Source organism: Equus quagga, chromosome 3, assembly GCF_021613505.1.
Source record: "Equus quagga isolate Etosha38 chromosome 3, UCLA_HA_Equagga_1.0, whole genome shotgun sequence".
In the NCBI taxonomy this organism is placed as follows: Eukaryota; Metazoa; Chordata; class Mammalia; order Perissodactyla; family Equidae; genus Equus; species Equus quagga.
Window position 1 is genome coordinate 35,444,921 of NC_060269.1, and position 144,179 is coordinate 35,589,099.

The window sequence follows — 144,179 nt, forward strand, 5'->3', positions numbered from 1 at the left end:
TGTCAGATGAAGGAAAAAGAGGCAACTCTTGAAAGGGACTCACTCACTGTTGCTGGCTTTGAAGGTGGAGGAAGAAGACGAGGAATCAAGGAATGTGGACATCCTCCACAGGGTGTGGACAGCCCTCAGCTCAAAGCCAGCAAGGAAACGGGATCCTTAGTCCTACAACTTCAAGGGACTTTATTCTGCCAATGGCTTGAATGAGCAAGGAAAGAGATTCTCCCTAGAGCCTTCAGAAAGGAGTGTCACCCTGCCAACTCCTGGGTTTTAGCTCATGGAGGTCCATGTCAGACTTCGGACCTTCAAAACTGTGAGATAATAAATAAATATATATGACCTAAGCCATTAAGTTTGTGGTCATTTGTTATGGCAGCAGCAGAAAATACATCAAGCAAGGTACTTTTTCTACTTAAGTCTTCCTTCCTGGGGACACTGATTACAAAGCCAGGGTCCCTGAGAATAGGGGGAGTGGAAAAGCTTAGTTCTGGGACAATTGCCTGACTCATATTCTGACTTAAAAAGGGTTCTAAGGAGACTGTTAAGCAAGAAGGAAGAAAAGAAAGACACTGCTCTCCTGTTTTCCTCTCCTTTCCCAAATGAGAAAATTGGAAAGCACAGATGATAGGATTTACACTACAGAAGCAAAAACTGTCTAGTTCTACCTCTACCTACTAAAGACGATATAAAAATAGAAGCACTGATTACATCGCCCAAGCCTGGGGATTCCCTTCAGAGCTATGGGTGCACAGAACGCTCATTGTGTAGTGCAGGAGAGGAGTTAATTCTCACCCCACCCCATATCCTACCTGTGTCAAACCACACAGGACATGTGCTCCTCAGTTTACGTTTACACAGGGGCAATCGACAGCCTGAAACGTGTGAGAAAAGTAAGAGAGAAAACTCAAGCTCCACAGAGAGCTCGCCTCACATCTGAAGAAGAAAATTATTCTTCCACACTGGGACAAAATTCCCCCCTAAATTCTCCTTACCTCATGCAAGTCAAAGCCTTCTTTCTATGGGGATCACCAAAGTCTAGCATCTGATGTTCAAATAAATGACCTATCAATTTTTTAATCCTAAAATAATTTGTCTCAGTATAAAAATATTTGTCCTCTCTCACATTTTTTATAACGCACAGAATCTTCTTCTTAATCAGAAATAGCATCTCTCCCAAATCTTCTGAATTATCTAGTTTTGAATCTGTTACTTAGTTATTAAGATTTTTCATTCTTTTTTTCTTCTTCTTCTTCTTCTCCCCAAAGCCCCCCAGTACATAGTTTTATATTCTCGTTGTAGGTCCTTCTGGTTGTGCTATGTGGGACGCTGCCTCAGCACAGTGTGATAAGCGGTGCTATGTCCGTGCCCAGGATCCGAACTGGTGAAACCCTGGGCCACAGAAGCAGAGCGCGAGAACTTAACCCCTCAGCCAAGGGGCCAGTCCCAGGTTTTTCATTCTTTTTAAGCCTGTAACTTGATATTACAGAAATATCACTTAAATCAGCCTGAAAATAAAACATCAATGGAGATAAGGAGAAAAAAAAACTTCCCCACCAGACAGAATTACAGGAAAGATCATCCAGTGAGTAATAATTTATAGAAAAGGTAATTTATTATTTACTATGCAAGTTGTTTGAACCATTCACAGTATCTTCTTCACTTGACTGACAAAGGACAACACACACTACTAAGGATTAGCAGGTGGCTTAAGATACTTTATCACCTTCCTTGGGAGGAAACTAGAGAGCCTTATAGTCATTTACCCAGTAATTCTAGTAACACACTTTTGAAGACAAGGGCAAATGTTCTATTCATTTAAATATTTATTTCAGTAGTTTAAACAAAGAGCCTTTATAAAGAAAATCCAATAAAAGTTAATGTACTAGGGGAATAAACCTGAATCAAGAATGTAAAAATTAAATCTATAAGCAAAGATAGCCATCAGAATTAGTAGGCAAGCCCTGGAAATGCGGGGAGCAGTATCTGGGATTAAAAAAGAAGTAAGGCCAAGGACGGGGCAAGTCCAAGTCAGAAACACAGGTAAAAGACCCTGGGACTGCAACTCCCAAACTGTGTGCTGAGGGGCCCCAGGGCTCTGGAGCGAACTCACAGAGGCACCGTGGGATATTTTAAATTTTTGAAAGGAACACAGAAGCAATTGTCAGACATTATATGAATATCTATGATTAGGTTGTTTGGAAATAATTACTTAATACACAGAACTATTATATATTTCTTTGGCTCAAGGACACCATGAAAAATTACTGAGGGGCCGGTCCTGTGGCTGAGTGGTTAAGTTCGTGTGCTCTACTTTGGCAGCTCAGGGTTTGGAACCTGGGAGTGGACATGGCACCGCTCGTTATGCCACGTTGAGGCAGCATCCCACACGCCACAACTAGAGGGACCCACAACTAAAAATGTACAACTATGAACTGGGGGGATTTGGGGAGAAAAAAAAAAGCAGGAAAAAAAAGAAGATTGGCAACAGTTGTTAGCTCTGGTGCCAATCTTTAAAAAAAAAATTACTAAGATTCTAAGGGTGCCAAGAAACTAGAAAGCTTGGGAATATCTGCCTTAGGGAGATTCTAGGGTTCAAAGGACATAGCCTGCTCAGAGTAGAATCAGAAAAGCAGATCCAAAATGGAAATGACAGCACCTCCAGCCTCTACACACCTAATTATACATGGTAGGGCCTTTTCTTTCACCCCATCCTGGCTCTTATTACTCTGAATTTACTGCAGGATCCCTATAAAATCAGTAAATCTTGCTTTTAAATCAGTGATTCTTACTCTGACTTACTAACAAAAACAATCATGATTTTTCGGTGTTGGTTTGCAGACTGAGCAACTAGACCTCCCCAAATATTTAGTGTGAGAAAGCCTACTAAAATTTAAATATTTTCCAAGTGAAAAAATGAACAGACTTTAGGTTAAGATTCATTCAGCAACTTCATAAGAGCCCATTATCAAAGTTTTAGAATTTACTCTAAATTAGGGCTTGGCAAGCTTTTTCTGTAGAAGGCTAGATAGTAAATATTTTTAAATATTCTTAATTTTTTTTTACGACCCTAAAAATGTACAAGCCAAATTAAAAGCAGTGGGTATATGCACATTGTTGTCAACCAATCTTGAGATCTTTTCACATCTTGCAAAAGTGAAACTCTATACCCATGAAATAAAAACTCCCCATTTCCCCTTGTACACTCTTGGCGAAAATAATCCATAACCAATCTACAAATCAAAATTGGGGTGAGTTTATTCTGAGCCAGATCTGAGGACCATATAGTCCAGCAGAGTCCTTTCACAATGGAATGGAGCACTCCAAAGAAGTGGGGGTTGGCAGAGTGGTTATATACCACTAAAGAGCAGGTATCACATATGATTGGAATGTCCCTTTTACAATAGTCATGAGATTGCTTTGCTGGCACAGCATTTCACACAGCAATTGATGAACGCAGCAGGTGGCAGGGCTGTAGTCTCGAACTGGGTGGTCACAAGGTGAATGTAGCAGGCCTGCAATCAATCCCTAGCCTAGGGAGAGATCCTTATCCTTAAGGAAATGCCAATGTCGGGAAAGTTACATCCTTATCTTTAAGGGTATTGTTCTTGTCTTTGGGACATAGTAAATACTTATATACAGCATATATACAATGCATGGTCAAGGGCCACATTAGTCCTTTCTGGAAAAACAAGTTCAGGCTGAGTCAGTTTTACACCAAATGGCTTCTTCATACACTCCAGTATATCCTATTGCTTGCCATTTATTTATCAACACCAAAGTACCTAGCAGCATTGGACACCAGTGGGGATTGAAAGGAGGGCTCTGTGGGCAGAGTCAAAAGCAATGGAGAAGAATCACATCCATACCTCATCCTCCAGGTACATACACCAATATTCATAGTAGCATTATTCACAATAAGCAAAAGGTGGAAACCCAAATGCCCATAGACATATAAATGGATAAATAACATGATATATACATACAATGGAATATATTATTCAGCTTTAAAAAAGAAGGAAATTCTCATCAATTCTCATATAAACATTGTACTAAGTGAAATACACCAGATGCAAAAGAACATGTCAATGAAAATAACCCATAACCAATCTATAAATGAAAATTTGGGAGAGTTTATTCTGAGCTAAAATGTGAGGACCATGGCCCAGGGCCTTTCTTCCCAAAGGAAGAAAGGGCACCAAAGAAGTGAGGTATACAGAGTGGTTATATACCCCCAAACAGGATGTTTCACATATGATTGAAATGTCCCTTTTACAATAGTCTGGAGACTGCTCTGTCGGCACAGCGATTGATGGAAACAGCAGGTGGGTCTGCTGTCTCGGTGGACACAGCAGAGGGACAGGTTTGTTGTCTTGAGCTGGGTAGTCACAGGTGAGCACAGCAATCAGTTCCTAGCCTAAGGAAAGATGCTTAATCTTTAAGGAAATGTCAACATTGGGAGGGGGAGGGAAGTTGCACCTTTATCTCAAGGGCCTTTGTTCTTGTCATAGGAAATGTCTAAAGCAGATATACAATGCATGCTCAATAGCCACGGGTCAGGCCCTTTTGGAAAAACAAGGTCAGGTTGAATTAGGTTTACACCAAATGGCTTCCTCATATACTCCAATATATCCTATTGCTTGCCATTTCTATTTGTCAGACAAATATGTGTGACTCCACTTCTATGAAGTACTTAGAACAAATCCATAGAGACAGAAAGTAGAGTAGCGGTTACCAGGGACTCGGGGGTAAGGGGAGTAGGGAGTTGTGTTTAATGAGCACAGAGTTTGAGTTTGGGACGATGAAAAGGTTCCAGAGATGGATAGTGGTGATGGTTGCACAACAATATGAACGTACTTAACGCCGTTGAATTGTACACTTAAAAATGGTTAAAATGGTAAATTTTATGTTATGTGTATTTTACCACAATAAAAAAAAGAAATATAAAAACTGTTCCTAGCGGGGCTGGCCCCATGGCCGAGTGGTTAAGTTCGCGCACTCCGCTGCAGGCGGCCCAGTGTTTTGTTGGTTCGAATTCTGGGCGCGGACGTGGCACTGCTCATCAAACCACGCTGAGGCAGCGTCCCACATGCCACAACTAGAAGGACCCACAACGAAGAATATACAACTATGTACTGGGGGGCTTTGGGGAGAAAAAGGAAAAAAATAAAATCTTAAAAAAAAAAAAAAAAACTGTTCCTAGCTCTTGGGCCATACAGAAACAGACTGCAGACCACAATTGGGTTGCAGGCTATAGTTTTTTCTGAATCATAAGGCCCACTAAACAGAATGAACAAAATGACATGAAATACTCAAAAAATTTCCCAAGTCATAATTCCTTTTTATTTCAACATGAACATGCTAAATGTATTTTCATATTTAATATATTTATTACATCTACCAAAATTTATAAATGGAACTATAGTATTTATCTACCAAAAAGTATTTGAGAGGAGTCTCTTTAAGATGAAGTAGAATGTATATAAATATAGACATGCAGACATATAGAGATATGGTGATAACTACAAGTATCGACAGCTTTGGCTGTTATAGATGTAGAGAGGTATACAGCGGGTAGAGAGGAATAATCAATGAAGCTTAAATGCAGTCTGAAAGACGTAGTAGGTAAAGCTGAAACTTAATGGGCAAAAATACTCAGTTTCAAACTTCAGATCTGAAAGTTTGATATTATAGCTTGTACCCCTTTTATTTTCTTCCCCACTCATTTGGTGCATAGTAGACCATTCTCTCTCCCATTTTGGGGGAGGAGAGAAAATGACACATTACAAAATTAAGCAAACTATTAAGATCTGCTCAGATCTCTTTCCTGCATTCTTGCAAACTTTAAATCTAAAATTCACTAACTCTTTGATCGGTTAGCCCAATCTCAGATTCTGAAGGCAACATGTTCCTAAAAGAGAAAAACTCAAGTCACCTTATCTGAGCTCAAAGTCAGCTTTAGGCAATAAAATCACTCTAAACAAGAAGCCTCTTTCAGATTAGGTAGAGACTATATAAACACATAGACAAAAGACATTGTTTCAGTTATCTATTCACTGGAACAGATGCATAACAACCAACCCTAAACTCAGTGAAGTAAAAAGATCATTTCATTATGCTCTAGATTCTTTTTTTTCTAAGGCTTTATTTTTTTTAGAGTTTTAGGTTTACAACAAAACTGAGAGAAAGGTACAGATAATTCCTATATACCCCCCACCCCCACACATGCAGCCTCTGCCATTATCAGCATTATTCACCAGAATGATACATTTTTTACCAAAGATGAACCAAACTGACACACCATAATCACCCAAAGTCCATAGTTTAACTTAGGGTTCACTCTTGGTGTTGTACATTCTATAGGTTTGGACAAAAGTTTAACGATGTATATTCATCATTATAATATCATATATAATATTTCCACTGCCCTAAAAATCCTCTGTGCTCTGCCTATTCATCCCTAACCCCCACCACCCAACAATCTGGCAACCACTGATCTTTTTATCGTCGCTATAATTTTGCCTTTTCTAGAATGTCATCTAGCTGGAAGCATACAGATGTAGCCTTTTCAGATTGGCTTCTTTCACTTAGTGATATGCATTTAAGTTCTTCCATGTCTTTTCATAGCCTGATAGCTCAATTCTTTTTAGCACTGAATAATATTCCATTGTCTGAATGTACCACAGTCGTTTTTTTTTAATTTTTACTTTTTTTTTTTTTTGGAGGAAGATTAGCTCTGAGCTAACATCCAATCCCCCTCTTTTCTTTCTTTCTTTCTTTCTTTTTTTTTTTTTTTGCTGAGGAAGACTGGCCCTGAGCTAACATCTGTGCCCATCTTCCTCTATTTGTTATGTGGGATGCCTGCCACAGCATGGCTTGATAAGTGGTACATAGGTCCACGCCCGGGATGTGAACTGGCGAACCCTGGGCCACTGAAGCAGAGCACACAAACGTAACTGCTGTACCACCAGGCCAGCCCCAAATCACAGTTTATTAATCCATTTATCTACTGAAGGACATCTTGGTTGCTCTCAAGTTTTGGCAATTATGAATAAAGCGGCTATAAACATCTGTGTGCGGGTTTTTGTGTGGACATAAATTTTTAGGTCCTTTGGGTAAATAGGAAGTAGTGTGATTGCTGGGTCATATGGTTAGAATGTGTTTCATTTTGTAAGAAACCGTCAAACTGTTTTCCAAAGTAGCTGTACCATTTTGCATTCCCACCAGCAATGCATGATTGTCATATGCCATTGTTTTAATTTGCATTTCCTTGATGACACATCATGTGGAGCATCTTTTCATCTGCTTATTTGCCATCTATATGTCTCCTTTAGCAAGGTCTGTTAAGGTCCTTGGCTTATTTTTTGAGTTTTGTTTTCCTACTGTTGAGTTTTAAGGGTTCTTTGTATACTTTAGATGTCTTTATCAAATGCATCTTTTGCAAATATTTTCTCTCAGTCTGCGTCTTTTCTTCTAATTCTCTTGAGCTCATGGATTCTCCAGGTTATTCACATGAAATTTTCACAAATGAAGTATATATGGGGTAGCTATTCTGGCCTAAAATGAAGCCTGACTTATGGCCTATCAAACATACATTGTACATCTGCTTTAACCATTAAAGAATGCATTAAACAACACCTCAAAGTAAAAGAATGCACTCTTTGAAGATAAGAATGCATATTTCCCCTCCTACAACACCAGTATGGGTAATGCCCATAACAGTACTCCTGAAGATAAGTTCCTTTTCCCAGACACAGGGTCATGTTGACCTGCTAATTTGCCACTGAATATCTCTTTGAAACTTTGATGAATATGTATCCCTGGCATGTTAAATATTTCTTTGTTCTAAAAAGGTATAAAACTGTACTGAAAACCATGCTTCTCTGGAACACTTTCTTCCTTTGTGGAGACTGCCTTCCTGGATTATGGTCCTCAGCCTGGCTCAAGTAAAGGTCACCTTATCTCTCTTTTCTATAGATTAGTTACTGATTATTTTCCTGTCCATTAGGAATTAACTCAAGGTAGAGCAGGATGGCTCTGATCCACAGTCTAGGGCCTCAGCTGGGAAGACTCAAACGGCTGAAGGGTGACTCCAATGGCCAGGAGCTGGAATTTGTTTCTCCACTCACATGACTGACATCTGAGCTGGGCTAAGTTGAGGGCTGGGCTCAGCTGTGACTGTCAATCAGCGTATCTTCAAGAGGCCTCTCTGTGTGTCTTGGGCTTTTTCACAGCACACCGGCCTCAGGTAGTCAGACTTCTTACATGATGACTAAACATTCCAAAAGTAAGTGTTCCAACAGATGAGGTGGAGTTGCATGGCCTTTTATGACCTGACCTCTTAAGTTACATATGGTGACTATGATCACTTTCACTATATACTATTGGTCAAATCAGTCATAAGCCCACCCAGATTTAAGAGGAAGGGACACAGAGTCGATCATTTTATGGGAAGAGTATCAAAGAAGTTGCAGCCATGTTTTAAAACCACGATGGACATACATATATAGAGATATGGAAATATATGCCAAAGGGTTAACAGTGCCTATCTCCCAAGATCCTTCAAAGTGAATTTCATTAATCTATTATTTTAAGTCAGACTAATCCAAACATATCCTCCATGGATGGCAAAATTCCATCTACCTATTTTCATGTGATATAGTAACAAGCAGAAACTTCATTTTATCTACATAAATTGCATCAGGAATGAGTAAGAGATTGCTTTTGACCATATAACCATCTGCCAGTTATAACCGTTTCTTATTTTCCAAATGCTGTCAAGCTCAGATCCACCCTCAGGCTTAGGCTAAGTCATATCCAGAAAGAATACAGAGAATACCCATAGCAAGTAAAGCCGATAGATTAGGATCCCGCCAGTATTATGATTGCAGAAATCAGTGGCCATTTCCTATCTCAGAGATTACTAAACTTCAGGATTTCACGGGCCAAGAAAATTTCAGAAATAAACCAAATGGGAGCAAATAAAGTCACAAACTTTTTATTCACCAAAGCAAGAACATTTAGAAAACAACTACTCTTTAGCTATCATCACAAAAAAGAAATACAATGGACAGTTTCAGAATAAAGCACAATCTTTAAGAGTGAGTAAGCTTGACTAAATGAACAATTCACTATATATATATTTTTTCTCATTTCTCTGATCTGCAGAAACTTCACTATAGATGAACCCTCGCTCACAAGTGGTGTGGGAAACCACTTATACATCTGATATTCTGGTTTCTTCCCTCCCTTGCTTTATTCCAATGGTTCTAGAACTTTACCTTGCTCCTAGGAACTCAGTCTAAAAAGACAGAAAGAAATAAATAAATGATTATAACACAACATGAGTGCCGTAAGGATACAGGGGTGAAAAACATCAAGGAAGGTTTCACAAATTAGGTGAAAAAGGTTTTCCCATGAGAAAGAACAGGGAAGATTATTATACGTGGCAATGACAGTGTGGCTGAAAGCACAGAGACAATGTATGCAGTATATCCAAGGAAGACTATATTGTGTACCAAAAAAGTAAGTAGTGGTTATACTTGGTTGTAGAGTAAGGGTTACTTTTCTATTCTTTATTCTTCTATTTTCCGAAATTTAACAATGAAGTAAGCATTAATTTAGCGACCAGGAAGTTAAAGAACCACTATTTCAATTTTGTAGGTTAGTTCAGGAAACAGAGACAAAAGGCTTATTTCCATTTAAGAAAGCAGTTTGGGGCCAGCTGGCGGCGCAGCAGTTAAGTTCGCAGATTCTGCATCCTGGGGTTCACTGGTTTGGATCCCAGGTACGGACATACGCACCGCTTGAGAAGCCAGGCTGTGACAGGCGTCCCACATATCAAAAAAGGTAGAGAAAGATGGGCAGGGATGTTAGCTCAAGGCCAGTCTTCCTCAGCAAAGAGGAGGATTGGCAGCAGATGTTAGCTAAGGGCTAATCCTCCTCAACAACCACCAAAAAAAAAGCACTTTGTATTAAAAGAGGCTAGGTTGTAAAATTGGATGTTAAAGATTTGGAAGAGGGATGCAGAAATCAAGCTCTCGACTTTTGCTAGGACAGAGGACAATGGGGAAGATAACATTCCCTCAGTGCCTCTGTGAGAATCCTGGCTGGTTGTACTCAATACATACCGCAGGCCTTCTTGTCCCTATGGTCATTAGCCAGAATTCTCAGGTGGCAGGTGCTACCTGACAGGTCAAATGCTTAGCAGCACCTTTGGAGTCAGAGATCATGCTTAGAATCCCAGCTCTACCACTATCTCAATGAGCTCGGGCAAATTACTTAACCAGTTGAATCTGTTTTCTCATCCGTAAAATGAAAAACTGTCTACCTTTCCGCATTTTTTCGCAGATCAACTGATACAACGTAGGTAAAGAATAGTATAGTGCCTCCCCTCAGAAAATGACAATTATAACACAGGACACATTTGTATATCTAACTGAGAAGTAGATATTTATTTGCTCTATTGGTTTAGAAAGGCTTTAAGATCCCATTCACCATTTGCTTGCTCTATGGGTTTAGCTAAAAGGTTTAAGCACATAAAATGTCAGTTGGAACGTCAACCTTTTGAAACAAATGTGTGCGAGTTTCTAACACAAATTCCAAATGCAGAAAGGATATTCGTATTTGCAGTTGCTTCCGACATTAAGCTATTTTTAGAGCGATCTTTCTGCAGGATCCAGAAATAACTAAGTGGCCTTACACCTAGATTATAGCAACTGATAGAAAACCAGGCAGGCGTTTCCCATTCTCGGTCTTATTCCAGCTGGCTCCAGTATCTGCTCCCAGAGAGAATCGGAGATCTTTAGCGCAGAAAAAGTTTCAGCCCTAAAGTACCTGCCTCTTACCCAGGCTTCCTTAAAGCAGGATTATAGTCAGCAGAGGAATGTAGTAGATGTTCCTCAAGTTTTCTCAACCAATTCTTGCAGCTTCCACAAGCCTTCTCACGGGCCGTTGGGCCCCGCGGCAACAAACGCAACAACTTTAATCCACCTCCTCTTCCAACTTTCTAACCCTGAGCCGCACCCTTAAAGCCCCGCCCCTCGCAAATGACCAATCAGAGAGCGTGAAGTGTGCCGGATGGGGCGGGCCCAGCTTGGTGCTGTCGACGAATTGCCATCCTCAGACAGTGTGGGCGGAAGCGGAAGCCCTGGTTTGGCCTTGGGGTCTGCGGTGAGGAAAGTCCCGTAGAAGCGGTTGAGGAAGTCTTGGGTCCGGCGAGCTTTTCAGCTCTTATCTCTCAGCTGACTCGGGCGAAGACACACCTGCGAGCCCGGAGGGAAGGAAACCACCGCGCAAGAAAAGAGCACGCGGTCAGGCAGCTGCGAGGCAGAACCGAACTCTGTGCAGGGTCCTCAGAGGCCGGTCCTGGTCGGCGCCGCTCTACTCAAGGCCATGGTGCTGGCGGAGCCCTGGGCGATCCCCAGGTGAGAGCCGCGGCTCCGCCCGGGATCCCACTGCGGAAGAACTGAGTAAATGCGGGGTAGGGAAGAAGATGCTGCCCTCACTGCTCCCCGGTAACACCCAGGGGGGCCGCAGTTGCGGCAACAGCAGCAGAAAGCACAGCAGGGGCCGGAGCGGCTGGAGCTGCTGGTAAAGTCGCCCAGCAGCTCTTTCTCCGTAGTACACGAGTTGACAAAACAGCCGAAGAACAGGGGTCCCCATTACAATCTCCTTCGAGGTCTTTTTCCTTGCTACTCGGGGCTGATTGATGCGGAAACATGCCTTGCACTTGTACTTGGAGGAACTGGAGACAGTGGATTCGACCTCTGGCGGTGGTCATCTACCTGGTGTCCATAGTGGTTGCGGTTCCCCTGTGCGTGTGGGAATTACAGAAACTGGAGGTAAGAGGGTCCTGCACCATCGGCCTCTACCCTTTCTTCTACCGTCCTGCCCTTCTAAGGTTGCCCATTTTCCCCCTGATACCCCAAGACTTGATAATCCTGAAAACCATGTCGTGTAAATGAGTCTGCTCATAGGACATAAATCTATCTGGTCTCTTGTTCATGGTTTTTGAAAGCATGCTACAGGTGAGTGTTGGACTGGGTCGAGAAAATAGAATATATTAAGATCGCTGCTTAGAGAAGTACTGTTTTGGAAGCATTCATCAATTCCCTGAAAGTAAGGTAAGTTTATTCCTGAAATCTGATCTGTTCAGATATTGGACTTAACTAGATCAAATAAACTACCTTGAAAACCATGTATTGAGTTTTATTAGCATTTAACTAGCTCCCTGAATTATAAGATTCTAGTTGGTTTAACTTGGATGTTTGTTTTTACTTTAGAAGTTATTAACCAACAAAAGTTGTGCAAAAAGTCCCTAGTATATTTTTTGATGTCATATTCTTATTATGACATCAGTAAAGTACTGCAAGCTAGAAGACCCCAAGGTAAATACTTAACTAAGATATGTGCTTTATAAAAATTGTGTAATGAACTTTGAATTTGGAGTTAATAAAAACCAGAAAGTACTTTACTTAGAAACACCTGTTTTACAAGAGCTATGACAATACCATGGCTATTTTAGGCTCTGTATTGTGGAAATGATTCTTACATAGTTAAACAAAATGTATTTAATAGACATTTGTTTTCTTTATGTTAACTAAGTTATTTTTTGCTGACTTTCCCATACTAGCATAGTCCATATAGTTATTTTTAGTGTTAATATAATATTCCACTACATTAAATATTTCCCATTTGTTAGATATTTAGGTTATTTCCATAATTTGTCTACTAAAATTCAAGTGCTTTGGATGTCTTAATACAAATAGGGATTTCTTTCTTTGCAGTATTTCTTTGGAGTATGGTATAGGGATTACGTTTAAGGTTAATAATATGTATAATATCAACCTGGTTTAAGACTGTCTTAGTTGTAATTTTTAAGTGCCAGCTTTTAAGGAAAATTTTAATCTCCAGTCTCCACTGCTAACACCCTGAGCCAAATTCTCATCAGGTCTTGCCTGGATTGTTCTCAACACACCAGCCAAAGTATCCACTTAAAACATAAGTCACATTCTGTGTGTCCTCTTCTCAAAGTTTTCCAATCACTCCTAGCCCCAGATTAAAAGCCAATATCCCTAACTATGGCCATGGAGGTCCAACATGATCTGACACCACCCCCACCCCATCCGCCTCTAACCTTCTCTCCTCAATTCCTGGGCTTCCACCACTCTGGCTTTGCTCAAACAAGCAGACGTGCTCCCTGCTTAGGGCCTTTGCACTAAATGTTCCCCCTTTGTGACATGCTTTTCCCCCAGATGGTTTTCTCATTCCTTTATGCCCTTCAGGTCTTTACTCAAATGTCACCCAGCTACGCTGTTTAAAAGTTGCCAGCTTCCCTTCCTCAACTCTTCATATCCTCTTCACTGCTTTATTTTTCTTCCTAGGACTCACCACCATCTAACACGATAAATATTTTACTTATTTTGTTTTCTCCTCCATCTGCCCAAATGTCTGATACTTAATAAATGATTGTTTGAGTCCCAGTGATAAATTAGGCTTGTGTTCTATGTGGTGAGAGATAGAACATGACACCTGTCTTCATGGAACTTAGTGATAGAGACAAACACAACCAACAAAAACAAAACAAATCAATAAAATAAAATTGTATAGCGGCTGGCCCAGGAGCGCAGTGGTTAAGTTTGCATGTTCCCCTTCCGCGGCCCAGCGTTCGCCATTTCGGATCCTGGGTGCAGACTTACGCACCGCTTGGCAAGCCATGCTGTGTCATGCGTCCCACATAAAAAATAGAGGAAGATGGGCACAGATGTTAGCTCAGGGCCAGTCTTCCTCAGCAAAAGAGAAGAGGATTGGTGGTAGATGTTAGTTCAGGGCTAATCTTCCTCAAAAAAAATAAAATTATGTAAAATGCTATGGAGGAAACTAAAACAGGTCTAAGAAATGAACAGGCAGGGCAGTCCTATTGTGCATCTTCAAAAGACCACTCTGCCACCTATGGAAAAATAAGTGCAAATGCAGGGAAATTTAGAAAGCTCTGTATGGTAATTAAGAGGTAGTGGATGCCTGGGCTGCAATGACTTAAATAGCAGAATAGAGATGGAAAACTCAATTGTAAGTATCCTTGGACGTGAAGAAACAGAACTTGACAGTGGATTGTATTAGGGGAGGAGAGGCAGTGAGAGAAAGGGAGAAATCAAGAATGGCTCTCAGGCTTCTGTCTTGAACAGCAGAGTAAATGGTGACACCAGTTACTAAAATGAAAAATTGACGGATAGGGACAGATTTGAGAGAAATTGAGTTCTGCTTTGGACGTTTAGTTTCAGGTATATGAGAGAGATTCAGATGGGCGTGTCAAATATGCACTTGGATTTGTAACTCTAGAGGTCAGAAAGGTTTGAACTGCAAGTGTAAATATGGGAGTTGTCAGAACAGACATGGTGTTTAAATCCATAGACATGGGTGAGATTATAAAAGGGAAGAAGAAGAAAAGGCCAAGGACCTAGCACCAACATTTAGAAGCCAAGCGGAGGATCAGGAACTTAAAAAGCAGCAGCAGCCAGTGGAGAAGTGGAATGCCAGGAGAGTGGTGTCATGGAAGCCAGAACAGAAGAGAGTTTCAAGAAGGACAGAGTAATGAACAATGTCCAGTGCTGCTGAGACGGCCACTGGTTTTCACAAGATAGGAGGGTCATTGGTGATCCTAGTAATGGGTTCAATGGAGTTGTAAGGGCCAAAACTAAGAGGGAGTTGTTTGAAGAATGAGTGTGGGGTAAGGAAGTGGAATCAGGATATAGACAAGATTTTTGTTCATTTTTGGTTTTGTTTTGAGTATTTGACTCTGAAGGGAGGGCCTGAGAAATGAGTGGCACAGTAGACAGGACTGTGGGATTAAGGGAGGGGTTTTTTTTTCCCCTTTGTTGTGTTTTGTTCTTAAGGTTAGAGACGCTAACTAGAGCATGTCCCCAAGATTTAGGTATAATTTTATTAATCTTCTTAAAAACTGTGAAGCATAGAAATTATCCTCATTTTATAGATGTGAAAACTGAGACAGAGAGATAAGTGGCTCATGTGTCCTAAGTGCTTTATATACAGTATCCTGATCACTTCATCATTATTCACTAAATGAGTTCGCGTGTCTAAAATGCTTAGCATTGTGCCCAGCACAAAGTAGGTGCTCAATAAGCCTTAGTTGTCACTGTCTTTAAAATATCGTCACTATTGTTGCATTAGAGCAGCAGGTTTTTTTCTTGTGGAATAGCATTCTAATTGGGATTGGGTTCTCAGTTGAACACCTAAGGCAAAGTTATATGCATCAGCTTGAGCACTGGATAAAGTAGTTGACATGTTTAGGGACAGTTTGGTATGAAAAATACATATCTTTTAAACACTAGAATCACAGTGCTTACACTGTGAGAAGTCAGTGGGAACTGAGATTGTAGAAAACAGGAGGTTCACATAGCCCAACCCGTGCCCCTGGTGGGGCGTGTGCTTATTTACTGGAATAGCGAGATGACCGTCTGCACTGTTTAAACTATTTCTCTCACTCTCTTTCTTGGCTGAGCATCTATAATTGAAGTCAGATAAGTTAAATGCACACATGAAGTCACTGCCCTGCAGCCATTTTATCCTGCCCCTGCTTGTCAATATGCCCCAAGTAGCTACTATGGGTGTAAGAGCTCCTCCCCTCCTCTCAGGACGAGTGGGCCTGGAAAGCACTACCCTGTTCCTCTCTACTGTCTGCTTTGAAAGCATTTGGCTGAGGGACAATTAACTCACTCCTGGATGCTGTCTTTAATGGTTTTTTCTTTCCTCTCTACCTTCCTCAAGTTACCTTAGGGAAAAAAAATCTATGCTCCTTATCTCCTCATTTTGTGAGCCAAAAAAACCCCCGACTCATGGCTGAGTTTAATAATGTTAATGGTATCCTTATATCAGTGTGTCTCAAGTGAGAATACCTTATTTAGATATAAATGTAATAATTATATTGATAATTTCTATAGATACCTAGTGTTGACTTATAATGTTACTTAAAATATGTATACGCATAAACTTTCTTATGCATATAGCTTTTTATATAGCTCAAAAATCAAAACAACTGTAAAACCAGTGAGTCAAATTAATGGCATTAATGTGGACAGGTAATATTTTTCTGAAACTAAATTACCACTTACAGTGTAAAAATGGTACTAACTCTATGATGCAAGACTTTTTTTTTATTTGGCATCATTATACTGAAATGACTCAATTCTCCAGTCACTTGTTTTTTGATCATTGTTTGAAAAAGAACTTTCTTTCTTACAGCACACTGAGGACGCTTGGCATTCATTAGTCACAAGCACATAATTTTTTTCTTAAGTCTACCACCAAGTTCTTTTTGGTGCTAAGGCAATCGTAAAAAGAATGTGAGCGTTAAAATCATTTGGCAATACTCTTAATGATCACCTTCCTTATAAAAGAGAAAATCTAGAATATGCTTTTAAGTTTTTAGTATTATTATTTTAGGTTATCATTAATATGAATACTCGATTTTAAATGAAATTGAGCCAAGCAAAAATCCCTAGAAAATGATTGCTTAGACATTCCTTTGAGAACTGTCACCTCCAGATATTTGCTTTTCACCTACTGCCCTGATTAATCTCCAGCATTGGGCAAGACTTTTTGTATTTGCTTTTCAAGTGTTCCATACAGTTTAGTGTAGAAATTTCATTGTTGTAAAAATATATTTGATCTCTATACTTTTGTTTTCTACTTCTTTAATCTTTATCCCTGATGAAAAAAAAATCTTGTTCAAAACAGTAAAACTAGAAGTCATGGACTTCAGTTCTATTTTAATTAACTGCTGAAACCCCTCAAGTACCAAAAATAAATGCCCACCTTTTTTTCTTTAAAAAGTTAGCATTTGCGTTTTAAAAAAATTAAAAGGATTCACATTCCTCAAGGTAGGAGTACAAGTTAGTATAAAATTCATTTCACTAAGGACCCTCAGATAGCAGAGAGGTTCAAATAAATTTGGTTTTGCCAGAAAGCAAGTGAATTACTTCAACTCTCCCTTAGGATGAGCCAGTTCAAAGTATATTTTTTAGAAACTTAGCTTTTAAAGGATAAAATATTGATCAGATACTGACCTAAAAAAGAAATTAGAGCTTTTTAAAATGTAATCTCGTGAGTTGATACTGTTGGATATGAGATGGGTAGCATATATCGACATAGTGTGCTTGGACAGTAGTTGTGGCAGTGCTTACGAATGGGAGAGTTAAAAGACATAACCCATATAGAGAACTTAACAAAGTATTGGGCAGCCCTGTGTTCTACTAACATGTTGGGTAACAGTAAAATTTGCGGAAGATCTTAGGTAGGATTTTAATATTCCAGACATAAAAGCAAAGGAATAAACCATCAAAAGATTTTTAGATTTGACTTGCAGAAAATTTTAAAACTTCTGTACATCCCCAAACACAATAATCAGATATAAAAGGCAAATCAGCTAAAGGGAAATGACATGATGTTAATATTCTTAACGTATACAGTGCTGTTACAAAAGGGCCCATGAGGAAAAACCCACGCCCCTCCCTCCACAAAAGCACAAATAGGCTGTTTATTGAAGAAAAAATAAAAACAGCCACTAGTCATTTGGAAAATATTGGGCCTCATTAATATCAGATAAATGAAAATTTAAGAAATAAAAGTATTTTACGGCCTGCCCAGTGGCGCAGCAGTTAAGTGCGCACGTTCCGCTTCTCAGCGGCCCAGGGTTTGCCGGTTCAGATCTCAGGTGTGGACATGGCACTGCTTGGCAAAAGCCGTGCTGTGGTAGGCATTCTGCGCATAAAGTAGAGGAAGATGGGCATGGATGTTAGCTCAGGGCTAGTCTTCCTCAGCAAAAAGAGGAGGATTGGCAGTAGTTAGCTCAGGCCTAATCTTCCTCAAAAATAAAAAGAAAGAAAAGTATTTTAGTTTTAATGTTAGTTATTTTTACTAACATGTTCTTTTGCTTCTTAAGGTTGGAATCCACACCAAGGCTTGGTTTATTGCTGGAATCTTTTTGCTGTTGACTATACCTATATCACTCTGGGTGATATTGCAACATTTAGTACATTATACACAACCTGAACTACAGAAACCAATAATAAGGTAAATCTTAATGTATTTTGATTCACAACTAGTGTTGTCTTGGCTTATTTCATAAATATGATGTAAAATGTTTTTAATTTATGTTTTACTTTCCAAATAGGATTCTTTGGATGGTACCTATATACAGTTTAGATAGCGTAAGTATGTTTCATTTTATCTTATTAACTAAGAACTTGTTTGATGATACTAACTATACTTACAGAATGCTTAAGGTAGTGAAAGTAGGTTATTTGGCAGTAAAGAGTCAGATTAATGAGAAAAGTGGAAAAGTTTACTTGTTTTTAATCTTGATAAAGTATGACAATAGAAAAGGCATCTGTTTTAAAGTTTTAAAAATCTAAAGCTGTTTCCTTTGCTTAATCTTTTAAAATTTCAGATTAGTAGCTCTTAGTCCTTTAAAGAATGTACTATTTAAAATTACATTATCAGGGCCAGCCCCGTGGCCGAGTGGTTAAGGTCGTGCGCTCTGCTGCGGCGGCCCAGGGTTCGGATCCTGGGTGCGGACATGGCACTGCTCGTCAGGCCACGTTGAGGCGGCGTCCCACATCCCACAACTAGAAGGACCTGCAACTAAGATATACAACTATGTATGGGGGCCGGGGGGGAGGGGAGTTGGGAAGATAAAGCAGAAAAAAAAAAAAGATTGCAACAGTTGTTAGCCCAGGTGCCAATCTTTAAAAAAAAGAAAATTCACATTATCATCCTTTTTATTTACTAAATCTTTTATTTGGACAAAAAAAAATCCTTCCCCAGTGGATTCTAATATATGCAGTTATTATAGATAACTGCTTTAATTTGATTAAAGATAAAGGAAATGTCTTTAACAGCATTTTCTATGATCATGTCAAGAAAAATTTCAGATTATATTTAAGAAGCCAAGCACATGATTTAGCTTCTCTCTTCATATTCATTATTTACCCCAAACACGAATGTTTTTGTTTACCAATATCCAAGATGTTTATTGCTTTTAAAAATATATTTCACAGATTGTCTGGTAGCCCTTATAATGATAAATTTTAGGAAGTTTGATATATGACAAGACATCTCAAGTTTAAAAATTAGCTTATTGTGAGTACTATGAATTGGAGTGGTCATCTTAGCTGCAACTAACATCTGTTCCTTTTCATAGTGGATAGCTTTGAAATATCCCAGCATTGCAATATATGTGGATACCTGCAGAGAATGTTACGAAGCTTATGTCATTTACAACTTTATGGGATTCCTGACCAATTATCTAACTAACCGGTATCCAAATCTGGTATTAATCCTTGAAGCCAAAGATCAGCAAAAACATTTCCCTCCTTTATGTTGCTGTCCACCATGGACTATGGGAGAGTAAGTATGTTTGGTTTTAATTCTTTTATGTTTGGGTTTTATTTAAGCAGAATTTTTAAGCATCAGTCAGTTCTCTGCAAAGCAGTATGTTAAGTACTACGAGCAAGACAAAAAGTGTAAGAGTTCTTACCTCATGGAGTTCATAGTCAAGTTTGAAGAGTAACAAAACACATTTTTAAAATCCTCACATATGTTAGTTTCTTTTATATATTCATCCTCATATAGAAAACTTAAAATATTATTGGGGGAAAAAGCCTTAGAAATCATTTAATCAACATCCTTTTACTATTGGGAACCAGGGTCTGCAGAGATTAGCTTACTCCAGATCACATAGCTGGTTAATGGCAAAATCAGGTCTAAGACTCAGGGAGAAGATAGTCCTGGGCGGGGAATGGCATATGATATGAAATAGCAGCAAATAACAATGTTTATTCTAGTAATGTATAATGGCCTTATTATACATTCGTGTAGGACAGAAAACGAAAAAAAACCCTGAAAAGTTAAGTTGAAGCTGAGATTTCATTTATTATACTGGATAACTATTGGATATTTTTCAGCAAGGAAACATTTGAAGACAGTGTTTTAGAAAGATTAATCTTGCAGTACTATACAGGATGCATTAGAGGGAGGAGCACTCTAGAGATGGAGATATAAATTAGGAGACTATTCTAATAGTCCATTTGTGAGATAAGCTGAAAAGGAGGGATGAAATTGGAATAGAAAGGAAAGACAATAGGAGAATACAGCTGAAAAATCAAAAAGACTTGACCACCAATGATGAGGATTCAGGTGAAAGTTGCAAGCCAAGGTAATTGGAATGATTTAGAGGTCTAGTAATCAGTGTAGATATACAACCTGGGGATAGCTACATTGCCTTCCATGCAGTACAGAAACCATTTGTACAATGTCAGGACTAAATGTAAGTGTCTCTACTTGCACACCTGCAATGACAGGGAGCTACCTGACTATTTTAAATAATAAGCTCCTAATATGTTCATTTGACAAATAGGTATTAGTCACCTAGTATCTGCCAGTATATTGATATATCCTAGTGCATATAACAGACGTAGAACTCATGGAACTTACAGTGTGGTCAGGAGGGTTAGGAATTAGATGAAGACACAAATTTATAGTTACTTATTTCAGGAAATGCTATGAAGGAAAAAAGCCAGGAAACAATGCAAGAATGGTAAGGAAAAATTAATGTAGGTTGAGGATGAGCGGGGAGAGATTGTGCTCAACTCCAAATACAACAAGGGCAAAGAGAGATTTATAGCCAATAAGCAGATTGAGGTGATCATTGGATGGAAAATTACTAAGAGAAGACATCAAGGGTAGGGGTGTTCTCTAAACTGTCATAACAGGATTTTTGCTAAAGGCAGGCCTAGCCTTAAACATCAAGAGTGGGGCAAGAGGAGCTTGATCAGGTATCAAGAGTAATCAAATATCAAAGGTGAGGACATGACCTAGCAGGATTCTTTGCACAAACTGACAGGCAGGCCTAGAACAAGGCCTAAGGATGATGCCTTAGTTGAAAAGAAGACTCAGAAGAGCCCTGTGTAAAGTGTGGTCAAGGAGAGAGAGCCTTTGTCAAATGAGAAGCCATTAGAGGATGTTAAGCAGAGGACTGGTATCTAAATTTCTTTTTCAAAGATTACTGTGCTCTTTGTAGACTGAATTGGAAGTGGGCAGAGATGGAAGAGATTGCAGTGGTCTGATAAATACGATGATGATGATGATGATAATGGCTTGGCTTTGATCAGGACTCTTCTTGTGTTAACACAGAACCTGAGATGAGCTGTCTCTTCAGACTGGCTCATCACGATTAGCTGGTGGTGAACTAAAACTGCAAACCTTTTTCAAATGATACTACTCAAAATTTCCCTATTCTGTGCTTTATGCAATTGATTTGTTCCTGACTACACAGGCAGTTACATTTATTCTTGTTAAATTTCTTTGTGTTAGTTTCATTTTTTCCTGAGACTCTTGAATTCTGACAAGTGCTGCCTGAATAATGTTAACAGTGCATCCATAACTGACTCACCTTTTCTTATTGAAAAGACATGAAGTGCTTACCAAAGTCCTGCAGTTTAGGAGCGTGGTTTTAGTAATAATAAAACAACTCATTCTCTTGTATATATATGAACACAGTTTAGGTTACCAGTCTCCCTCTATTAGATAACTGGTGTTACATGTCTGATAATTAATCAGGCTATTGCTGTTTAGGATAATTCAGTACAATGGTTTGGTTTTAAGATGCAAATGCCATGGCAAGTTTCCAGCCATCAGATAATAAAAACTAAAGTCTGCTTTTTAGACTGTGATTTCTGTGACATAAGTGGTGAGCACAATGATTTTTCTTTTAATAAACATTAAATTTTGTGTATATTAGTTCCTGGGGGAAAACATTTTACCCACTGACTTAGTACCCTTATGAAACAAATGTTTCCACGAAACAGTACTGACCCTTATTTATGTATTCCCTTCCTCCCTTTTGTTTTTAAAATTCAAATCACAGCCCGCTAAGTTGAATTTGACACAGTTTGAAAAAAATTGCTCTAGGGTATATACTTCGGAGTAGATATATTGGGTCTTTAGGTTTTGTTCAACTTTGTTAGTGGCAAATTATTTTCTGAAGTGGCAGTACCAAATTACTTTCCCACCAAGAGTATAAAATACTTCTAATTGAACCACATCCTTACCAACATTGGGAGTTACTCAGACTTCTTTATGTTTGCCTATCAAGAGGGTGTACAGTGCTATATCATGTGGTCTCAATTTAGATTTCCCTGATTAGTAGTGAGGTTGAGCCACTTTTCATATGTGTATTAGCCATTTGGTTTCCTTTTCTGAGGAATGCTTGTTTCTGTTTCTCATTTTTTAATGGGTTGTCTATCTTGTGGCTTTATAGAGAATCTTTATATATTTAGATACTAATTCTTTGTTTAATGTGTGTTAAAAATATCTTTTTCTAGTTTTTGGCATGCTTTGTCACTTTCATTATGTCTTTTGATAAATGGGAAGTTTTGAATTTTCATGTAGTTGAATTTATCAATCTTATAGTCAGTACTTTTTGCATCTTGTTGAAAATATTCTTCCCAACCACAGGATTATAAAAACATTATCCTGGGGCCAGTCCTGTTGTCTAGTGGTTAGGTTCGGCATGCTCACCTTCGGTGGCCTGGGTGTGGACCTACACCACTCGTCAGCAGCCATGCTGTGGTGGCACCCACTTACAGAATAGGGGAAGATTGGCACAGATGCCAAAAAAAGATTCTCCTGTGCTTTTCTTCTAAACGTTTCAAAAATTTCCCATTAAGACTTACAAATCCTTATTCATTTTTTGTGTGTATGTTGTGTGAGGTAGGAATGCAGTTTTATTTTATTCTGTTGGCTAACTATCCTAGCACCATTCTCTTCCTTCTTCCTCACTGATCTGTAATGCCATTTCTGTCATATATAAAGTTTCCATATGTATGGGTCTGTTTGTGGTCTTTGTTTTCCTGTTTTATTGGTTAACTTTTCTATCCCTGGACCAATTCTTTATATAAACTACTACAGCTTGTTAATAAGCCTAAAAATGAAGGGCAAGGGCCCCAACCCTATTGTCTTGACTATTCTTGGGTCTTTACTCATACATATAAATTTTAGAATCAGCTTGTCAAGTTACTTGAAAAACCCTGTTGAGATTTTTCGATTGGGATTGAATTCAATTTTTAGTTTATTACATCTTTATGATTTTTTGTCTTCTTATCTATGAATATGGTCTAGCTTTCTACTTATTTAGCTCTTCATTTATCTTTCAATAAAGTATAATTTTCTCATGAAAGTCTTGTACATCTTTTGTTGACTTTATAAATACCTTATATTCTATTGCTATTATAAATGACATCTTTTTAAAAAATTAGTTTAATTGCTGCCAGTGTGTAGAAAGGCAGTTGGCTTTTGCATATTGATCTTATATCCGAAAATCTTGTTAAATTTTCTTAGTCTGTAGATCTTTTTAAGTTCTCTATGTAGACAGTCGTCTTCAAATGAAGGACTTGTTGGTTTGCCAGTCTTTATCCTACACATTTCTCTTTCTTCTCACTGTGCTGGTAAGTATCTCTAGACATTTTTGCATCTTTCTTGATTTTAAAGAGAATTCTTATAAAATTTCACAATTGAATTTGATGTTTCTAAAGGTGTTTTGTAGGCATCCTTTATCAGGTTACATAAGCTCCATTTTAGCCCTAGTTTGTTAAGAGTTTTTAATCATGAATAAGTATTGAATTTCATCAAATGCTTTTTCTGTACCTGTTAAGATGATCATGGTTTGAACTTGTTAATGTAGTGAATTAGATTAATGGCTTTTCTAATGTTAAAACTCCCTTGCATTTTGAGGACAAATTCAAAGTGATTATGATGTATCATCTGCTTTTCTACATCACGAGATTTGGTTTGCTAATATTCCATTTAGAATTTTTGTATCTATGTTCATAAATAAGTCAGATGAAACTATAATTTGCCTTTCTTATACTATCCCTGTCTGGTTTTCCTATCTAGGTTATACTGGCTGAATAGGAATTACTGCCTGTGATTTGTATATCACAGGAGGAGATTGTATACTGTACCTTGAAAACTTAGACCTGGCCTTTTCTTTGTGGGAGACAATTATAGAACTATAATTTAGGCTTCCTGTTGTTTCTGGAAGCATATTTTTTAAATTATAGTTTTTAGGAATTAGGCAGAGTAGACAGAGTTTTAAAATGTAAGGGCATACATTAGTTTATATCTTCTTAATACCTTTTGGATCTGTCGTTATGACTGCTTTTCCAGTTCTAATGTTATTAATATCTTTGTTTTTTCCTTGAACATCTTGCCAGCAGCTTGCCTTTTTTTTTACTAACCTCTTCAGGAACTAACTTTTGGCTTTGTTGATTCTCTCTGTAGTATGTTTCTTTTCTTTTCTTTTTTTTTTTGAGGAAGATTAGCCCCGAGCTAACATCTGCCACCAATCTTCCTCTTTTTGCTGAGGAAGACTGACCCTGAGCTAACATCCCTGCCCATCTTCCTCTACTTTATATGTGGGACGCCTGCCACAACATGGTTGGACAAGCGGTGCGTAGGTCCAAACCGACGAACCCCAGGCCACCAAAGCAGAACGTGCAAACTTAACTGCTGCGCCCCTATGTTTGTTTTCTATTTCATTAATTTCTGCTCTATTTTTACTTCCTTTCTTTCATTTCTTTTGGTTTACTGTGTTCTTTTCCTAATATGTTAGAGTCTTAGCTCATTAATTTACAGCCTTCTTTTTTTAATATTGCATTTAAGACCATACATTTCCCTTCAAGTTCTACAGTCACTGAATCCCAGTTTTTGTTGGTTATTTTTATTGAAATATAATTGGCATACATTATATTAGTTTCAGGGTACAACATAATTTGCTATTTGTATATATTGTGAAATGATCAGCACAATAAATCTAGTCATCCATCACCACATGAATCCTAGTTTTGATATTAAATATTTTCATTATTATCCAGTTTAAGGTTTTTTGTTTTTTTTTTTTTTAAAGATTTTATTTTTTTTTCCTTTTTATCCCCAAAGCCCCCCAGTACATAGTTGTATATTCTTCATTGTGGGTTCTTCTAGTTGTGGCATGTGGGACACCGCCTCAGTGTGGCTTGATGAGCAGTGCCATGTCCGCACCCAGGATTCAAACCAATGAAACACTGGGCCGCCTGCAGCAGAGCACGCGAACTTAACCACTCGGCCATGGGGCCAGCCCCAAGGTTTTTAAATTTTAAATTTAAATCACTGAGATTTCTTTTTACTTGAGTTATTTTGGAGTATTTCAGAATTTCCAAGCCTAAGGATTTTTTTTTGGTTTTTAGTTTTTCATTTTATTTATTTGCATTGCAGTCAGAGCATGTACTCTCTATGAGACAGTCTTTGGAATTGGTTAAGATTTGTTTCATGCCCTCTAATACATGATCAGTTTTTATAAAGATTCCCTGTGTGCTTAAAAAGAATGTGTGTGCTATATTAACAAGTGACTGTGTTATATTTATGTCCATGAGGTCAATCTTATTTTATTGTGTTATTCAGTTTTTCTGTATTTCTGTTGATTTGGGCTACTTGTTCTGTCAGTTACTGAGAGACGTTTAAATTCTGCCACTGATAATTTGTCAGTTTCTTACTGTACTACTGTCAGTTTTTGCTTTATATATTTTGATGCTGTTTCTATTCCAAATCATCTTCTTTGTCTTAAAGTTATTTTGTCTGATATTAATAGGTATCCCACCTTTCCTTTGTTTAGTATTTGCCTGCCATATCTTTCTCTACCTTTTACTTTCATCCTTTCCATTTCCCTATGTTTTAGATATATCGCTTTTTTTTTTTTAAGTTTAGCGTTTTTTAATTCCAATCTGACAATCCATCAACTTAAACAAGTTAGGCCATTTACATTTTTGTGATTATTGATATATTCATTTATAATCTTGCCATCTTTTTGTTTTCTGTTTGTCTCACTTTTTCTTCTTTCCTTTTCTCATTGATTACATTATTTTTTAAATAAACTTTTATTTTGGAATAATTTTAAATTTACAGAAAAGTTGCAAAGACAGGACAGACATTTCCCATATACCTTTCACCCAGATTCCCCTAATGTTCACGTCTTATGTAATCATGGTACATTTCTCAGAACCAAGAAATAACATTGGTACAATACTATTAACTGCAGACTTCAGATTTCCCAAGTCTTTCCAGAAACATCCTTTTTCTTTTCCAGGATTCACTCCAGGAGTCCACATTGCATTTCGCGTCTTTTTAAAAATATAAATTTTCATTTAATACTTTGAGACGGTATAAGCAGTTTGAGAAGATCCTTCTAATTTAATAATTTTATTAAGTAATTTTACAGTTTTTCAAACATTTGAGGAATACAAACAAATGTCACCAACAAATCTGTTTTATACCACCCACATTTAACAAATTTTAATATAAGTCCATGATTCCTTATTTGCAGTTGTAAAATATTTTTAAAATCTTGAAAACTAAAAGCTTTTTCATAGCTCACATAGTGGCAAAACTCTATTTATAATCTTTGACTATTTGTGATTTTAAGGTGACTGTTTTACCTATTATGGATACGTATGTCTTAGTACAGCGGTGTCAGTGTGTCTGATTACAGGTGCTACCCTAGATCCCACTGGTAGTTGATGACGTTATTTGTTGGTTTTTTTTATTCTACGTTTTTTCTCACTGCTAGTTTAGAAATTATAGTTTCTAATTCCAATCTTATTATGAGCACTTAAGAGTCAAAATTTTACCATGGCTACTTAAAATTAATCTTAAAAATTAGACATTTTTTGGATAGATTTTTTTTTGTCTTTGGTAAGTATAACTACAAATATTAACAATTTATTTGCTCCTCTCTCCTTCTTGCGTCTCAGATCTTCTGTCTGAAATCATTTCCTTCTTTCTAAAGTATGGCCCTTAAAAGTTCCTTTAGTGTCAGTTCTCAGTAGCAGATTTTCTCGAGTGTACTTATCCAAAAGTGTCTTTATTTTGCTCTCATTCTTGAAAGACAGTTTTGCTGGAGGTAATTCTATATTGACAGGAATTTTCCCTAAGCATTTTGAAGATTTTATTCCATGTAATTCTGGCTTCAGTTGTTACTGTTAAGCCTCTACTGTCAATTTGTCATTGCATGATAGGTGACCTGTCCAGCTGCATTTAACACCCTCTCTGTCTTTGATGTTTTACAGTTTCACTATGAAATATCAGGGTGGTTTTTTTGGTTTTGATTTTGGTCCTGCTTAATTTACAGTATGCCTCAAGCTGTAGATTCATGTCTTTCATCAGTTCTGGAAAGTCTCAGCCATAATCTCTTTTGATTTTGCCTTTCCTCTACTCTCTTCTTTGACTCTGAATGTATGTTAGACTTTCTGATTCTATTCTGTTCTTTGTAACTCTCTTTCACGTTTGTCTCTTTGTCTCAGCCTTTGCTACATTCTGGGCAATTTCTTCAGATACATCTTCCAGGTCATTAATTCTCCACAGCTTTCAAAGGTATCTAATTGACTATTTAATGTATCTGCATAGTCACCCTTAGTGGTCTCAGGTGTGGTTTGACAATCAACACATAGAACACTGTAGGTTTAACCCAGTCCAACTGAATTTTGCTTTGTAAAGAGTATGGGACAGGAAGCACAGCATGTTTAGCCGAGGCATTCTCATCAAGAGGTCTTGCAACAAACAAGCCCAAGTGCAATCCCTGGGCCCACCACCACAGGGGGCACACTTAGTGGTAAGTGGGAGTGAACCACCTCAGCGCAGAGAAGGCTCTCAGCACATAGAACCCCACCAGTTTTTTATTCACTCCTAGTAAGAACACCTCAAGGTCTGCATGCCACACTCACAGTCTTCTCAGTCGAGATGTAATTCTTAAATTAGGGGATTCATAATACATAACATTGACAACTACTTCTCCTGATAGGAGTGCCAGGTAAGCCTTTGCCCTCAGAGCAGCTTGGTCTTTTAAGAAGGCTTACACAAGGCTCTGGTAGACAGCCTTTTTTTGGTAGTTGTTTTGGGACTTGTTTTGTTTTGTTTTGTTACTCCTTGTAAATGTTCCCTTAAATTGACTGACCCAGCCATAGAATAAAAACTGTTTTATGCAGGATCTTTGCTTTGACCTTTCAAAGTATCTAGTCGATGATACTCTCTGGAATGATATTTAAATACTAAACTCGAAAGGAAACTGAATCCTAAATGTAAATAATATTTTTATAAATAATGCTTTCACATACACAGGCACACACGTAATTCATTTGTTACTCAGTTTTTCTTCCAGAAACACACAGGAACCCACTTTTGTTCTTTTTGTTCTGTGCTGCACTATTCAGGGATTTGAGACTATACAGAAAGGGAGATCTTTCAGAAGTTGTAGTTGTCAAATAATTTAAAAAACAGTATTGAAATAATTTGTTTGCTCCCATCCACATTCTTCCCCAATTGCCATTTAGAATGACTAAATTTAAAGAATTAAATATAAAAATGGCATCGTTTGTCAACGTGATTTTAATTTAGGGGATTTGGAACAGTCTGATGCTATTTAAATGAGTCCTTGAAATGCTAAGTCGTTTTTCTTTGGCAGAGTATTGCTGTTTAGGTGCAAACTGGGTGTATTGCAGTATACAGTTGTCAGACCATTCACCACCATCGTTGCTTTGTAAGTACATAAAACTTTTATATTATCATTTATTTCTGTAAAATCCTCATGCTCTTAAGTGGGAACAACTGAGTAGAAAAACATAAAGAGCATTAGTTTACTTGTTATAATACAAGTCTAGTAAAAATACAGTATATAGAAACCCTACTATATTAAAATAAATAAGGTGACCATTTGTAGGCAAAGAATCACGACAGAATTCTAAATAACATTCATTTTAGAGCTTTCTGGAAAGCATTTAAAAAATACTTTTTTTTTTTTGAGGAAGATTAGCCCCAAGCTAACATCTGTTACCAATCCTCTTTTTTGCTGAGGAAGACTGGCCCTGAGCTAACATCCGTGCCCATCTTCCTCCACTTTATATGTGGGACGCCTACCACAGCATGGCCTTCTGAGCGGTGCCATGTCTGCACCTGGGATCTGAACTGGCAAACCCCGGGCCACGGAAGCGGAATGTGTGCACTTAACTGCTGTGCCACCAGGCCGGCCCCAGAAAATACTTTTTAAAATATTAATGTTCCCACAGCTTTACAGAAACATCTCTTACATGAAGTTAAAGTATGCTACTTTGAGTTCATTACATGGTTTGATTTTCTACATGGTTAACTTAGAATATGTTATGAGTACTATATTCCAAGTAAGAAATCGTATTTTTCTTTAAGCACTTGAGGTAAAATGGGGTATCATTAAGCCACCTGGTAAAACTATTCCCTAGATTTAAAAACATCAAAGAATTTAAAGCAGTAGATTGCATGTTTTATCTGCTAGTCATAACTAACATTCTGCCTCTTCACAGAGGAAGAACAGGAAGACAGACGGGAAGCAAGCAGTCAGTTCTGTAGTGACATTTACCTTAGAATTAAGGCTAATTCACTTATTTATGAAGGCATGGTTTATTTCTCTGCAGTTTAGAAATTGAGTAATCATGTAAGTTAATATTTAAATCTGGGTCTTCATAAAATTTACCACCAAGATAATTTGGGGGGAAAAAATTAGAATTGTAGGTAGAGACCAACATTATATGTTTATTACAATCAAGCTTTTGAAAATTAGGCAGCACAATTTTTTTGAATCTAATAATTACCCTTTCTAGTTCAATGTATGTGTCTTATTTTGGATTTACTTGTAGTTGGAGGAATATTCATATGGTAACATTTCTAGAAAAATGTTTTTCTTTTAATTTTTGAACACCTCTGTGACAAATTTCAAGTGATTTATCTACAAGATCTTTTAAATAAACCAACTTCTAAATTTAAGTATTGCTGTCAATGCTGTATTTTAAAGTATATTTTGATTTAGTTAACCATAAAGTTGTCTGATTTTTACCATTTTTAGAATCTGTGAGCTGGTTGGTGTATATGATGAAGGGAACTTTAGCTTTTCAAATGCTTGGACTTACTTGGTTATAATAAACAATATGTCACAATTGGTGAGTAAATATTCATCTTAACTGTACTAAATTACTATCTATAACTCTAAATTTTCTTAGGGTATGTTTCTTTGGGAATAAACCTTGTTACTTTTTAACCTTGAAATTTTATTTATAGGAAGAATTTGAAGAAACTTTTAACATATATCTTTATACATATATAAAGATAGAATATCTTTGTTAATTTGGTGATTTATATGTTGACCTATTAATTGTGTTTCTTCATTTGATTCTGGTACTCATTACATAGTTGTGTGGGTGTGTCCTAAATAAAAGTACAATGCTCTCCTTAAAATATCTATCTATCTATCTATCTATCTATCTATCTATCTATCTATCTCTATCTCCTAGGCATACTCAGTAAGAGAAAGTGTCTAATTGGTATATGACAATACAGGGTTTGAATAAAAGTGGGAGAATAAAATTCTCTCGTATATTTGGAATTAAAATTGAGGATTCCAACTTAAGTAAAAATGATGTTCTAGGGGCCAGCCCGTGGCCAAGTGGTTAAGTTCATGCGCTCTGCTCGAGCAGCCCAGGGTTTTGCTGGATTGGATCCTGGGCACGGATGTGGCACTGCTCATCAGACCATGCTGAGGCGGCATCCCACATAGCACAACCAGAGGCACTCACAACTAGAATATACAACTATGTACTGCGGTGGGCTTTGGGGAGAAGAAGGGAAAAAAAAGATTGGCAACAGTTGTTAACTCAGGTGCCAATCTTTTAAAAAAAAGATCTAGAAACTGAAATGCTCTAAAGATGTAACTATCTGATCCTTTCAACTTAAGAATGTGCATTTTATTTAAGATATTAAGTTAATTCTTTCAGCAAAATAATTAGATGCAATGGCATGCATGTGTGGTATTAGAGGTTTATAATAAAAATTAAATGCTTATGTATTCAGAGCTTTCCCACATGTTCCTATTCTTTGGAACTAGTAATTACATTTCTGGGACTGCATCCTCAAGAAATGGTCAGAAGTACTTCTGTTTTGAATATCTTTGTCTATAAAGCCTGTTATTTGTAATAGGAAAAGGCTGGAAACAATCCAAAGCCCGGTGATGGGGACTGGTTAAATGTACTGTGGTCCTCCCACGGGCCAAATACTAGGCAGCGAAATAATCCTTCTGAAGCATATGGAAAAGTAAGGCACTTAGGAAAAAAACATCAGGCAACAAAATTTTATATTTGGTTAATGATACCTCTTAAGAACCCCTTTATGTGTAGAAAGGATTGCTTGGGTAATGGGACTGTGAAAAACTTTCTACTTTTGTCTACCGCTTTTATATTCTAAAGTATTTTAAATGAGCATTTTATATGATTTTAATAGGAAAAAGTAAACTTTTAGGAAAATGTTTATTGCTATGCAATATTAGGTTATTACAACTGATTTCTAAAAAGTTAAGAAGTCTTGAGCATTTATTTTAAAAAAGTAAATTTTTTAAATTTGGATCAGCTGGATCAACATATTGCCCTCAAGAAAGATTGTTTCCTTGATTCTTTCAGATTTCAGGGTCACAATTTTATTGAAATAGTACTTACTTAATGTGTCTTATAAATAATATGCATACAATATTATGTAAGATAGACTAGTTAGTAAGCTTAACCCTTATAAAATTAATGATATTTATGTTTAAAAGATATGTTTTTATTCTGGCTGAATGAGAGCCCTTCATTCATGGAAGTTGTTTATCGCTTTCTTTATGGGCCCCAGTGAGTGAACATTTAGAACCATTTTCAGGGAAGATGTTCTATATCTCTTCTGAGAAATTTCTTATCATATATATTCATCCACAGTAAACTATAAAAGCTTGTTGTTAATCTAAAAATAGCAATAATAAACCCTGGAAAATTTTGCCTGAAACATTACTCTGTACAGGTCTCTGGTTTATAACTTTAATATTTCTGTTACTATATTTAGTTATTCTTATTGAAGAAGTTTAATTGTTAATCTTGTTTCTAGTTTGCCATGTATTGTCTCCTGCTATTTTATAAAGTACTGAAGGAAGAACTGAGTCCAATCCAACCTGTTGGCAAATTTCTGTGTGTAAAACTGGTGGTTTTTGTTTCTTTTTGGTAAGTGTTGCTTTCCTTTAATGTTCTTATTTTCTAAAGGGCAATAAAACTGTTGGTGAGGGAGGATTTTAATAATAGTCTTAATACAGGAGATGAATTAAAATGTCTCTACTTACCTTTTAAGAAGTTCATCTTTTTAGCCCTTCTTGGTTTTTCATACAGTCAGATGCTCACTGTAACATTTATAAGAAGAAAATAATTTGAGACAGTCTAAATGTCTCAACACTAGAGGAATTATTAAAATAAATCATGGTCCTATCATGTAAGAGAATACTCTGCAGTTTGGAAGATAAACATGATATGGAATATTTAATGATGGGGAGAAGTGTTCATCAATAAGATATTTTAAAACAGAAGGCAAAACTATACATGGTCCCAGTTTAGTAAAGGGGTGGGTGATAGAGAACCTAGAAACAAATACACCAAATTTAACAATATGCAAATAATGCAAAAAGGGGAAAAAGAAAATTCCTTGAAATCCCACCACTTAGAAAGAATGATTAACATTTTGGTGTACATATATCTTATAAAACTCCACAGAAATACTTTCATACTATAAGAACCCGTAGAACTCAACAATATGTTCAGTATACTGTGGGTATAGTTCTTCGTCAATAAAGTGAGACGGTAGTTTTGTTGTTTGGGTTTTTTGGTTTTTATTTTTGCTTAGTATTCTAACTTTTTAACCAATATAACTTTTTAACCAATCTTCTGTTGACATTTAGGTTGTTCCTCATTTTTTCACCATTACAAGCAATACTGAACATTCTTGTACATAGAACCATGAAAGCTTATCTTTCTCAGTATTAGCTGTTTAAATTTAACCTAGGGTCATATCCCGAGATTGGCTTGAAATGCTCAGTATGACTTCCCGTCTTGGAGTCAGACCCCTTCTGAGTTTGTCTCTAGTTCTACTACTCCAGACAAGACTGGTTTCAAAATGACTGTGTTAAAAAATAATCTGAATAATCAGTTAACAGGTGTAAATAACATTTGAGTATCTGTCCTTTATTTCATTTTAAATGCCTATTGTACAAGCTGTTAAGACACTGTCTATGTGTAGGAAGACCTTAAAATCTAATTACTTGTGCACACTTCAAACAAAAAAAGAAGTACTATAAACCAAGTACTGAAGTTCTAAGAATACATAAAATTCATGTGATGAAACTGTACCAGAAGACTAGATTTGTGAAGCAAATATATTTAACGTAGATACACAATGTCTTCAGGAATACGCTGAGAAGGCAAGGTGCTGGTGCTGATGGTCCACAGGTTGTGCTGGGGGTTGACTTTTTTAAATGGCATATTTTTAAAACAACTGCTCATTTTATGCTTGATATAGATTTGGCGTTTACCTTTTCCTAACATATAGGCAAGCAGTAGTTATTGCTTTGTTGGTCAAAGTTGGCGTTATTTCTGAAAAGCATACCTGGGAATGGCAAACTGTAGAAGCTGTGGCTACAGGACTCCAGGTAAGTAGTGCTGTCTCTGAATTCAGTAGAACTTTATCATTTGTGAAGCATTTTTCTACATTACCTCCTAAACCTGACAATGTGCAGGCTATGGGGCTACTACTGTCCTCACTTTACAGGTGAGGACATGAAGGAACCCTAGAGAAATTGGCCATAATTGTTAATTTGTAGTAGAGCCAAGAATAGAACTTAGATTTTGTAATTCCTGGTCAGTTTCTCTTTTACATTTCTCCTCTTAGTCCTTGGGCAGTGGATTGAGAATGCATTATCTTTGCTAAGAAATACTTGACTGAGGCAGTGCAAAATAGATTTAAATTTTTGGCATTTTGTCCTTTTTCGAAGAGGTTAAAAATAATTATTTTGGAAAATGGAAAAATGAATATAATTTTATAGAAAAAACAGCTGTTAATACTTAAGTACTTTTGAAGAGAAAGATTGTGCTTTTCTTTTCCCTGTAAAACTAGATTTAAACTCAAAGATGGCTGCTATTTTTGTTGTTGTAGGACTTTATCATCTGTATTGAGATGTTCCTTGCTGCTATTGCTCATCACTACACTTTCTCATATAAACCGTACGTCCAAGAAGCGGAAGAGGGCTCATGCTTTGATTCCTTTCTTGCCATGTGGGATGTTTCAGATATTAGGGATGATATTTCTGAACAAGTAAGGCATGTTGGTAAGTACCAGCCACTTAATTCTACCCCAAGAGGGAGATTATTGTAGGTCTCCTATTAGGGCAATTTTGTAGCTATTTAAGAGATGAAAAGACTTTGGTTAAAGCAGTACCACAGTAAGGCTCTGGGAGGGGAGAGAGGGAGCTTATTTTTAGCATGCTAAGTTTATAAAAATAACTTTTGGCTAACTTGGAAACCTTTCTATTACTTTAAAGGAAGGACAGTGATGGGACATCCTAGGAAAAAATTTTTTCCTGAAGATCAAGATCAAAATGAACATACAAGCTTGTTATCATCATCATCACAAGATGCAATTTCCGTTGCCTCTTCTGTGCCACCCTCACCCATGGGTCACTACCAAGGATTTGGATACACCGTGACTCCTCAGACTATACCTACTACAGCTAGTATAGCTGATGAAATATATAATGACACAACAGGAGGGAAAAAAGAACCTTCAGATAAATCTGTGGCCTCCTGAACAGTGTGCAAAAGCAAACTGTGCTACTACCACGCTATTTCATTACCTGGTATCCCAGTGCTCAGGATTTTGTGCTTGGGACAAGCCATAAATGATGGAAAATTTCAACACAAAGATAGGCAAAAGCCAGGTATGACTACTGGATTTATATAACTGCGTTTTGTACATCACAAATAATCAGTCTGAATATCCTAGACTTAGACTTGATTTCTTAACATTTGAGTATCACATACTTGAATGGTAGAAAATGACTGCTAAATGTTCCTGACGTTACACTGCTTTATCGAGAAGATGGACATAAAAAATAATAATGCTTCCTACCACTGCTGCATGAATATAATGCTCTGGAATTAGCAGAAAGTATAATTCAGAAATATGAATTAGTGGAACTTAATCATGTGCCATATATGCTTACCTAACAATTATTTCTCTATTTCTCAACTGGATGTCTTTCAATAAATAAGAATTTATCATTTACTTTCTGCAACTTTTTATGTCTCTCATTCTTTAAACATGAACCTTTAACGTTTTACTTAACAGAAAGTTCTTGATTAGAGGCACAGCAAAAAAATTAAAGGTTAAAAATTATAATATACCTTCAATGAAAGATACCTCTATCTTATAAATTCCTTTTAGGAGAAATATCTAGGACCCAATCTTATTTTTATTTTTTTGCTGAGGAAGATTTGCCCTGAGCTAACATCTGTGCCAATCTTCCTCTATTTTTCAGTATGTAGGCTGCCAGAACAGCATGGCTGCTTGAACAGAGCAGTGTAGGTCGGCACCCGGGAACCAAACCTGGGCTGCCAAAGCAGAGCACACTGAATTTAACCACTAGGCCACCAGGGCTGGCCTAGGACCCAATCTTATCAATCCTAAAATAACTACTATCTATCTAAAAATAATATTTACAACACTGCTAATAGTGGAATAAGTTATCCATGACTTTGAGATGAAAAGAATAAACTGGATAGAAGACTGGAAGAATAACTAAACTAAGAAACTTGTGATAGAAATGGAGTCTCCTTTTCCTCAGTGCTATTAAAGGTGTCAGCAAACATGAATCCCGGCTGAGTAGTCCAGTCAGAAGACATGTGTAGGTGCTATTTGGGAAAAATTTATTACTTAGGATAGAGTTTCTCTAATTGCTAATCACAACCCATTGGTTCATGTTTAACATTTTATACTGAAAATAAAATACAGTATGTTGCAAATAGCAAGTATTATTTCTCAGAACCTCTGCTTTATATATTTATGCATACACATATTCACATATATATATTGGTTCACAGTAATTAGGTACAAAGTCTTTATTGTGTCTACTATTATAAACTAAAACATTTCTATAGAAAGTAAAGCTGGGTAGAGTGACATTAGAGGAAATGAGAATAGGCAATGTGGAAGAAAGTCCATCTTATTTTCTTTGTGGCTTACTTCCAAAGAGCATACAGTTTATACAAGGTATGATAATCATCTTCCTTATTAATCTCCCTGTTTCAAGTCTTTAAAAATTGGACCTATTATTATATATATCTTATTGCACATCCAAATCAAAATTTTCAAAAATACTGGTTTAGGTTTAACTCTTTCTTGAATTTATTAGCTTTTTACTTTTTCTTTGCCAAAGCAGACCAGGAAAAATGCTGCCTCTGAAGATTTTATTTTGTCCCTAACTCTTTTACTCTCTTAATTACATTTAGCTTATAATTTAAATTCTTATTTAAGTTTGCATTCCCAAAACAAAATCTGAGAAGGTTTTTGAGAAGTAGCCACGTATTTAAAAGCAGCAAGCTTGGAATTTACAGGTAACCATAGCCCTCTGTCTTCGGTGGAAGCCAACTTTAAATGTTTCCCAATTTTAAGTTTGGATTTAAGAAAAAAAGCCAAAACGCCTAAAAAAATTAAGTTTTGCTTTACTTACACATGACAATGAAGACTCAAAATCCCTTATCTTTATAGCTTTAGAGTGTAGACAAAAGTGTTTAATAAGTAAAACCAAGCAATAAAAACAAAATTTCCTAATTTTATTTTTTAAAGATTGGCACCTGAGCTAACATCTGTTGCCAATCTTCTTTTTTTATCTCCCCCAAACCCCCAGTATGTATTTGTATATTCTAGTTGTAGGTCCTTCTGGCTCTGCTATGTGGGACACCACCTCAGCATGGTTTGATGAGCAGTGCTGGGTCAGCACCCAGGATCTGAACCCGCGAAACCCCAGGCTGCTTGAAGCAGAGCATGTGAATTTAACCACTCAGCCACGGGGCCAGCCCAAAGTTTCCTAATTTGAAAAGTTAATGGCAGCCTTTTTCAGAAAGGAAGTCTACAGCAATCTTTTTATAATAATGCTACTCTTTAAGATCTTTTAAATAGATTTTATTAATGTCAATTTCAAAAAAAAAAAAAAATATTTCACCATTACAAAGAATTACATCTTTATATTCCATTTTATGATTACAGTCCCACTAATTCAGACCAGAAGAATTCTGTACTTGCTGTTCTACTTAAAACAGTTTTTCATTAGAAAACTGCTCTTCATTGCTTTACTGTGATGCTGACATTGCTTTTGTGGTGCTGGATGTTGAGTACAAGTTCCTCTCCCATTTCCACCTGGATAGGATTATCTAAAACAACTGCAGCTTGTTTCCAGTGGGAGGCCTCACTCGAAGTATCCAACCTAATCTCATCATCAAGGTACATATGATACCAAAATGGAATGGCAGTCACTTGTCCAGATTTACAAATTTGTACCTATGAAAATTAAGAAATCATGAAAATTTCATCAGAGTAAATAGAGTATACTTGGATAAGAAAGTCTGTCTTTTTAGTGAATTTTAGATCCAAATTTTATAAAGAAATATTTAACCACCCAATTCAAATTAATAGCCTATTTTATTCACTAATGTTTACCCAGACCCATTTTTAGATATTGTTCAGAAAAGAAATAACATTTAAATCTTTAAAGAAAGTGGCTAAAACTTTTATGTACGTAAAGTATTACCTAGTTTAAGATAATTATTCTGAATGTGACAACAGTCATCATCATTACCTTTACTTCTCTGTTAGAGGTGTTCAAATATGGAGTCATTAAATCCAGTCTTAAGAGTTCCACTGGCTTGCTTAAAGGTATGCAAGGCAATGAGGATAGGTCCAAAAATACACGTATAGGTACCTAAAAAAAGTATAAAGTTTTCACTTTTACTCAATTCTTTTTGTGGCCCAAAACAATTTTGTGAGCTCATCAAGTGCTTGCTTTGTACTTGGCTCAGTATGATACAATGCTTTTTACATCTATTACCTCATTTAATTTAATTCCCACATCAACCTTAAGGCATAAGGACTTTCATGATTCCAGTTTTATAGGAAGAATGAACAAACCAAAGTTTAGGCAGGTTAATTTGCTATGGTTTTAATTATTTATAGATTCTTCGCTTGGATGAAAACAGATTAAATTTTTACTTAAGCCAAACAGCTCCAAAAGTTTTAAACCAAGGATGTGTTTATGTGAGAAAGATGAACTAATAAGCAAATACTACAACAACATTAATTATTGAATTGTTTAAGAAAATATGCCAAATTCAACCAAACAACATAATAGTGGATTTCACTTGGAAAATGGTTTAATTTCTAGAAGGCAGTGGTTCTCAACTTCGGCTGCAAATTAAAATCACCTAAGGAGCTTTTAAAAAGTTCAACTGCTGGGGCTGGCCCCATGGCAGAGTGGTTAAGTTTGGCATGCCCTGCTTCGGTGGCCCAGGTTCAGGATCCCAGGCATCAACCTACACCACTCATCAGCCATGCTGTGGTGGCGACCCAGATATAAAAAGTGGAAGAAGGTTTGCACAGATGTTAGCTCAGGGCTAATCTTCCCGAAGCAAAACAAGAGGAAGATTGGCAACAGATGTTAGCTCAGGGCTGATCTTCCTCAGCAAAAAAATTAAATTAAATAAAAAGTCCAACTGCTCAGGCCACAGCTCACACTGACCTGAAGTTGGGATCCAGGTATCAGTAGTTCCGCAAGTCCAGTCAAAGTTGAGAAGCACTGCTATAAAGTGTTCCATCAATTTTAGTAGCAATGGAAGCTTCCTACTAATACTTCTAGTCTCATTTGAACTAGAAAGGAAACTGTTGCTTAAAAAGGATGCACTCTTCCCTTTGAATGAACTATTAGAGAGTAACTGTTCATGGTGAAACAGAGGACACAGATCCATCAACTGCTCCCTGGGCATCCTGGAAGGGCATCCAACCTTCCCTCCCCATAAAAAATCACAGCAATTCCATGACAGTTCCAGGACTTCTCCCTCTGCCCTTCATCCCTATTTATATCCATCACCAGAAAAAACCCTAGATTCCTATGGCACCTCTCATCACCTGCACTCTTAATTCCCACACAGCTGTACCCGGTATCCTTCAGTCTGTCCTCACTTTTGTTTCTCAACCTAGCCTACTGCCCACTCCTGTCGTCTTTGCTAATTCATTCTAGATTTCCAGTCTAGAACTCATAACTTTGTGAGTTCTCTAGTGTTCAATTCTCAGCCTATACAGTGCCAAGGTGATTTCATCCCGTCGTAAGGCTTTAAATATCACCTAGCAAATTTGACTGCCAAATTTCTCTCTCTTATCTAGATCTTTCTCTGAATTCTTATCCAACTGCTCAATGACCCCACCAACACACAAATACAACTTGATCCTCCTGCTGTTTTCCCCCATCAGTAAATGGTAACTATTCTTCCAGGTGCTTTCTCATACCCTACATCCAATCTATCACAAAACCTCCCTTCCAAATATATCTACAATCTGACCACTGTGCACCACCTCCACTGCTACCACCCTGGTCTGAAGTCACTACCACCTCTCACCTGGATTACTGCAATAATCTTATGCCTTGCTGTCATAAGTGGTCTACTCCTAACACAGCAACCACAGTAATCCTTTCAAAACAAGTCACACCATGTCACTCCTCTGTTCAATATCCTCCAAGTTGTTTTCCACTGCCTTCAGAGTAAACTAAGCCAAAATGTTTACAATGACCAAAGGCTCTACAAGATCTGGCTCCTGATACTTTTCTGACTGCATCTTTCATCTGACTCTCCCACATGGTTTCTTGGTATTTCTGAATACTCCAATCTTGCTCTTGCCTCAGCCCATTGCACTTGTTGATTCTTGCACTTGTACATGGTTTGCTTCCTTATTTCCTTCAGGTCTCTGCTTAAATACCACTTATCCATGAGTCCTTTCCTTAGGCATTACCTATATAAAATAGATATCCCAGACTCCCACTCCTTATCTCCTCCCTTAACCTGCTTTATGTCCAAGGTACTTCGCACCATCTATCATACTAATCTTTTTACTTGTTTATTGTCTATCTCTTGTTTATTGTCAATTTGAAAGCAAGCTCCATGAGTGCAGGAACTATCTCTTTAGTTTCACAGCTATATTCCCAAAACCTAAAATAGTGCATATAGTAGACATTTGTTAAATGCATAAATACATTTCTATTGTTTTCTGTACAGCATTTTTCTTTTACAACCTCACTTTGTTTCACTGGTTCACTCATCTGTCTGTGTAGCAGTCAGATAATCATCAGAGGAGAGGAGACAATATCATCTAAGAAAATGGGTGAGTAGACTGGGAAGTGTAAAACTGCTAGGCAAGTTTATGGAGCCTCTTAAGATGAGTGGTCATGAGTTGAAGTGAGACCACAGTCAGCATATTCAGCTGTCGGGGTCCTGGTCTAAAGACGGCAGAGAGCTGGATTTAACCAAGGTGGGATTTTTCCAGGCCAGTGGAAAAACTGAAGAAAAAGGATATATAGAAAATATATAGACCATAGAATATAAACTGTTAAGGAGGAATGTGAGATGGGAAGTACAGTGAAAAGATGGTAGGATCAAAATATCATAGACTCTGATGGAATCAAAGAATTGTTGATGTCAGGATCAAGGAGAATGAGCTAGAAAGATAGAAGATGGAAGTATTTTTGGACCGCACAAAGAAATAATTTAAACTTCTCTTCTGATAAGTGTATCCTCTTTGTAAACCCTCCCAAAAAACTGAGATTAAACAAACTCTAATACCTTAGTTTGCCAGCCCTCAAAAAAGCATTTCCTCAACAAATTGATATTTGTTAAGCAAGTATTGTTCATAGAAAATCTAACAATACATATTCAAGAGCTTCCTGTCTACAGCCTTCAGATTAAAATTTTAGATATCACTTCCTTAATTCTATACTCCACATCCCACTTCGCACTTGGGAAGCTCTGGCTTACATGGCAGTCTCCCACCCATTTCCTACCTCTGTCTCCAACCCCAAACTTCTCTAGACATTCCATCTACTCCCACAAAAATCCACAATTTTAACTCACAAATTTGTATTTTGCTGCTAGTGCCTTTGCCAGGAATCTTGACCCTTTGTTTCCCAAACGGCAACTATAACTGTATTGTCTTTTATTTACTGTGTTGTATATTGTATTTGTATGTATTTTGCAGAGGTGCCTTTGCCTTGAGCTCTAGTTTCCTAGGCTCCTACATTCCTGCCCCCTGCAGTCTGACTGCCTAGACATTAGCCGATCACACCAAGCATCTGCCAGCCTGAGGTCTTAATGCAATTGAGGGTTCAAGTTTAGAACACAGGTCTTCTTCTGGCAGCTTCTTTTTTAGATAAGGAGCATGCTTTTTCATAAGACTAAACCCAGTACCCTATTTTTCATTTATTACAGTGGTTAGGAGGAATATCTGTAGACTTTTGTCAGTAGGAACGACAGGATTCCTTGGCTTTTCTAACCCCTAGGTTGATTTTAACATAAGTTCCTTTGCTCTAGGAAACTGATCACTGTCCTAATAAGCCAGTAACACAGTGACTAGATAAAACTACAGAGAGACAAGGCAGACTGTGTATAACAGCCACGTGGTTGAACTTCTCTTCTAGACACTTACCTGAAACTGGTTAATAAAAGGTGCTATATTTAACCCAAGAGTTCGTTCTGTTCCTTGAACAGCACTCTCTTCTACCAGCGTCTGTGATTCCACAAGCAACCCAAACATCAGCACATACTGAGGAAAGATCTTGCCTCCAGATTGTAGCAAACATCTAGAGAAGGAAAAATGTTAAAAAAGCATCTTGATTCCTTTACATTTTATTAATAACAATAACTAATCATGATCAATTAGTGAGCTGCAGATTGTATATAGTCTGATGGACTTTATGTTACTCTATAGTAGTTGAGAACGGTAAAACCACTGGAAATAATTTCTCAATAAATCAAACAAAGTGACTGCTGATCTATGACAGAGAAAAATAACGAGTCAGCTGGATGGATACGTCTTTAGATTCAGGAAGAGTCATCGATGGAAATTAACACTGGTGGGTAAAAATTTGATTAGAAAAGGGATATTTACATAGGTTCAAAGTATCAACTCCACAAATGACTTATTCATTACTAAAAGAAAAATAGCAACTTACCATGGAAAAACCTGATGGATACAACTTAAGCCAACTGATCTAAATTAACATCAATAATAGTGGGATAAAGCAAGGCTATGTGCCTCTGGATGTGCCAAAACTTCTGTGGTAGTCTTCTCTAAAATGGATAATCTGAATCTAATATGAAAATATGAGGAACGGTCCACAAAATAAATGGTGTACACTCTTCAAAACCGTTCATGTCATGAAACACTGAGGAACTGTTCCAGAATAAAGGAGACTGGAGACATGAAAACTAAATGCAATGTGTGATCCTGGACTGGATTCTGGCCCAGAACAAAAAAAGCTATAAAGGATATTATTGCAACAAATGGTGAAAGCTGAGTAAGATTTGTACATTAGATATCAGTATTGTGTCCATGTATATTTCCTGATTTTGATAACTATGATGGTTATATAAATGAATGTCCTTGTTCTTAGGAAACACACACCGAAGTATTTAGGGGTAAAGGAACATGGTATGGGGAACTTACTCTAAATAGTTCAGAGAGAGTAATAAAGTAAGTGTGGCAAAGTATTAACAATTTGTGAGTCTGGGTGTAAGGTATATGTTAAGTTCTTTGTACTATTCTTTAACTTCTCTGTAAGCTTGAAATTATTTCAAAATAAAAAAGTTAAACACTCTGAAAGAAAAAAAAATCCAAATGCTCTAGTAAAGAGTGTGAGCAAAGGGTTAAGAAAACCAAAACACCTTCTCCTCCTACAAATGATCTTGGGTTCACCCTCTGTTTCCCTGGAATTCCCATAAAGGAGGAATGTCAGCTGTGTTATCAACAGCAACACTGCTTATGACAAAAATTCTTTTTAATGCCTCTTGATAGATGGACTGCACTGGACCGAGAGAACTATGACGAAACTATAAATGCTTGGCGGGAAGCCACACTACCTTTGGGCTTCCCTGAGTGTGGTGTAACTTGCAACCAAGTGTTCTACTGCTGGGACTTGGAAGCTACGCCCGTGGGCAATACTAGTTCCTAAATGAAATGTAGGGCTCTTAAGCAAAGGCCGCTCCCACACCCACCTATCCAGTCTTCTTTCCTCACACCTGAACTGTGTGGGAGATGTGAGAGGGGTGGGTGGGTCACCTTCTGCCATCAAATGAAGCAGAGGTAAAGGATACTTTAATGTTATTTTAAACCAAGTAATTATTTTCACTTGCCACATTTATCATCGAACGTTAAATCCCTCATTTTTACAGAATATTCCAAGCTGGTTTCCACCTGAACTTCCAGGACAGGCTACTACAGACAGGTGGACTTCACATTATGTTATGTCTTTCATATAAGTTTTTACTCATAAATATTCAGAGTTAGTAAGGCTCTATTTATAAAAATACAAGACTAAAAGTTTCACCAATATATTTGTGCATATATAAAAAACAGTTCCTAAAAAATTCCTAAAATTTTATGCTGTCTAGTACCTTAACAGATCATTAAAGTCTCAACAAACTATAAAACACCCCTTTCCTCAAAACCACTTTGGCACTTCTGCTCTTAAATCAGTTTCAAATGATTAATTCTCCTGGCTTTTACTAAACTATTATCTCAACCTATTTAAAAATATCTAAAACTAGAATGAGAAATTATAATAACAAGTCATGGCAACTACATGCAATGCAGGACCCTTGATTAGAACCTAGAGTGGGGAGAAAAAAGCAATAAAGAGTATTACTGGGACAGCAGGGGAAATTTTAATATAGACCTTTTTTTTTTTTTTTTTAAAGATTTTATTTTTCCTTTTTCTCCCCAAAGCCCCCCAGTACATAGTTGTCCATTTTTAGTTGTGGGTCCTTCTAGTTGTGGCATGTGGGACGCCGCCTCAGCATGGCTTGATGAGCAGTGCCATGTCCACACCCACGATGTGAATTGGTGAAACCCTGGGCCACTGAAGTGGAGCACGCGAACTCAACCCTCGGCCACGGGGCCAGCCCCATAGACCATATATTAAATAATAGTATTTTATCAACACTAAGTTTCCTGAGTGTGATCATTATATTGTGATATGCAGGGGAAAGCCTCTGTTCTAAGGAAAGACATGCTGAATGTTATAGTAAGGGGGAAGGTTATGAAGCCAACAACTAAGTATCAAATGGTTCAACAAACAAAACAATAGTCTAGTGTTCACTGTTACTATTCCTGCAATTCTTCTGAAGTTTGAAATTTTGAAATTTTTCAAAATAAAAAGCTGACAGACAAGTTTATAGTAAGTAAATAGGCTGCTCCTGTAACAGCTCCCCCTAAAGCCTAGCTAAAAGGAAGCCGGATCATAACCAGGTCATTCAATGAGCATAAAACCAACAAGGAAAGTTAGAGATTATCCCTAAGGGTCATGGCATCAGACTGACTGAGACAAGTCATGATCCTAAACCAGGATAATCTCCCTTGACTAAATATAAGCACATGATCATTCCAGTTGTACTAAGTCCTATGTAGACAGAGTTGCCCAAAAAGACTCCACCCTGACCCCAATGCTTGCTTACTTCCATTATTACTTTCCTATAGACTTTTTAGCATTTTAGGTAAAGTATGGTGGAAATTCAATCTCCAAAATTAGTAAAATTACATACTTTTTAACAAAATTAAATAGCTCTTAACAAAATTCCTATCTCTGCCTTTACCAAACCACGTAAAATTTTAACATCTTCCTAAATAACTGGAGAAACTTACCTGTCTTCCTCAAATGGGTCAAGTTTAATCCCGAAAACTCACGTTACTAAATTTATCTGAACAAATGAAGTTATCTGCTGTGATTCATTTAAATGAAAACCAGATCTAATTTTTCTAAAGGTCTTAAATGAGAGACCAGCCACAGAGCTTATGTTGTTTGACTAATTACCCCCACCCACAAATAGCCACAAAAGGGTACCATTCTATGAAATTAGCAAGAGGAAAAAGCACAAAGGATAATAAAGGCCAACTTTCTAACCATGAAATCTATAGGAGAGACAGAGGGAAGGGAATGCCACCAAGTCCTTTAGGGGAGGTGAAAGCTGAGTAAGAAAATTCAGGCTAAACAAAACGTAAAAATTCATCTGAAACCTAGAAAGTCAGAAAAGGCTGCATCAGGTACTAACAACCATGCCAGAGATAAATCCTACACAAAAGCAGTGTATGAAAATTATTTTAAAAGGCCACATTCACACAATTTAATCTAAAATCTTGTACACATTTTTCTTAACCTCAGTGTTACCATCACTAACAGGAATGCTTTAGTTATATCAGAGAAAACAGTAACAGCCTTGAACCTCTGCGTAGCTTTACCGACAGTGAGTGTTCTGTTGTCAGTGACTATACTGCAGCTGCCAGATTCCTCAGTGGAATCCTCTGCAAAGCAAATAATACTTCAGAACCATCTGTGCTTTCAGCAATGAAAAAATATGTTGCAACTCTAAAGTCTAACCATAAATGGCAAAAAGCCTGAAGAGAAGAAACTCTTCACTGTTTCCTTGTGAACCAACAAAAAATGTTTTTAAATTAAAAAAAAAAAAAACTTACCAAGCTTTTAAAATTTCTCCTGTAGTTTAATCTAGTATGAATGAATAAAGTATAAGAATGAACATTTCGAAACAACACCTGCAAAGGTAACTGGAGACTAAATATGTAAAATGACTTCTTTTTCCTTGCCTTTTTGGGGGCAGGGGGAGGCAGGAGGGGTCCTGTGAGACAGAAGCCCTTTATCCTTATCCCAAATATAATCTATTCTCCCAATCACTAACTTCATCCTCCTTCACTAGTCATGAGGCCTCCCCCTGCTGGAGGCTAAAGATAACAACAGGGGGCCTGGGTGAGAGTATCGACATACCTCTGGTCCCAGAATCAAGATAAGCCTGCACAAGCAGGAGTATCTGGTAAGAAGAATGTGCAACAGCTTAGGCTGAAGGAAAGCAGCACTGGTTCTCCACTGTTACTCAGGAGGCACTGGGGGGAGGGAGGGATACTGGTTAAGATAATGACTATGGGTGCTACCAGCATTTAGTGCCCAGAGATGCCAAACATCCTGCAATGCACACAACTGTCCAACATAAAAAAGACTGCCAGAAGGACCCCTACCCACTGAGAAACACTGGAAAGGGGAGCTGTATGTAGTTTTCACTTAAGCTGTTTCCCACTAATATAACCAATCTTTCAAACAGAACAGACTATCTGACAAATTGTTTTTATAACCAAAAATGCTTTTATAAACTCCTTTACAAGGTTCTGTTTAAATGTGACTGGCTAAAAGCTTTTCCACTAAGATAAGGAACAAGACAAGGGATGCCCACTCTCGCCATGTCTATTCAACAGTTACTGGAACTCCTAGGTGAAGCAATCAGGCAAGGAAAAGAAAGGGCATCACCGTTGGAAATGAAAAAGTAAAATTATCTCTGTTTGCAGACATCATCATCTTATATGTAGAAAACCCTAAAGATTCTATTAAAAAACATGTTACAGCTGATAAATTCATTAAAGTTGCAGGATATAAAATCAACACACACAAATTAGTTGTATTTCTATACACTAACAATGAACAATCCAAAATGGAAATTAGGAAAAAAATTCCATTTACAGTAGCATCAACAATAATAAAATACTTAGGAATAAACTTAACCAAGGAGGTGAAAGACTTGTATACTGAAAACTACAAACTTTGCTGGAAGAAATTAAAGACACAAATAAATGGAAAGACAACCTGCATTCACGGATTGGATGACAATATCGTCAAGATAGGAATACTACCCAAAGTGAGCTACAGATTCAATGCAATCTCTATCAAAATCCCAACCGCATTTTTTGCCAAAATAGAAAAATCCATTCTAAAATTCATATGGAATTTCAAGGGATCCAGAATAGCCAAACTAATCTTGAGAGAAAAGAACAAAGTTGGAAGTCTCCCACTTAGCAATTTTGAAACTTACTACAAAAACATAGGGAAAGTAACCACATAACCAAGATGGTGGAATAGGAAGCCCCGGAATCGCCTCTCCCCATAAAGTGACTTAACAAAAATACACAGACTAACCACCTTTGTGAGAAATCCAGACACCAGTTAAAAGGTTCCTGTACCCCAGACCAGCGCACAGCCAAAAAGAACGGCATTAAAGATGGTAGGAACAGCCGGCCCAGTGGTGTAGCAGTTAAGTTTGCACACTCTGCTTCAGTCGCCCAGGGTTTGCTGGTTCGGATCCCAGGCACAGACCTATATGCCGCTCATCAAGCCATCCAACATATAAGATAGAGGAAGATGGGTGTGAATGTTAGCTCAGGGCCAATCTTCTTCAGCAAAAAGAGAAGGATTGGTGGTGGATGTTAGCTCAGGGCTAACCTTCCTCAAAAATATTTTAAAAGATGGCAGGAAAATTTGTGGCATTTACTCACCCTAGCTCCTCCCCCAGTACAATTGAGAAAACTCTCAACTCCTGGCTTCTCCTTGGGGAGGCAAAGAGAAAAGGAGAATGTACATCCAAAATTCTGACTTTTCGAGGGGGCTGCCTAAGGGATTGGTTTTTGTTGTGCCTGAAATTTAAGTGGTGAGAGAAACAGGTACCAGGCTGGGGACTTCTGATAACAATGGAGCTCACTTGGCTTGATCAAGCACCAGAGCCTGCAATAGCACAGACAGACAGATAGGGAGCGCCCCAGTACCATGGCTTTCTCAAGCAACAAGGAAGCTGCAGTAGTTCAGAAAGACCGGAAGGGAGCTCCTGAGAAGAAACAGGCAACCGTCTTCAACAAGTTGAGATGTGTACACTCAGAGAAGATCTATCCCCAGAAAAGCTTGAGAGCTCTCCAGAATCTCTAGCTAGGCTGACTGGTAAATGTCCTCCCTTTAAAAGCCAGAAACCAAAGACTAGGAGAGAGGACTGGTTTTTTTAAATACCCAAGTCCGAAGAAACACAGAAACATGACCTAATCAAAGGAACAAATTAAACCTCCAGAAACTGACACTAAAGAAACAGCGATATATCAATTACCAAAGAATTAAAATAACTGTCATAAGGATGCTCAATAAACAAAATCAGGAAAATGATGCATGAATAAAATGAGACTATCAACAAAGAGACAGAAACTATGAAGCAGCAGCAACAGATATTCTGGAGCTGAAGGATACAATAATTAAATCGAGGGATTCAACAGCAGACTTGAGCAGGCAGAAGAATCAAAAGCATAAATAGACAAATGGAACTATATCAGACTTAAAGCCTTCTCTGTATCGAAGGACACAATCAACAGAGTAGAAAGGCAAACTATGGAATGGGAGAAAATATCTGTAAATCATGTATCTCATAAGGATTAATATGCAGAATATAAAATGTAAGGAACTCCTACACTCAACAACAAAATAACCCAATTAAAAAACAGGCAATGCAGCCGGCCCCATGGCGTAGTGGTTAAGTTCAGTGCACTCCACTTCGGCAGTCCAAGGTCATGGGTTAGGATCCCAGGCGCAGACCTACACCACTTGTCAGCCACGCTGTGGCGAGAACCCACATATAACGTGGAGGAAGACTGGCACAGATGTTAGCTCAGGACTAATCTTCCTCAAGGAAAAAAAGAGGCAGATTGGCAACAGAGGTTAGCTCAGGGCTAATCTTCCTCAGCAAAAAAAAAAGGGGGGGGGGGCAGTAGACTTGAATAGACAGTTCTCCAAAGAAGACAGAAAAATGGCCAAGAAGCATATGAAAAGATATTCAACATCACTAATCAGAAGCGAAATGCAAATCAAAACCATCACAAGATATCACTTTAAATCCTTTAGGATGGCTACTATCAAAAGAACAGAAAACAAACAAGTGTTGGTGAGGACGTGGAGAAACTGGAACCCTTGTGCCATGCTGGTGGGAATGTAAAATGGTGTGGCCATTATGAAAAACATTATAAACAGTCTTCAAAAAATTAAAAATAGAATCACCATGTGATTTAGCAATATCACTTCTGGGTATATATCCCTAAGAACTGAAAGCAGGATCCTAGAAGAGATATTTGCACACCCATGTTCATTGCAGCATTATTCATAGTAGCCAAAAGGTAGAATAACTCAAATGTCCATAAGCAGATGAATGGATAACAAGATTGGCAAATATATATACATTGGAATATTAGGCAGTTTTAAAACAAAGGAAATCCTATTACATGCTACAACAGAGATGAACCTCAAGGACATTATGGTAAGTGAAATAAGTCAGTCACATAAGGACAAATAGTATATGATTCCACATATGAAGTATCTAAAGTACTCAATAGAAACAGAAAGTAGAAAGCTAGTAGGGGAATTAGTGTTTTATGGGTATAGAGTTTCAGTTTTGCAAGATGAAAACGTTCTAGAGATCTGTTGTACAAATGTGAATATACTTAGTACTACTGAACTGTACACTTAAAAATGGCTAAGATGGTAAATTCAATGTTACATTTTTTTAACACAATAAAAGAAAGGAATTAGTTACTTAAAAAAAACTTACTGTAAAGCCACAGTAATCAAAAGAGTTAGTACTAGCAAAAAGACAGACATATAGACCAATGAAATAGACTAGAGAGCCCAGAAATAAACCTCCACATATGTGGTCAAATGATTTTTAACAAGGGTGTCAAGACCATTCAATGTGGAAAGGACAGTCTTTTCAACTAACGGTGCTGGGAAAACTGGATATCCACATGCAAAAGAATGAAGCTGGACCCCTTCTGTATACCATATGCAAAAATTAACTTAAAATGGATCAAAGACCTAAATGTAACACCTAAAACTTTAAAACTCTTAGAAGAAAACATAAGAGAAAAGCTTTATGACATAGGATTTGGCAATGACCTCTTGGATACGACACCAAAAGCACAAGCAACAAAAGTGAAAAAATAAATAAATTGGACTACATCAAAATTAAAAGCTTCTGCACATCAAAGGATACTATCAACAAAGTAAAAAGGCAACCCACAGAATGGGAGAAAATATTTGCAAATCATATATCTGATAAGGTATAAATATCCAGAATAATAATAATTACTATTACATATTTATGATAATGATATTAATATTAATATCCAGAGAACACCTAAACTCAACAATAAAAAAAACCTAATTAAAAAATCAGCAAAAGACTTGAATGGACATTTCTCTGAAAAAGATAAACAAATGGCCAATAAGCATATGAAAAGAAGCCCAACATCACTAATTAGGAAATGCAAATCAAAACTACAATGAGATCTCGACTCCCACTCAGGAGGATGGCTACTATCAAAAAAAAAAGAAAAGAACAAGTGTTGGCAAGGATTTGGAGAAACTGGGACCCTTATGCACTGTTGGTGGGAATGTAAAATGGTACAGCTGCTATGGAAAACAGTATGGTGGTTCCTTATAGAATTACCATATGATCCAGCAATTCCACTTCTGTGTATATACCCAAAAGAATTGCAAGCAGGGTCTCAAAGAGATATTTGTAAACCCATGTTCATAACAGTGTTGTTCACAGCAGCTAAAATGTGGAAGCCACCAGAGAGTCCATGGACGGAAGAATGGATAAGCAAAATGTGACACACACATACAATGGAATATTATTCAGCCTAAAAAGGAAGGGAATTCTGACATATGCTACAAGATGAATGAACCTGGAGGACAATATGCTACGTGAAATAAGCAAGTCACACAAAAAAATACTGTGTAATTCCAGTTATATGAGGTACTTAAGAGTGGTCAAACTCATGGAAGTAGTGAGTAGAATGGTGGCTGCCATCAACCAGAGGGAAGGTGGAATGGGGAGTTGTATACAGTATATGGGTATACAGTCTCAGTTTTACAAGATGAAAAGTGTTATGGAGATGGTTGGAGGCAATGGTTGCCCAACGTTATGGAAGTGTTTAATACCGCTGAACTGTACACTTAAAGATGGTTAAGATGGTAAATTTGATGCACTGTGCATTTTACCACAATAAAAAAAACTGGGAAAAGAACTGAATCAAAACTAAAAATAAAATAAATAAACCATTAGGTAACATATGTCTTTCCAAGGTGATTCTACCAAATAAGTCAAACCTCATTTGTGTTAAAAATTCAGAGCTGAAATGTCTTCAAAGGCATCTAATCCAGTATCCCTCATTTTACAGATGAGGAAAGCTAAGGATGAGAGAAATTAAGTGACTTACAAAAAATTTAACAACCTTAGGAATTCAGTGACAACTCTGAAACTAGATTTGAACCCTTTCTGCTCCTCGTTCTACACTGTACTGAGTACATCTGTTTAAAATTTTACAATATGTGCATTTATGTCAAATGTCTATATTGCCATAATTTATATGTACAAGACTGTTTTAAAGAAAAAAAGTTGATGATTTTTACTGGTTACCCCATAAAGAAGAGATAAGTTTAGGTAACAAAAGAAAATGCATATGAAACCTAAAATTACGTTAACTATATAAGCAAATACTTTTTTTCCTGGTTTTGTCAAATTTTTTTCTTCAGTGGATAATTTGCCTTTTACTATTGCAACCTGGTCTGCATTCCCACCACCGTTACCCTATTACAAAACTACCCCTGTTCCTATACCACAAAATTGAAAATCTACAACACGTTCCTTTTACCTAAATTTGGACCCCCAAATATTAAATATTGCCATCTTTTCAGATTTGCACAGCACAACTGAGGAACTCTGAAGCTTAGCCAAATTTGCTTTCAATATTAAATATCAGGGTCAAGTTTACCTTGAGCAACGTAAACTGAAGGAGCAATGGCTTAGGGAGAGAATTGTATTATAAAGATTTTAAGACCCAAGAGGACTGGGACTTGTTCCTAAAAAGGACTCTGCTCTCCCAATACACCATCAAATGCATACTATACCCTTCTTACAGGTATTTCTTACATCATAAAGATGAAATTTGATTTTTCCTTATTTACCCGGAATGCTGTCTTTGCATTTTTATAGATCTCTACTTAATTCCCTGTATTATATATATGCAGTCCAATCCCAAAGCAGGCTCTCTTCTTCACACCTACATTGCAGCAGTCCTTTGGGGAAAAAATCAGTAATGACACGCGCACAACAAGAAAGGCATGAAGTCACAGGTCCTGGAATGCAATGCTTGAGGAACAGACAATGATCTAGACTCATATGTACAGTTCTGCCATTAAAGAACTAAAGGAATTTCTATGAAGTTTGAGCTCAAAAACACTCAAAAGTTACACTGTTTTACCTGGATATTGCAGCTTTTTCCATTATTTCCTGCTGAATGAGCCCCGATGGCTCAATGACATCCAATATAATTATGCTCCACAACTTGTCTGATTTTGGCCTTTGCAACACAGCAGATTCATCTTCCACGTGTCTCAACCAAAACTCAAGTGTTTCTTCAGGAAAGTGATTGGCTTCACATATGAGGTCCAGAATGATACGATGCTGGTCTTTCTCCACAGAACTGTAAGGTTTAACCTGCCCCAGTGTGCCAGCAATTATAGGCAGAATAGAGAAGCCTTCAGACACATCCAACACATAGAAAGGTTCAGGGGTGCTCTCTTCACAATTATTCTGCCCACTTCCACAGCTCACTGCATTGTTCTGACAGTGAGTATCCATGGCCTGACACACTTTCCCTGGGGTCAATGAAGACAACACTTTCCTCATTGCCATTTTAAAGCCTTCATGATATGGGATGTTATTAAGCAAAGCAATTTCTGTGGATTCCAATAGACATGTCTGCTCCACAGCATCTGGTTGCCTGGTCTGAAGGTTAGCCAGGGCACTACAGAGTTCAGCTTCATTTCCTACAGAGAGCAAGTCTTTATTCTTGGTAAAACTTTTCCCAACATCCATTTCATCTTCCGAACCAAAGACACTTATACTCTGGATTCTTAAGTAATAATCTTGACAAGACACTTCCATCATCACATGGTCTCCAGGCTTTATCCAGTAGTCTTCACAAAACAGTAAGAAAGGAAAAAATTACAATCGAGTGTTTATAAGCCTGAGGATCACACAAACACCTCCATCCTCCCATTCTACCATTTTTTAAATCACTACGAGAAGGATTATATATATTCATTTAATAGAATTAGGTGAATTAATCTATTCATTTCCTACAAAAAACTAGGAAAATATCTCCAGCTTTACTTAGAGAAAAACTGAAGTTTGAAGATTCAATTAACTCACAGCATAATGGAAAGGTTCAAGAGCTCCGTGACTGGACCCTAACCATCAGCATTATGGTGCTTTCACTGCAATCACTAGGTATCATCATGTCCCCAAACTAGGGTGTGGGAGAAGGGCGGCAGGCGACTCTCAATCTTCTTTGGTAATAAGGCCAAGCCAACAATAAGACAGATGAAATTCAGGGGTCAATACCAAACCTCACTTTATTTATTTATTTTTTTTTAAGATTTTATTTTTTCCCTTCTTCTCCCCAAAGCCCCCCGGTACATAGTTGTATATTCTTCGTTGTGCAGCCTTCTAGTTGTGGCATGTGGGACCCTGCCTCAACATGGCCTGACAAGCAGTGCCATGTCCACACCCAGGATTCCAACCAATGAAACACTAGGCCGCCTGCAGCAGAGCGCGCGAACTTAACCACTCAGCCACGTGGCCAGCCCCTCAAACCTCACTTTAACTTAAAGGGACATTCTTTTCTCTAAAAGAAATTTCCAAAAGAACAAGGCAGCATTCAGAAAACCTGATCAGTACTATTTCTTAATTGTTAATATTTAGGCATTCTTGCATGTTTAGGAATTTGAAAATATAAGGAAGGACAGGGTCCTAAAATAAAGACTATATCATGCTCTTTCCTGTGAGCTTTCATACCTGCTAAAACTTTAAAATGTAAACATGTAATCGTAATCCCTTATCAGCCCTAGAACGAGTTGAAAATACAAGCTGTTACTCTTGTTTAAACATTTAAACTGTCCTTTCCCTAAGGATTAAAAAAAAAAAAATGCCCATCTGTCTAGGTTACTATAAGAAAGTTAGAATAAACAAATAAAAAATGCCACTTATTGAGTGCCAGTCGCAATGAAAGGCATTTAACACCCATTATCTCTAATAATCCCTACAACAATCCCGCAAAGTAGGCAGCATCCCATTTTTACACATCACATAACAAAAGCTCTGAGACATAACCACCAAGGCCAGCCAGCCGGGAGTCAGTAAGTAGCAGAGTCAAGATCTGAATCTACATCTACCTGACTGCCTCCAAAAACACCACACTAGCCACAACACTATACCGAGTCCATCACTCAATGACCTTCCCAAATTAGATCCTTGATTAGGAGGCCAAAGAGAAATAGAAACTTATTGCCTTTCGGTTTTAAAAAGACAGAATTTTTCTATGTAATACAACTGCTGTAAACTATATTGTATCCCATCAAATTGCTGGTAAAAAAATTTCTATACAAAAAATACCTTTAATATAGAACTTCTCCAAAGAAGCCCATGATTCATGAACTCTACACTGCCAAATTTTTTACTTACATGAGTGTGTATATTTCTACAACCTGGGGCTCCACAGATGGCATCAGATTCTGCAAGTGGTAAGAATTCCTACACTAAAAGTGATACTTTTCCACCATGTTCCATAAAAATGGATTAGCATTTCTCTTATCTACAGAAAACCAGAGTAATCAGAGCTGAGGAAATGATTTAATGATAGATATTTTTGAGTGGTATGCAGCAGAGTTGTGTTTCAGTCTCTCTTCTTAACTACATATGATATTAATTACTTAAAACTACTTTAACAAAAAAAAAAAAGAAAATTCTGAAAGATTTAACTAGTCTCCCTTGACTGGAAACTACATATTCAAAGTAATTTTTTGACACTGACTCAAATGCTTAGAGGATTAAAGCAACAAGTTTTAAAAAACAAACAAAGAAATTCAAACAAAATATACCTGCAAGGTCATGTACAGGGTAGACAGCCTGTTCCCAACAGGTTTCCTCACTAGGACTTGTGGATAAACTGTGTTCTTCATCGAGCTGGAGTACAAACCAAACCACAATAGCATCTAGTGTGCCTTCTTTAGTAACAGGAATGCCAATCTTATCAGGTTTTTTAGTTGCAAGACTTTTTAATTCCTGACAAAAATGTCAAAGAAATGAGAGAATTTCATACATTTAATATATGCATGCTCCAATATCATATCACTTTCGGTTTCCGTAAGTTCTCAGTCCTGGCCCGTGCCTTTAGGGGATCATCGTCGTGGCACACCTATTAACGATTTAAGGCACACTGGATGGGAAGTTCTGATGTATTATAGCGGAATACCATGCAGCTATTAAAAACAATGAGGCAGACACATATTACTGATATAGAAAGTAGTCCAGGATATACTGCTGAATTAAGGCAAGTGGCAAAAGAATAGAGATTGTTCTGTTTAAAAAAACAAATGTGTGTGTGTGTGTGTGTGTAGAAGAAGAGAAGATGCACTAGTAGCCTGGGGAAAAGAGGGGCCTAGATTTACAAAAAGAAGAAACATACTTTTTCTTTTTTCTGCTTTTCTGTATTACTTGAAAGTGTTAAACAGGCAGGTATTACTTTCAAAATTTAAGCCTTAGTATGGAGGGGGTTTTTATTGGGGCAAAAAAAAATTCAAGTAAGAAAACCTTAAAATAATAAAAGGATAGCTTTGGGGTATTCAGCAGCTCTAACTGTGTTGTGCCCTATTAGAAAGTTATAACAGAAAAGAAATTCTCTTGAAGCTCAGCCTCAGTAAGCAATGCCAAATTGTTAATTTAGCTCCAGACCATCTGAAGAAAAGCCTAGTAACAATTAACAAGGGAAAGCTTTTAGTAAATTATAAAGATCTTAGGCTAAAATGACCCTCCAGTATTCTGTCCCCAGGCAGATTTCATCTAAAAAACTTACATACTCCAAAATTTAACTTTACTTAAAGATCTTCCGAGAAGGATTCTATGTAACGTTTCTCGATTTCTTTGGCCACTTTCTTTGTACAGCACATCCTCCCACCACCCACACATAGATACACTAGGATGACCAACTTGTCCTGGTTTGCCCAAGACAGTCCCAGATTTAAAATTGAAAGTCCTGAGTCTTGGCAACCCCCTAGTCCTGCGCAAACTGAGATGGCTGGTCACCCCAATATACACACAAGCTAGAGATCTGGATTATTGTTCATTTCAAGGAATGCTGTTAATCTGAAATGGCAGCATGACACAGAGAAAAGTCAGAAAGATTTGGGTTAGAACTCCTGCCCCTGCATTCACATGACGCCTAAGTTGGGGGAAATAAATGTAAACAACAGTTTGCTTATCTGTAAGGCACAAGGATAATTATAGCTGTATTGCAACACTCATAAGCGTAATCTAAGAACACATGTTAGAGCATGTGGCACGTTATACATTCCCAAGAAAACTTCAGGACTTTTTTCTCCATATTTAAAGTAAGTGAACAATTTCAAGAGGGAATTCTGGTCATCGTTTAACCATCTTATGTATACATTTTAAGTGGAATCCCATGCAAACTCATTAAAACTCATAAAAACTGTCCTACGAATTATTTTAAACAATGAATGGAATTTAATGCTCAAAAACAGTAATCAAACTTTTTTTTTTTACCTGAAGATTGTTGAAATCTACTGTCATAATTTCAAAGCACTCTGTCAAAGGTGAATATCCCCCAGGGACTCGACTCATCTTTTCAGTTGTGTAAGGTTCAACTGTTTCTTCAGTATCTACAGAAGAATAAGCCGGACTCTGAAATTTCACATTTTCTGGCAAACAGATCCCAGCAACGTCCTTAACACCCACCCTGGTGAAAGGGGAAATAAGAGAGGGAAAGGAGAAAGATGGGTTTTTTTAATCAAAATTTATCGAAATATCTTATTAATAAACATTCAGATAATTTTTTGTTTTGGTTTTTCCAATTACAGTGTTACAGTAAGCATCCTTGCACACATACTGCACACATGTATGATATTTATGAGGATAGATTACTAGGAGTGGAAATGCCAGATCAAGAACTATAAACGTTTAGTTTTGTTAGATAATGCCGAATTGAGCTACTAAAATGTTGCCCCAATGGTGTATAAATTTTGCCCACCCCTATCCTGAGAAAACAGGATTTTATCAATCTTTTTTATTTTTAAAGATATTATTTTTCCTTTTTTTCCCCAAAGCCCCCCAGTATATAGTTGTATATTTTTAGTTGTGGGTCCTTCTAGTTGTGGCATATGGGACGCCATCTCAGCATGGCTTGATGAGTGGTGCCATGTCCATGCCCAGGATCCGAACTGGTGAAACCCTGGGCCGCCGAAGGAGAGCCCGCAAACTTAACCAGTTGGCCAGACCCTTGTCAATCTTTTTTTTTTTTTTTTTGAGGAAGATTAGCCCTGAGCTAACTACTGCCAATCTTCCTCTTTTTGCTGACAAAGACTGGCCCTGAGCTAACATCCATGCCCATCTTCCTCTATTTTATACGTGAGACGCCTACCACAGCACGGCTTTTACCAAGCGGTGCCATGTCTGCACCTGGGATCCGAACTGGTGAAGCCCAGGCCACCAAGAATCGGAACGTGTGAACCTAACCACTGCACAACTGGGCCAACCCCTCAATCATTTTTAATGTTGGCTAATATAAGCAGTTAAAAAATGTTATCCCATTGATTTAACTTCCATTTCTAATTAACAGATAATTATAAATATATTCATGCTTTGTTGTAAAAGTTGCAAATTTTTATCTCAATTTGTCACCTGCCTTTTAACTTTATCTATACTATCTTTCACCAAATTTTTTTCAAATTTTTTTTTTTAATGTGGTTGAATCTGTCAATCTTTCATGACTTCTAGACCCTGCGCTGTGTTTTGCTTTGGAAAGCCTTTATCACTTAATAGACTTTTTTTCTTTTTATTTTTTCTTCTTTTTTTTGGTGAGGAATATTGGCCATGAGCTATCATCCATTGCCAATCTTCCTCTTTTTGCTTGAGGAAGATTGTTGCTGAGCTAACATCTGTGTCAATCTTCCTCTATTTTGTGTGTGGGACACCACCACAGCATGGCTTGATGAGCAGCGTGTAGGTCCATGCATGGGATCCGAACCTGGAAACCCCAGGCTGCCGAAGCGGAGTGCACAAACAACCACTACACCACGAGGCCAGTCCCCAAATAGATTTTTTTTACTTCGATATTTAACTCATCTGGAATTAAAAGTAAAGATCTAACTTTTCTCCCCAAATGAAGCATACTATCTCCATTTACTGAACAGTTTATCCTTTCTCCATTGATATGAAGCACCACACCTGTATCATATACTAAATCTCTATAAGTTCAAAGGTCTGTATCTAGATTCTTTATTGTGTTCCACTGATCTGTTTTCCTGTTTCTGCATCAAACATCACCATTTTTTATTTCTAGGTTTTTATATCCAATAAGGCAAGTTTCAGTTTTCTTGGTTATTCTTAAAACATTTGCTTGTCCAAATGAGCCTAAAATTTAACTGATTAGGTTTCAAATGGTAATTTTTATAATAATGGCTTATGTTTCTCCCAGATAAAACAGGAGCAGTCATCTAAGTTTTTTTCACCTTTCTTCATAGTCGTCAACCCATACTGCTGAGCTTTGTAAAAAACAGATCCTGGGCCTCACTCACCCAGACCTACTCAAACAAAATGCATGGCATTTTAATTTTTACAAAAGCCTGTCTGGTGCTTCTGCTGTACAGTCAGACGTTCATCTGCTACACAAATGAGTCAAGGATGAAGGAATCCTTTTTCAAAATGGTAGATACCAGTCACTTAATTTCTATTTTGCTTGGACAAATAATTTTAGTGGTTTTTCTATAAAATATAAAGAGAAACTATTGAGGGCTAGGAGTCTGTAATCATGTCACAGCAATAAATCTCAACAAGACACAACCTAGCTTTTCTGGTGGGCAATTCAGCAATGTGTCTCTATAACTTGAAAAATGTACATACTCTGTAACTCAGTAATTCTTTACTAAGAAATTTAGCCTAAGAAAATAATAAAGACAAGTCCACAAAGACATAGTACAGAGCTATTTATCCTCGTTCTTAAAAGCAGAAAAGTGGAAGCAACCTAAAAATTCTAAACTCTGAGAACTACAGCACTAAAAAATTGATTTTAAAAAATCATTGAGTAATTCTATTAACATGCAGAGGCTCACAAAGAAAGAGCAAATATGTTTACTGATACTTTTGAAACAAAATTAAATTTACATACATATATTTACTTACACAGAGCTGATATTCAACCAGGCACTCTAATTCAGCCAATCTGCTGATTAAGGCCACTTCTGTTTGGTTGGCGCCCTATGCCCTACCAATCACTAAACATTTTTACTTATTACTCTGTAACAGGCAAAGAAAAGTGTAAGGAAGAACATGCAGCAAAGATGAACAGTAGGTATCTACTGGCGAGGAGTTTAGGAGGATTTTTATTTTCTCCTTTTACTTATTACTATTTCCTAAAATATTCATATGTTACTTCTATGACTATTAAGTTATTGGAAGGGGGAGGCTCCTTAAAAAGTTCTAACAAAATACAGATTATTACTTTAGCAAAATAAAACTTTCATTAATGTTCAAGAAAAAAATGGAACGAAGAAGCTTCTATAACTGTCACATTTTTACCTATATCATATTTGACAAGAAATCTCAGAACCTCAAGTGAAGAAAAATCCTAAAATTTATCCCTCCAAACCAAAAAACTTTATACTATCAATAAAGTTATTAAGAAGAGGTAAATGGGGGGTTGGCCCAGTGGCATAGTGGTTTAGTTGGCGCGCTCCACTTCGGCAGCCTGGGGTTCACCAGTTGGATCCCAGGTGCAGCCCTATGCCCCGCTTATCAAGCCATGTTGTGACAGGTGTCCCACATACAAAGTAGAGGAAGAAGGGAACAGGTGTTAGCTCAGGGCCAATCTTCCTCAGCAAAAAGAGGAGGATTGGCAGTGACGTTAGTTCAGGGCTAATCTTCCTCAAAAAAGAAAAAAAGAGGGAGGGGGCCAGCCCTGTGGCCCAGCAGTTAAGTCCGCACGCACCCCTGTGTTGGCACAGGGTTTTGCCAATTCGGATCCTGGGCATGGACATGGCACTGCTTGTCAGGCTATGTTGAGGTGGCATCCCACATGCCACAACTAGAAGATGTGCAACTAAGATATACAACTATGTACCAGGGGGATCTGGGGAGATAAAGCAGGAAAAAAAAAAAGATTGGCAACAGTTGTTAGCTCAGGTGCCAATCTTTAAAAAAAAAAAAAAAGAGGGAAATGGAAGAAATAAAACAAATTATTTTCACATATGACATTTTAATTTCACTTTCATCTAAGGTCAGCCTGAACTTATTATTTTCCTATATGAATCTATCACACATCAAAATAATACCAAATTGTGTTAAAATTAATTTTCCACTAAAAAACTGAAAGCTGATTTTAATTCTAGAGTTTCATTTTAAAAGAAAGTAAAAAAAAAGAAAAGGCAAAAAAAGTTAAGACTGGAATAAATAACACAAATTTAAAGGTCAGAAAACCACAAACTCTCACTAAGCAAATATTCACTAAAAAACGTCTGAAGTACAGTCTACTCTCCAAAATTACCAAGTTTTAATATTTAATATATTTTTTATTTTTTTTGCTGCTGAGGAAGATTCGCCCTGAGCTAACATCCACTGCCAATCTTCCTCTTTTTGTACGTGAGCCACAACCACAGCATGGCCACTAACAGACAAATGGTGTAGGTCTGTGCCCAGGAACTGAACCCAGGCCACCAAAGCAGAGTGCACTGAACCTAACCACTAGGCCACCGGGGCTGGCCCTAATATTTACTATTTAAATAAAAACTTACCTATGATGTCTTCTTATCTCTTCACATTGCACTGCCATGCCAAATATAACAGCACTTGCTGGTATAACTTTCCCGTACTTTTCACAATTACCATTTTCACCTTTGGTCTAAAAATATAACAAAAATTACTTTCAGTTACATGTAGGCAAATATATATGAGTGATGACAAGCTATGATAATTAACAAGAAAAAACCTTTAAAACAGGTAAGGATAAGTAGGTTAAGAATTTTTTTCTTTAAAAAGTTTATTTTCACTGCTAATTGTGTGTGTGTATTCTTTTTTTTTTTTAATACTACAAATAGGAAAGGTGGGGCTATAAGTCTGCATACAACAAAACATTATCGGGTATGACTTTAATTGAGAAGCCAAAATCACCACTACCCTACTTGAAAAACAAACGCTCTTCTTCTCAACTTTTAATTAGCTCTTTTAAGTCCAGCTCATTCTCTCTAAGTAGTGAATTCTTATTACACATTACAATTCTTTCATTCATAATACATATTATATAAACCAAATCTACAGTTTGTAGGTCATCAGAGGATTTTAATGCAAAACAAAATCTGGCAAATGTAAGAGTTCGTCCTGTCCGATCACTAGCCTGAGTTCAACTGGCACCTTAAAACCACATCAAGCCAGTTAGCACTACACTCCCTTTTGGTAATTTGCCAAAAATCTAAGCCGTGAGGGCTGTGAGACTGAAAGTAGTTCCCTTTCTCAACCCTATTCAAGAGCCCCACAGTCAGTCCCTCCACAAGGTAACCTCAATTCCTGTCAGTTCCTTCCTGGAGTATTTTTTGCCTATATACCCCATCTGGGCACACAAATGTACACTGCATTATGTTATTACATGTTTTTTTTTGCACAGATTTCTTTGCAACCACACAGGAAGTATCTTGACAGTGGGATGTATTTCATAGTGTTTTGCAAATACGCTAGAGGCTCAGTAAATATCTCTTGAAATAATGACTTCTTAATCAAATTTAGGTGTTTTCACACTGCTTACCTTTGGCTGCAAAAGTAAATGCTCCCATGCGTGAATCAAACTCTCCACAATTCCTTCTCCAAATAAACCTGCATCGACAGTTTCTGTTACAACTAGGGACACTCTATAGAATGATTTTTTAAAGATATATGTAAGTAACATAGCATACTATTTATATAAAGATGTCAAAGCTGAGAGAAGAAAGGAAGAGAATATTATAGAAACAGTCCATATATAAAATTTTCTAATACATTTCACTTTTAGTGTCTATCCTTGAATCTTGAGGAACTTGACTCTAATGTTCCCCAGGCTCCTCTGTTCTCAATGGCACTTTCTGGTGGGGAGGGGAGGACACACACAAACTTCACTTGATCCTGCTGCCTCCTCACGCCATTTGATCATTGCCTAAATCCTCAAGAGTGGTTCAAACTCATTACCTTCACCAGTCCCCACCTTTAATGCTGACTAACTGGACGTCTATCCCTAACACTCTTATAAAAATACTCTATCATCAATGACTCCTGTACTTATCAAAATGAATAATCTTTCTCAGTTCTCATTTTCCTTGATCTGCAAATAACATTTAATGCAGGTGAGAAGGCTTTTCTCTCAAAAATCCGTTTATTTTTAAAGATTGGCACCTGAGCTAACAACTATTGCCTTTTCTTTTTTTCCTGCTTTATCTCCCCAAACCCCCCCTGTACACAGTTGTATATCTTAGTTGCATGTCCTTCTAGTTGTCGGATGTAGGACGCCGTCTCAACGTGGCCTGATAAGCGGTGCCATGTCCGTGCCCAGGATCCAAACCCTGGGCCGCCGCAGCGGAGTGCTCGAACTTACCCACTCGGCCACGGAGCCGGCCCCTCAAAAGCCCTTTTTTATCTTTATTATCCATGTTTACCTCTTACATGATGACTGTGCCTTTCCCTTGCTTCTCCTGCTTTACCCACTACCTAACCATGAATTTTCAGAAAAGCCTACTCCACGGAGCTCTGATCTTCTGTCCTTTCTTTCTAAAAAATTTTACTCAAAGAAATATCAAAATAATTTCTTTCTCTGAACTTTTTTAGCACTTATTGGCAGTATCACTCATTTGTGTAGTCACAAGAGAAAGAAAAGTTTCATGAATATTCCTTATCTTCCTATCTAGATTACAGATGCCTTGAGGACAGAAACAATTTTGGTATCCCCCACAGTGCCAAAACCCAATATTATATATATTTGTATATTTATATTAAAAAAAACACAAAATTTTCAATATCTATGATTGCATACATTTAGAATGTGGAAAGTATCTCAAATCATCTAGCCCAACATCCTAAAGTCTCTAAATGTGCTGAAGGTCAAAATAAATTAGTTAGAGTCTGTACTGGAATCCATATCTCCTGATTCAAAGGCAGTAGATCCTTCCACAACATTATCTGTGAGAAAAATGCAGATTACATTAAAGTAACTTTGATTCATGCTATGGACAGAATCGTGTACCATCAAAATTCATACAATGAAACCCTAATCCCCAAGGTGAACCTATTCAGAGATAGGTTCTTTATAAGGTAATTAAGGCTAAGTGAGGTCATAAGGGTGGGGCCCTATCTGATAGGGCCAGTGTCCTTACAAAAGTGGAAGAGACACCTGCAGATCTCTCTCTCCTCACATGCCCAAGGGAAATGGCATGTGAGGACACAGCAGGCAGGTGCCATCTACAAGCTAGGAAGAGAGCACTCACCAGGAGCCAAAATTGCCAGCACCCCTGATCACAGACTTCTAGCCTCCAGAACCAGGAGAAAATAAATGTCTGTTGTTTAAGCCACCCAGTCCATGGCATTTTGTTACGGCAGCCTGAACACACTAGGACAATTCAGGATATTGTTTATTTCTATAAAATGGGTATAATATCTGCCTAAACAATTTAATAGGGCTTCTTTCATGAGAATAAATGTAGAGACGATTGAAAAGCATAAGTATTACATAAATATTATTACACATATATGGAAAAAGACTTTTTAAATGATAGTCCAAATGACAGCAGAGTATAAAAAAAGTCCTCTTTCAATATAAACTGAATTTAAGATGAGAAGACAGAGTACCCAGGAGAGGCAGAAAGTAAGTGTTACATAGAGAAAATTCTGTCTCTAATACGATAATGTTGGACCAGATTATTTTCAAATCCCTTCTGGCTCTAACATTCCATCACCCTTGTGCTATGCATCAAGATGAGACGACATACTAAAAAGCCAAGACTTATGAGATAATATTCAAAGTATTTAAAGGGCCCAGGCCAAAATACATTGACAGCTGACACTTCCAAAGCTTTCACTTTAGCCAAGCATATTAACAGAAAATGTGGTAAGTCCATTAAGCCTGATCTATTCATATATTATTTTTAAGTACAATTTTTAAAGTTACTGATCGCCTAAGAAGCATTAGCCATTTTTACAACTGGAAAAACTGAAATTAACAAAGGTAAAGCAACATGCTAAAGGCCAAGTTTACTTATTAAATCCCTTGCCACAAATTTTTCTCAAGATCTTTAAATATTTTTTATCAAGAATATTTACCTTATGCTAAACTATCCTACTATACCCATGCCTTTATAATATAAAGGCTTTAGCATTTTTGTTTGGACTAGAAGCTAGAAATATGAATATCTTAATTTTTAAAAAATAAAATAGTGTATTATAAACACTAAAATTAGTTCACATTATAATACCTTTCAGGAATGTGTTTTGGAATTTCAATATCAAGTGACTTCATATGTAAGAGTTTGATCCCTGCTTCCATCTTGTTTGCTGCCACTACATCACAGGCAAGTTCATACATGGTCTTGGATAACTCACAGGCGTACACTGAGTGCGCTCCAGCTTTTTTAGCAAACATGCTACAAGGGGAAAAAGTGCTCCATCAAGAAAAAAATAATCCACTGCATTTTTTCAAATTTTAATAGAATTATGAGGCTTAAACATCATTTTCCTTTTATTCTTAACAAACACAAGCATTATTCATTCTGCTTAAAAAAACGAACTAATATTCTTGTCATGAAACAAATCATATAGTAAGTCATGACATCCACCCTATTAAGAGACACAGCTGGTGTGAACAACAACGTTAATAGGCTTTAACTTAGACAACTAGATTCAACCAGAATGTTAATGCAAAAAATACTTTTAACATTTATTACTCAAAATTTCAATAACCCCCAATTTTTCTTCATAGTTATGTCCTGTTCCTGATGAAAGTTACAGTGAAAAATACAATAATAGTTGCATGAATAATCGTAATAAGATTACGAGAAACAAATTGAACTCTACTTAAATTCCACTGTTCAATTTTTCAGATTTGGTAAAATCTTTAATTCACATCACTATACACACATATATAATTAAAACACTATTAGAACAAACCTTAGTATTCCAGTTCCTGCTCCAATATCCAAGACGCTTTTGGACCCCAAACAAACTGCCTTTTGGATTGCTGCATTATAAACTGTATTCCTTTTGGTGTCATTAAGCATGATAAAGTGCCAGCGTTCCACCAACCAGTTTGCAACACGATAAAAATTCTCCTTTGCATCATTGAAATCAGGGTTTAGCTTCACTGCTTTATGAAAATACCCAGCTGCTTCATCTCTAAAGCCCATTCTGGAGTAAAAAATGGCAGACAAAATATTTAACTATATGGTATCAGTTACAGTGCCTTTGTTCATGCCACTCAGCTGGCCTGAGAATCCCTCACCAGCATCCAAATCCCACCCAACCCGAGTGCCATCTCCTTTGGGAAGCCTTCTACAAGGACTGTAACCCTCAATTACTTCTTTCTTTTCTGGACCCCTGTTAGTTATGCATTCCAGGACACCTGACTATAAGTTACTATTGTATTTAAGTATAGTGGAAGCTCTCGGAGTCATCCTCCATTTAACCAACTCATTAGAACACCAGTGCTTTCCAAAAACCATTCTCTCTGTAAAACATACTAATTCCAATGGGTAGTAGGCTCCTCTCTGGTGTGACTGCATAACTTTTCTCTCAGCAGTTGAGTGAATGGTCATCAGGAGTCAGTTGTATTTGGTGCCAGACCAGTTTACGCCAGTTGCACTTGTTATTATAATTACATATTTTAATTAAATATTACAGAAATTAATTGTATATGATTGCAAAAAGAGAGCCACTGTTTCTAAGGACAATAAGTTAAATGCTTTGGAAAAAATCAAAGGCAACCCTCACCCAAAAAATGCTACTGAATTAGATGTGAGCAAATCAACAATAAAAGACGGGGGAAAAAACTAGCAAACCATCTGGAACAGTCCTTCTTAAACTTTCTATGGTGAAGAACTTCTTTCCTCTTTTTAAAAATATCTAATCACCAATCTATTCCCTGTGACACAGAATAATTCTTAACAAGTAATACTGAAATCACTGCACACCTGAAGAGATGCTCCCCCATACTATTGCAAATCACTTCATCATTAGGAAACAGTTCCAAGGCTTGCTCATAGCAACCAAGTAAGTCTTGTGTTCGATTGAGAGAATCAAGCTCTTCAGCCCATCTGAAGAGTGTATACTGAAAAGTTTCCTTTATAAGAGAGAAAACAGTAAATTAGTGAATTACATAAGTGATAAAAGACTATACAACACAGGTTGAAGATTCCACAGAGAATAGAACTTACCTATTATTAAATGATCACCTTAAGTTTTATCTAGCTTTAGTAGGCACTGTTTGCTAAACAAACAAATGCGTAAGGGAATAAATTTTACCACCTACAGTGCAATAACACATAGAATTAGACAGTTTGACCACTCTCTAAACTCTCTCCATTCTTAGCTGTCATTATCACATTCCCCACCTCCCTCTTTTTTGTAGGCTCCAAGGTTTTCAAGAGTTTGACCCTGGCCCTCTTCTCTTTTCTCATCCATCCCCAACATATGTGTTGATGGATGCTACATCTGCATCTCCAATCAAGGCCCTCTCTTCAGAACCTCAGACTCACAGATACAACTTCCTACTAGTCATCTCAACCAGGGATAGTACCCTCAGCCATCTCAAATTCAGCTCAACTTAAATATTTCCTGAACAACCAGTGTGCAAAGAATAGCAATGAACAACAGAAATCCTGTTCCTATCCTCACAGAGCCCTTGTAGAGAGAAATTTAACACACAGATTTGAAAAAATTCCAAATTTTCTAAATTGAACCCATTCTATTCCTCTCACACAGGAGATAAGGTTAAGGTACCATCCAACCTCAACCTACAAGTCACCTTTATAATGCTACCCGAACTCCATTACAATTAGTTTCAAACCCAGCCAATTCTCTCTCAATAGGTTTAAACCTGTCACCTCCTCTCCATCCCCACTGTTACAACGTAATCTGGCCCTTGTAACCACTTTCAGGACTACTGCGATAGCCTTCCCACTGTCACCCTAGCTCCAATCTCACCTCCCTCCAGCAATTCTCCACAATGTAACAGAGGAGAGAGGGAAGGCTTTAGCCATTCCAGCTCTGTCATGAACACATTTTACATCATCTTCACATATTCTATACAAAAGAGTTGATACCTGAAACTGAATCTTTATGGAGTTTACTAGAGAGAGAAGAATAAGGAAGAAGATTCTAGGGTGTGAGGGGAAAAAAGCACAAACTGTATGAAATGGACCTGGGGATCCATAGGGAAGTAGGCTTGGTGCAGCTGAAGTGTGGGTATGGAGAGTAGAGGGAGTAGCAGGAAATAAGACTTAAGAGACAGGTCTTTCACAAAGGCCCACAGAAAGAAAGAAATACGGACTTTGTTCCACAGGAAACGGAACTAGTTACTGAACCCTACTGAAGGCGAGACATTGAAATGCGAACTTTAGATGTACTTTCAATACACGATAAATACAAGAAAGATATTGTCCCTGTTTACAAAAGAGGAAATTAAGGAACAAAGAATTGAGAGTACACTGTATCTCAACATAGCACCTTCTCCCCCTTGAGGCCAGCTGGTCCTGAAATATACACTAAATTTATGTGAACTACAAACCTCTCCACGCTACAGACATCTAGTGAGCAGAGGTCAAGGATGCTGTTAAACATCCTACAATGCACAGGACAGACCTTCACAACAAGGAATTATCCCACTCAAAGAGTCCTGAGGTTGAGAAACCCTGGATGTAAGGCAGACTGAGGCTGAAAAGTGAATGCAGAATTAAGTTAAATCATTTTTTGAAATTAAGATTCTAAAATAACTTGAAAAAATTTAGATTCTAAAATAACTCTACAGCATTTCAAGAGAACTGTCACAAATAATCCAATAACTGAAGTTTAAAGAATGCGTTATCAAATGATTATTTTAGGCTAACTGCGAAAGAGATTTACTGAGCTACAGAAACCTACAACATTCCTTCTACATACAGTACGGACAAGTGCAAAGGCCCTGAAGCAGGGATATGCTAGAATTAAATATAGGAGGAGAGAGAAGATCATCTGAGGCCTCCTTTGTAATATGGCCTTTGGAATTTCGAGTGAGATGAAAGTTTCGAAATAGAGAAGTAACATCATTTGACTTTCGTTATGAAATGCTCATGCTGGCTGTGTTGAGATAGACTTGAGAAGAAAGTCTAGTCAAGAGCCTACTGCAACAGTCGGCAGGAGATGACTGACGCTTGAACCAGGGTAGCAAAGGAAGAGGGGGTGAGAAGTGGTAAGATTCTGGATATAATTCGAAGGTGGAGCCGACAGGATTTTCTAATGGGCTGGTGGTGGATACGAAGAAAAGAGTCAAAGGTGAACAGTAAATATTAATAGCAACGACCGGCCACTCACTTCAGTGCCCCTCTCCCAACTTAATGACTTATTTAATATTTTAAAGAGAAGAACGGGGGATCTGGCAGCAGGTGAGGGAGTGAAGGGCCCCCTTACCTTCACGTCGTCGTTCAGCTCCGGCGCCAGGCTGAGCACGAGGAGGTAGTGGGCATAGGCCGTGCCGAAGTCCTGGGCGCCCAGGCAGTGCTCTGCGCTCTGCAAGGACCGCGACACCAGCTCGTTCCGCCCGGCGGCCCCAGCGCCACCGCCAGTATCCCGGCGGGGACTGGCCCGCGAGTTCGGCATGACCAAGCCACCGCCCTAAACTCGGGCTTGGATAATCAAAGGGAAGATGCTTTGGGAAAGGGAACGAGAAAACAGTCTAGATGACTACGCTTCCGTGGGGCTACCGAGAGCTCGAGAACCGACGCAGGAAAGACAGCCCCCACGCGCGAGCAAACTCGCTCTCCTCCACCAAGCGGAAGCCCCGCCTCCTCCCGGCCAGGCAGCCTCCGCAGGCCGTCGCGGGTACACACAGGCGGCGCACGTACGCATACGTCAGCGCGCCCGGCGTCGGCACGTCGCGGCGCCCCGCCCCCCCGCCTCCCCCGCCTCCCGCGTTGAAGGAGTGGTGCGGGGGTGGTCGCGGCGCGTAGGTGTTGCAGTCCTGCTTTACGGTTCTTTTCGGTTCTGTCGAGCTTCTCTTTTCCCCGGCAGAAAGCCAGAGATTTGTGTCCCTCTCCCCTGGCCTTTGGGAGTGTGTGACTTTGGCTCTAAGACCCCAGTCTACAGACCCCGTCAGCGCGAGCTGCGCCGGCCCGGGAGGGACGTGGGTGGGCACGAGGAAGGACCGTCAGGCATCTGCTGATGCTTAAGACCTCTGGCTCGGGGGGCACCAAGTCTCAAAATGGCAAGACTGGAAGGAACGCGGAGAGAGCTCCAGCAGCTTAGATACGGTAGAGGAAATGCTTCCACAGGCATTATTTTAAGTCACCCTCACAAAATCCTGTGCCGTGGGCCCGTGGACCATACAAATCCTAAAGAGGGAAAAGGGGACATTCTGAGAAGTCGCTTGCTCAAGATTACACAACCAGTTAGTGTCTCAAACCCAGGGTTCCTGACTGTGAACGAGTTTAGGGTCTATTTCACGGTCGGATGTATCGCCGCTGGGCTGTGGTTAGATTAATACACAGAAAAAGGTTTTCTACGTTCAAGTGTGCCCCTAAGGGATAAATTCAAAACTTTTAAAAGGGGGGGGGGAGGAGTATAGGAATTACAGCTGAAAGAAGTCTGTCTCTGGTTTCAAACATGATAATGGTTAATATTTTACTTAACAAGAAACAAAAAATGGAGCATTTTGCGTGTCAAACTGACAAACTTTGGGGGTTGCTCCAATTCTCTGCGTTCTCTTTTGGTTTGATTATCTGAACTACCCTTCTGAGCACCTACCTGTGTAAATCCTAATTAATTCTTCAAAATCCAGCTCAGTAGATTGTTACCTCCCCTAGTTAGAAAATTCCTCAAGGGCAGGAACTATTTTCGTAACCTTTGCACCTAGCAGAGCCTAGGTCAAAGTAAGCACTTGTGTTTGTGGGGGGGTTTTTGTTTGTTTGGTGAGGAAGATTGTCCCTGAGCCAGCATCTGTGCCAATCTTCCTCTATTTGTGTGTGGGACACTGCCACAGAGTGACTTGATGATTGGTGTGTAGGTCTGGGTGTGGGATCCAAACCTGCGAACCCCAGGCTGTGAAACCAGTGTGTGAACTTAACCACTACAACACGGGCTGGCCCCAAGGACTCGTGTTTTTTCATTTGAGTGGAAAGAACATTCACCATGTGAGGGAATGCAAACTGATGCAGCCACTATGGAAAACAGTATGGAGATTCCTCAAAAAATTAAAAATAGAACTACTGTCTGATCCAGCCATCCCACTACTGGGTATCTATCTAAAGAGCTTGAAGTCAGCAATTCCAAAAGTCCCATGCACCTCAATGTTCATTGCAGCATTATTTACAATAGCCAAGATGTGGAAGCAACCTAAGTTCCCATCAACTGCTGATTGGATAAAAAAGATGTAGTATATACATACAATGGAATACTACTCAGCCTTAAAAAAAGAACAAAATCATCTCATTTGCAACAACATGGATGGACCTTGAGGGAATTATGTTAAGTGAAATAAGCCAGATGGAGAAGGACAATCTGTATGACTCCACTCATAGGAGGAATTTAAAAATGTAGACAAAGAGAACAGATCTGTGGCTACCAGGGGAAAGGTGGGGTGGGGGTGGGCACAAAGGGTGAAGGGGTGCACCTACAACACGACTGACAAACAATAATGTACAACTGAAATTTCACAAGATTGTAACCTATCATTAACTCAATAAAAATTAAATTTAAAAAAAAACTATTGAGAGTGTTGCTCCTTTGTTCACAATAGCTTTTTTCGCCCCTCGCAACCAAAACTGTGACCTTTAACTACCTTTGAGTGTCTATTTGATTCCTTCATTTATATGTTCTTTTTCACCCTCTTTTAGGGTTCTATAAAAAACCTCGCTGATGTAGAAAACCGCTGCTGACTTGGAGGCAGGTTTAATGTGGTTGTCTTTCACCATGTTCTGGGCAGCTTGTCAACAAACCACATGTGCCAAACAAGGAAGCAAAAGCAACTGAAGGGCTTTCAGTCAACTTTCTAAAGTGCAAAAGCTGGAGGTTAACGGGAGGGAAAAAGAGCTCACAGGAAGTTCATTAATAAGGGATAGACAGCTTGCTGGACACAAGATATCTTGTGTTTATGCCTTCTGTGGAGATTCGTATCCTTTTGTGTGACCTAATTTGTTTTATTTTGTGGTTTGGAGCCTTGTTCTCAACTGTGCATTTTAGGATCGTTTGGGGAGCTTTTAGACAATATCAGCCCCTGGGCCTCATATCCAGAGATGCTTTTTTTTTAATTGGCCTGGGGTGGCGTCTGGGCATAAATATTTTTGAAAAGGTCCATGGGTGGGTCTAATGTGCATGCTAGGGGTGGGAGGTATGGGACAGGTTTCTATAAGGGTTGTTAGAATATCTTTAGTGTTTAGGGTATGTAGTACTAGGCATAAAGGCAATACAGGTAGTGGACATATAATTTGTTTATGGCTTAACAAGAATTGTGAAGATTCTCTCAACTAAATTCTTTTGAATTGAAGTGATTGTTACATGATGAAGAATAGAGGGTTCATCATACTGAATTACTTGTTAGAGAGAAAATTTACAATTGGACCAACAAAACTCTACAGCCATGGACCAAATGCTTGGGCATTGAAATGTGCATTGATGCATTATCACTGCTAAATATTTTCAATTTCTTCAGTCTTTTTTATCTTACTACAGTTACTTTTTTTGTTGTTTTATAATAGCCCTTTTCTAATTGTTGCATGTGCATTTCAAAATGGAAAACTCTAATAATGGCCAGACCAATGGTAAGTTCAGAATCTGAGGGCCTATAATAATGTGACAGCAGAGTTCAGAGACAGCATGAGAGAAATCCTTTTATTGAGTGCTACTCTATACCGAGCACCATGCTTGGTTCTGGAGAACCTGCCTGAATCCCCTGCTGGAAATACCAACCAAAGTGTTGGTGCAGGGAGGGACTCCAAGTAATCTGAACAGAGTGTGTCCTAACAAAGCATTCAGGGAAATGCTAAAATCCACTAGGGCGCAAAGAATCTAAACCTGGGAGTCATCTCAACTGTTTGTATTCCTCTCCCCATTCCCCATCAGTCACTACTAGTCAGGGTCCTTAATTCAAGAGAGTTAACTAAAGGACTATTTACAGAGGTGAGGGAAGTTAAGAGATTCAACAAGATTTGTGACATACCCAGAGACTAGCAACAGCTGGAAGCTGTTACCATCCCTTGTCCTGAAGAAGCAAAAGAGGACTGTATTACCAGAACCCAGAAAGAGTTGTAGCTATGGAAGAGGGGCCACCTAAACGGAGGTGTGGCCATAAGTCGAGGAGAGAATTCCCTGACCCTTTTCTCCCCATGCCCTCCAATCTCTTACTAATGTCTCTTACTAGCAGAACCCAATCCAAATAACCAGCCAGTAAGGGAGCTTGGATCATACTGACAAATAGAAATGGCAAGTAATAGGATATATTGGAGTATATGAGGAAGCCATTTGGTGTAAACCTAGTTTGGCCTGACTTTGTTTTTCCAAAAGGGCCTGACATGGCCCTTGGGCATGCATTGCATGTCTGCTTTAAGCATTTGCTATGTCCCAAAGACAAGAACCAATGGCCTTAAGGTAAAGGTGCAACTTCCCCTGACATTGGCATTTCCTTAAGGATAAGCATGTTTCTCTAGGCTGGGAACTGATTGCTGGGCTCACCTGTGACCACCCAGCTCAAGACAACAAACCTGTCACTCTGCTTTGTCCTCCGAGACAGCAGACCTACTACCTTCTGTGTCCATCAATGGCTGTGCCAGCAGAGCAGTCTGGTGACTATTGTAAAAGGGACAGTTCAATCATGTGAAACATGCTCTTTGAGGGTATATACTGTACATCCCACTTCTTTGGTGCCCTTCCATCCTTGGGGAAAGAAGGCCCTGGGCTAAGCTAGTCCTCGCATTTTGGCTCACAATAAACTCACCTCAATTTTCATTTATAGATTGGTTATGGATTATTTGCATCGACAATACAGTCCATAGAGTCAGTCCAGGGCCCTGAGGGCAAGGCAAAGAAAGGTAGAAAATGGTTCTGTAGGGCAAATGGAGAACAATCAGCATAATTACCAAGTTTTGCCTCATTTACTTACTAAGTTTTGTTTTTAATTTGCCCTTCAATGTTTATTCCCATTGCCTGTGTTCATGTTCTTTTAATTTTTCACCTTGTCTGTAACAAAGGCCTTTTCATCCTCCAGTCTTCAGTCACACACCCCTTGAATTCATCTTTCATCTTCCATGCTGTAGCTAGAATGATCTAAAATGCAAATATCCCATTCAGTGGCTCCCCAACACCTCTGGCTGTGTATTATACACTTTTTTCTTATTTGTATGTAGAATTTCCTAAATTCTAATTAAAGGTGTAATTGTCTTTCCTTAGAAAAGGGGAAGCAAGAATCAGGTTGAATGTAAAAGTTTTCACACTGAGGATATCTGGTTTAGAATGTACTATTTGAGCAAATGAATTAAAGATCATTCGAGATTCTTTCGTGGCTAAAAGCCACAAGAATGTTTAGTTATAGTGCCCTCCCTGGGCAAAATAAAATAGATGAGCCAATCAGAATTGACCCATAGAAGTAAATAAACTGAAAAGGACACAGCTTCAACTTCCTCTGTGGCAACTCTGGAGGATCTGGATCATCAAGATGCAGGCTTTCTTTTTGAATTGTAGAGATGAGACAAATTGACTTTAAAAAGGCTAAGCCTTTGGTGACGCAGCGGTTAAGTTTGCACGTTCCCCTTTGGCGGCCCAGGGTTTGCCGGTTCGGATCCCAGGTGCAGACATGGCACTGCTTGGCAAAAGCCATGCTACGGCAGGCATCCCACGTATAAAGTAGAGGAAGATGGGCACAGATGTTAGCCCAGGGCCAGTCTTCCTCAGCAAAAAGAGGAGGATTGGCGGCAGATGTTAGCTCAGGTCTAATCTTCCTCAAAAAGTAAATAAATAAATAAAAATAAAAAGACTAAGCCCTGGGGCCAGCCCCATGGCATAGTGGTTGGGTTCTGCGCTCCCCTTCAGCAAAAGTCCAGTTTGCAGGTTCAGATGCCAGGCGCAGACCTATGCCACTCCTTGGCCACGTTGTGGCCACAACCCGCATGCAAAGTAGAGGAAGATTGGTTTGGATTTTAGCTCAGAGTGAATCTTCCTCACCAAAAAAGAAAAAGAAAGAAAGACAAGACTAAGCCCTGGTTACAGGCTATGCTTGCTGGAATTGGCCTCTTACACCTTTTGATAAAGGACTCTTCTTAAGACCTACTTAGGGCAACATTGTAGCTCAGTGATTGTGAGATCAATACTGGAGCCAAACTGTCTGGATTTGAATCCTACCCCTGCCACTTACCACCTAGGTATCTTGAACTAGTTACTTAACTTTTATACCTTAATTTCTTCATCCATAAAGTGAAGATCACACACTACCTATCTCCTAGCTTTTTTGTAAGGATTAAATGAGTTAATGTACTTACAGTGCCTGAAACATATTAAAATTTCAATAACTGTTAGTTGTTATTATTACTCCAGCTTCCCCTGCAGGGAATTCTAGTGGTTCTCACAGGAGCCAGACTTCCACCCAAAAGAAGCCACTATCTGCTGCCCGTCTTGCAAGTCTTATACAATGCTTGACTCTCGACACCTATAATGGGGCAGGGTGGGGGAGGGTAAGGCAAGAAGTCTTTCCTCCTCTTCTACTGCCTCCCAAATAAACTGACATCTGCCTTGAGAGCCAAACAGTGAGGACTTAATTTGGTTTTTTCCCACAGTTGAGTTAAGGAAAGGGAGCAAATATAGTGTTTTTATTGGTGAAATAGACCTTATAGGATAGATCTTAAGCTGTGGTAGCAAGCCCTCAGAAGGTTCTTTGAACTTGATGGAAAGCAAGTGATCAGTGTAGATACCTGTGACCTAGTTTTTGTGCACAGTACTGGTGGGATGTGAGCCAGATCATAAAAAGCCATGTGGGCTGGGGCCATCCCCATGGCCCAGTGGTTAAGTTCAGGGCACTCTGCTTTGGCTGCCCGGGTTCTGTTCCTGGGTGCAGACCTATACCACTCATCAGAGGCCATGCTATGGTGGCAACCCACATACAAAATAGAGGAAGACTGGCACAGATGTTAGTTCAGGGTGAATCTTCCTCAGCAAAAGTTTTTTAAAAAGCCATGTGGAAATAAAAACATTGTCTCATTTTGTGATTTGTCCTTAGAGTTCGCATGAACTGTTCAGTTCTCATGCTTTCCAAGCCAAAGACACCCTCTCTAACCTGTTTATTTGTATGATTTTCATAAGCACCCAACACTTTCAGGTAAGAGAAGTATTATGCAAATGATGAGAGAAAGGTTAGCTGTGCAGCTCTGGTTGAAGTAGGTGTCAGAACCAAAGCACAGTTGGCCTTCCGTTCCCCTCCCCCACTCAGTGAACTCTGAGGGGCTTTGCTGAGCCCATTTTGAAACTGTCCTATTAATTAAGCTTAATTAATTAAGCTCCTTAATTAAGTCCAGGCTACATGATTTGGCTCCCACTTAACCTCTCTAGCCTCAATCTTCAACGTTTCTTGTTTTACTACCTCCATTCACACTTTTGCTAGGGCAATCTTCTCTTCCTATAACGTTTTCCATCTTAGTTTGCTCTGCTCACCGTATATTATCATTACTCAGTTCAAGATTCTCCACTTTCAGAGGAGCTTCTTTGTTGGTAGTTTAGGCAAAGTATTCTTTGATTTCTTAGAGTCCCCTATCCATAACACTATCTTAGCATTTATCCTATTGTGTAAAAGAAACAATCCGTCTTCCTGACTATAAAGTGAGTTCCTGGGCCTCAAGAAGTATGCCTATTCATTCCTTATCTCCAGCATTCAGAATAACAACTAGTCTGACGAACTGAGCTGAAGGCAGTGGCAGGAGAACTAGAGAAAAAGGAAGATTTGGAAGATGTATAGAGAATCTAATCTACAGGACTTGAAACAATGGTATGATAGGAGTAGCAAGGACTTAAGAAAAGGGAGAAAGTGAAAGTGATGCCAAAAAGTTTTAGCGTGAGCAACTAGGTACATGATGGTATATGATAGGAGTACAGGCAAAACAAAAGACAAAAAATAGATTTGAAGAGAAAGATGAGTTAAGTGGCTGTGTTTGAGAAGTGAGTGGGACATCAAGAGGAGATGTCCTTTGAGCAGATGAGAAAGTGTCTAGAGCTCATGGTCAAGATCTGGTCTAGAAATGTATTTGGAGGTTTTAATTATGTTGGTAATTTGAAGTTGTGTAAATGGTCATAATTCTCCAGGGAAAATTGTGTAGAGGGAGGAAATACGCAAACCAAAATGTTGAATGAAGAGAGAACAGCAAAGCCTCTGATTGGGAGAATCTCTTGAAATCGATAGTGGAAGAAACTAAGATACTGAATAAGATGGATCATTTTGTAGAAATGAACTTTTCCAAGGAATGGCTTATAAATGAATTGCCAGTGGGATGAGGGTCTCTCCTGAATCCAATGAGGGCAACAGCATATAGAATAAATAAATGTAAGGAATGTGAATAAATTCTTTTTCTCTCAATATATTAAAATTCACCTTTATGATGAGGATTTTTTGGTGACTCATTTGAAGTGGGAATTGGAAAGTTAGAATTTATTGGTGTTTCTCCAGGGAAGTCTATTGAATGCATTGAGTAATTCAATATTTAAGTAATCTAATGTTTTACCAGCCAGCATCTCCCCTCTCTTTCTCTGGAAACTGCTTCTACTAGTCACTGTCACTGGGTTATGCTACATAATTAAAAACTCTGAATGTTCAGTTGCTTACAAAACAAGACTGTTTATTCCTTATGTTACAGGTAGATTACAAGTTGCCTACAGTGCTGCTCAGGCTTTGGAAAGGCTCCGGCTGTGCACCATATATCGTCTCCTTCTGGATCCCAGGTTGAAGAAGCAGCTCCTCTGGGGGACCTGCCCATTCTCATGGCAGAGGCGAGGAGGCAAGGAGCTGCTAGAAAATCATGATGCCTCTTACAGCTTCTGCACAGGTGTCTTGTATGTCATGTCCTCTCACTCTCGATTGGCCAAAGCACATCATATGGCTAAGCCCAACCTTAGTGGAGAGGGTATATATACACTTCACAAGGAAAGGGGCACTTTAGGTCACATATACATGGAAACGGAGGAGCAAATAATTGGGGACAATAACACAGTTTACTACACGTTCCTCTGGTCAGCTTAAACTCTGTGGCTCCCGTGGGAAAATTCTGCATCCTTACATGTTCCCAATCTTTTGAATGCAGTTGATTTCTTCAGGGTTGAGCACATAACCCAAACATAGCTCTTCCATTTTCTAAGAGGAATTGAGGGGGAAAAAAAAAAGTAGACTCTCTGGTAGCTAAACTGTAAAAGTATAATGCCCAGGAGTTATCAGTGACCATATTCCCCGCTCTGTGGAGGAAACCAGGCTGCAGTGGCAGAGAGTAGAGCTGATACACAGAGGAAAGCCAAACAAGGACACACAGGAAGGTATGGCATTTCTGCTCATCCTATGCTTTGGTTGTTCAGTCATTCCTTGAATCCTGTGAATCATGAAGTTTTCCCTTTTTGTCTAAGCTAAAGTTGGATTGGTTTTTGTCATTTGTAATGAAACCATGATTCATGCACATGTGTAATTTCATTTAACCCTAACACCAATACATTTAGGCAGGTACTGTAATTGACATTTTACGAATGAGGTTCAGAGTTAGAGATGGAAGTCTCCCTGGTACCCTGCCTAGAAGAAACATAAGAACACCTGACTACATTATTCTACGCTATATTCATTGAGCAATTTTGTGACCTGGCCACTTCCAAGGGTACTAACACTGGGAAACAGTGACCCCCCAAATGGACTAATGTTGGTTATCTTGCCAGAAATAGTTCACATTATGAAATAATTTATTGATGTTATGATTTACATATTAGCTTATTATGAGTTTGATTAGCATGAATCATTTCTGAGAATTTGAGTTAACTATTTAGAATTTAAGAATCTAAAAAGTTGAGGATCATATTAAAGCTAAACCTTATCAAGGTCTGGCATTGCCTAGAGCACTGCACCACCTCTTTTTGCACAGTCTCCTGCTTCTTAGCTGCAAAGCCACCATAAACTTAGATTCTTGAAGATATCAAAAGATAGAAATTCCATAAACTACTGAGTTCTGGCCACATAACTGAACCTTCTCATCAGCTGCATCTCAAAAAGGATTTGAAAAAAATATTAGTTACCTACAGTGTTTTTAGCCCTAGACTAGCTATTATCAAGGTTAAAAATGACCTGAGGTGACAGCAGTGAAAATAGCATGGTGAGGAACTCCAAATTCCAGTGCTCCGTAAAAGCAATGAGAAATGGGCAAAAACTATCAGAATCGACTTTTTTGGCACTCTGGAAATTAGCCAAAGGCCTGCAGCAACCGGGAAAATACTTATTCAAGAAAAATGGCTAATTCTTAGTAAGAACAATGAAATTTGTGATGTTTTAACCAACTCCACTCCCATCCCCCACTCCTCAGGTCAGTGGTAGCTGTGAAAATAATAGCCTACATTCCTGTTACTGGAGGGAGCAAAATGCACGTCATGAGCAAAGAATTGTAATTAATTATTTGTTCTAACCTGTCTGGTGGCTCCCTGGAATACTGGCTCAAAGGCTTGTCTTTATTTTGCCTAACTCCAAAGTAGCCTAGTGCTAAAGCTCCCTCCTACAGTGCATTTGTTGAAAATATTTAGTCCAATGTCAGGTTGCTGCTTCCTGGGGTGATAGATAATAGCTGGGGCAAATAACAGACTAATCAAAAAGCTTGGGAGGAAAGACCTGGGGAATGAGTGTCCTGTAAGGCCTTACAAAGTTCTGTCAAAGTCCTGAGAATCTAGAAGGCCAAGTGAATGCTCAGGGCTGTGCACATGATCAAGGAAGACCCAAGAAAGCCTGAAACTCTCACCTCCTGCTGACCTTGAGGCTCTAAGAAAGCAGGAAGTCAAGGCTAAGGCAGAGTTGTAAAGTACCTGATGAGTGTTGAAAGCATGACGCAAGAAACACTTTGCCCTCTGCAAAGACTCGAATATTTTTTGGTTCCAAGTATTTAAGGAAATCTCTGCCCAATCATTAGCTGATCACTATGCAGGGACCGCATATAACAAAGAACAGACACAGAATTAGTTCAGAAAAGTCACTAAACAACCAGTAACAACTACAATAGCTAAATACCAAAGTGCACGTTTGGTAGATTGTATGGTAAAAGCATGCTTAGTTTTTAAGAAGCCACCAAACTTTCTTCCAAAGTAGCTATACCATTTTGCATCCCCTCCAGCAACGAATGAGAGTTCTTGTTGCTCCACATCCCTGCTGACATTTGGTATTGTCACTGTTTTGGATTTTGGCTGTTCTAATAAATGTGTAGTGATATCTTGTTTTAATTTGCAATTATCTAATGTCATATGATGTCGAGCATCTTTTCATATGCTTATTTCCCATCTGTATATCTTCTTCGGTGAGCTATCTGTTCATATCTTTTGCCCATTTTTGAATTGAGTTTGCCCATTTTTATTGTTGAGTTGTAAAAGTTCTTTGTATGTTTTGGATAACAGTCTTTTATCAGATGCATCTTTTGCAAGTATTTTTTCCACTACATGGCTTGTCTTCTCATTCTCTTAACAGTGTCTGTCACAAAGCAGAAGTTTTTAATTTTAATGAAGTCCAGCTTATCAATTTTTTCTTTCATGGAGTGTGCCTTTGGTGTTGTATCTAAAAATTCACCACCATACCCAAGGTTATATAGATTTTCTCCTATGTTATCTTCTAGGAGTTTTATAGTTTTGCATTTTACACTTAGGTCTGTGATCTGTTTTTAGTTACTTTTTGTGAAGGGCATCAGGTCAGTGTCTAGGTTCATATTTTTGCATGTGAATGTCCAGTTGTTCCAGCACCATTCATTGAAAAGTCTTGCTCCATTATGTTGCCTTTGCTCCTTTGTCAAAGATTAGTTGACTATATTTACATGGATCTAATTCTGGGCTCTCTATTCTGTTCCATTGATCTGTGTGTCTATTCTTTTGCCAATACCACACTGTCTTGGTTACTGTGGTTTTATGGTAAGTCTTGAGGTTAGGTAGTCAGAGTCAGTCTTGTGACTTAGTTCTTCTCCTTCAATATTATTTTGGCTATTCTGGGTCTTTTACCTCTCTATATAAACTTTAAAGATTTTTTTATTTTTCCTTTTTCTCCCCAAAGCCCCCTGGTACATAGTTGTATATTCTTAATTTGGGTCCTTCTAGTTGTGGCATGTGGGATGCCACCTCAGCATGGCTTGATGAGCAGTGCCATGTCCGCTCCCAGAATCCAAACTGGCAGAACCCTGGGCCGCCAAAGCAGAGCGCATGAACTTAACCACTTGGCCATGGGGCCAGCCCCTATACAAACTTTAGAATCAGTTTTTTGATATCCACAAAATTATTTACTGGGAATTTGATTGGGATTGCATTGAATCTATTATAGATCAAGATGGGAAGATCTGAAATCTTGACAATATTGAGTCTTCCTATCCATAAATATGGAATATCTCTCTGTTTATTTAGTTCTTTGATTTCTTTCATCAGAGATTTGTACTTTTCCTCAAACAGATCTTTCGCATATTTTCTTAGATTTATACCTAAGTATTTCATTTGGGGGGGGGTAAATGGTAATGTGTTTTTAATATTAAATTCAACTTGTTCATTGTTAGTATATGGGAAAGCAATTTACTTTTTTTTTTTTTTAAAGATTTTGTTTTCCCTTTTTCTCCCAAAGACCTCCAGTACATAGTTGTGTATTTTTAGTTGTGGGTCCTTCTAGTTGTGGTACGTGGGATGCCACCTCAGCGTGGCTTGATGAGTGGTGCCATGTCCACACCCAGGATTCAAACTGGCAAAACCCTGGGCCGCCAAAGCAGTGCATGTAAACTTAATCACTCGGCCATGGGGCCAGCCCCAGCAATTTACTTTTGTACATTAACTTTGTATCCTGCAACTTTGCTATAATTGCTTATTAATTCCAGGAGGGGTTTTTTTGGTCAATTATTTCAGGTTTTCTACATAAACAATCACATCACCTGTGAACAAAGATGGTTTTATTTTCTTCTTTTTGATTTATATACTTTTTATTTCCTTTTCATGCCTTATTGCATTATCTAGGTCTTTCAGTGCAAAGTTGAAAAAGAGTGGTGAGAGCAGAGACAGCTTTGCCTTGGTCCTGATCTTAGCAGGAAGGCTTCTAGTATTTCACCTTTAAGTATAATGTTAACATATATTTTTTGTAGAAGTTCTTTATCAAGTTGAAGATATTCCCCTTTATTCCTAGTGTGCTGAGAGTTTTTGTGATGAATGAATGTTGGATTTTGTCAAATGCTTTTTTTCCTATATTAATATGATCATATGATTTTCTTTTTTAGCCTGTTGATGTGATAGATTACATTAATTGATTTTTGAAGGTTTGACCAGCCTTGTATCCCTAGAGGAAATTCCACCTGGCTGTGGCATATAAATCTTTTATACACCGTTGAATTTGATTTGCTAATATTCTGTTGAGGATTTTTGCATCTACATTCATGAGAGACATTAATCTGTAATTTTCTTTTCTTGTGGTGTCTTTTTTCTGGTTTTGGTATTAGGGTAATGTTGCCTTTACAGAATGAGTCTGTGTCTATCTTCTGGAAGAGATTGTAGATAATTTGTATAATTTTTTCCTTAAATGTTTGGTAGAATTCACCACTCAGACTATCTGGGCAGGTAATGGTTTTTTTTTTTTTTAAGATTGGCACCTGAGCTAACAACTGTTACCCATCTTCTTTTTTTTTTTTCCTGCCTTTTTCTCCCCAACCCCCCACCCCCAGTACATACTTGTATATTCTAGTTGTGGGTCCTTCTAGTTGTGACATGTGAGACACCACCTCAACATGGCCTGATGAGTGGTGCCATGTCCACACCCAGGATCTGAACCAGTGAAACCCTGGGCCGCTGCAGCAGAGCACACAAACTTAACCACTTGGCCACAGGGCCAGCCGCTCAGGTAATGGTTTTTTAAAGATGATACCCAAAGCAAAAGTATTAAAGAAAAAACGTTATCTGTTTTGGACTTCATCAAAACTCAAAACTATCTTGTGTCAAAAGGACACTATTGAGAATGGGATGTATTATAATATTTGCAAATCGTATATTTGATAAGGGTCTACTATCCAGAATATATAAAAGACTCATATCACTGAACTGAAAAAGATAAATAGTCCTGTTAAAAAATAGACAAAGGACCTAAATAGACATTTCTCCAAGCAAGATATACAAATGACCAATAAGCACAGGAAAAGGTGCTCAATACTGTTAGTTATCAGGGAAATGCAAATCAAAACCACAATGAAATACCACTGTCCACTCACTAGAATGGCTATAATAAAATAATAATAATAATAAGTGTTGGTGAGAATGTGGAGAAATTGAAGCAGTCATACATTGCTGGTGGGAATATAAAATGGTGCAGCCTCTTTGAAAAACCATTTGACAGTTCTTCAACATGTTTAACATAGAATTACCATATGACCCAGCCATTCCACTCCTAGATATATATCTGAGAGAACTGAAAACAAATGTTTCTACTAAAACTTTTACATGAATATTCATAGTGGCATTATTTATAATAGCCAAAAATTAGAAACAACCCAAATGTCCATCAGCTGATGAATGGATCAACAATATGTGGTATATCCATATGATAGAACATTATTCAGCCATAAAAAGGAATGAAAGAGCGATATATACTGCAACATGGATGAACCTTGAAAATATACACTAAGTGAAAGAAGCCAGTTATGTTGTCTGATTCCATTTACGTGAAATGTCCAGAATAGGCAAATTTATAGCAACAGAAAGTAGATTAGTGGTTTTCTTGGACTTGGGGGTCAGGGTGGCAAGTACAGTCATGTGCTGTATAATGACATTTCGGTCAACGACAGACTGAGCATATGACAGTGGTCCTGTAAGATTAGTACCTATAGCCTAGGTGTGTAGAAGGCCATACCATCTAGGTTTGTATAAGTACATTCTATGATATTCACACAACAATGAAATCATATTAATGTTCACATGTCTCAGAACACATCCCCTTTGTTATTCAATGCATGACTGTAATGGAGTGACTGCTAACGGGTATAAAGTTTCTTCTGGGGCCAATGAAATGTTTTGGAATTAGATTGTAGTGATGGTTGGACAAATAGTGAAAGTACTAAAAACCACTGAAGAATATGCTTTAAAATGGTGCCTTTTATGATACGTGAGGTATATCTCAATTTTTAAAAGAGCTATAAAGGAAAAAAAAAAAAAAAAACCCTGACAGGGGTTCTAATTTCTGGAGAAGAAACTAACGTATGAAAAATTGGAGAAAATATATGCCTCTATTCAATTCAATTTTTAATTGTGACTTCCTCTAAAAATTGTATTAAAAGTTGATTTAAACAGCTGGATTAAGTGGATAGACATTCAAGAAGATGATAGGACTTGAACCAGGTCTGGAAGAATGGGGACTATGTGGGGTATGCTGAGCTGAAGGGAACGGTATTTCCAGGAGAGACCAGCACAGGCAGAAGCAAAAAGGGGGGAATGGACTTTCGAGACAGCGGAGGAAGTTGTCTCCACAGAAAGCTATTTAATTATTTAAATTGAGTGGCAGTGGCAAATAAAATTGAGAGTGCGGATTGGGCCCAAATCATGTAAAACTGGAGAATAATGCAGGGAAGTCTCTCTTGCCTCTGAAGACAATAAAGGGTACTGTATGTATTTATTTTTTTAAGAAAAAAGACAATTCACATTTCTGGAAGACTGGAAGATTAGTCAGACATCAGTTACAAGATAAACTGGAGACATATTTGGGCATGAGATACTTCAAGCCTGAACTAGAAAAACAGCCCTAGGAATGGGAGTAAGGGAGATTTAAGAGATTTTTGTTTCAGAGATAGAAAGATTATTTGGAAACAAATTGCTGGTGATGAAATAAAGAACTAAGTAAAAATGAGACACCAAGCAACTAGGAAAATTGAGAGAAAAATGGAAATTGGGAAAGGATGACGGTTTACAGAGAAGTGACAATGTTGAGATAACTACAGTTAGTAAGCGAAAGGCAGTTAAATACTAGGACTAGAGATGCATAATTGGCAGGGTTCAGTATAGAGGTGATAATTGAAGCAATGAATGATTTTTCCCCCAAATGAATATATAATGCTGTCAAAGGACTGTCAGTAACCTGGGGACATTCTCCAATGCAGTAAATAAGAAAAGAAGGAACAAATCCAGACTTTGGGCAAATTTGTTAGTCTGTGCTTCACTTTCCACTGTTGTAAATGAGAATAACAGGAGGACTGATACACTAAGAGCTCAGTAAATGTTGGCTTTTTTATTTGCTTGTTTTTTTGCTTAAACAACAGAAATTTATTTTCTCACAGTTCTGGAGGCTAGAGTCCAAGATCAAGGTTCCAGCTGATTTGATTTCTAGTGAGAGTTCTCTTCCTGGCTTGCAGATGGCCAACATCTCACTATGTCCTCATGTGGCCTTTCCTTAGTGCATATCCACAGAGCACTCTCTCGTATCTCTCTCTCTCTGTTTTTCCCAAACTTTTCCTTTTTCTTTTCCTTTTCTTTCTTTCTTTCTTTTTTTGTTTTTGTGAGGAAGATTAGCCCTGAGCTAACATCTGTGCCAATCTTCCTGCATTTTGTATGTGGGATGCCGCCACAGCATGGCTTGTTGAGCGGTGTGTGGGTCTGTGCCTGGGATCCGAACATGTGAACTCTGGGCCACCGAAGCAGACTGCACAAACTTAACCTTTTATGCCACTGGGCTGGCCTCACCAATTTTTTCATAGTGGTAAAATACACGTAACATAAAATTTACCGTCTTAACCATTTTTAAGTGTACAGTTCAGCGTTATTAAATACTTTTATAATGTTAGGCAACCATTGCCTCCAACCATCCCCATAACTCTTTTCATCTTGTAAAACTGAAACTCTACACCTCTTCTACCATAACTTCATTGCACCCTCCCCCAGCTGCTGGCAACCACCATTCTATTTTCTGCTTCTATGAGTTTGACTATGCTAAGTACCTCATATAATGGAGTCATACAGTATTTGTTTTTTTGTGACTGGCTTACTTCACTTAGCATCACTTACTTCACTTAGCATCATGTCCTCCAGGCTCATCTATGTTGTAGAATATGTTAGAATTTTCTTCCTTTTTAGTCTGAATAATACTCCATTGTATGTATGTATCACATTTTGCTTATCCATTCATCCATCAATGGACTCTGGTGGCTTCCACATTTTAGCTGCTGTGAACAACACTGTTATGAACATGGGTTTACAAATATCTCTTGGAGACCCTGCTTGCAATTCTTTTGGGTATATACACAGAAGTAGAATTGCTGGATCACATGGTAATTCTAGTTTTAATTTTTCGAGGAACTGCTATACTGTTTTCCATAGCAGCTGTACCATTTTACATTCCCACCCACAGAGCACAAGAGTTCTGCTTTCTCCAAATCCTCACCAACACTTGTTATTTTGTAGTTTGATAGTAGCTATTCTACTGGGTGGGAGGTGGTATCTTATTTCAGTTTTTATTCACATTTCCCTAATAATTAGTGATTTTGAGATTCTTTTTATGTGCTTCTTGGCCATTTGTATGTCTTTGGAGAAATGTCTGCTCACGTCCCTTGCCGATTTCTGAATCATTTTTTTATTATTATTATTGAGTTTTAGGAGGTCTCTATATACTCAGGATATTAATCCCTTATCAGGTATATATGATTTGCAAATATTTTCTTCCAATCTGTGAGTTGCCTTTTACTCTGTTGATATTGTGGTTATTATTATTATTAATTGCAGTAACATAAATTATCCATAACACTACATGGTGTAATGGAAAGAGCACTATATCAGAAGATGAGATTTCAAGTCCCTGTTTTCCATTTACTAACTCTGACTATATGCTCAATAATACTGAAGTACTTGGGGCTGGCCCCGTGGCTGAGTGGTTAAGTTCGCGCACTCCGCTGCAGGAGGCCCAGTGTTTCATTGGTTCGAATCCTGGATGTGGACATGGCACTGCTTATCAAACCACACTGAGGCAGCGTCCCACATGCCACAACTAGAAGGACCCACAACGAAGAATATACAACTATGTACTGGGGGGCTTTGGGGAGAAAAAGGAAAAAAATAAAATCTTTATAAAAAAAAGAAAAAGATCTGTAGATCTTCATTAAAAAATAAAAAAATAAAAATAATACTGAGGTACAGAGTTCTTGGTTTGAATTCTAGGTCTACCACTTATTAGCAACCTGACCTCAGGCAGAATTTTGAGACTTAGTTTCCTCATCTGAAAAATGGATATAATAAATCCCACCTTATATGTTCTTAGGTGATTAACAATACTGTATATAAAGTACCTGGCACATAGTAGATGATTATTATTTGATATTATTTTAGTGGGGTTTTTTTTCTCCTTGGGATGCTTTACTTGCATACTTCAGTGATTTAGAAAGAGATTATCCTAGAATGGTTTTTATCTCAGTAAATAACATAGAGACTACTTAATGCCTAGTTCCATCCCAAAGACTAGAAATAAAGAACAGGGGCCTGGGATATAGCTTCCTGGGATGTCTTATCAAGTTCTTTCATAAAGGAAAAAGAGATGGAAAGACAGAGCAATCAATTACGTTTAACTGCAATTTCAAAAGTTTCTTCCTTAGTCCAAGATGTTCAGAATCAAGCCATACGATCAATGACATTAACAGGAGGGAGGAGTACAAATTCCAGATTGTTCTCTGCAGCAAATGAAAATGTAATAAGGAGAGTCATTTGATGGCAAATCTTTGCCTTTCCATATGGCATATAATAAATGTGTATATGAATCCAAAATTTTTATTGGATGTTCAAATGTGTAGGTAGTCAAACTACCTTCAAGTGTAATTATGGTATTCAAATGTTAATTAAAATACTAAAACAATATAATTATACAAGTAGAGCTGTACAATTATCCCTCTGATAAAGAGAACCAAAAAGAAAAGGTAAAGCTTTGTTTGATAACACATCATGTCTAGTTCTCTCCTGAAAATAATAAATATCATAAAGTATAAAAACAATATATCCCATAATAATATTTTAAATACAAGGGCTAAAACAAAGGAAGGCAAATTATATATATTTGGATTGGTTTGAAAATATTAAAAGCTAACAGGATTAATACGGTCTACAGAAAATTGTCCTCAAGGGCCATATTCATTAAGCCATTTTATAAATATTAGTATACACTATCGTTATATCATTCTAACAAGTTCTCTTTATAGCCTTCTTTTATTTTTTTAAAGATTGGCATCTGAGCTAACAACTTTTGCCAATCTTGTTTTTTTTCCTGCTTTTTCTCCCCAAATCCCCCCAGTACATAGTTGTATATATTAGTTGTGGGTCCTTCTAGTCGTGCCATTCTGGACGCCACCTCAGTATGGCCTGATGAGCAGTGCCATATCCGCGCCCAGGATATGACTCAGCAAAACCCTGGATCCACAAAGCGGAGCGGGCATGACCTTAACCACTCGGTCACTGGGTTGGCCCCCTAAGACCTTCTCTAATGAACTATGACGTGAAGCATTTATTCACTATTTGTACCAGCACAAAATATTTCACTAATTATTACTAGTTCTTCTTAATAGTGACTATCACAGGTGTTATATCAATGAACCTATAAAGGCACATTGAGCTAAGAGTTTTCCCTGGAACAATGGTTCTCAAACTTCTTGGTCTCAGGATCCTTTTACACTCTTAAAAATTATTGAGGGCACCAAGAAGCTTTTGTTTATGTGTGTTATAGCTATCCTATTCATTTTATGAGAAATTAAAACATTTAAAATATTATTTATTAATTCATTTAAAATAACAATAAATTCATTGCATATTACCATACATAACATTTTTATGAAACATAATTACATTTTCCAAAACAAAAAAAGAATGTAGTGAGAAGAGTGGCATTGTTTTACATATTCAAATCTCTTTAATATTTAGCTTAATCAAAGATGGCTGGATCCTCATATCTGCTTCTCAATCTATCAGTGCAAAATGTTGCTTTAGTTGAAGTTTGTAAAGAAAATCTGACCTGACATAGACACGTAGTTGCAAAATTGAAGAGTATTTTAATAACATTTTTGGATAATTGAAGATATTTTTCTTTGATACAATATGCAACAAGTAATATTTTCTTAAAGGCTAGTTACAATATAGAATCTGAAAATATATCAATGCACTTTTTAAAGTGTTACATTAAAATTTAGTGGTCTAGGGTCCAGCCCCATGACCGAGTAGTTAAGTTCACGCCCACTCCGCTTCGGTAGCCCAGGGTTTTGCTGGTTTGGATCCATGACGCGGACATGGCACTAGTTGTCAGGCCACGGTGAGGTGGCGTCCCAGGTGCCACAACTAGAAGGACCCACAATTAATATATACAACTATGTACTAGGGGGATTTGGGGAGAAAAAGCAGAAAAAAAAAAGATTGGCAAAGGTTGTTAGCTCAGGTGCCAATCTTTAAAATTTAGTGGTCTAGGGGCTGGCCCAGTGCCGTAGCGGTTGAGTGTGCACATTCTGCTTCTCGGTGGCCTGGGGTTCGCCTGTTTGGATTCCAGGAGCGGACATGGCACCGCTTGGCATGCCATGTTGTGGTAGGCATCCCACATATAAAGCAGAGGAAGATGGGCACGGATGTTAGCTCAGGGCCAGTCTTCCTCAGCAAAAAGAGGAGGATTGGCAGCAGTTAGCTCAGGACTAATCTTCCTCAAAAAAAAAAAATTTAGTGGTCTATCTGACACTTTTAATGGATCTTTAACCCATGCGTGACTTTGTAACATCACACATTAGTTATTTGGAAAATGGGTCACTGATTTATGTAGATCTTCCAGATGATGGCACGTTTTATTACACAATATCAAAAAGTCACACTTGTTAATATTGCCATCAATTTTATCAGAAATTCTCCATGTTTTGAGAAGCTGTCAAGCTAACCGTGGTGGATACAATTTCCAAAATTCTAAGTTTTGCATGGAAGTTCAAATTTTATCATTGGCAACAAATATTGTCAGTTATTTTTCTAGAAGTTGCAGGCTTATTTGGTTTGTTTTCAGAAAAAGCGTCTGCCAAATTTTCAAGTGTAAATAGCCACAGTTTGTCTTCCAGTTGTTCTTTCAAGTAAAGATAAGTTTCCATTTAAAAAAGAAGCTGGTTCAGCATGCAATCCAAACAATCACACATGTGCTTTTCCTCAAGACAACCATCACGCTTCTGGATGCAACGGAAATGCTGTATGCATATTTCCTATTTTGTCACACAGAATATTGAAAAGATGTGTACTCAAGGAGTGAAATTTAATATAAAGGTTAATAATTTTTACTGCTTTATTAAAGACTCCTTAAATGAAACTGGCTTTTTTTTTCCTGCAAGTGTATGGCGGTAGAGAATATAGGTACTACTACTAGTACAGTTGGTACCACTGCCTTGATTCCTGCTAAGGCACTTGCAATTTAACCCACCATTGTTTTTGTGCCATCAGTGCAAATGTGAACACCATCAAATAACGCCCTAGTATTATTACAAAAATGTTTTTGACCTCTTGGCACCTCTTTTTTTTTTTTTTTTTTTTTGGTGAGGAAGGTTGGCCCTGAGCTAACTTGTGTTGCCAATCTTCCTCATTTTGCTTGAGGAAGATTCACCCTGAGCTAACATTTGTGCCAACTACCTCTATTTTGTACGTGGGAAGCCGCCACAGCACAGCTTGATAAGTGGTGTATAGGTCCATGCCCAGGATCTGAACCCACAAACCCTGGGCTGCTGAAGTGGAGCACCCAAACTTAACCATTATGCCACTGGGCCGGCTCCCCATCTGAAATATTTTTCAGGGACCCTCAGAGGTCTGAGGACCACACTTTAAGAACTTAGGATCTAGAATGTGAGCTCCGTGAAAGCAGAGAGGTTGTTTTCTTCAGTTATATTTTCAATACTGTTGTAACTAGAACAGTGCCTGCCACACAGTAGATGATTAATAAATATTTCCTAAATATATTACTAAAGCAAGGACAAATGGAAGATTAATTCTCTGTGGAAAACAGAATAATAACTTAAAATGAATGGTTTTTTTTTTTTTTACTACATATAGCTCAATAATTAACCAACACATGCTGTAAAATGGTATGCAAATGTAGTTTCATGATTGTCATTTTCTTTGCTGAAGATTCCACCAGCTTCTAAAATATGAGCAAAGAGACTAAAAGACCTATATGAAGGAAGAAGTGTAAAATGTGTCAGAACCATAGAATAAATGCTATTTGTTTTACAGAAGCACAGAGCTGAACTGCCTTCAGGGATCATATAGCCCAATTCCTTCATTTTCACAAATGAGAAAACAGAGTTGCCTGGGGGACTAAATGACTGGCCCAAAGTCATAGAGTGAGTGACAGGACTAAAATATAGGATCTTTCACATTTTCTCTTGCACATGGAAATGCTGGGATTGATAATGGGAAGCAAGAGAAGAACTTTTGTGTATGTCTCCTATAGGAGAGTGGCCAAGCAAGCTAAGAGTATTCCTTAAACCGCTCCATGGGCATTTCAGGACAGAAGAGGAACCTAAAGGTAAAGGATAGAGCACCTAAATATACCTCCTAGTAGAGCCCCTTGCTTCTCCCCCAGACAGCTCAGGCTGGAGACATGCAAAGACTGCATGGGGAGTCAGGCTAGTCTGGGGGAACTGTGGAGAAGAAAAGAGTCAGGCTCTCAGAAGTAAGTGAAGAGTGCCTGATGCCTAAGAGGAGGACCCTGGAGCTGTACTCTACAGCACCATAGACGGGGCCAGAGACTGGAAAAGCCCCAACAGAGAAGTCTTTGCAATTTTTCAACAGGGAGATCCTGGCATTCTATATGGAACTGTCCTGCACATTGCAGGGTATTTACCTTCCCCGCCCTCTGGCCACCAAATGCCAGTAAATCCCTAGTTGCTGTTCCAACTAAAAATGTCCTGCACGTTTCCAGATGCCCACTAGGGGGCCTGTAACACCCTGATTACCATTTATCACGTATTTACTGATAAACTTTCTGATGAATGTGGTGGGAAATAATTCAGAGATAATAATTAGTGTTTCTCTTCTTCACAGGTTTTTTTTGGTTCCCCTCTCCACCACTAGTCCCCTGCCTCCACCCATTACATCAGTAGCATTCATTGCTCCAGGATGAGGTTGTACGTAGCCAAGAACAAAGAAGACAACTACGTTTCTGAATGGGATTTTTAAATCAAAACTGAAACAATAGGCTTTTTATTATAAGGGCAGGTTTCTTGAAAGCAAACAAGTTTTTGAGCTCTAAATGAGTAAGAGCTTGGGAGACTCAGGGCAGAGCATTTCTGCCATAAATCAACGAGTTAGGAGGTATGGAGCTGTCTACCCAAAGGAAACAGAAGTTCAACCTGCTGGAAAGAAGAGGAGAATCTGAGGGCATGTGACTAGAATTTAGATGCTGGTAGGTGCCTAAGAAAGGACTCTACCCTACCTGTGCTCTCTCAGGCAGCTGAGAGGACAAGAAATTCTCTGGTGGAAGGCAGGAAGGTCTTTAGAGCAGAGAGGATCTTCATCTTGCTCCCAGCAGGCCTCACTGAGAAGCCCCCTGCTCCCCACATAGCTGAAGCAGGGTGCCTGACACATTGCTCTCCACCATCCAGGATACTGAGCATCCAACATTGCTGAGCACCCCCAAACAGCACAGAAGTGGCTGAGAGTGGGATGGCAGAATGAGAGGGGTCTTGTGGTCAGGGTGCAGCTAGCAGAGATGGATGCAGACATGAGGCAGCAAGGGAAAGTAGCTGACGACCAGCCTAGAGGGAATCGCCCATCTCAGCAGATCCTGGGCCAGCTGCCTCTGAGGTCAGCACAACATGTAAATCCCCAGAACAGAGAAGGAGAAGGGAGAGGGGAAAAAAAAAAACCTTGACTGACTGAGTTTAAATCTTTAAATTGCAAGGTTTACATAGAAGTTCAAGTCTTAGACTCTTAAGTGGAATGGGGGCTTAGTAACCAAGTGCAGACATAAAGAGCCCCAGGAAGTCATCTTCAGTACATTAATGAATATTTACCCCCTCTTTAGTGAAGCCTTTTAAATTTGCGGGAGATAACTTGGCGCCAAATATCAGCTATTCAGCTTGTTCATGATTAATTATTTGTGTGGCTTTGATGACTGTCTTTTCACAAACAAGTGCTCCTTTTACTTTCTGTGATTGTACATACCACTGAAGCAGCCCCTAACTATTATAGAGGCTGAAGATCTGTTAATTTTGACATATCAATGAATGAGATACTTCAGCTGGAATCTGTCCATTTTTTAATCAATGAAAAATTTACTCTATTTTGCACAAAGTGTAGTTTTAAAATTAGTTCCGATGGGGGCTGGCCTGGTGGCGCAGTGGTTAAGTGAGCACGTTCTGCTTCGGCAGCCCGGGGTTTGCTGGTTCGGATCCCGGGTGTGGACATGACACTGCTAAGCAAGCCATGCCGTGGTAGGCGTCCCACATATAAAGTGGAGGAAGATGGGCATGATGTTAGCTCAGGGCCAGTCTTCCTCAGCAAAAAGAGGAGGATTGGCAGCAGATGTTAGCTCAGGGCTAATCTTCGAAAAAAAAATTTGTTCAGCTGGAATCTGTCCATTTTTTAATCAATGACATATTTACTCTCTATTTTGTGGAAAGTGTACTCTTAAACTTAACAGTCACTAAGAAAACAACAAGCAATTAAACCTTAGGATAGTTTTCTTGAATCATCCTCCAAATTATCATAATTCTTAAATTGAGAACCGTAGTATAAATTCAGAGAGAAAAATTCCTTAGATTTGACTAAATATCTAGGAGCAAATGATTTTCTCTTTATTCACACTCTTGTAGAGGTTTTTTAATTAAGATGTCATTAACATTCAGATTTTAAATTTGATAGACATATTCGGTGTACAGACTCAACCTGCCTAAGAAGATGACTAAAACGGGCATTCCTATCTTATTGCACACACTCACTCCAAGTCAGCCTAGAGTTGATTTCCTTGTTTTGATACTGGTAAGAAGCTCATCCTGTTTTATATTAGTAATTCCCACCTTTCTCTCTCTCCAGAAAACAGTTCTCAAGGAATGCCAAAATAGCCTGAAAAACAAAACAAGAAAGTCTTAAGCTCTCGTAAGCACATAATCAGATGTTCCTGTCTTTCATTGTAAACTGCTGTTTGGTAAATTCTGTTTTATGTTTCAAAAGAGCAAAGTGGCAGTGTTCTAATACACTTCTAGTTTTACAACAAAGTCTTGCAAAAGTTCATGTTCTCATTGTTAAATATGTGGGTTTTTAAGGGCAGCCTCCTTGCCTTATGTCGAAACCAAGTGATAAAACAAAGGGATGTGCTGAAGTCGGTCTATTTTATTGCCTACCTGCCACCTTTTGTGGTTGAATTTTGTTACTTGATTTATGAAAAAAATCTGCAAGCTTGGTTTTTGGGTCATTTCTGACAGCCTTGTGGTTCATCCTATTGCTTAGGAGCTTTGCATTCTGCTTTTTGTTTGTTATAGTTTTCAGTGAAAATGAGTTGGGAGCTTGCATGGTATCTATGCTGTAGTTATGTAAAGAATAAAGAGAGAAGACTTTTTAGACTTCTTAATCATATTTATGGTGTTTTCAGGGTAAAGATGGCTGAGGCCTGAATAGAACAGAAAGACAGTTGTGAATGTTGAATTTTTCTTCTTTTGATCACTTCATTCAGTAAGTAACAAGAAACACATGAACCATAAAATCCTAAGAACTAACTTTTAAGTTCAACATTTAAAAACCAAGAAATATGTGTGTTAAAAACTGGATATTAGTCACTGAGCATACCATGCAACTTATTTCTTGCCTTTATAACTACTTTTCAAACAGGTTAAAAACTGATAAGAAGCTCTTGGGAAACTCTTATCAGTCATTGCAAAAACTAGCTTAACCCATCCTAATCTGGCAAAGACTGAAAGGACCTAAATTCCTAAAAGCATTAGGGGATTTTTTTTTCTATTTACTAAGTATGCTGTGTAAGAATCGTTTTTGTTACAACAAATTCAGAGTTAAAATATCTTTTTATTCATGTGATATACTCTGTGAGTGCATTTGCAGCTCATAAAGAGATGGTTGTTTAAGCTGACACTGCAGAACGTTGCCGGAAGTGTTGATTAGAAGTTGCACATTTGTTCTGAGTCTGTGAATTCCAAGCGGGTTTGCTGATGGGAAGTACTGGCTCTTCCAGGGCTCTGTTCAGCTCTAGATCGTGGCCACTGAGTGGGTTTCCTATGTGATGACTGCTGCTAATATTTTGGTGCATATCCTTCCTGTCTTTTCCTCTCTTCATATACATTTTTAAATTTGCAAAATTAATCTCATAGTGTACTTGCTATTTCATAATCTTTTTTCATTAACAGTATGTCATTACTTTTTTTAAAAAAAAAGTTCAACCATGTAAGATGATCCATTATCTAGCTATAACAGAATTTATTAAACTACTTTCCTATTGTTAGACACTTAGGCTATTTCCAGTTTTTACCTATTGTACATATTGTTGTGACTAACATCCTTGAACTTAAATCTATGGGCATATCCTAATTATTTCCTGTAGATAAATTCTTAAAGATAATATGATTGGGTCAAAAGGCAACTGTTTTAAAATGATTACAGCATTATTACCACCCTAAGATAACCACTGCTAACAATTTGATGCATATTTTTACAGTCTTTTTAAAAACCTAATATGCACGTGCATGCATTTATATATTTATGTATATATAGCTTTTAAGAAATTATTGTGTTATGTATGGGGGGATATATTGAAGGATTTTAAGCAGAGAAATGATATGATCTGATTTTAATTTTAGAAGGATTACTCTGGCTGCCTTGTTGAAAATAGACTTCTGGAGAGCAACAGTAGAAGCAGGGAGCCTAGTTAGGAGTCTGTTATAGTAATCCAGGAGAGAGATGGGGGGGGGAGCAGGGGCCAGCAATGGAGGTAGTGAATAGTGGTCAAACTCTGGATATATTTTTTCAGGAAGACAGAGGGGCTGTGGAATATGAGAGTAAGAAATAAGTGCAGATTGGCTCCAAGTTTAGAGACCTGAACAATTGGAAGAATGGCATTGACATCAAGTGACAGGGGAAAGGCAGGAGGTGGAGCAGGTTTGGGGAGAAGAAAGAGCAGGAGTTTAGTTTGGAGAGTGTGAGTTTGAGATATTTATTAGGTATCCAAGTGGAGATGTCCTGTAGGTTGTTGAATATATTATATATTCAACATATGAGTCTGATATATGATATATTCAATATATGAGTCTGGAGTTTTGGAGTCAGTAGTTGTTAGAAATACAAATTTGGGAATCCTTGGCATATAGATGATATTTAAAGCTAGGAGACTGAGTGAGATTACCAAGAGAGTGAGTACAGACAAAGAGAAGAGGGACTGAAGACTGGGGAGGGGGAGCATTCCAACTCGAAGAGCATTTACTACGCACCAGGCAGTGTTCTATGTACTTTGCATAGATTACAGGTTGACTCATTTAATCTCCAAGACAACTCAATGAAAGGATATTATTATTATCCCCAATTTACAGAGGAGGAATCTGAGGCACAGAAAGATTAAGTCAGTAAATCAATAGCTATTTCAGAATATAAATTGATGAAATAAGTTTTAACTCCCTTTGTGAATAATGCAAACTTATTTTGAATTAAATCATGTAAACTTTTTCTGCACAGGTTCTATCCATCAAGTCTCAAAAATCTTTGTAGTTAAACACTTCAGTTATACTTTAAAGAATCAGCATGACTAATCTGTCCAAAGGTGCTTTTCTTTCCAGCTGACAACACCTTCTAGGAAAGAATATTGAGGAGAAAAAAACCTTATGTTCAAAAAGGAGAGCCAATTTTAGTGTTCAGTATTTCTTAAAGACATTGTCTTTATTCACTTTCACGTGTCTCTTCCTCAAGGACCATGCATTTTCTAATTATATTTAAGGATGGGAGATGCAAGTTAATAAAGGGAAATTGTCATCACTCCTACCACCTCACCCTGTAATATTCTCAGAATATCTCAACGGGATACGATCTAAGGCTCTACCTCACCTTAACGGAAGCGTGCATAAGACAAGGAAAGACAAAAAGCACTATGATGGGTTAATCATTATAGAAGACTTCCAGGAAAAATATTTCAAGTTGTCCCATTGGTATCCTGGAGATTTTTACATAATGGGACAGGATGTGGATGAATGAAATTACAGCATGCTTTTCTACTTTCTCCTCTTCCTTGGGAAAAGGATTTTTGTGAAAGAGGAGGTGGGTAGGAGAATTTGCGAAATGCTTTTTCAGACAGATCAATTTTAGGGAAAAGGACAAATGGAAGTTGAGGATCTGGAAATAAAATTTTCCATGCCAATAGTGCTCCCTGGAAAGTCTTCACATGCTTTTGGGGGTTCCCATAGCTCATAAAAGACGATAACTCATATAATGACTATTACCTTAAATAATTCTGATAGGAAGAAAAAAGGGAAGACATCTTAAAAAACCAGAAGTGGCTGTGGAGGTATTCCTCTCCTGAGCCCAAAATATGAGACGATGGATAAATGTGTACATTCATCTAAATACTGGAGAGCAGCAAGGCCCTTGAATAACAATATCAGGAAAAGCAGATCCAGAAGGAGCTTAGAGATGTGAAAAACAGTAGAAAAACAAAAAGGGTCCTTTTAAGGTCATGTTCATAGCAAGAACAAAAAACAGAAGGACTCTGGGGAAAGATGATGTAATGTTAAAAAGATAACGGAGAAAGCAGAACTAACCAAAGCCTCTTTTTCTGCATTCTTCTCTCGATATCTACCTTCAAATGGAAAGGGTAAAAGAGTTAAGGTAGGAGGGAACCTAAGACCAAAGAAGGTAAGAAATAATTTAGTTATTTTAATGAGTTTGTTTTGACGTCCAGATGAATTGTATCCTGAGATATTTTGGAGAACTTGTAATTGTAATCATGCGACCACATTTAACAATCTTAGATTTTATAAACAGAAATTTTATGAATGGAAATTTGTATTTCTATTTATATTTGTTGTAAATTTTATAAACAGAAAGTCAGACCAGTTCATTAAGTATCAATGCTGTCAAACTAACCTTACATCTAAGAACCTATTACTCAACTTAAGACCTAGGCTTTGTAACTTTTTCATTTAACGTTGTATTGGAATAGTTCTCCAACATTTCTCATGAACTATTCTAATATACTATAATTTTAAATAGCTACATAGTGCTTAATTGTGTGAATATACCCTAAATTACTTAACCAATCCACCATAGTCAGTTTAGACTGTTTCACATTTTTGGCTTTTAAAAACCATGCTGGGATTATGATCACTTTATGTAAAACTTTGTAAATTATTATTTTTTTAAATTTTAGGTGAAATTCCTAGAAAAGGAATAAATGAATCATAGGGCACCATATTTCAAAGTATTACCAAAACTGCTTCCAGAAGGAAGTGCCTATTTATATTCTCAACAATGATATATGGGTGCCTGTTTTTTTTGTTTAAGATTTTATTTTTCCTTTTTCTCCCAAAGCCCCCTGGTAAATAGTTGTGTATTTTTCAGTTGTGGGTCCTTCTAGTTGTGGTATGTGGGACACCGCCTCAGCCTGGCTTGATGAGTGGTGTCACGTCCATGCCCAGGATTCGAACTGGTGAAACCCTAGGCTGCCTGCCGAAGCAGAGCGCGCGAACCTAACCACTCGGCCATGGGGCCGGCCCCTATGGGTGCCTGTTTTCCCAACCTTTGTCATTACTGGAAGATTTTGGTAGAAAAACTTTTTTTTGGAGATTTTTTATTGTGGTAAAGTATACATAACATACAATTTACCATTTTAACCATTTTTAAGTGTACAAATCAGTAGCATTAAGTACACTCACAATGTTGTGCAACCACCACTACTGTCTATTTCCAGAACTTTTTCATCGTCCCAAAGAGAAACTGTGTAACCATTAAACAAAGAAAAACTTGAAAATAATTTTTTTAAATATTGCCATTCTCTGGCTGTATGTTATTCAATCTCATCAACAATATTCCCGGACCCTGACCAATATAGAAGAATTCCAAGATCTTAGGAATGGGGAAGAATACTATGTCCTTTAGCCCAGTCAAGTTGACACAAAATTCACCATCACACAGAGATTCTGGCTTGACACTCTGTCGAGCTTATCCAGTATGGCACTCTCAGCAGAGTATTTCTGAAACTGCATTACCCAGATTGAACTCTCAGTAGGTGTTCTGTGAAGAAAAAAGTTCCTTTAAATACATAGATGTAATGAAATGTCAAACACACCGCGACAGTTACTATTCTGGGACACTTGATCTTTAAGAAAAGGTGCACCACACACTGCTAACAGTGGTTACGTATGGGGAGGAGGCCTTTTACTCTTCCTCATACATTTTTTTTTATTGTGGTAAAATACACATAACATAAAATTTACCATTTTAGCTATTTTTAAGTGTACAGTTCAGTGGGATTAAGTATAGTCAGACTGTTGTGCAACCATCCCCGTTATATTTAGACACCGTTAGGCAGTCTCCCACACTGGCACGATGCCCAGATTGAATTAGTTGTGATAGCAAAGCCGCTTTCTAGTTCTGGGAAGGATATTATCTACAGGTAAATCTGGAAATGTTGAAGCCATTTGGTTCTCATGAAGGAAGTTTTCAGGAGGCCCAAGTCAATACCAAGAAAGGCAGGGCGGAGCTGACAGAATCTCAGAGACATGAAGCTGGAGCGGTGATATAGTTTCCGAAGCCTTCCCTACTTCTCCAGGGAAGTTTTCAATGATAGGGTCCAATAACACATCATTTAAGCTATTTTGGCATTTCCTGCCCACTTAATACTTGTGAGAGAAAATGGCCTAAAAGAATTTTGAAGACACCCAAAGATTTATGTTGTATTTCTTCTCATTATATCATGTAAGTTTTGCCATAGCTATAATTTACATACCTCACTCATAAAGGTGTCAGCCTGTGGCAGAGACTGCTAGATTCCTGCTTTTTCTCTTTATAAGAACGTTCAGATTTCATTGAGGGCGGCAACGTACCTGGATAAAGGAGCACATTTTCCACCTTCCCTTGTACAGAAGTGTGGCCATGTGACTAAGTTCTGGCCAATGAGATAAAAAGGAAAAATGTTGCTTAAGACCTGCAGGAAGGCTGAGAAAAGAGGCTGACTCAGCTGGGAGGGATGGGGGGCTTTATCCTTTCCCTTCCTCCTTCTCGGAAGGAGCTCTAGGAGCCATCTTGTACCATGAGGGGACACTGAGGATGGAAGCCAATGCTTCCCTGGGGAATGTGGAATCATGTTAGACCATTTACTTGTAGACATCTTTTATGTGAGAGAGAAAAATAAACGTCTTATGGTTTAAACCACTGTTAGTTTTTGGATTTTCTGTTATAATGTGTCTGAACCTAATTCTAACTGACTCAGCCTGAAACATATTCAAAGATTCAGTAAATCTATGTTTGACTGTATAGGTAGCAACTTTATGACTCATCAGGGAAAGACAATATTGTATGTATCAGAACCTACATAAAGGGAAGTTTTCATCTGAGTTAGTGTCCGTTTTATCTAGATTGGAACTTGCCTAACTTGCATTGATCCAAATCCTTAACTAAGCCAGGCATACAAATACCTATCTGACATACACATTTGAATGTGTCCCAGGCACCTCAGACTTAACGAGTCTGGAACTGATCCTCCCTGTCTCACTCACCGCTACCACCTCGACTTCCTATCCTATGTTTTCCTTTCAGTAAATGTTTAGTAGAGTTCACGTCCATCCACCTAACTCATCATGCCAGGAGCCTGCAGGCCATCTTTGACACCTTCTTCCTCATTTCTAATATCCAGACCATTGTCAAGTCCCAGAACCTCCCTCTAAAATGTATTTTATTTCTCTGTCTCCACTGTCACTTGGAGGGTGAAGCTATACCATTTCTTGCCTAGACAACTCCAAAAGCCTTCCCTCTGGATTCCCATTCTCCACACAGCAGCTAGAGAGAACAATCACAGAGCACAATCCCACCATGCTGAAAACTCTTCAAAGGCCTTAGGATACAATCCCAAATCCTAAACGTAGCCTCTAAAGCTCTGCACAATCTGGGCCCTGACTACTATCCACCACCCAGCATTGTCCCGAGCCAGATTCTCTCACTGACTGTGCTTCAGCCGCCTGACCTTCTCTTCTAGTGTCTTGAATGTACCAGACTTTCCCATCCCAGGGGCTTGTACAGGCTGGTTCCCTGTCTGGATCACTCTGCTCCCACCTCTATTTAATGGTCAATGCCTAGTGATTTTTCTGGTCACTGATTCAATGACACTTCTTCAATGAGGCATTTCTGACCCCACTCTCAGTTTATATCAGGTCCCTCAATTGAAATCTCTCACATACCCTTTACTTTAACTGTACAGCACTTTAAGTTAGATATATATTTGTGTGAATTGTCTTGTTTTGTGCAATGTCAATCTCCAGAGACTAAAAGCACAGTGAGGACAGACATTGTCTGTTTCGTGTACTGCTGCAGCTGCATCACCAGCCCCTAGCACATATAGAGACTTCACACATATTTGTGGGAAGAATTGATTAATTAACTAACTGAAGATGAGACCTGGGAACTCAGTAGCGTCTGCTTTTGTGATCACTTTCCTTGAACTGTCTTACATGGGTTAATGCTATGATTTCAGGGGGGTAGGCTCCCCTGCCCCCAAATCTTTCCCACTGTTGGAATGCAATCTTCATCTCCTCCTCTCCCTCCTCCCTCTCCTCAGTCCGTCCTCCCCACCCTCTTCCTCCTTCTCCCAATCATTATTATCATAACTTTCTGCAGGTGATTTATAAACACAATTTCCTTAAATCTTCTCAACCAACCTGCAGTTGCAATGTTATTATTTCCATTTCATGGATGGCAAGCCTGAGATTTAAAGAAAATTTACTTTTGCCAAGGTCGTACAACCATGAAGTAGTGAAGCTGACTTGGAGCTCCTAAATTTCAGTCTTTCCACTGTAACATAAGGTTTCTTTTCACTTGATCATACCTCTCATTCATTCTACAGTTGCTGATCATCTCTACCAGGCATTATACAAGGTGTAATTGAATAAAACAAACTAATTAGGCTCTTCCACTCTAGGTGATTACAGTAGGCTTATTTACTATTGAATTAAGATTTATATGCACCTGCTCTTTAACACTGGTGTGTGTATCTATGCAAAGATACAAGTAACAATGTTTTTTGCAATGTTTTGCAAAACTGTTTTAAACAGCTTGTTTTGCTCCAAATATCTAAAGAACTGGCCTCATTGAATGAACCAGAGTCTTGTTGGCCAGGAGTGGAAAATGGTGAGGAAGGAGAGGCAGTTCTGGAGCCACCCTCTTTTTTATTTTTTGCTTTTTGAGATATATTTCACAGACTGAAAAAATTCACCCATTTAAAGTGTACAGTTCAATGGTTTTTAGTATATTCACAGAGTTGTGCAACCATTATCAAAATCTAAAATTATTTTCATCACCCCCAAAAGAAACCCATTACTCTACCCCACCCCCCCCAGCCCCTGGCAACAACTACTGTACTTTCTGTCTCTGTAGATTTCCCTGCTCTGGACCTGTCATATGAATTGAATCATATTATACATGGACTTTTGTGACTGGCTTCTTTGACTCAGCATAACGTTTCCAAGCTTCAGCTTATTGTTGCATTCTCTGTGGCATTGTATGGCTACACACATTTTGTTTATCCATCAGCTGATGGACGTTTGGTTGATTCCACTTTTTGGCCATTATGAACAATGCTACTATGAACAAGCATTTGTGTAAACCTATGTTTTCATCTCTCTTGGGTATATACCTAGCAGGTGGAGTTGCTGGCTCATGTGGTAACTCTACATTAATACTTTGAGGAAGGCTCAGCCGCCGCTCTTCAGGGGGAAAGGTTGAGGTTTTTGCCCAGAGGCTTGAGCGCCGGTCAGTGTTTGGCTGTTCTGCCAGGCCCTCACTGTGTGTTTATACCATCTCTTCCAGAGTGCCTCTCCCCCTTTATCTGCCTCTTTATTCTCTTCTCTGTAGACTCCAGCCCCCTGCTGATTTTAGTAGGAACCGAGGCTTTCAATGCCTAAGTTATTTGTAAAACATTCTGATCTCTCTGGAGAATGGACATTAAAGTAGTAATGTTTATCTGTTTATCTGTGGGCTAGCCACTCAAGGTGCTGTTTTGTAACAAAAGAGCATATTGAGTAGGAGGCTTATTTAACTTGTTTCTGAGGGTTACCCTCCTACAACATGCTGTCCAAACAGATTTTTAATTACCCAGCTCAGAGTCTGAACGTTTTAAAGTATCACTTTGAAGTCTCTTGGTGATACGACTATCATCAGTAAACTTATATATGTAAACATATGTTGTGAGCTTGTAAAAAAATGTGTGTAGCATTCCTAGTGTGTGCCTGGCACATAATAATTGCTGAATACATTGTTAGCTGCTACTATGAAAATTTACTCTAACGAACAATTGCTTTCTTTTAAGTATACATTTCAGTAATTTTGGGGGACACATTTGAGTTGTTTTAGACAGAACACACCGACTAGCAGACTTTTCCAGGTGCACTGACAAACTCTCATTTGATCGTCACCCCCACCCCGTGAGAACCTCACATAACTTGGCATTGTTTTCCGGTGGTTATTTTTAGAATAATAAAGATCTTCTCTACCTACTCAAGCAAATTTAATCTGCTGAATACAACAGAAACAACTCTTCTATGGTTATTCCACCTTCTCCCCTCCGACAAGTCGTGGTGTGGGTACGCAGAAGAATGTCATAGGACCAGCTGGGCCTCCAAGAAAATGCTGCCTGCCCTCGCAGAGCTTGCAGACGAAAGCGGAGATGGAACACGCATTTTACTTTAAGCGCGGAACGTGGATAAGGAAAAGAGAGTTCGAGTCCCTTCACAGCTGAGGGTCGGTCCCAGGATAAATGAGTCAATCGTTTTCCCCAGCATGCCAGACCTCTGAGTTATACCGCCCAGCTGCGGGGATTAGAGACTGCTCTTAAGACGCCCCTTCCTTGTCCCGGGTGAGTTCCCCGCATTGGGGAGCCGACACTGAGTCACCGCGAAGAGGGGAGCCGAAGAAGGGGCGGGGCCCGCGCCGTGGGGGTGGGGGAGAGCCGCGGGGCGAAATTCGAGACGGAGGAAGCCTCGGAAGGAAGAGGAGGGGCAAGTGCGCGTGGGGAAGAGAAGGAAGAGGCATCTGGGGAAAGGAAAGGAAGGGAGGAGGAAGGAAGGCGGAGAGAAAAGAAGGGGGCGAGCCAGGCAGTGCAGGGCGGGGCGGGGCGGCCTCGCGGCCGGGGGAGGGTCTGCCGCGGGGGCCGGGCGGGGCGGAGCCGCGGGCGCCCGGCTCGGCGGGGGCTGCCGGGATTGGGGCGCCGCGCTCCTCCGCGCGGCCAGCTCAGCTGAGAGGGACATGTCTGCGCTGCGATCGCCGCGCGCCCCGGGCTGTTAGCTTCCCCGGGACTTCCTGCCCGCGCGCCCCGAAGCCCGGCTCCGGCTGTCGCGCGCCGCGCGCGGACCGCTGCAGTCATGGGGCTGCAGCCCCTGGAGTTCAGCGACTGCTACCTCGACAGCCCGTGGTTCAGGGAGAGGATCCGCGCCCACGAAGCGGAGCTCGAGAGGACCAACAAGTTCATTAAAGAGCTCATCAAGGACGGCAAGAACCTCATCGCGGCGACCAAAAGTAAGCGGGGACCTGGGCGCGGGCGGGCTGCGGCGCGGCGAGGCCGGGAGGAGGCTCTCCCGGAGCGAGACGGGCAGTCCGGTGCCCGGGGCCAGCAGCCGGGACTGGAGAGTCCTGCGGCCCCGGGAGGCCCTGGGGTCATTCCTCCCCTGCTCCCCGGGCCGCCGCCGGCGAGTCCCCTTTCCCGCCCCTGCGCCCGCGGCGGGCGGAGCAGGGCGCCGTGCGTGGGAGCCGCCGCCCGCGGGTCCCCGCGGCCCCAGCCCGGCCCCCTCGGGGCCTGCGTTCCCCGCCCGCCAGCCCGAGGTCAGGTTTTACTGCACCTAAAGCTGCTCACAAAACAGAAACATCAGTTTTACTAGTTTTGTCTCGTGACCTCCCAAGATAACTTTCCTGGGGATTCTTTGAAAACCTGCTGGGTGTTGAATTCTGCAGGAGTCCCTTAAACTGCACCCCTTCCGTGTCGTTTTCCCATCTTCCCTGACAGTCTCGTCCCGGGTCCTTCACTGTGCCAAACCAGAAAGTCCACCTGGCTTGTGCTGCTTTCCGCACATTCCTTGTCTCCTCCCGCGCTGAGTTGGGTTCAAAGATTGGGGCTTGGGAGGGTGAGCCGACCGCACGCCCTCAGGCCCCAGCGAGCTCCGTCTGCAAATTGGGAATTCCACCCCGATCCAGCTTGATGCCTTCGTCCCCTCTTCTTCTCTGTTTTGAAAAACTCGGAAGTTGCCACAGGAGAAATAGAAAAGATATGTATAATTAGTATAGCTGAGAAGAGTCTTTCTAGGAGGGAGGTGGGCTGAAATTCGTGCTGATAGCACCTAGTCGGTGACGCTGCTGGAAATGGGGAGGCATTAGCTTCAATGAAGAGCTGGGCAGCCTGACCGCACCTGTGACCCACAGCCTGTTCCAAGGATGCCTATGGGTGCCCTCTTTTCCTCTTAAAGACCTGCCCATACAGCAGACAGGGACCTGGGCAGCATCCAGCCTAGCAAGTCTGTGTTGTTAGGGTCCTTAGCTTCTCCCTAGTTTGTCAGTTCAGTAATTCTCAGCTTTGGGAGTTTGTCCCAAGTACACTTGTTTGTAGATCATCGCCTCTGGGAAAAATAGCTTGTGTGACCGCCACCCCTCTATCTGGCATGAAGGAAGCTTAAAACATACTGAACAGACTGTCTCAAGTACCCAGCACAGTGCCTGGGACAGTAAATAGTCATTTAATGAATGAGCTGAAATAAGGGAAGAATCATTGAGCTGTCCCTGTAATTTTGGAAGCAAGTCATTCACCTTCTCTGGATGATGTCCAGGGTTTCCTTTCGGTTCTGTGACGTCTTTGGTGTTGCAAAATATGGATTGGGAATCACTTTGTTTGGCACATGTGACTAGTGGGCTTATTTGATTGATAGCTCTCCAGTGCCTTGGCTATAGGAGCACAGAAAGGAGGAGGGGTGGAGAAGGGCACAGTGTGTGTGTGTAGTGAACGTGAGGGAGAGGACTCTTCTGTAGCTTGGTGTTTACTGTCACTGGCTGGAGGAGTGTAGGCGTATACCTTCTCCTCTGTTACGGGCTGTAGCAGCTCCCTCGAGCTCGAGAGATGAGGAGGGGAGTCTTGGTGTGGAGAGAGGCAGATGGCAAAGCCAGTTTGGCCACTGGTAGGAAGCTATTTATGTCTGCATATTAGCTCTTCTGCCAACAGGCACATGCCTCGTGTTCCAGCAGCAGCTAGTGCATCTGGGGGGCCAGCTGTCAACCTTCCTCTCAAGAATGCAGACTTTCTTAAATCTGTGAATTAGTATCTTACTCCTTTTGATTCTTGAACTTTACCATAAGAAACAATTTATAATCATGCTTAAGAGAGCAACCAGAAAGTATCTTTTTCTTGTTATGTTTAATTAACTGAAATTCTTTCCCAGAAGATGACAAAAACACAGCTTTAGCTCACATACTTTTGGCAAGTTAGGAAGACCCTGCCTTTGCCCAGCTTGTTCCATAAAGTTTACTTCTAGTTCCTTTCAAAGACTAAGGGCATTGGACTTCACTCAGGACACGCGGGTTTAGTTCTCCTTCACTTCTTAGGGCCTGGCTACGGAACAATTGGGCAGGTCACTTAATTCCTTTGTGTTCAGTTTCTCTTATCTTCTTATAGGTGTTAGTAAGGTTCTGCAATGTTTGGAAATTGCTAGATTAGGTCGTTTGATGTTGCAGTGTCTGTCAATCGTTCGCCTAACAGGTTGAGCCTTTCTATAGCATCTGAGAATCAAGAAGTCAAGGAAGGACAGGAGGCAGAGGGAGAGCTGCAGAAAGAATGACAGTCGGCTAGGTCAGATTGCTTATATTTTTGGATGGTTTACACTGTTTTGAGAAAATAGCCTTTTGTGCTTTTTCAGAATTGTGTGTTTAAGTGACTTCTGTTTTTAACTGCCTTGCATGATGCGTCCTGCGTGCACTAAATACTTGTTGGACTTAGGTGATTGTGATGTATTGAAGCTTTGAATATTCCATAAACGTTTAAAGAAGTCGGAGGCAGCTCTGTAGGACCAGAAGGCCAACCGCTGAGTTCAGTTATGTAGCAACCAGCAAATACTGAGCATCTTCAATTTGTTAAACATTGGGATTGGGATACACAGTGGCAATAAGTTAGAGGCCCTTGTCCTTGAGTTTATTTTCCTGTCTAGGTTGAATTCATTTCAATCTGGAGAGCATGTTTGAACTCCTTTCTGCGTTGTGCTAAGTTCTTGAGGAAACAAAGGATACACAGACATACATGTTAAAAGGTTAGCAATTCCATGACAAGTAAGCGTTCTAACTTCCCTGGGAACCAGAGTTTATTGTAGGTTAGAGTGGAGAAGTCTTGCTGGACGTTTGGGAACTCATCGGTGTGTTAAGTAAGCAATAGAACCTTGTAGAACTTTGTCAGATTGGAAGAAACCAGAACTCCACAGTGTTTGAGGACAATGAGGTGACCAGTTTGGTTGGAATGGAGATGTCATTTGAGGGAGTAGCCTGGGAGGAAGGGAAAGGTCAGTTTCAGATTATGGAGGGCCATAAAAGCGAGGTTGGGAATGTGGACTTTATCCTGTGGAGAATCTCTGAAGATTTTTCAGAGTAGCCTTACGTAATGGGAAAGAGATGGTGTAGAGACGGTATTTGACGTCTGTGTGCACAAGGTGATCTGAAGATAGCCGTGGGCGTAGGGAGGAGCTCCAGAGAGAAAAGTCTGGCATCGTTGACTTCTGTGGCACATTTGCAGATCATTCACTTAATTCAATGGGATCTTTGTTTAAATGACTTTTTTGGTCCTTTTTCTTTTCACTCTTTTCCTTTCCTAGAATAACCAGCGTCCGCCTCCAGTACAGTGTACACTTTTGTAAGCCTTTCTTGTGATGATGATGTAGTTTCAGATGCTTAGGATTTTTAGAAATATATAGCATATTTGCCAGAAGCAGCAGAAAGCCACATATACTTTTCTCATAAATTTTACATTAGGTGTTCTTGAGAAAATATATTCTGTTCTAGAGGGAAATACATGTTTTTAAGCAGATAGTCCTTATAGTTATTAAGCACTCATATAGCTGTATAAAGTTGTCTAGCTGTGTGTGTGTGTGAGTGAAGCCGGAGGGGCCCTCCTGAGTGAGCCTGCTCTTACCACAGATATGGAGGAGGCCAGGGCTAGAATTCGAGTCTTCCATGTCTTGGTTTTAGTACTTCTTTTAGGTTTTGATAGTTTAACGATTTTTGCTTTGTTTGTTTTTCCTGAGGACATAATTCCCTTTTGCTTTTTTGTGTTTATTATTTCAGAGGAATGGTTCATGTGGTAATTCCTTTTGGGGAAATTTTTTTTTTTTTTGGAGGGAGATTAGCCCTGAGCTAACTCCTGCCAATCCTACTCTTTTTGCTGAGGAAGACTGGCCCTGAGCTAACATCCATGCCCATCTTCCTCTACTTTATACGTGGGGTGCCTACCACAGCATGGCTTAGCTGAGAGGTGCCAAGTCCACACCCGGAATCCGAACCGGTGAACCCTGGGCCGCCGAACCGGAACATGTGCACTTAACCGCTGTGCCACCGGGCCCGCCCCTTTTGGGGAAATTTAAGTTCCTGTTGCATTGAAACAGATCAAGATCTGGAAGACTTAAAAGCATTTCACTTTGTAAAGTTGAACCTCAGTTCTCTTATTTGTGAAATGAACTGCTGCAGAAAGCCTTGAGGATTGAATACAACGGTGTGAAAGTGTTTCAAAAACACAAATATGAAGTGGTTGTGTAGACTGTTGTTTGTCCAGTCAACATTCTTTTTCTCTCCCTGACCATCCAAATTTTGCTCAGGTGTCTACATCCTTTCCCAGGTGACTCAGGAAATGGTGATTAGGGGTAATTCTGATTGGTCTCACTCAGTGGTTCTCAATCCTGGCTGACCATTACAGTCATCTGGGGAGCTGTCAAAAAAGAAATTGATGTGCAATCAGGGTTGAGAATCACTGAACTTCTGGTAAACTTACGGTTTAAGAATGAAGATGTATCTCAGTTCTGGCAAGTGAGACATGCTAGGAAGTCTGCTGGTTTCCTTTGGTGTGAGGAGACTCATTAAAAGGGTTCTTGACTCTTCTTCTGTGATGTTTGAGTATGTTGCCTGGAGCTGCTGCCGCCATCTTGGGACTGTGAGTGGAGCCAAGGTAAGGAGCCAGAGGGGTCACTGAATCTGGGTTTTTGATGCCATGGTGGGAGCCATCTGATTGTTTTGTGCCTGAAGCCTACCTCTGGATATCTTGTTAAATGATGTAAGTCAGTTTGAGTTGAGTTTTCAGCTACTTAACACCCTAATTTTTTTTTTTTGAGGAGGATTAGCCTTGAGCTGACATCAGCCGCCAGTCCTCCTCTTTTTGCCGAGGATGATTGGCCCTGAGCTAACATCCATGCCTATCTGCCTCTATTTTATATGTGGGACCCCTGCCACAGCATGGCGGGATGAGTGTGCATAGGTCTGTGCCCGGGATCTGAACCGGTGAACCCTGTGCTGCCAAAGTGGTGCATGCGAACTTAACTACTGCGCCATCAGCTGGTCCCTTAATACCCTAATTTTCATACAGTGGTATAATTGTGAATTTTATGCTGATGGCTCCTGTTAAGTGGAATTGAGAGGTATAGAAATAGAATGCTATTTAAAAAGAATAAATTACAAATATAATTTTTCTCTGAATGGAAAAGAACACTCATATATATTTGTTGCCCCAAAGAAATCACCATGACTCCCCTACTGTTCAGGGTGTCACCTAGGATAAGCCTTAAACTCTCACTTGAGGTCTTCCTACAGTGGCCGGGTCTCTCGTATGAATGCAGACTTCCTGTAAAAATTATTACTATCAGACTCAAGCTACGATGTGGGCCTAGGCAGGCTTTAAAAGGTTTAAATGCTTTCCCCACTGCAGGTGGTCCTTGACTGCATTTAGAGTAGTTCCTATTTCAAGTCCTCTGCTGCCAGCCATGTTTATTTAGAATGTTTTACAGGTCAGTCATGTGATGTTGTCAGTGTCTTCCTGACACATTGCTTTTTCCCTGCCCTCCCATCTGCTGGGGTTTCTTTGACCACCTCCTTTTTTGCTTAGTTTTTTTGGGTGGACCAGGGAGCATCGTTGACTTTTGGAAGAGGAGGAAGACAGAGGAGGAGGGCATGTTTGTGTTTTAATTTTTAAAATAGCTGATGAGAAAGTAAAGTATAGAAGATTAAGAGCACAGGTTGAGGTACTGGTCTGTCTGGGTTCCCATCCTTGCTCAACCAGTCACTCACAGTAGAACTGTGGTCAAGTTGCTTAGCTTTCCTGTTTGTGTGTTCTCTATAAAGTGGAGGTTATAATACCATCTACCTTATAGGGTTGGTGGTTGGATTAAATGAGTTAATATGTGTAAAGCGTTTAGAATAAGCACTCAGACATTAATAATTATGATGTATTATCTAAATTTCAGGGATATGTTTTAATATCAGGGCCCTTTTCTTGCCTGAGAAATGGCTGGTCTGGCCCAGAGACTAGGATCTAACCTTTTAGTGCTTATTACCCCTCTGAGTATGTTTGTTTAAGTCATCATTACCAGTGACCAAGAGGATGGACAAAGTTGTCAAACTCTGGAAAGGCTTCCAAAGTTTGAATTTAGTTCAGGATGCTGAAAAATCATGAACATAAGTTGATGGATCAAAGCTAAGAGGTGTCTTGGGGAAGTATTTTCCAGAATTTATTTCTGATTCACAAAGATTTGAAGATGAAGTAGAAGGTGTCATACCCTAGGGCTGTTGTCATTGTAGCAGGCCACCTGTGACTAAGGCTCAGCAGTCAGTGGCGGGCCTCTCATCCAGGGGACTGATGAGAAAGAGTTGAAGATGACGAGAGAGCTCTGCTCAAGGTACTGAGATGACAACATGAATGACTGGAAATTTCAGATACCTGCACATTACAATGATACTTGTAGAGGATATTAACTTGAGTGTTTAACACGCAGGAAACCCTAACAATGTAATGGACAGTGCTTGTGTTAGCTATGGGAAATTCACAATGAGAAAAAAAAGGCAGCCGGAGACATCCCTAAGAGGGACATTCCTGAGAGTTGTTAGGTAATCCTGTTCTCTACAAAACAATCCTGAGTCCCCTGGACAAATTCCCAAAGAAGCTGTTTTGGATTCTGTGACTCCAGTAGCTGTTTATCACCATATTATTTTGTGTTTTGGGGGGAGGGGGGTCGTAAGAGAGGCAAGAATTACGAAAGATATAAAAATATTGTGTAGTCTGCTAGGTTACTATAAATTGTGCTTTAAGTGTTTGCTGACTGTATGGGGCAGTGAATAGGTAAAGAGTTACATTTGCCCACAGTTAATAACATATGATGTTGTTTGTCACTTTTTAAAAGTTTAATGTTAGAAATATAGCTATGAAAACTGCTTTGTGGGACTCAGTGTTGTGTGGCATTGCCTTTGACTTTCTACATCTTTTTTAAAGAAAACTTTTCCAGTCAAGTTGGCTCTATTTCAGGATTTATAGGAGAATGATTAGAAATTTGTAGATGATAATTCTCATTAAGGATATCTTGGAGATTTTACTAGATTACTTTTAACGTAATTACCTTTCAGAGACAAACAGGCAATTACAAACATTTGAAAAATGTTTTTTGTTATTTAAAATGTAAATAATCTGAATGATTTTAATGGTAGTAGCTAACATTTATTAAGCACTTGCGGGGCCGGCCCAGTGGTGCAGCGGTTAAGTTCGCACGTTCTGCTTTGGCGACCTGGGGTTTGCCGGTTGAGATCCCGGGTGCGGACATGGCACCGCTTGCCAAGCCATCCTGTGGCAGGTGTCTCACATATAAAGTGGAGGAAGATGGGCACTGATGTTAGCTCAGGGCCAGTCTTTCTCAGAAAAAAGAGGAGGATTGGCAGTGGATGTTAGCTCAGGGCTAATCTTCGAAAAAAAAAAAAGCATTTGCTATTTGCGTTCCTTTGTGCTAAACTCAGCACAGGCATTATATTATTTAATGTGAAGACTTCCTTAATAGGTATGTTGTTATTTACTCCATTTTGCAGATTAGGAGACTGAATTTAGAGAAGTTAATAGCTTGTCCACATCACGCAATTTGTCAGTGGTGGAGCTGGAATGTGAGCCCACATTTGTCTGACTCCAAAACCCTTATCAACAATAATAAGCCTTCTCCGTAAAGGGATGTAACCCTGGCCCACTGTTGGGGAAGTTAGTGTGCTAAACTATGGTAATCTGGAACGCCTGTACTTTTCATGATCTAGTTAGGAGGCTGTCTTATTAGCTCAGCCCAGGAAATAGGATTTAAAATTTAAGGTCCCCTGGGATGATTATTGTAACTAAAACTGATTGCTGATTTGTATAATAAGTATCGACAGTCACACTTTGGCCTGATTTAGGGTCAGTTACTGGATGCAGACTCCACTCCTCCTTTCCTGCCCCTCCCCCCTCTCTGTCTCTCAGCCTCCATCTCTCCCCCTCTCTTAGTCCCTCTTTTACTCCCCATTTCTCTTCTCACCCTTTAGTAGAGTAAATTTTAATTTCGTTCTTATATTTTAGGATTAGGCTTTTTCCCTTTAGAAAATTTGAGATATTTTAGAAATGTAAAAAGCTATAAAGAATCTCGTAATAAACATCTCCGTATTTGCCTCTCAGTTTAGAAATAAAAGCTTCCTGTTTGTCTCTCCCAGATAGCAACCTGTCCTCCTCCCCGAGAGGTAGCAACTGTCTCAGCTCTGGTGTCCATTCTTCTCAGACATTTTAATACCTCTGTATATATTCCTAAATAATACACAGTATGTTTGGCATGTTTTTAGACTTTGGATAATGGTTTCATACTATGTGTTCTTCTGCAACTTCTTTTTTTCCTTCAACATCATAGTTATGAGATTATCCATGTGGATACGTGTAGCTATTTCATTTAGTTCAACCTCTTTTTCCTGCAAGTGGCATTTAAAAAGACTTTAACTAATGTTACGTAGATGTTATATAAATAACATAAGATGTTCTATGATGTATCTTATTTCCGTATATTTTTCGGATTGCAAAACAATATATCTAGAGAATTTATCCAGTATGAAAACCATATTATAATTAATTTTATAAATTTTAAGACACTAGCTTTGACAACAATCTGTGAATAATGAACCCATGAATTTTGAAGACATTTAATAACATTTCTTTTTTGATATTTTATGTTACCAGCTTAGTGTGGATAATCAGAGCAAAACAGTTTAAATTTCAGGACTGTGAGAAGTAACTGGTCTGAGTCAACACCACAAAATCTTTAAAAGCGTTTTTGCTTCATTGACATTGACTCCCAATATTAGTGTGTGGAGACAAAAAATGATGTTTGTATTCATAAACACAGTGTGCGTTAAGAGCTCTGGTGACCGTCAGTCTGGTTCTGTCAGATGAACATGATTTTTAGGCGGGGATGGGTTGCTGTTTTGTGATAGGCCCCAAAGCAAACAGGAACCACAGCCTACTTTACTTAATTATCCTAACCTAGGAACATAATTTATAGACTTGCAAGAGGATGCTTTTGTAGTGAGAAAGCCTTGACATCCTTCTCTTCAAATACCCTCCCCCCCCCCCCCCCCCCACCCCCACAAACACCCCCTGACACTCTACTTTCTGAGGGCAGGCATCTCTTTAAGCCCCAGATCGGCTGGAATCACACCACATTGCTGCCACTGCTAGGCCTGCCTCCCTGGTCGAACTAGAATTTCTTCCCTCTGTTTCCTGAGGAAGATGCTAATCCTCTGCCACCTAATATTTCAACGGTGAGTGTGGTTTCTCCTTCCTTGTTGACTTGTTCACCCACAGGCACCATCTGCCCTCGGGTGCCAAGGTGTGCGTTCCATCACCATCTGATAGCGAGTCATGGTGAGGTGTGTGGCTGGAGGAAATCGATTTGACCAGAGTCTTGTCCCCTCTGGTCTGAATCAGGATGTTGAACGTTCTCTAAAAAAAAAATGAACGCATTTATCTCTGGCTATAAAGTTGGCTCCGCCACTTGTTAGCAGTGTGGCCTTGGTCAAGTTACTTAAACCCTCAGTGCCTAACTTTCTGTTTCTTTATTGGTAAAATGGAGACTAGTAAGTGGAGTAAGAACTCTTACCTCATAGGGTAGTGATATTTAATCCTCACGTTAGGGATTAAAAGATCTTAGAACTCTGCCTGGCCCGTGCTAGGTGCTATCATCGTCATCGTCGTGATCATTACTATTATTAAAAGTGCTATCCTGACTTCGTTCGGTTGAACTTGAGCACAGTTGTGCCTTTACCAGTAGTGACAGTAGAAATGGTCTCTGAACATGTTCTTTTCTCTTTCAGGCTAACAGTAATTTGAAGCACAGTTTTCAATATAGGCCTCTCATGTATTAAATAGGAGAAACCATCTGTAAAAGTCTGTTGAAATCCAGCATATTACTGAAGATCTCTGCTTGAAAGTTTTGGGGACAAAGCCAAAAAAGTACAAGGGAGTAGAGTGCCACTGACATGTCGTTACTTTTATTTGAGAATCTGGCAGATTGTACTTCTGTCACTCTGACAGATAGTTTTTTCTTTTGTGAAATGCAGGTCAAAGGCAGCACAGCAAAAATATTAAAGATTGTGGTCTTTGAAGTCAGATTTACTTACTGTGTGACCTTAGGCAACTTGCTGAACTTCTCTGTGCCTTGATTTCCTCTTTTGTAAAATGTGGGTAGTAGTTTTATCTCCCTAAATGCTGCTAGGATTAAATTAGTTATTTATTTGTAAAGCACTTAGAAAATTGCCTGATCCATGGCGAACCCTATATGTGTTTGCTAAGTGTCAGAAATAAATTTAAAAATCTGTCCACAGTCATCCCTATAACCTCATTTATGACAGCGGAGGAGAAGTGTATCCCAGGGCCTTGAACTCCACCTATTGTGGATGAGTTGCTAGAGGTTTAACAATGTAAAGAGACCCTGTATATCTGTGCAGAAGTTAGAGTTCTAGTGGGGATGACAGAAGATTAGTTAAACAAGCAATGCCATTCATATTCTTGAGTAAGAATGAGATGCTGTGGCTGTAGTTAACAGGACTAACTAGTGTAGGGGGTCAAGGAAGACTTCAAGAAAGTAGTAACTTCTAAGCTGATACCAAAAGGAAGGCTGGGAGCTTTTCATGCTGAGGGTAGGGAAGCAAGAGTCTCCAAGCGTGGTGGTGAAATGCACACGAAAGCGCCGGAGGCCAGAGAGAGGATGTGCTGCAGTTGGAGGAACAGCTCAGGTGAGCGGGGAGTGGGGCGGGGAGCTGGGGCAGCCTGGAAGATGAGGGCAGGGCAGGGCAGGGTTGGGAAGGGCCTGGTGAAGCAGGTTAAGGACTTCAGACTTCACTGTAAGGACAATGGGAAGTGATGGAAAAATTTTGAGCAGAAGATTGGCATCATCTGAATTGCAGTTTAGAAAGGTTCCTCAGGGGGCTGGCCCAGTGACACAGCAGTTAAGTGTGCAGGTTCCGCTTCGGCGGCATGGATTTCTCCGGTTCGGATCCTGGGTACGGACATGGCACTGCTTGGCAAAAGCCATGCTGTGGTAGGCGTCCCACATACAAAGTAGAGGAAGATGGGCACGACTGTTAGCTCAGGGCCAGTTTTCCTCAGCAAAAAGAGGAGGATTGACAGCAGTTAGCTCAGGGCTAATCTTCCTCAAAAAAAAAAAAAAAAAAGGTTCCTCAGGCTGCGATGGTGAGAATGAATTTGAGGAAAGTGGGGCTGGAGATTGGGAAGTCACTCACCTAGACCAGAGACTTTGGTGGTAGAAGAGGCAGATGCTGGAGGAGTCAGGATCCGGAGGGTGCAGGCTCTGAAGGGTGATCGGGTGTGGGGGCTGAGGAAGGAGGCGGCCATAGGGTTCCTCACTTCCTGGCCTGAGCACTTGAGTGCTCTTCACTCAGCTAGTCCAGCCAGAGGAACAGGTATTGCGAGAGAGAACATACATTTTTGGTTTTGGATGTGTTGAGGTTGAGGTGCTTCTGAGGTACCCAGTGGACACATTCAGTAGTTTTTTCTTGTATGAATATGTATTTCAGGAACAGGGAATAGAACTAGAGATAATGATTCTGAAGACACAGCAGATAGATAGGAAATGACACATGCAACTGGATAGGAAGCCGACCCAGAGGGAGACCGTTGGGTGAGGAGGCAGAGTAGCTCAGGGCAAATCCTGAGGAGGACAACTTTTAAGGGCTGGTTATAAGAAGAGATTGAGAAGGAGATTTGAAAGCAGTAGCCACTGAGAGAAAGAGAGAGACAGAGAGAGATGGAAAACCTGGAGAGGGTCACACATGTCAAGGAGAAAGAAGGTTTCAGAAAGTAGAGGGGAGTAGACAGGGTCATGCTCCAGAGAGGTCAAGTACCCAGAGTCCAGGTGACATTATATTAGCAAGACCGTGTCGTTGGTAATAACTGGGAGATTAGTGTGTGGCACAGCTGGGATGGGAGCCTGATGGCAGAGGGTTGAGAAGAGGGTGCAAGGAAAAGAAATGAGCCTGTGGTACGTACAGATAGCTCTCCCACATTGTTGGGTAATGGGGGAGATTTGAACATGCTGATGAAAGTATCCAACAGAGAGGAGATTGAAGATTCAGGGGATGTTCCAGAGTGCTGAGTGCTTCTGAATGTAGAAGATGGGACTCAGATTCCAGGTGAGGGCATGACACACCCTTCATCTGCTTCAGCAACAGAAGGGTGAAAAGGATGAGTGCACAGCCAGGGCGCTTTGTAGATTTGTGTCAGGACGTGGAAGAAATGATTAACTGATGGATTTGTTTTCTCCATGAGGTAGAGGGCACGATAGTTCTCAGTAATTATTCTGTTCTCATTTCTCCCCCTCCACATTCTTTTTCTGGTTAATAAATAATACATGACTTGTAAGAATTTTGTCTCATAGTCTGGATGGAATGGAATATAGATGTTAAACTGAGAAGAGGTAATGGGAGGTGGGGGTGGGGAGAAAAAATAGGAATAAAATGATTGGGTAAACAATCCTGAAGACACCAAGAAATGCCTCTGTTTCAGACTTTATTCTGCTGGCATTTAAAGTTGAATATTTTATTCAAACAGTCCTTAAGCTTGGTTTTTGAAAACAGGATTAAATGAAAACACCTTTTTCTTTTTCACTGAGAGATGCTGCTGCTTTTTCTGTTTTGTGTCACTAGAATGATGCTGGTTCTCCTTGGATGTCTACAGAGAAGAAAATGCCTCTGGCAACATCTAGGAAGAGATTCTAGGACTTCACATTTTTGCCTTTTAGTCCCAGAGAAGAGGAGAAATAGAACTGTAAGAGTTAAATTGTAGTACTTATCAGTGATCTGAAGGTATATCTTCTTCCTCTTTTCTAGCTAACTGCTTAGGTTCTAACTAGTTTAAGAAACAGTCCTGAGGGGCGGACCTGGTACTATAGTGGTTGAGTTTGTGCACTCTGCTTCTGCGGCCCGGTGTTTGCAGGTTCGGATCCCTGGCGTGGACCTAGCACTGCTTGTCAAGCCACACTGTGGCGTCATCCTGCATAAACTAGAGGAAGACTGGCACAGATGTTAGCTCAGCGAGAAGCTTCCTCAAGCAAAAAGAGGAAGACTGGCGACAGATGTTAGCTCAGGGCCAATCTTCCACAAACACACACACACACGCAATTCCTAGAAGAAAGAAATGCTTACGATGATTAACTCTTCAAGTGCAGCGGTGTGCAGACAGCCCTTCTCTTCCCTTTAGCGCTCGATGCGCTGACTGTAGGCACACAGCGTGGCTTCAGGGATGTGAAGTCTGGACTTGCAGGTTCTTCAAAGGGAGAGATTCTAGAACTTTAGTGGAGAAGTTCATTGCTTGTGTCCCTAGAGCTAGAATTGGTGGCCTGTTTTTGTGGAAAGCATAGGATAGGGTTCAGAATTAATCTGAACTCTTTTTTTTCCTTGACAATATGTAAAACATACTGTATAGTCTCATTCAGTTCCTTTGGTTGCAAATGAGAGAAACCCAACTAAAACTAGTTGAAGCAAAAAAGAGAATTTTGTGCTTGCATGACTCCAGTCTAAGGACTGGGGCTTGCTTTAGACACACCTGAACTTGAAGGTTCAGACAGTGTCCTCAGGTGTCTCTCTTTGCATCTGTAGCATGTCTTTCAGTTGGCTTGACCCTTGGGTCGGCACTCTTTCCATGGCGGTGACAACCTAAGACTTACATGTTTCTTACTGTGCTGGGAATTCTAGAAAACAGTGACTCCCTTTTCATGCAGCAGTTGTTCTTAAATGGATGATTTTGACCCCTGCAGACATTTTTGGTTGTCCGAATGGGGAGGTCCTGCTGGCATCCAGTAGGTAGAGGCCACTGATGCTATGCTGCTAACCATCCTACAGTGCACAGGACAGCCCCCCTACACCAAAGAATGATCCAGCTCAGAGTTAACTGTGCTCAGGTTGGGAGACCCTGCCTTAGAGATAGGGAGACCATACTGTCTGTATCAGGATGCTTTTGAGGTAAAATTATGCCAGGACAACAGGCATAAGTTGGGATTGTCCTGGGTAAACCTAGACATGTGGTTGTCCTCCCTAAATGCCCTGTCAGTCCTGGGTCACTTGCCCAACCTAGATGGATCACGGAGTGTGGCAGATGGTGTACTTTGGCCAGCCTGAATCATGTGCTACCACTGGGATAAGGAGGAGGCGGCAAGTGATTGCCTGACCAGACCCTCGAGGCTCACAGCCAAGGGATGTAGAACATGGAGAAAAGCTGATGTACAATATGCAAGAGAACTTGCGGTTTTGAAAGTGACTTTGCTACATCTGTTTTGATCTGGGTCTAGGGGCTTCTTGTGGCAAGTAAGGAGTGTGTGAGGATAGCAAGTCAAAATAAGTATGCCTTCTATTTTTTTCCCATCGTTTGGTTGATTGCTTTCAACCAAAATAGAGAAAGGTGAGAGAGATGAGGACGGAAATGAAGACTCTGGTTTGTGCATCTTGCCTGGAGACAAGGTTAAGGTTCTTGCTCCAATGGTTAGTGTCTGTGCCTTACAGTATTGAACCTCTGAAGTATGGAGTGGCTGTGACATTTTTTTTGATCATTGTGGAAAAAGCTTAGATTAAAATAGTTAATATTTATAACGTTTTAACTTGTTATAGTCCAAGAAAATGTTTTAAAAATTAAATAGTGATTTACTGGCTTAATTTAAATTTCTGACACTGATCATGCTCCTGTTTAGTTTTGTAGAAATATAGTATTATTAAGAAAAACTCATCTTTGTGATTATAATGCATCAGGCAGAGTGGATTGAGTAGTTTTACCTTCTTTTTCCTTTTAAAAGAAAACTTTTCTTAAACAGAAATTAGAGCAGATTTTTTTCCTTTTTAATTTTATATCTTCCTGGCTTAATTTGAAATTTGGAACTAGTTGAGAAGTCCTGCAAGCATCTAGAAAAGTTGTCCAAATTTATTTTTCTTCTGAAATTGTGTGATAGTCTCTAGAAATATTTCCTTTGTCTCTATTTTATTGTGCATGCTGGATAGTATCGAAAGCAAGCATTTGAAAGTAGATAAGTGACCTATTTGGACTAGTTTTTTTTCCTTGGTAGTCTAGGGGAATTGAGATGGTTAAATTAAATATTTATGATGTGAACTCTGAAATATTTTAGAATTGACTGTTGTGTCTTAATTGATATTATCTAAAAGGCTTGTATGGCTATGCAAATTGACCTGTTCATGAGCAGTCATACATCCAGAAACTGGCTGTGTGACTTAACCACAGTAACAGTTCTTTGTTTGCTGGAAGGTGGTTCGATGCCTCTTGGCAGTGTCTGTGGAGCGTCTGCAGGACTGGTTTATCTCGACAATCATAGAACAAAACAAAAAGCGTTTAAGAAATGCTTATTTGTTTGGAGAACGAAGAAGCAACTTTGTCAAGACCTTCAAATTTTGTGACTTTGAAGTTTTCCTTCCAAAATCTTTAAAGCTGAGAGAGTGTAGTTTTGAGTGAATGCACTTCCTCAGTTTAATGTGTACAGTGGGAAAGAGTGGAGAGGGAGTTGGTGCCGTGGTGCAAGCTACTGTGTTGGTGAGCATTGGACCTTTGGAAGGTGTAGGTGGGCCACCTTAGAATGAACGGGGCTAGATTGTGGCATATTTAATGAATGTGTGCCAAAACTCAGAGTTTATGTTAGAAAGAACATTTAGAATAGAATGGAATGGAATTAGTACGTACTTAGCTCTGTGGGCTTACATTGTGTTTGTGTGTGTGCGTGTGCATGCATGCGTACTTGTGCCTGATCTAATCATAGTTTAAATATAACTAAACTATGTTTATTATTTGAGAAGGATTGGTGGTGAGTTCTTTAAAATGAGTAGTCATCTCCCAACCTATTTTTTTGTATGTGTATGTGAGTATCTATTTTTTTTCTTTTTTTTGAGTAGGTTTGGCCCTGAGCTAACTGCTGCCAGTCCTCCTCTTTTTGCTGAGGAAGACTGGCCCTGAGCTAACATCCATGCCCATCTTCCTCTACTTTATATGTGGGATGCCTGCCACAGCATGGCGTGCCAAGCAGTGCCATGTCTGCACCTGGGATCTGAACCGGTGAACCCCAGGCCGCCGAAGCGGTAGGTGGGAACTTAACTGCTGTGCCACCGGGCAGGACCCTGAATATCTATTTTTATATGTTGAAATTGTTTAAATGAAGGTGCATATAAAATATCTTCAATTTAAAACAGCAGTTGTTTTCTGAGTAATAGTAATACAGGAGATTACTATTGTCTTAAATTTGGTGTTAGATTTTATTGTAATTGGCCTGTCAATCTGTTTTTAAGTTTAGCTCTTCATAAACATTATCTGAGATGTACAAAAGCAAATTTATAAGTTTACTAGAAGTAATGATAATAATAATGGTGGTAGTAGTAGTAGCAGATAAGGTTTTTTTTATTTTTACTTTTTTTTTTTTTTAGCACTTACTATGTATGTATAAACCTTTCACATGAATTAATTAGCATTTACTTCTCACAAGGGTCCTATCTGGTAGTTACTCTTATAGTAAATACCATTTTGCAACTTAGGAACCTGGGTTTAGAGAGGTTGTTACTTGCCCAGGGACACTCACTTGGAAAGCTGTGTGGCTCCTTGCAGTTACATACCCTCTCTGAAGCCTTTAGTTTTCTAGAAGACCATATGTAATTGCCATTGATATGGTATATCATAAACCTTATTTGTGGTATTATCTTGTGTCAAGCCATAGTGGGGGTGGGAAGGGTTATGTCTGCAAAATGCACTTTAGGGAATTTAAAAATTTTCCATGAAGTGATAAAAATTTCCTTTAAGCTATTATAAAGTCGCAGGAAAGGAAGTCATTTTCAGATGGTCTGGAATACTAGCTATACTATTCTACTTGTATTACAAAAAATAAACAAGATTGCTTTTTAACCAAAGCAGAGTTTAAAAAGTAACGTTATTGTTAATGATCCAAAGGGCACATGGCTTTGATCTGCACTGACCGCCTGATATCATTGCCATTTTCAGCTTATGTGGCTTACAACCCATAGGCAAAGGCCTATAGGATTTCTCCCCTTAAAGGAAAATGCTTTCCTTTGTTTTGCAGAGTGGATGCTTTAGTGTTAATGCCGGTTGGGACCCTTGCTTAAACTTGCTGTGTATCACAGGCTCCCAAACTGCATTGACATCTTATTTTCTTCACAAATAACAGCCTTCCTCTTCTTTCCAGATGTATTTTCATTCTCTTTGGTGATGGTATTCTGAAAGTATTTACCCTGAGATAAATTTTCTCCTGGTTCATCTATGAGGAAACTGCTATCCAGAAAATTAAGAATTTTGTCCAGAGTCATAGACATTATCAATGAAGACGTTGCAGTTAATTTTAAAAGATTTCAGAGTTTATCTGCTAAATCTCAATTTCCACATAGAAACCTGGAATTAAGGAGTTGGTGTCCTGACTCCTGTCATAGAGCTGGAAGGAATGGCCAGTGCTCTTACTCTGTAGGTGAATAAACATGTCCTGAGCAGCCACTTAGAGATCTGTTTTGTCCTAGCTGTTGGTTTCATGAAGCTCGTTTGTGGTGTTGACTTTACATTGAAGTTATTTTTCTTATGTGTTTATTTACAATATTGATAAGCAAGTGAATAAGCAAAATGAATAAGCAAGTGAGGAAATCAAATTTAAAGGGTAGTTTTTCCCTTTTGAAACTGTTTTCATGATGCTCACATCATATTAACATTGAAAATTTAGATCCGAATGAGAGTGAGACAATATTGAGACTCAACCATTTAGTAATTCACATGACAGAGACCTTCCTCTTAACACTTCATGAAGTTGAAGTAGAGAAATTAATGAAGTGAACAAAGATGATGTGACATTGTTTTGTTGGTTGGGGCTTCCATTCATCGGCTACCACTGGTCCTAATAAAGGCCGAACGTTCCTAAAAACTTTGATGTTCCTCCCCTTGCTCACATTCCAGATCCCTGGAGACTCTTGGCCCCTTGGGGGCGCTGCCTGTTTTTGGCCTCCCACCAGTGCCTGCTCATAGGTGTTGGGTTCATACTTGCTGAGTAAAGGCCTGTCTGGCTCTTGGAATGTTAGAGTTGGAAGTCCTTGGAGTCCAGAGAGGTTAGGTGACACCAGTAAAGAAGCAGATAAGAATGTGAGAATACAGGGTCTCTGATTCCTCTCTTGTTCCCGAGCCACTGATGCAAGGTCACAGTGCCTTTTGTAATTTTGTACCATGTCCTATCCCACCTCCTCTGCAGATTCCCACTGAGTACTTTATATCTGATCAGAACAATCAAAATCGTAACGCTCAGGAGGTGAAAGCGGCTAGAGTCTGGTAGGAAAGTTGTTTAGGCCTTGGTTGAGTTGACAGATCTTCGGAGCATAAAGGCAGATCCCTGAGGAGTTGGGGCATGGTTGGGTTAGCATTCTGATTCTTCTGATCGCCCCAAACTGCTTCCAGATGGAAGGAAAAGCTCAGAGTGGTTGTTGTCAGTTTATTTCCTTTGGTTGGCTTTCTATTGTCATTCTTTAATGATTGTTTATATTTAATATGGTGAAAGTTGTATACAGATTTTTCTTAAGTCTTTCTCCACCTGGAGATAAATATGTGGGTGAATTTTCCTTGTTACACATGAGGAAAGGGAGCGTTTTTGTGTTTAATTTGTTTCACATAAGGAACAATAACAGGAGAAAGACAAATAAGAATCGTGATTTTGCTACGCAGTTAAGTTGTACGTTCTTTTCTTAGATTTATAATAGGACACGGTCCCTGAGGGAATATTAAAATCCTTTCAAAATGATAGCTTTAAAAAAATTCCCAAGCAGCGATGGTAAAAATACAGGCAATTGTAGTATTTAAGCAAAGCCAAAGCTGTGATATTAGAAGTATTTGTTATTTTAAGAAGAACAAAATGTCATATTTTTCCTTACTAAAATTGTTTCTTACATAACCAGTTTTTGTGATAAACTCAGGCTGAATGTTCTGTGCTCATCACTTCCATTTAATTGCTCCTAGAAAAGGCCAAGGCATTCCATTCCCTTTGACTGTAAACAGGAAAGGACTCTAGTTATAGGAGTATCAGTACCATGTTATCAGAAAGAAAGGGGAGGGCTCATTTTGAAAACATTTGCATCACTGGCCTTTTCTTTGGCAAGCTGCTGATAACATGCTTTAGAGAGAAGCTTTACTTTTGATCTTATAAATACAGTAAATAGATAACAGCCTCTTGTCCTTCTGTTGCCCTTATATATGTAGGTGATACTTTTCTATTTGTTTCTCTTAGAAACTAGACTATCGCTAAAGAAGGTAGGAATGTGTGAGCGTGTACATAGTACCTTGTGAGTCAGCCTCTGTGGCTGTTTGCTGTGCATTTTATCCTGGGTTTATGGTGCAGTATTTATCCCACTTAAGTCTTGAGGAGCCATGCAACGGTAAACGATCTGGCTGCACATAACAGAAAAGCCACTGGACAGACCTCAACTGAGTTGGTGATTTTTTTCCTCACATAACAAGTCTATAGTAGGTGGTTGCTGGCTGGTTGTCAAGGCGGAGGATTCAGCGGATTTATTGGCCCTTTCCTCGTGGTTGTTGTAATGGCCTAGCTATTACATCTCCTTTCTAGGGAAAAAGAAGAAAGGAGGAAAAGTCTGCATCAAAGGTTTTGCCAGGAATCTCCCATCAGCTTCTGCTTCTATCTCATTGGCCACAGCTTTCTTATGGCTTCCTCTTGCTGCAAGGAAGTCTGGGAAAAAGTTGTTTGTGGTCCAGCCTTTGTTGCAGAGGAAGGCAAAGGAAGAGAAGGTTGAAATGGCTGTTGAATGAGACAGTTTCTGGATCTGCCAAAAACTGTTCAGAATTCCAGCCGCGAGGATCTTATGAATGTTTCTCCATTTAACGTCAACTCAGGTCTTCTCTGAGTACCGTTAATGTGAACTGTATTGTTTCTGGTCTTTGTGAGCAAGAGAGAGAGATGCAGAAGTATAATGTGTTGTCTTATTAGAATTTAAATATACAACACATGGAACAAAAGGTTCTGTGTAATTAAGCGCTATGTTTTCTCACCAGATGATAAGAAGAGGGACTTCCATGGATCCCTGTTGTAATTAAAAAGACTCCGTGGAGAGGTAGAATTGACTGAGGATAGGACCAGAGGAGGATAGAAGTTTCTGGGAGAGGGGAACAGCTTGAATACCCAGGGTTATTTAGGATGTAGTGGGAAATATTAGGGCCTCTAGGAAGGATGAGTGTGGAAATAAGTTCTGCCATAAAACAGAACCAGAGAGTAGTTGTGGTTTTGGAGTAGGAAATATGGAGATATGCCATTTAAGGAAAAATAATTAGGCACTCCTCTGTGGGAGCAGGGGAAGCCTGTGGAGGGCTCTCAACTCATCTCGAGGGCAGGGCCCATGGTCTAGATTGGTGGCAGTGCATTTGGAGAGAGAGAGAAAAAGGCAGATGAGTGATGCCAAAGGAAAGTTAGCAGCATTCGGTGGCTTCTTAGATTTGCTGAAAAATCTAAGTCAAAGATCATGTTTTCAGCATGGTACACTAGGAGAAAATTAGAGACCAGAACCAGAAAGTCACTGGGAGCACAGGGCAGTCTAGTTTTGAGCCAAAGGCTTTGTGACCCAGCTGGTCTTCCCAGTCTTTGCTGCTCTGTGTCCATCATCTTGATTTCCCTTTGCCAGCCTCCATCCGTGCAGCACTGACAGCTTCTGTTCGTTCTTAGTTTCTGCTTCCTCCCAATTTTGGCTTACTCATGGGCCACTTCTCTGAGTGTTCCCTCAGCCTCACCATCCACTACTACGTGTCTGAGTGTTTCCATCTGCTTAAGTCAGCTTCCTCAGAGCTTCCTAAGAGAATCTGGTTGGCCTAGCTAATTACCGCTGTCCTTGTTTGGGGAGAGGTAGTCTGGCTCAGCTCCTGGGAGGTCACTGGCTGGCCCATTGATCGTCTACTCTTGGGTGCCCATCCCTGTGCAGCCAGCTGTAACCTGTGATAAAGAACAGGTTTGCCCAAGATTGTCACCTCACCAGGGCCTGGAAGAGGATGTGCTGGCTGAGCGAGGGGTGGCACAGGACAAGTATGAATCTAGTACATGTGCCGTAATTGACTTTGTGTTTTATAATCCTTTATTGAAAGAAACTGTTTTCCATCTCACTCTATAAAGAAAGTAAAGTTACATATGAATAAACCTTTAACTAGTACTTTTTTGGGGGTATTTTTTTTAACAGTTTTATTGAGATAAAAGTCACATACCATACGATTTACTCATTTGAAGTGTACAATTCATTGGCGTTTAGTGTGTTCACAGATACGTGTAGTCATCACCACAGTCAATTTTAGAACATTTTCATAACCCCAAAAAGAAGCTTGTACTCCTTGGGCTAATTTTAAGCTTTTTGAATTTTATTTTATTTTATTTTTTAATTTTTTGGGGGGCTAATTTTTTTGGTGCTGATAATGTAGAACATGCTTCCACAGTCATCGCTTCTCACAGTGAGGCCTTTCTGACCACAGGGTTTCAATTTACCCCTTCTCCATTGTTTCTCCCCCTTGCCCTCCTATTATACACCATAGCACCTAATATGTGTATTTTTATGTATTGATTTTAATGTCTGTTTTTCTCAGTATATAGGCTTTATGGAGGCAGGGGTTTTTGTCTGACTTAATATATCTAGCACATTGTTGGTACCTAGATATTTGCTGAATGAATGAATTATTAACAAATCAGTTTGTTAAGTTTCCAGCTACCAGTGTTGTGCAAGAACTCTGTGCATTATTCTCATTTAAGAGCTATTATCTCCGTTTTATTCATACAGAAACTGAGGCTTAGAGGTGGAATAACTTGCCCCAGGTAGGTAACTGGCAGAGCGAATTTGTGACTCAAAGCGTCAATGTAGCTCATTGCCATCCACTAAAGATATAATGTAAGCCTTGTACATAATTTAAAATTTTCTAGTAACCTCATTAAAACAGTAAAAAGAAACAGATGAAATTAATTTTAATAATATCTTTTATTTAATCCAATATATCTAAAGTATTAGCATTTCAACATAAAAATTGTAATCATTACAAAAATTATCTTTTGCATTTTTTTTTCAAACCGAATCTTGGGAATCCAGTGTGTATTTTACACTTAAAGTACATATCCTTTGAGACTGGCCACATTTCCAGTGCTTAGTAGTCTCATGTGGCTAAGGGTGATTCTGTTGGACAGCCCAGCGCAACTGACTTCAGATCTCATGGTCTTGCGTCTGTTCCTTGCTGCTTCCCCCATTCGAGCCTCCACCCCTTCCAGCTTGGGAGGAGAATAGCAGTATCTACACCCGGCATTTGTAGAGGCTGACCATTTACAAAATGCCTCATTTACATGCTTAGCTCCTTAGATTTTCACAGGAACTTGAGGAGGTAAGTATGTCAGGTCCCACCGTCTGTCCAGTTAGCAGAGATGTTACGGATGGTGATATGGAGATCTAGAGAGCTTAATGAATCACAGCCGATTCACGAGTTTCTACGGGCAGGGTCAAGTGTAGAATCCAGCTCACATGAGGCTCAGAATAGTCCTTCAACATAGAGGGTTTGCCTCTCTGTCCCCCAAGTCCATACCTGGCCTTCTGAGGGGCTCGCTCTGTCAGGGACTCCCGGAGGTTCTTCCTGGCTATTTCTGCCCTTGCTCATTTTGACCCCTCCCATTTTTCCTGTTGTTTTGAACACTTCCCTCCTTCCCTACCCTCACTCATTTGTATTATCTCTTCTTTCAAACTGGTTCCTTTTTGAGACTTTCTTATTTCCCCAAATTCTCCCCTGGAAGTTCCCTCTCCTGTCCCTTTCATGATAAATACTAACTTAAAAAAGTCAACCAAAACAGTGCAAGAAAAATAAATGTTAATTTGCTGACTTGATTATCTGAGGGCCAGTTAATTAATTGTTAATATATAATATAGAACTAGGTGAAGTAAAGATTTTCTCCTTGGGGTCTGGTTTCCCGATGTCCCAGTCAAAAGGGGGCTACGATAGTCACTTCTGGGGGTGACAGGAGAGCCCTGCTGCTGGGTGGGTGGGTGTGGGGCTTTCGGTGGCTGAGAGATGGGAGTTCCTGGGTGGCTGCTAGCTTGCCACGCTTGTGGAAACTATGTCGATTCAAACAAAACGTTGGGTGTAGTAAAGTTAAGAACCCTCTACTGCGAGATGGAAAAGAGCTGCTTATGGGGAATAATCTCTGAGAGGCGGTTCATTTGATAGGTAAGGTTATCTTTCTAGTATTTTGGAGTTAGATTTGTTTAAAATTGTTTGTCTGCTCTAGTAGGGTTTTCCCCTTCCAACAGTGATTTCTTCACTGTCCACAGATGCCTTCTCTGTGTGTTTTGTATTTGTCTGTGGCTTTTTGGGTACTTTTTCGGTGGGTGTGGCAACAGCCTTCAGTTCAAACCACATGACTCTGCCTCCTGTGTAGTGATTCCTCTCTGATTGAAAACTTTGTATTTGGATTTAATCTCCCTCCCCTCCCTGGGAGAAGCAGCTGTCTTTCATGAATGGAAGGAGCCCCTATGTTGGGGAGTTAGCTATTCCATTAGGCTTTTAAATTTATCCATTATAAGTGTAATTGCATAGAATTCTGGAACCAAACAAGAGTGAACAGTATGAATTTGGGAAATCTGTCCATTCAGCATATGTGGGCTAGTTTATCTCGCAGAGCACTGGACTCTTAAGATTTTGTGCTAATTGGGGGCTGGCCTCATGGCCAAGTGGTTCAGTTCGCATGCTCTGCTTCAGTGGCCCAGGGTTTCGCCAGTTCAGATCCTGGCCATGGATATGGCCATGCTGAGGCAGCATCCCACATAGCACAACCAGAAGGACCTACAACTAGAATATACAACTGTGTACTGGGGGGACTTGGGGAGAAGAAGAAGAAGAAGAAGGAGAAAAAAGATTGGCAACAGATGTTAGCTCAGGTGCCAATCTTTAAAAAATAAAAAAGACTGTGCTAATTGATGCTAAGCAACTTTTATGGTATTTTAATAAGGCTTTAGGACAAAAGAAGGAAAAAAGCCACATGAGTTGGGGGCCGGCCCCGAGGCCGAGGTCATGCGCTTTGCTGCTGGCGGCCCAGTGTTTCGTCGGTTCGAATCCTGGGCGCGGACATGGCACCGCTCATCAAGCCACGCTGAGGCGGTGTCTCGTGCCACAACTAGAAGGACCCACAACTAAGAATATACAGCTATGTACCGGAGGGCTTTGGGGAGAAAAAGGAAAAAATAAAATCTTTAAAAAAAAAAAAAGAAAAAGCTACGTGAGTTGAATTAAATGAGTAGCCACTTGCTTCAGCGTTCTGAGCAGCAGCAGTAGCAGCAGCGTCTTTTGTGTTCATTCTCTACTCTGGTTTTCATGGTCACGCCTAGTTCAGAAACTGCCAGATTCTCCACCATTAGAAATTCATTCCTTTTGAAATAGAAACGTGATACCAATTAATATTATTATCTTTTAGCAGATTATACTCTTTAGCATTGGTATTTTTTCTTTTAGCTTTGTTGAAGTTTAATTGACAAAATTGTAAGATATTTGAAGTGTACAGTGTGATGATTTGATCTGTGTATCCGTTATGAAAGGGTTCCTCTCAGCATTGATAGATTTTGTAAGGACTAGTTGAAGCAGGTACAGAGTGGTAACCTGGTAGGAGTGTAAGAAAAGGAAATTGAGCATTGGTGGGGTCAGTGAGAGTGACAAAATGATAAATGAGTTCTGTTTATTTTTTCTTGACTAAGTAGACTGGGGCGGGGTGTAGGGTGGATGGATTTACTAATCAAAGAATAAATACCTGCTACTCACCTGCTCTATCTCATTTGCTAGGGATATGAAGGATAACAACAGGTTTTAACAATTGAGACAAGACATGAGCTTTGACAGGACATGAACACAAGGAAAGTAAAATCAGAATGAGGTAAACCAACTGATGATATGATATAAAAAACAAGATCCATAATAAGGATGTATAAGATTATTGCAAGATGAGTATTATAGAATAGTGGTACTCAACTCTCACTAGACTCAAACGAGAAACTTTAAGAAAAATGCTGATGCCCCGAAAAAAGTGATTTTATTCTGCGTGCTTTGAGATGAAGGCTAGGTATTGGTATTTTTGAGAGCTCCCCAGTGATTCTGATACGCAGCCAGGGTTGAGAATAACTGATATAAACTTTACATAGGGAGCAAGTCTTGAACATTCGTAGGAATCAGAATTGCCTGGGTGCTCATTAAAAATGCAGTTTCCTGGTCTCCACTCAACTTCTGTCTGGAGTCTGCCTGGTGCAGTATTTTGGGCTACCGTCTGAGAAACACAATGGTTGGTGTAGAATATTGGCTAATAAGATCACTGGGCACTGAATGGCGTTGGACAGGTTTCATGGAAAGTGGGACGTGAGAAAGTGTCTGAGTAATGCATAGGATTTGGAAAAAAATTTGGGGCATTGATATAGTTGGTTTTGGTGGGGAGTAATGCGAGATGAGGTTGGGAAGGTGGAAGGCCTTCAAGGCCACTTTTAGGAGCTTAGGTTTTGTGTTCTTGGCTTGGTGAGACTTGAGGTTGGAGAGGTTGGCCTGAGCAAGCTAGGTGAGTAAACAATGTCCAGAGGATAGGCGTCCTTGACACTATTGGAAGTGATTATTATGTGGGCGGTGACTCACGAAGTACGGACTCATTTCACTTTGGCTCCCGTGCAGTAATAAAATAGTGACACTTGCGTTAAAACCCTCTAAATTTGGAATAAATTAATTCTGCGAACGTTAAGTGCCGTTTATATGATAGATGTGCTGAGGGAGCTATAGGTTATTTTAAAATAACATGCTAGAGCTTTGTTGCTAATACATTTATATAATTCTTATAGACTTGCAAGGCACCAAAAAATAGTAACTGTGACTTTTATTTGTGCACAGATTCTAATATTATAGTCAGGGTTCACTGGAGATGTTTTAATCAGGACAATTTGCAGTACTTTTAATGATCATGACTTGACAAATAGAATTGTTGTGTGCTGGAAATATTACCAGAGTAATGCTAGAAGAGTACTGGTTCACTGGGAGTGTTTTAGAAATATGTTTTGGGCCATGGAACCCTTTTGAGTATCTAATAAAAGAGCTGCCTTTCCACAAAAATGCACAGATCTATGTAATCTTGTTTATAGTTTTTGGCCTTTTGGATACAGTTCATAACCCCTGTAGGTGTTCATAGACTCCAAGTTAACACTTAGAATAGACTATGGGATAACTGCGATGCCACACCATTACCTTTTAGGGGAGTGGAGAATACAAGTGTCCATGATACTTTCTGTTCTTTTAATCATTAGCCATAATTCATCACAACATATGAGTCATTCATTGTCTGTTTAGCAAATAGTTTCTGAATGAAGTTAGACTAAGCCACAAGCAAGGGTTTCTATATCATAGTACTGTAATTGAAGTGTACCTTAGAACAGAGGTGTATGTGTGAATGTAGCCCTTCACTCCTGACAGGCTGCAGGGTAATGAGCGCGTCTGCTGTTGTTAGGTCTTCTGAAGTAAAAGACAGGATAGGATTTGATCCAGCAATTCCCCGTGTGTTTTTCTGGGAAATGCTAGTGCTGATACAGAGAAGCTCCATGAAAACAGTATCTGAAGTCAAAATCTTTCTGTAACTTGTGACATGTTCTATCCTGTCTTGGAGAGACGCTATACATGTGATTATATTAAAGGAAGTCTGGCAGTAAAGAAACCTGTTTAGCTTTGTTTAAGCCCATTGATTCCTGAGTTTATTTAACCAGGACCTCTCTTCTCAAAACACTATTTAACTTCTCAAAGATAAATATTGCAAAATATTAATTTAACTTATTGAAATCAAAGTTAGCTGCATGAAGTATAAATGAAAGCTTATTGTGTGTGAGCTACAGAATTTACCTTTGTTTTTTTTTTGTGAGGAAGATTGTCGCTGAGGTAGCATCTCTGCCAGTCTTCCTCTATTTTACGTGGGATGCCACTACAGTGTGGTTTGACGAGTGGTACTAGGACCATGCCTAGGATCTGAACCTGCGAAACCCCAGGCCGCCAAAGTAGAGTACGTGAACTTAACCACTATGTCACGTTTTTTTTTTTTTTAAATTTTTTTTAAAGATTTTTTTTTCCTTTTTCTCCCAAAGTCCCCCAGTACGTAGTTGAGTATTTTTAGTTGTGGGTCCTTCTAGTTGTGGCATGTGGGACGCCACCTCAGTATGGCCTGATGAGCAGTGCCATGTCCGCGCCCAGGATCCGAACTGGCGAAACCCTGGGCCGCCGAAGTGGAGCGTGCGAACTTAACCACTCGGCCACGGGGCCGGTTATTTTTTAACCCGTGTGGAAAAAATTATGTAGGCACTCTGGATGAGAACTTGTGTTCCTGCAAATCTAGTGTCAGAATTTTGAAAAACATTGTGAGAAAAGCGAGGTCTGCCTATATAGTACCTTAAAAAAAAAAAAAAGCTATATAGGCTTCTATAAAAGAAAACAGAATATATCAAGAGGTTATCAGGAATCATGTTGAAAGTAAAACAAAAAGCTGTACAATTTTCTTCTACTAACCTGCGGCTTTTTCTTAACTGGAGATGATAACTTAATCAGTATAGATTGCTAATTTGAAAGCAATCATGATGGGGTTGGAAGACCAGGGAATAACATATTTGAATGATCAAGGGAATGGGTCTTAAATATAGGACAGATAAGTTAGAGGGATTTTTGTAGGAAGGAGCAAAGATAAAAGATTATAGAATTATGAAGGATATTGTATATGAATATATTAGGGAATAACCACCACCCCCACTTCAAATGGTGTACCTCTTAAGGCAAGAAAATAGTGGATTATCCCTTCTTAATAGTTTATTGGTTATTTCAGAATGATTTTTAAACATTTAACTGATTTAGATCACATATCAAACACCAAATAAACATCTCCAGTTAGCTGGTACCATAGCTGCTGAAAATTCAGGAAAGCGTAGGATATTGCTCCTGCCCTAGAGAGGCTCATGATTTTGGTGGAGGTTGCTTTCCTGATGCAGTTTTCCTCTGGGTGGCATCTTTTTCCTTGCTGGGCCCTCTCTCCTGCAAACCCTCCTGCCTCCCAACCCCCACCCACTACTGCTACCTCCTATTGCCAGCTGAGTGAATCATGGAGGTGAGCAAGGTGATACTTAAATTGCTTTATTATATTGTAAAACATTTCCTGATAAGAACATACGAGTGGTTTTGAGTGTATGGAAACATTGTAAACCTACTGCCAAATAATCCTAAAGAATCCACTAGTAGCATCAATTTAAAGACACGTTAGTAACTTACTTGCTGGTTCCTTATTTCTAGCACAGCAGTCTCCCTAGTTAAGAAAACCTCATTAAAATGTTGGATTTAATGAATTTTGCTTACTAAATTTTCTCAGGAACGAGACTCTGCAGCATATTCCCAAATGAAATTTTTCATTCTAAGAATCTCCTCTGCCAAGTTTTCCGTATTTTCAGACACATTTTTGCCATCTTTAAGTATACATGGATGATAGAAACTGTAGAAACTTAAAGAATGTGATGTCAACTTGTGTGTTTTTGAAAGTTTTGATTTAAATACTTAAGTACTTAAAAATGGGGGGAAATAAATTATGCACTGGTGGTATCATTGCTGTTCTCAGGACCTGGAAAATACTTAAGGTAGCTCTAATCTATTTCGGTGATGAGGCATTTTCTCACCATGTATAGTAGTAGTTCTGGTGTTTAGGGAAATTACTCAGTAAATGTTCTTGAGGAAGAAGGGAAAAATGAAAGTTATTTATCATGGCCCATGCTTTTAAACTTAAAGTGAACCCCTAATTAGGAAATAAGCATAAATTTTATAGCATCTAGATTCTTATATGTTCTTATTCTGTATTATTTCAACTGTATTATAAACATTGAAAATAAACCGTGCATCAAGACTGTATTTCAAATAAGAGTGCTTCTCCTTACATAGTAAATTCCTTATCAGCTGACATTCTGTTGCCCTGGAATTTCCATGTTAAGAGCTTCTTTCTACAAGGATGATTAATACTTATGATTACCCTGAGGATCCACAGAATCCTCTTGAGTCATCAAGGATTAAATTATATTCAGTGTAGCTTACTGTCACATATTTATTCTAATTGTTTGAAAATTGAGAATCTCTTTGTGATATTTTTTTTCTCTTGGTTAAATGCCCCATTTCCTGATCATTTCACATAGGAAACCATAGAATGCAATCATGGAACCTGTTTTCCTTCGTTGCCCTGGTTTAAAAACCAGTGGCTGGAATTAAGAAATGTGCTGGGGGAGGAAAAGAGAGGAGCCTGAAGTGACTGTCACCTTTCCCTATCATGGGATACGGACTACAGCTTTGAGCTAAGAAGGTTTAAAATGTAAGGTATTGGAGTGTCATCTTGTTTTTAATGCTCATATTCCAGATAACACTGTAAGGGCCTGAGGAAAGCAGGGGAAAAAAAGTATTGTGGAGCTGTCGCCTTTGATCACATAAAGATGGCGTGTGTGTTCATACATTGGCCACTCCTCTATCCTTGTCACAATTCCTTAGGCCAGGTCATTATCAGTTCTCACCTGCACCATCTCATTAATTATGTAATTGGGGCATCCACCTCAATTTTGAACTTAACTCCGATCCATAGAATCACTGACACAGTAGTATTTGTTAATCACAGTGCTTAGGAATTGCAGCCCTTATCACACTGTTATAGCTATGTCTCTGTGTCCCGCATCCGGTTTACGTCATGTGTAATTAAAGGGCCAGCAGCATTTATTGAGCACTTACTTTGTGCCAGGCTAAGTACTCAACTTGGAAAGAGTAGTTTGTACTTTGACCTGGATTCATATTCCAGCTCTACCACATACTAGCTGTGAGACCGTGATCAAGTTCCTGAGGCTCTCTGAGCGTCAGTGTCTTTTTCTGTATAGCAGTTGTAGTAGTTTGCTAGGGCTGTCATAGCAAAGTACCACAGGCTGCGTGGCAGAAACAAGATAAATTTATTTTCTTACAATTCTGGAGGTTAGGAGTCCGAGATTCAGGTGTCTGCACAGTTTTCTCTGAGGCCTCTCTCGGCTTGCAGACAGCTGTCTTCTGCCTATGTCTTCACATAGTTTTCCTCTGTGTGTGTGTGTCTCTGTCCTAATCTTCTCTTATCAGGACACCAGTCATACTGGCTTAGGGCCCACCCACATACCTCGTTTTAACTTAATTACCTCTTTGAAGACCCTATCTCCAAATATGGTTACATTCTGCTGTACTGGGAGTTAAGACATCATTATGTGAATTGATGGGGCACAATTCATCAGCCCATAACAGCAGTGAAAATAATATGTGTTCAAGAATTGTTGTATTGTTGTGAGGATTAAATGAAATCATATATGCAAAGGCCTGGCACCTGAGCTTAGTACATACTCAGTGTTAACCTTCTCCTTGCTAGAGGTGGGATAGAATCTTACTTTCTTTACATTCTATCCAAGTAGAGACAGTAAATGTTGGTGGAGTTGTGTTTTGACTATCTAGGTGTCTCTTTTCTTATGATTTTCATCTTTTCTCCTGGGAAGTTCTCTCTGCTTCTGCTCCCTGCCCACCAGGGCATCACCATCTCCACTTTTAAACTGAGCTGGGCTCCTTTTCCTTCCAGTTGGCAGGAATGTCTGAGGCTTCTCCAGAGAATGGCAGTGGATTTCGACTCCCTCTCCCCCTAGATTCTTTCCGTGTTTCCACCTGGCAGTATTGTGTATCAGCTGCTTGACACTTTTCCAGTGTCACGGTTTGTGTTTTTTAGATCTGCTCTGTTTCCCCCCCCCTCACTTGGCAGTATTGTTTTTTTTCCCCACCACATTTGTACACATAAATGGGAGGTTTAGGGCGGAGTGGGATAGGTGAGTGAGGAAACAATGTGAAAGAAAAATGAGCACAGGCTTGGAATGACTTATTGTTTTAGTTCAGACCTGTACCACGTGGTCTCTGCCTCATGGTGAGTGAGCTGTAATTTCCCTGAGAATGTTCTCTTGAAGGATAGTGTTTGACAAGGCATTAACTAGCGTTTATCATCCAGAGATTTCCAAATAAACACATATGAGTTTTAAACTCATGGGTATGAGTTTAAACTCATAGGGTATGGTTGGTCCCAAAATCATTTCACTTGTTTCCTTCTAGGAGAAAATATGTATCTTATAAATGTTATTTAAAAAGCTTTTACAGGCGTTTTCTTTACTGACTAGGAGGAGTTTCCCTTAGTGTTCTCTCAAGTCGAGAAGAGTTGCTAAGTGTAGTTTTCCAACTGGAGCTTGGTTTCCTGAAAGCTATTCTTAGTGTGGTGGATGAGTGCAGCTGTTCTTATCTCTTAATATTTCAGTTTGAGTCATTGGGTGGGTGGAACTGATTAGAATTCCAAAAGCAATACATACAGGCAGTTGGGTGGAACTCTTCTGCAATTTACTAGGAGAGATTTTTGACAGAACTCCTACCTTCTGGCGTTTAGTGGTAAAAAGAACGCTTTACAGACAAAGTATTTGAATAAATGTCTTCTTGCATTTCACTTTAGTTTTCTTTTTGGTTGGTGGAAGGGGCACTTTTCTGTATATTAAACTGTCAAAATATGTTGTCAAGATAGGGTTCTTTGAAAATATTTAAAATAACATGTTTCCTTTCCAAAAATATGCTTATTTATTGTGTATTCATGTGACCTTATTTTCATAAATGTTCGTATGTATGTTCAAGACATTATCATTTTTCTTTTAAACACTTTACAAAGCTCTATCGTAATTCTACCTAATTTGTCACAAGTTGAATTTTGCTGTATCCCATACACCACTTGGGAAGAGAAGTTATATTTATTGAGTGGAAAGTAGCTTTTGGACTGGCTAATATAAACATCCCTTGGAATGTTACCCAGTATAATAAAGAGAGGCAGCAGAAGGCTTCATATTTTAGGATTCCAGCTGCCCAGTGACAGCTTGGGAAGCAGTGTTATGTTTTAAAGTTTGTATTAGGAATCAACTCAAATCCATATGTGGGCTTGAATGTTACATTCTGAGTTATGACATAAACTGACATTGCAATGTTTTCTAGTATATGGTTTCCAGGGTTGCCATGATGTCATAAGTAAGGCTTTAAAAACAACGATCTGTTTTTTATGGGCGAAGTTTAAAACAGTCTATTAAAAAAGCATGCACTTGCTGTAATACAAGCCACAAATCAAAAGTGGAGCAGTAGAGGATCCCTAAGGGGGAGATAGGGGAAGAGGATTCTTGGTTCTCTACTTCAGGTCTTGAGGATGTGAGCGAACGCGTTAGGACCCTGGACAGCTTGGAGACAGAGGCACCTGTTAGAACTCCTGGAAGCCCCTTTGTAGGATTATTTCCTTTTCTCAGCCCTTTAGTCCTTGATCCATTCTAGCCTGAAATATGTTTTGAAGCCATTCGTGAAGCAGCACATCTGGTTCGGAGCACAGACTCGAGAACCTGATTGCCTGGTAGTTACACCTGGTTCTGCCATTCTAGCTTTGTGATCTTGGCAAGTGACCTACCTCTCTGTGCCCCAGTTTCCTCACCTGTAAACATGGGCATCATAATAGCATTCATAGGGTTGTTGTGAGAATGAAATGCGTTAACATACGCAAGGCATTTAGGAGATACCTGGCATGTAGTTAGCCTTGTGGGAGTGTTGACTGTTATTATCATCTCAGTACATATTAAATTCCCATATTTGACTCTGGTTTGAGCAGGTTGATATCCAGTTCCATTTGTTCTCCATTCCTGACCTAATTTGTCCTGGGTTCTCCAGCTGAAATCTGAGATCCCCAGGCTAGTAAGCATTAACTCTTACTCTTAGTGGAATCCCTGTGGCAGAATTTGTTTCTGCAGGTATTCGATGTTGTTTGACAGGTTTGGTTTGTGTGTAAGGTGTGTAGGTGGAGAACGTGACCTGGGTTTCTGTCTATAGGGTTTAAAGTATGTCTTTAGAATGGGGGTTATGAGGGCGATTTTGAGATCAAAGTTTGTTTTTTTTTTAAAGATCTCTTTCTTTCTCTAGTTTTCCCCGTTCTATAGCATACTTACTTCTTTTTAACCTTTAAGGCTCAGCCTCTTTATTTCCTGTGACTTTCTTTTCTGGGATGGTGACCACCCAGGAGTTAGAAAGCTAGCTGCTTGTGTGTTGTGGAAGATTGTGTAACATTCAAATAATGCTTTTACCCAGCCACTTGCGTGTGGTTTATTTTTTTCCTTGGGCTTGCATGAAGAGGCCAAGATAAGATAAACATTTTGTCATTTACAGAGCCCCAGCAGGACTCAGCTGACGTAAGCAGCATTTGCTCTGTGTCTTCTCCATGCTGATGCTTTGCTGTAGCTCTTTCCCCCTTAGGGTCCCTAACTGCCGTCCACATCCTCACTTATGGAGTTCAGGTTGGAAAGCTTGCAGCCCTCCTCCTAGCCAGTCCTGAGCCCAGGAGCAGTAAAGGGGCTTTAGGTGGGTCCCTGCTCATTGCTGTCCACTTCCGTCTCTGGCTGTTGGAGAGACCCTCTCTGCAACGGCAGAGCTATGCAGGTGGGAGGTTGCTGGAAGAATGCAATACCTGTTGTTGTAGGGGTGGCTGGAGGGCTGGTGATGCTTAAGATCTTTTCTCAGAGCTGCTTCAAAGTCCTGTCTAAACCTTGTTCCCACATACTCGGGGTCAGCTTATTATAACGTGGTCTGGTCGGACCGAGAAGGGGGATTATTGTCAATACCCTTGCCTTCTGTCTCCTTTTGATTCACCCAGAAGGCAGAGTGGAAATATGGAAAGACCACAGGCTGACTTTGGTTTGAATTCTAGCAATGTTACCCACTATGTTACTCCAAATAACTAACTCACACTGAGGCTTAGTATTTTTCTCTGGGACATGGGGGTTCTAATTCCTCTTGCCTAGGGTTATGGTGTAAAAAAGCATATAAAATGTAGCGTACCTGGATAGTGGCAGATGACAACCGATGATGATGATGATATTTATTCCCATTGATAGAGCGCTTACTATGTACAGGCAGTGTCCTAAGAGGTAACATATGTTAAGTTATTTGATCCTCTCCACAACATCATCTCCATTTTGCACACCAGGAAACTGAGGCACAGACAGGTGAAGTATACTAAGCATGCTGGCGCTGAAGCTCAGATTTGAATCCAGGCACTCAAAAGTTTGCTTCTACCGTGATCCAGATACAGAATTTTTTGATAATTTCTAAGACTTTTGTTATTATAAAATACTATAGCTAGTTCTAATTTCTTTTTTTTTTTTTTTTATTAATGTTATGATGGATTACAAGCTTGTGAAATTTCAGTTGTACATTTTTGTTAGTCATGTTGTGGGTACACCACTTCCCCCTCCGTACCCTCCCCCCACCCCCCCTTTTCCCTGGTAACCACCGATCAGATCTCCTTCTCAATATACTAATTTCCACCTATGAGTGGAGTCATATAGAGTTCGTCTTTCTCTGACTGACTTATTTCGCTTAACATAATGCCCTCGAGGTCCATCCACATTGTTGTGAATGGGCCAATTTCGTCTTTTTTTATGGCTGAGTAGTATTCCATTGTGTATATATACCACATCTTCTTTATCCAATCATCAGTTTCTGGGCATGTAGGCTGGTTCCACGTCTTGGCTATCGTAAATAATGCTGCGATGAACATAGGGGTGCAACGGACTCTTGAGATATCTGATATCAGGTTCTTAGGATAGATACCCAGTAATGGGATGGCTGGGTCATAGGGTATTTCTATTTTTAACTTTTTGAGAAATCTCCATACTGTTTTCCATAGTGGCTGTACCAGTTTGCATTCCCACCAGCAGTGTATGAGGGTTCCTCTTTCTCCACAACCTCTCCAACATTTGTCGTTCTTGGTTTTGGATGTTTTTGCCAATCTAACGGGGGTAAGGTGATATCTTAGTGTAGTTTTGATTTGCATTTCCCTGATGATTAGCGATGATGAACATCTTTTCATGTGTCTATTGGCCATATTCATATCTTCTTTTGAGAAATGTCTGTTCATGTCCTCTGCCCATTTTTTGATCGGGTTGTTTGTTTTTTTGTTGTTAAGCAGTGTGAGTTCTTTGTATATTATGGAGATTAACCCTTTGTCGGATAAGTGGCTTGTAAATATTTTTTCCCAATTAGTGAGCTGTTTTTTTGTTTCAATTCTGTTTTCCCTTGCCTTGAAGAAGCTCTTTAGTCTGATGAAGTCCCATTTGTTTATTCTTTGTATTGTTTCCCTCAACTGAGGAGTTACAGTGTCCGAAAAGATTCTTTTGAAACTGATGTCAAAGAGTGTACTGCCTATATTCTCTTCCAAAAGACTTATTGTCTCAGGCCTAATCTTTAGGTCTTTGATCCATTTTGAGTTTATTTTGGTGTGTGGTGAAAAAGAATGGTCGATTTTCAGTCTTTTGCATGTGGCTGTCCAGTTTTCCCAGCACCATTTGTTGAAGAGACTTTCTTTTCTCCATTGTAGGCCCTCTGCTCCTTTGTCGAAGATTAGCTGTCCATAGATGTGTGGTTTTATCTCTGGGCTTTCAATTCTGTTCCATTGATCTGTGGACCTGTTTTTGTACCAGTACCATACTGTTTTGATCACTGTAGCTTTGTAGTATGTTTTGAAATCGGGGATTGTGATTCCGCCGGCTTTGTTTTTCTTGCTCAAGATTGCTTTAGCAATTCGTGGTCTTTTGTTCCCCCATATGGATTTTAGGATTGTTTGTTCAATTTCTGTGAAGAATGTTCTGGGGATTCTGATTGGGATAGCATTGAATCTGTATATTGCTTTAGGTAGTATGGACATTTTAACTATGTTTATTCTTCCAATCCATGTGCAAGGAATGTCTTTCCATCTCTTTATGTCATCGTCAATTTCTTTCAAGAAAGTCTTGTAGTTTTCATTGTATAGATCCTTCACTTCCTTGGTTAAGTTTATCCCAAGGTATTTTATTCTTTTCGTTGCGATTGTGAATGGGATAGAGTTCTTGAGTTCTTTTTCTGTTAGTTTATTGTTAGTGTATAGAAATGCTACTGATTTATGCACGTTAATTTTATACCCTGCTACTTTGCTGTAGTTGTTGATTATTTCTAATAGTTTTTCTGTGGATTCTTTGGGGTTTTCTATGTATAAGATCATGTCGTCTGCAAACAACGCGAGTTTTACTTCTTCGTTACCTATTTGGATTCCTTTTATTTTTTTTTCCTGCCGAATTGCTCTGGCCAGCACCTCCAGTACTATGTTGAATAGGAGTGGTGAAAGTGGGCACCCTTGTCTTGTTCCTGTCCTCAGAGGGATGGCTTTCAGCTTTTGTCCATTGAGTATGATGTTGGCTGTGGGTCTATCATATATGGCCTTTATTATGTTGAGGTACTTTCCTTCTATACCCATTTTACTGAGGGTTTTTATCATAAATGGGTGTTGGATCTTGTCGAATGCTTTCTCTGCATCTATTGAGATGATCATGTGGTGTTTGTTTTTCATTTTGTTGATGTAGTGTATCACGTTGATTGACTTGCGGATGTTGAACCATCCCTGTGTCCCTGGTATAAATCCCACTTGATCATGGTGTATAATCTTTTTGATGTATTGCTGTAATCGGTTTGCCAAAATTTTGTTGAGGATTTTTGCATCTATGTTCATCAGTGATATCGGCCTGTAGTTCTCCTTCTTTGTGTTGTCCTTGTCAGGTTTGGGGATCAGAGTGATGTTGGCTTCATAGAATGTGTTAGGGAGTTCTCCATCTTTCTCAATTTTCTGGAACAGTTTGAGGAGAATAGGTATTAAGTCTTCTTTGAATGTTTGGTAGAATTCTCCAGAGAAGCCGTCTGGTCCTGGACTCTTGTTTTTGGGGAGGTTTTTGATTACCGTTTCTATTTCCTTACTTGTGATTGGTCTATTCAGATTCTCCATTTCTTCCTGATTCAGTTTGGGGAGATTGTAGGAGTCTAGGAATTTGTCCATTTCTTCCAAGTTGTTCAATTTGTTGGCATATAGTTTTTCATAGTATTCTCTTATGATCTCTTGTATTTCATTGGTATCTGTTGTGATTTCTCCTCTGTCATTCCTGATTTTGTTAATTTGCGCTTTCTCTCTTCTTTTCTTGGTGAGTCTGGCTAGGGGTTTGTCAATTTTGTTAATTCTTTCGAAGAACCAACTCTTTGTTTCATTGATCCTTTCTATTGTCTTTTTTGTTTCAATATCGTTTATTTCTGCTCTTATTTTTATTATTTCCCTCCTTCTACTGACTCTGGGCTTTGTTTGTTCTTCTTTTTCTAGTTCTGTTAGGTGTCGTTTGAGGTTGCTTACGTGAGCTTTTTCTTGTTTAGTGAGGTGAGCCTGTATTGCGATGAATTTCCCTCTTAGGACTGCTTTTGCTGCATCCCAAATGATTTGGTATGTCGTATTCTCATTTTCATTTGTCTCCAGATAATATTTGATTTCTTCTTTAATTTCTTCAATGATCCATTGTTTGTTGAGAAGCGTGTTGTTTAGTCTCCACATTTTTGCACCTTTCTCTGCTTTTTTCTTGTAGTTGATTTCTAGTTTAATAGCGTTATGATCAGAAAAGATGCTTGATATTATTTCAACTCTCTTGTATTTATTGATGTTTGCTTTGGTTCCCAAAATATGGTCAATCCTTGAGAATGTTCCATGTGCACTTGAGAAGAATGTGTAACCTGCTGTTTTTGGATGAAGTGTTCTATATATATCTATTAAGTCCATCTGGTCTAATTTTTCATTTAATTCTATTATTTCCTTGTTGATTTTCTGTCTGGATGTTCTGTCCATTGGTGTTAATGGTGTGTTGAGGTCCCCTACTATTATTGTATTGTCGTTGATGTCTTCTTTTAGTTCTATTAAGAGTTGCTTTACAAATTTTGGTGCTCCTGTGTTGGGTGCGTATATATTTATAAGTGTTATGTCTTCTTGGTGGAGAGTCCCTTTTATCATTATATACTGTCCCTCTTTATCTTTCTTTATCTGTTTTGCTTTGAAATCTACCTTGTCTGATATTAGTATAGCGACACCTGCTTTCTTTTGTTCATTATTAGCTTGGAGTATTGTTCTCCATCCCTTCACTCTGAGTCTGTGTTTGTCTTTGGGGCTGAGGTGTGTTTCCTGGAGGCAGCATATTGTTGGATCTTGTTCTTTGATCCATCCTGCCACTCTGTGTCTTTTGATTGGGGAGTTCAATCCATTTACATTTAGAGTGATTATTGAGACGTGGGGGCCTACCACTCCCATTTTGTGTCTTGTTTTCCGGTTTTTTTCAGTTTCCTTTGTTTCTCGTCCCATGGTTTAATCTGTTCTGATGTAGAGCTGCTACTCTCTGTTGTTGTCCTTCTACTTATCTCCTCTGCTCTTGGTTTTGTAGCCCCTTTCCTTTTTTGGATTTTTCAGGAATGAGGGTTTTCCTGAGGATTTCCTGAAGAGGAGGTTTTGTGGCAATGAACTCCCTTAATTTTTGTTTATCTGGGAAAGTTTTTATTTCTCCATCGTATTTGAAGGATATTTTCGCTGGGTAGAGAATTCTCGGCTGTAGATTTTTGTCCTTCAGATTTTTGAATATATCATTCCACTCTCTTCTAGCCTGTAAAGTTTCTGCTGAGAAATCTGCTGATAGCCTGATGGGGGTTCCTTTGTAGGTTAGTTTCTTTTGCCTGGCTGTCCTTAATATTTTCTCCTTGTCGTTGACTTTTGCTAGCTTCACTACTATATGCCATGGAGTTGGTCTTCTTGCATTGATAAAGTTTGGAGATCTATTGGCTTCTGTCACCTGAAGATCCATCTCCCTCACCAGATTTGGGAAGTTCTCAGCCATTATTTCTTTGAATAGGTTTTCTGCCCCTTTCTCCTTCTCTTCTCCCTCTGGTATACCTATAATCCTTACGTTGCATCTCCTAATTGTGTCTGATAATTCTCGGAGAGTTTCTTCATTTCTTTTAAGTCTTGCTTCTCTCTCCTCCTCTGCCTGCAACAATTCTATATTGCCATCTTCCAAATTGCTAATTCTTTCCTCCATATTATCGGCCCTACTGTTCAGAGCATCTAGATTTTTCTTAATCTCCTCTATTGTGTTCTTCATTTCCAATATTTCTGTTTGGTTCTTCTTTATCGTATCAAACTCTTTTGTGACATAGCTCCTGAACTCGTTGAGTTGTCGGTCAGAATTCTCTCTTAACTCATTGAGAATCTTAATGATGGCTGTTTTGAAGTCATCGTCATTTAGGTTATACATCTCATTTTCTTTGGGATTGTTTTCTGTATATTTGTTGCTTTCTTTCTGTTCTGGAGATTTAATGTATTTTTTCATATTGCTTGATGTTGTTGATTTGTGCCTCCGCATGGAAATAGAGTTTAGTTGCTCCTTTCACTTGTTTCAGCTGCTGCGGTGGGAGAAGCAGCTGTTTATATTTCACCAACCAGGAATCCTGTCCGTAGTTGCTAACTGGGCCTGGGCCCCTCTTCGTAGCCACAGTGGCCCTTTGGATTCCCTCCTCTGCCGTGGGGGCCGTCACAGGGGGGCTTCAGGCTGCAGGTGCCTACTGTTGCAGCCCACCTAGATGTGCTCTCTCCTTGGGGTCTGCAACGGTGTTATGGGCTTTTCCAGCAGCCGGGGTGGGATCACTTATATTTGTTGCTCCGTTGCTGTCGGCACCCACCAAATCTCACTTGTCCTCTATAGGTCGCAGGAGAGCTATTGGCATCTTCTACAGTCTGTGGTTAGTACACCTAGCTATGCTGCTTTTGCCCTGGGGTCTTCCAG

The 144,179-nt window shown here is 39.3% G+C and overlaps 3 protein-coding genes across 4 annotated transcripts in view; 2 read left to right on the plus strand and 1 right to left on the minus strand.

Moving 5' to 3' along the window:
* Positions 1–11,169: 11,169 nt before the first annotated feature.
* Positions 11,170–35,247, plus strand: TMEM184C (transmembrane protein 184C). Its single transcript, XM_046656820.1, has 10 exons — positions 11,170–11,837; positions 17,954–18,084; positions 18,185–18,221; positions 19,214–19,419; positions 28,562–28,636; positions 29,972–30,065; positions 32,032–32,144; positions 33,517–33,616; positions 34,120–34,291; positions 34,505–35,247. Exons 1-10 carry the CDS (start codon positions 11,715–11,717, stop codon positions 34,768–34,770), a joined length of 1,317 nt encoding a protein of 438 aa, XP_046512776.1. The 5' UTR covers positions 11,170–11,714; the 3' UTR covers positions 34,771–35,247.
* Positions 35,248–36,995: 1,748 nt separating this feature from the next.
* Positions 36,996–69,294, minus strand: PRMT9 (protein arginine methyltransferase 9). Its single transcript, XM_046656715.1, has 12 exons — positions 68,883–69,294; positions 66,410–66,558; positions 65,391–65,627; positions 64,700–64,867; positions 62,011–62,113; positions 61,007–61,113; positions 56,766–56,958; positions 55,082–55,265; positions 52,402–53,119; positions 41,704–41,857; positions 37,817–37,939; positions 36,996–37,518 (listed from the first exon to the last, which is right to left on the minus strand). Exons 1-12 carry the CDS (start codon positions 69,069–69,071, stop codon positions 37,303–37,305), a joined length of 2,541 nt encoding a protein of 846 aa, XP_046512671.1. The 5' UTR covers positions 69,072–69,294; the 3' UTR covers positions 36,996–37,302.
* Positions 69,295–103,985: 34,691 nt separating this feature from the next.
* Positions 103,986–144,179, plus strand: part of ARHGAP10 (Rho GTPase activating protein 10) — a 290,156-nt gene continuing 249,962 nt past the window's right edge. The window contains exon 1 of one of the 2 annotated variants that reach the window (XM_046657071.1): positions 103,986–104,348. In XM_046657071.1, coding sequence (XP_046513027.1) covers positions 104,195–104,348 — 154 coding nt within the window. In that variant the 5' untranslated portion in view covers positions 103,986–104,194. The remainder of the gene's footprint in view (positions 104,349–144,179) is intronic. The other variant, XM_046657070.1, reaches the window with a different exon arrangement.

Bases quoted from the DNA above. Each gene is read 5' to 3' on its own strand.
- TMEM184C (XM_046656820.1), top strand. From the start codon at position 11,715: ATGCCTTGCACTTGTACTTGGAGGAACTGGAGACAGTGGATTCGACCT. The intron at 19,420-28,561 runs GTAAGTATGTTT...TTTCTTTGGCAG, and splicing joins CCACCATGGACTATGGGAGA to AGTATTGCTGTTTAGGTGCA. The intron at 30,066-32,031 runs GTGAGTAAATAT...TCTTGTTTCTAG, and splicing joins TAAACAATATGTCACAATTG to TTTGCCATGTATTGTCTCCT.
- PRMT9 (XM_046656715.1), bottom strand. From the start codon at position 69,071: ATGCCGAACTCGCGGGCCAGTCCCCGCCGGGATACTGGCGGTGGCGCT. The intron at 64,868-65,390 runs GTTTGTTCTAAT...TTCCCCTTGTAG, and splicing joins GCAGGAACTGGAATACTAAG to CATGTTTGCTAAAAAAGCTG. The intron at 53,120-55,081 runs GTATATTTTGTT...TGTTTTGTGAAG, and splicing joins CCCTGTACATGACCTTGCAG to ACTACTGGATAAAGCCTGGA.